Below are 144,179 nucleotides of genomic sequence, written 5' to 3' on the forward strand. Positions count from 1 at the left end.
ACTAGAGACTCCCAATTTCCCAGTTTTAGCAGCTTTCAGAATTACTTCCCTTCCTAGAGAAAGGACAAGAATCACAAGAGGTTTCATAGATCTCTGCTTATTTAGGATGGTTACAGGTAATAGGAAGTTATGCCAGTATCATAACAATATTTACAAGGATCACAGTGATTGAGGGATATGGTCAGTGAAGATACATTGTATGCCACTTCAATAGTCCCAGGCTGTGAAGCATTTTATACATTTGTGAAATTAATATGAAAATACTACCTTTCATCAGGACAAATCAATCTTCAAGATGCAGAATCAACCTTTTAAGTTCCACAGAACATTTCTGATTAAGAGGGAGAGACAGAGAGAGAGAGAGAGAGACAGACAGAATATGTATTAATGTTGATGGAACAAAATATTTCCTTTAAGGGAAGTGAGCTATGAAAGAAAAAGTCCAGAATATGGTAACATCTGTAGAAGTGTTTCTCCCTACTATTATAAACATATTTATTTATTAACAATATATGTCACCCCATAGACAGAGTTCTGTTATAATAAAAATGTTAAAATACAGTCCAGTATTTTAGTAGTAACGTACCCTTATTTGTATTTTATCATCATTGTGTATCTGGTCTTGCTGTATCACCCAACTCCTGACACAATATATCTCACCTTCAGCCCTCCCTTCCTCCCTCCCCATGACAGAATTAAAAGCCATCTATTAGTGCATGGAGTACAGCTACAAAGCAAAAGGAAGTTCCATGTACAGAATTATAAAGCAAATCAACAGGTGAATCCACCATATTTGAATAATGTTTAGCTGTACTTGGTTTGGGATAAGCAATAAGAAAATATAACAAGAGCAATGGAAATGTTAAAAGGAAAGTGTTAACTTGTAATCGAAATGGAAATGAAAGCTAGACATGTGTTGCTTGAAGACTGCTGTTGATGTACCAGGAAATGTGTTGTATGCACACAGCTGAGTAAGCTACCATACACTGTGACAGCATTGTATCACGTTATTCTTTGAAGAGGCAGAAGGGCCGTAACAATGGAATCCCCTAATTAATACTCAGCACACATTGCATAGGACTTTCTAGGGGAATCCCATGGAATCAATGAGACCCAAGAAAACAATGGTGGCCACCACCTGCAGCTTTCTCACTTTGGAATTATAGTGTCTGCTATCTATTGGGTGGAATTTGGATTATTTGTTTCCAGTGGTAAAGAAAGGTAATGAATTTAGTTTGACAGTTAAAAAAGTTAATATTTGGCATGATACATGCAATAGTATGCATGTGGACTCTAGTACATAAAGGTTTATGCCAAAATAAATGTGTTAGTCTTTAAGGTGCTTGGTTGTTTTTGCTGCAACTCACATGGCTACCCCTCTGGAAGTTATTGTCAGACTGATATCAGTAAGTGAGAATATCTGTAAGGGTGACATCTCTCAAGCCAAATACAGTGGAGAAAATAGTAAAATCTCTCAAGCTTTAAAAAAATTCCTGAGACATTACATTAAAAACAGTGTTTAACAAATGTCCTTGGGCTGAACAACTAACCTAATTTATGTGTCATTTATATTTTTACAGAATACTCTAATCCTATTAATTTTGAAACCAAAAATTAAAAGTTACCAAAAACATTATTAGATGTCAGGCATACCTGTAATACTATTTTTCGTATGTATCATAAATTCTTGCCTTAACAAAAGCTTTGATGACATTAGTTATATTGCCTATATCACTTCCTTGAATAAAATATAAAAATTAATGCTAATACTTCTCCGAGTTTTATGTTTCTGTATCTTGATTGATTATATTTTCCCTTCCTACTGTGTCTTTCTTATTATCTGCCTTTATCCATTAGATCATGAGCCTGTGGGCAAGCCTTAAATTTTATTTATAATACAGCACTTTTTAAAAAGCATTTGGAAATAATAACAATTTAATAATTTATTATTATTAATGACCATGTATTCCTCCTTATACAGGCAATATTATGAATTAATTTTGTCTTATATAAGAGAGAGGGACAGTGTAAACAGTAGCATTTTTCCACAGATTGTTGTTGATTTGTAAGCAATGGAACAGACTGGGTATGGATACACATCTGAATTCAAAGCATCTATCATGATATCTATTTCAGTTACAGAGTATTGATGGAGATGTATATTCCCTTCCATCTTACAATCGGGATGCAAATGCTGTCATTGGCTATGTGTCAAAAATAACAATTGTACTTGACTCTCAAGGGTTAGGGACTCTGTTATTGACCTCTGTGGCAAGGGGATATATGGCTTTTGGTCTGCTATCCTGAACTGAGGTCTGTGTACCAAGGACCCATACATATTATGGAACAAACAGCTGTCTTTATTAAGCACATGAGTTGTTTTAGAGCTACCATCTTAAAAACAGTAATGTTTACATGCTGCCACTATTAAAAGGGAACAATATGACACAGGGAAACTCAGCACTTATAGCAAGGTCTTGTCACATTCGGTGCGGTTAGATGATAACTGTTAAATGAGGCAGTGATGAGGATACTGACATTTACAGTTCTCATGGACAGCAGAAAATCGGTACTTGTACTTAACACTCCTAAACAATTACATACTTCTCAGTTCAAACCTTTTTTCGTTTACAGAAACAGAAATGTCTAATAAAATAGAAAGTGCAATACATGTCCGGGCTCCCTAGGTGCTGCTAAGGAGCCTCTCCTCTTCTCTTTGTTCGGAATGGGGCCATTCCCTCCCCCTCCTCCTCAAATGACAGAACCGAGACATGCGCAGGAGGGCTTATCGCCCTTCCTCCATTCCCAAGGCCGTAGCGGCGCTGCCGCCATGGTCCCCGGATGTACCAGCTTGAAGCGCCAGGTTCGCCCCTGCATTTGGAATCTGTAGGAAGCGGAGCGTCTATGTAGGGAGAGAGCATCGGGGAGCAAGGGGTACAGAGTCAGTCACTAAGTCGTAGACGCTGTGCTCCGCTGGCGGAGGCCGCGTCCGACCCCACCCCTCCAAATAAAAAGAGACCGGCTGTGGCTCGTCTCCTTTGTTGCCCCGGCGTTTAAGTGGGCATTTCCCTCCCGCCTCCCTTTTCCGTTATTGGCGTCAACCGCCCGCTCTAACCCGTGACGCCGTCGGTGGCCGAAGGAGCTGAGCCAGGATGAGCAACTCCAGAAATAACCGCGTGATGGTGGAGGGCGTCGGGGCTCGGGTCGTGAGGGGGCCTGATTGGAAATGGGGGAAGCAGGATGGCGGCGAGGGCCATGTGGGCACCGTGCGCAGCTTCGAGAGCCCGGAGGAGGTGGTCGTGGTGTGGGACAACGGCACGGCCGCCAACTACCGCTGCTCGGGAGCCTACGACCTGCGCATCCTCGACAGCGCGCCCACCGGTGAGAGGAAGGCAGGGGGCGCCTTTTGGGCTGAGCTGAGGGGAGTGGAATGGAGCCGCTTCCTGGGGAGACGGGAGAGGATTTTTCTTCTACTTGGAGGCACTTCAGGTCCTCCCTGTGGCTGGCGTGGCTTCCAGCGTCGTTGGACGCCTGCTTGGATAGCGCCTAGATATCCAGGCGGTCCGTGGTGTTTGCTAAGCGCTTGCCCGCCCTCGGGCTCCTGACTGCATGCAGTTAAGAGTTCACAAAGGCTGTGCCTCAGGGAAAACGAGAGGGGAATCCTGTGGCGGGGACAAAGAGAGGATGCCACACAGCCGGAGATGCCTCAAACTCAATCCTGGGCAGGGAATCCTGGGAAGTAAGTCCAATTTAGTTCAGTTGGACGTACTCCCAGGCAAGTGTTTGTAGAATTGTAGCCTTAGTGGAGCATACAGCTGGTAGGCCCTGAGTAGAAGTATCTATTTAATACAAAAATAATGTATATAAAATGTATATCCATGTACATATAAAATGTAATGCATATAAAAATCTATAATAACTAGAACGGAGAGGACTCTGGTGAAGAGGGGACCTACAAATCTAACCTTGCCATTTGAAGTACATTTTGTTGCAACTTTGCCCCAGTAGAATTAGGATGGGTTTTTTACAGTGCATCTTTACTCAAAAGAAATCCTCCTACTTTCAGGGGAGCTTACTCCCAGGTAAGTATGCATTGGAATGTAGCCTTAGACTGAATAACTTTGAAAGTGGAAGCAACTATGTTGAACATAGCAGTAGACTTGTAAGTAAATGTTAATGGCAAATAGCCCCACTTTAACAGAAACATAGCGTTTGTAATGTTTATAGAAAACTTTGTGCCTGTGGAATGATCAACATTTTAAAGTTGAACTAACAAACTAGATCCCTCTCAGTAATAGTAACAAGCAGAACTACATGGTTTACATGTGTACCCGCTCAAAATTATTATTAAAATACACACTGCCTTTTTAATTTTCTCAAATTATGCATGTTATTATGCCCAGTTCTCTGCATGTGTACTGTGAAGTCCCCAGTGAATGTAATGAGACTCTCAAGCAAGCATTATAGGATTGTAGTCTTTGTTCTGGTTGATGAATAGCCTGCTTAGGGCATTCCACACTTTATGCATCATCTATAAAGGATATGCACATTTGTATAAGCATTTGGGAACCCCGATTGCCCCTTGTACACAACACCTAACAGGTTACCAGTGCTGTCACTCTTACCTATTAAGCAAGAGATCAGGCAAAAAAGAAGTGTTGGAGCAGTGCTTAGAGACAGGGGATTTTCCCTGTCTATATATTTCTGCAGAAAACTTTCTTGAAATGAATTATTTCATTTAATTGGTAGCATAACAAATGGATACTAATAAAACAGTCAAACTGAGTAGTTTCAGAATTGTAAATATATATATGAGTTGTTTTTTTGGACATGCTAAAATGAGCATGTTAACCGTTAGTGCTTTCATTTGGTCTTAACTATGCAAGTCTATGCTGTTGAATTATATCTTTAAAATATGTTCAAGTATTTTAATAAAAATTCAAAATAGAGCTTTGAATAGTTTGATTACATTTACAGTGGAATCAAACATGTCTATTCAGAAGTAATTCATTAAGTTCAGTGGGACATACTCCTAGGTAAGTCTATATAGAATTGCAGCTGCAGTCCTATGTATAGGGTTCAGAAACCTCAGGCACAGGGGCTTCCCAGGCCACACATTTCTGGTGCATACCTGTCATCCCCTCTCTCTAGGCCACACCTCTTGCCAGTCCTGTTTTGCACCCTCAAGTGCTTTTGACTGGTTAGAATGTGTCTTCGGATTGTGATAATGCCTCTTGCTTGCCGCTTGCCTGGGGCAGAGATGTGTTGGGGGCATAGCTGGAATGTAGCTTACTGTATAAAGATAAGACATCTCTACCCACCTTTGGCTGCCTTGCCCACTATAGGTATATGGCTCTGGAAGATTGCCCATGAGGCAATGGGCTGAAGAAGTTTCCCCACCCTTGCTGTATATGGGGGATATCTATGCATACTTACCTGAACTCATTGGGCCTTACTTCTGAGTAGACATATCTAGGATTTCACTGTTAGCATGCTTTGTCTCCTTCCTCATGGTGTAGTCAGTGGCGTCACTAGGGTTGGTGTCACCCGGTGCGGCCCTCAGCGCCTTGTCTCCGGAGAGTGTGAGTGTAGCGAGCAGCCAAACAACAGGGCCCGGGAGCACGCCGCCGCCTCGCTGCTGCTGCCGCCACCGCTGCCACCTTCTAACAGCTGAGGAAGGCAGCCAGCGCGGCACACGAAGGCTCTCGTTGGAGCCTAGGCGGTGCGGGGGTGGTGGTGGCGGCTCTGGGTGTCAACCCCATCTGGAGGTGTCACCCAGTGCAGCCCGCACCTGCCGCACCGCCCCAGTGACGCCCCTGGGTGTAGTGGTTAGAGTGTTGGACTACAAACTGGGAGACCAGGGTTCGAATCCCCACACAGACATGAAGCTCACTGGGTGACCTTGGCCCACTGCCTCTCAGCCTCAGAGGAAGACAATGGCAAACCACCTCTAAATACTGCTTCCCAGGAAAACCCCATTCATAGGGTTGCCATAAGTCGAGATCGACTTCAGGGCAGTCCATTTCCATTTTCCCAAATAAAGTATTTCATTTCTGGTAATTGGAAAACTTGTTGAGATATTTATATAGAGCACAGTGAACTCCCTGGCCTCCATTTTGTTTACAGAATATAGGTCAAATGTGTTAATCAGAATTCAACTGATATAGGGGACTAGGAAACTTGAATATTTTTTTCCAATTCAAAACTCTCCAGAAAATTCACAATATTGTGTGAACTCTTAGATGCCCACTTTTCTCCCCGCAGCCGCTAATTATATGGGGCCCATGAGTGTTTCGTTGATGCACAACTGCCTTCAGTGCATGAGATTTCCTAAAGCAAAGCCTCTACATATCTTTTTGTGAAGAAAGGCCAAAGTCACACTAGTCAGCAATATTACTGCTTGTAGCTTGAATTACTGTTTTGAAATTAATTGAAACTGAATGTGAAAACAGTGTAGTACCAACTAGTAGACACCTGGTGGCTTTTTCCTTTGTATGCTATGTCTGGTTTTTCCTTGGTATGCTTTATTTCCTGTGGCTGTAACTTTTCATTGGTTTTCAGATGCAGCAAGTTTTACAGGGTAGTAATCTTGCTAAATGCAGGTATTTTGAAGACCATTTTTATTTTATTTTATTTTATTTATTTGATTTCTATCCTGCCCTTCCTCCCAGTAGGCGCCCAGGGTGGCACATTGTACTACTTGGGCAGTGAGTATTAGTCTGGGTACAAAATATTAATGATGTGAGAAACTGGTTCTGAAATAAATTGCCAATAGGCTATTGGGCACATTAGGTCTTTCAAACATAAAAAGAAAGTTTTCCACTTGAACCAAAACTAGCTCATTCCGTTCATTCTCTAAGGGCCTAAACTCAAAATAGAGAGGCTGTATATTTGTGGTAGATATCCTTTATATGCAGAAGGTCTCAGGTCCAGTCCCTTGCATTTCTGAATAGTAGGGCTGGGAAAAGCTGCTTGAGACTAAAGACTTTAAAGAATTGTTGGCAGTCGCAACAAAATGCAGGTGGTCATATTATAAAAAAATACTTATAACAGCGTTTCCATGTAAAGTTTACCTTCGATTGTGTCTTATAGTCACTTTGTCTATCATTTGTCATTATTTTATTTAAAAGATATATATGTAGTACTTTGGCAATAAATGCAATTTAAAAAAAATGCGCTCTAGGATTTGACCTAATATTTGAGTAACACAGACAGCTTTGGATAAAACCTTTACAGCTTAAAACACATCATTATTCAGTTGCTTGACTCTTTATTTGTTGATCCATTTGGGTTGTATCCAACTGACCTACTCAGAGTAGACCCATTCAAATTAATGGACTTAAGTTAGTGATGTCCATTAATTTCAAAGGGTCTCCTCTGAGTAGAACTTAGTTGGCTACAACCCTTTCTTGTAAAGTATTTGTAAAAGTTTGTCCACTATTACTAGGTTTATTCTATTAAAAGGAAAGGTTTTTTTCTGAATGCCATTCAAAATGTAAAAATGTCAACATTGTAATCCTATATCCAGTTACCTGGGAGTAAGCTATAATCCTATACTCACTTATCTGAGCATAAGACCTAGTTGAACTCATTGGATTGACTTCTGAGTAGGCACGTATAGGATTACTCTGTAAATAATTTTTCTGAAATGGCTACTTAATTGATAACTCACCACCGGAAACAGTGTTACTGTTGCCTTCAATATTTTCTCATTAGGATTGTAGGTGTGACTATAAGATATCCATTATAATGGTGATTGCCAGGTGAGGTCAGCATAGCATGACAGGGAGGATCATTGTCAGAGGGGGAAGGGGCCTAGGTGGCTACAGACTTGCTTTTTCCCTATACCTCACCCATTTGGCAGGTACCTGGTGGACTGACTTCTGTACCGTCCATGGTGGACTGACTATTGTACCATCCAGAAGTGGCTCACTGGGTTGGGCGGAGCTGCTACTCTAGCTTCATAGCAGGTCAGTCACACTGCATTGGCTCCACTGGTATCTCCCCACTGTCTTCCACTTCCTGGTAAGCACCAGGAACCCACCTGCCAGCGCGATAGTGGTTCTTCCCCACTTGACAAGGTGCTTCTGGTACCCTCTGACCTAAGTGATGCTGTTGGTGAATGCCTGGTTAATTCATAATATAATCTCACTCATCCATGCCACAGTCTTGGATGAGGGAGCCAACTTGACATGCATTACCAAGATCTGTGTCGGCATTTTGGACAGAGTGGATTTCATCCAGCTTTGCCTGCCTGGATACTTGGTACAGCACCAGGCCAGGTTGGAGAGAGGGAAATCACCATGATCCATAAAAGGTCCATGTTGCTCCCCAGGAAACCTCATTGGTGTGGGACAGGCTCTGAGGGTCTGTACTTATTGTTGGGCCAAAGAGACAGAATGGGGATACTATTGGTGTCCCATCGACCCTGCTGCTCAAAAGCTTTGCTGATCAACCTTGCTGAGATGGTCTCTAAAGTTGTTGGAAAACCCCAGGACTTTGGCCTGGGGAATTTCAATGTTCATGCCAATTCTGTTTTGACTAGACCAGCTAGGGACTTCATGGCCACCTTGAAAGCTGTGGGGTCATCTCTGTGTGTCATCAGCCCAACACACAAAGGAGGGTATATCCTGGATTTGGATTTCATATTGGTGAGTGAGGAGGGTGGTCTGGGTATTGCTAAGGTGGAAATCAGCCCGTCGTCATGGTTAGGTTACTACTAACTGGTGGAGTTTGGTCTCATGGTGCTACTCTCTCCCTGCAAGTGTGGGGAACCCATTAAAATGGTCTGCCCCTGTAGACATATGGAATCTGAGGGATTCTTGAATGTTCCAGCAGATTTTCCAGTGTCCAGAGCTGATAATTCTGTTGAGGCTCTAGACTCGCTGTAGAATGGTGAGGCTAAATGGGCTATTGATACAATAGCTACTGAGTGTCCTCTCCTGCTGGGAGGAAAGGTGGGATATAAATCAAATAATTAATAAATAAACATTGTGGAGACTACTGAGCTCCCTGGGTTACTGGTCAGGAAACAGGCCAGGAGGTGACTGGAGTGCAAGTGCCATAAGTCTCAATATGTGGATGATCAAATACAGGTAGGAGCACATAAATGGCAAAAAAGGCCTACTTTACTGTCTCCATTGCATCCTAGAGTAGCCATCCAGTAGACTTCTGTCAAGTGGTGAGGGGCTTATTGTCATCTACCCCTGTGAGCCCAGTATTGGCGCCTTCATAGACCAGCTGTGATGTTTTTGCAAGTCAGTTGGAGGACAAAATCACTCCATGCTGACTTGAACACTGCTATTGATACAGAATAGGTTGAGGTGTTAAATGCACTATTTTATGGGATCAGTTTCTGTTTCTGAGGATGTGGATAAAATACTTATGTCTATGTGATCCACCACATGCTCTCTCCACTCCCCTCGTGTCTTGTTAGAACTAGCCGAGGAGGTTTGACTGGGTGGATCTGAGAAGTGGTGAATGCATCAGTGTGTGATGGTGGTCTCCACTGCCTTGAAAGAGATGGCCATGCAGTTATTCTTGAAAAGACCTTCCCTAGATGTGGAGTTGAATGGTAACTACTGCCCTGTCACACTACCTTATGTTGGGGCAACATGCTTGAGAGAGTGGTAGCTGCAGGCAGTTTCGGATAACACTGATTATCTTGATCCATTTCAGTCTGGTTCAGACCCAGTTGCCTTGATAGATTTCCCTTTATGGGAGAGGAACAAAGAGTGTGATCCTGTTACTTCTGCTCAATTTCTCATCAGCTCTTAATGCTATTGATTGCAATATCTTTCTGGGTCACCTCTGAGAGTTGGGGGTACCATTTTATGGTGGTTGGTTCCAGGTAACAGCATTGGGTATCTCTGCCTTGGCCCTCTGGTAGTTGAACTATGGATGCTGCAAGGTACTTTTTTTTTTGTCCCAGTGCTGTTCATTCAACATCGGGGGGGGGGGCTTCCATCCTGTGGGTCAAACTTGGCCCAACACTGTTCCCAATTTCTCCAAACCTTGACATCAGGTGTGGGGTAGGTAGAGACATGGCTGGATTGGTTGCGCAACAGAGTTCGCTATGGGGAACTCAATTGTGTAGCTAATCACTGCAGAAAACAGTCTTGAAGTTATCACCCTTTTGGTTGTTTATCCATTCTGGATGTGTTTGCATTCCCTTTGAAGGAGCAGATATGTAATTTGGGGTGCTCCTGTAGTCATTTTTGTCACTGGTGGCCCAAGTGGTCTTGGTGGCTCAGAGTGCCGATCACCAACTTTGGTTGATGCAACAACTGTATCTGTTCCCAGATAGTGGTTTATGCATTGGTAACCTCACGGTTCCGACTCCTGTAACATATTGTATGTGGAGCTTCCCCTTTCCTTCATTTGGAACCTGCAGCTAATGCAGAATACAGCAGCTAGGGTTCTTAGTGGATAGGAACACACACTACACCTATGTTGAAAGGACTGCACTGATTGCCTATTAGCTGAGCCATATTCACGGTTTTGCTGTTGGTGTATTTTATTTTTTTAAAAGCATTTACGTACTGCTTAATATTTCAAGAGAGCCAATGTGGTGTAGTAGAGTGTTGGACTATGACCTGGGAGACCAGGGTTCTAATCCCCACACAGACATGAAGCTCACTGGGTGACCTTGGGCCAGTCACTGCCTCTCAGCCTCAGAGGAAGGCAATGGTAAACCACCTCTGAATACTGCTTACCATCAAAACCCTATTCATAGGGTCATCATAAGTTGGGATTGACTTGAAGGCAGTCCATTTCCATTTTTAATATTTCAAAAATCTCTAAGACATAAACAGCTTGGTACCAGGATATCTAGCAGACTGCCCCCCCTTATCCCAGGTCAGTTGCTAAGGTCTTCAAAGGAGGCCTTGCTGGCTATACCATGATCAGCAGAATGGCACTTTAGGACAACTACCATTTTAGTTATCCCTTTCTGTACCTGCTGCATCTGTATTGTAAGCATTTGTATCTTTTCCAAACATTAACTATACTTACCAAGAGTGGGCAGTGGCACCACTGCCCCCACATGCTGAAAGGCACATCTGCAACATATGCGCAAGAGTATGGATTGTGGAAATGCTCCACACGATCAGAATCCTGCTTTTGGGGGGGACTCATGGCCTGGGGGCAGCATGTTGCCTCAGCTTACTTTCATGCATTCCTCTGGATATTGTTGAGTACCTTTTGCTCTCTGGATTACCCTTCTGGGAATCACTTCCTCTTCCACACTGTGTGTATGGTGTAAAAGAAGGTGATGCAGCTGCTCCACAGTGAGCTTGGGGGAGGGGAAGGGAACCTTGCAGTGAACCTTGAGGTGAGCCTTGAGGGCAGGAAACCCCCAAATGGACAGAACTGAAATGCATGCAGCGGGGGGAGGGGAAGCAATCTTCAAATGAAAAGTTTCAACATGTGTTAATAGAGGAAGGGAAATGGTTGGAGAGGCTGAAATGGATGGAAGTAGGGAGAAGCAGAGAGAGAGATGGGGTAGCACTTGTTTTTGACTCTGGCTCTGCATACTTATGGCTTTGTTTCTATCATACAACTGGCATGTGGTCCCTGGCTGCATAGATGCACACTGTGTATCTCTTTACACATGGAGGGGGAGCCTACCACTGTCTGCATGTGCAATGAGTGTGCAGAGAAGAAACCTAGTGACTAAATGGCTATCGTCTTTTTCAGAGTGTTGCTAGAACTGTATACAGTAATCAACGTGTGCTCACGTTCAATTTTAAAATTTGTTTTCAGTTGCTTCTAATAACTCTTAAATGGTCTGCTTATGCTAGTTTAGACAATGTTTTTAGTGGGTAGTTGCAGCCCTATCAGCTCATATGGAAGAGTGGTTTGTGATACAAACACATTACATATGGTTCTTCTCAATACTTGTATTCTAGCTGTACATTAAAAAAATGATGTAACTAAGAACTAGTAATTGAACTTGTTTTCTTCTTCCTCCCAGCCTCTTTTTCCTTTGTGTTGTATCTTTTAGATTGTAAGTCTGAGAGTAGAAAGTGTCTTTTCATTGACATTTGTAAGCAGCTTTTCAGCTTAAGAATGTGATAAAAATGTTTTGAATTGTTAAACATGTGCCATAATTAGTATGTGATCAGATTGAATAATTAATGTTGGTATTATGGGAAGCGTTTTAAAATCTATTTAAATCATGTTACTGATATATATGTATGTATCTGCATATGCTTTTGATGCATGTACAGGAGTATGGTTGCATATATACAGTCCAAAATATTGTGCTAATTTTACTAATTTCCACAGGAATCAAACATGATGGAACAATGTGTGATACTTGTCGCCAGCAGCCAATAATTGGTATTCGATGGAAATGTGCTGAATGCACCAATTATGATTTATGCACGGTGTGTTATCATGGGGATAAACATCATCTTAGACATCGCTTTTACAGAATAACCACACCAGGAAGTGAAAGGTAAATTCTAAATTTTCATAGTTATGAGACAGTGTTGGATATAGAAAGGAATATTGTCACCACCTCAAATTTCAAATGTATTGAAATTTAAGGTATTTTAAAATATTTTTTAAGTATCTATCCCACCCTTTCTCCCAAAATTGCTCAGGGTGGTTTTAATCAAAACAATCCTTTTTAATTCTTGACAATGAACATTTTTGAACAACCTGTTTTTAATCTGACGTTTCTTTTAACCTATCATTTCATATTAAATTTTAGGGTATTACTGGAGTCTCGCCGTAAATCAAAGAAAATCACTGCAAGAGGAATCTTCACAGGTGCCAGGGTAGTACGAGGAGTTGATTGGCAATGGGAGGATCAGGATGGTGGCAATGGACGTCGAGGCAAAGTAAGAGTTTAGAGTATGACAACTCCTTTGTCATTTATAGATCTGGTTAGGATTTGACTCCAGGCCACTCAGGAATTCTCCAGGATTGGTAGACCAGTTAAGCTGGTCCACCTGTGGGCATTTATAGATTCAGATGTATTCCTAGCATTGGGGGGATTTCTCTGCTGATATGGTTAGCAATCCTGCTGAGGCCCTCAGTTGCTCAGACACTTGCACCAAACTCATAAACCTCATGTTACTACTTTGTGCCATTAGCTGACACTGTACAGATACAATGGTGGTGGAGCTTTCTTTGTCACCATTGTTGCCATAAAGTACATTGTAAGAAGACTCAAACTGATATTCAGTCATATTCATTACAAGTTTTCTGCTGCTTGCCTTCCAGCTGCTTCATAACTACTTCTCATGTTACTATTTGGTGTACTAAAGCTGATGGAGCAAGTAGCAGAAAACTTTTAATGAATATGACTGAATACAGGTTTGAGTCTTATGTTACTCAATGGAAGAAGAAAACTCCATCACCGTTGTGTCTGTGTAGTGTCAGCTAGAGGCCCTTTTCAGACTGCTAAAGAGTCTCGTACAATCTGACTTAAAGAAATTGGATGTCGAACTCTTGCTGATCTACTTGTAATACATATGACAGATTCACAATACGTGTTGCAGATAAAATTGCTTGTATCTGTAGAGGAAGGCCAAACAAGAGATGGATTGATTCCATAAAGGAAGCCGCAGACCTGAACTTACAAGATCTGAACAGGGTGGTTCATGACAGATGTTCTTGGAGGTCACTGATTCATAGGGTCGCCATAAGTCGTAATCGACTTGAAGGCACATAACAACAACCAAAGACAGATACAGCCAGTGTACTATACACTGTGGATACCTTTCAACTTGTTGCAGCCTGAGGACATGGATAGGTTACTTGGAGGTAGTGGCTAGCATGAGCCTAGCATGAGTATTCTTGATTATGGTCCCTCATAGTTAATTAGAGCTGCCCGAGGGGATTTGGCTGCCTGGGTTACAGAGGTGGCTTATGCTTCCCTTAGAGGAGATGTGGTCCCTGTTACACTACAAGAAGCATTACTGAGACTGTTTCTGTGAGGGGGAGAGACATGGAACCAGTGGACCTTAATTATAATCCAGTTTCTAATTTGCTTTTAAGCAAGGTATTGAAATGAATGGTGACCTCTTCAGATGGTACTTGATAATACCAATCACTTCAATCCATCTTAGTCTGGGATTTGGCCTAGTTTGAGGCCAATCTGCCTTCGCTGCATTTTGGGGGTTAGATGGGGGAATACGTCCCTATTGATTTTCCTGGCTCAGCCATAGTATCTGTGTGGCATGGTTTGCTGAATTAGAACTTGGGACACTGTGTTGCAGTGGCTCCAGTCCTTTCTGGTCTTTCTTGTGTTAAATAAGATTCCCAAAAGGTGCTGGGAGACAGCTGCTCTGCCCCATGGTACTTGGCTGGTGCAATACTGCAAAGTTCCATTTTGTCTCTTGTTCATTTTAACATCCATAGGAAGCTATTGATTGAGATCATCTAGGGTTTGGTCTGAAGTGTCATCAGTGCTCATAATACCTCTGCTTTCACATTTCCACCAAATAATCCTGGAGGGGGGGCACCCTGCACCAGTGTCTGGAGGCAGTGCTGGAATAGATTAGAGCAAACAAATTGAAGCATAATTCAGACAAGGTAGAATTACTGTTATGGTCCGTCTGACAAAGTTTACAGCTTATGGGTTCTGGAGCTGGTGCTAACCTTATATGCTGAAATCATGTTGGTAGCCGAGTGCTGTCTGCTGGTTTTGGATGCCTTGCCAGTTGCGATCCAAAATGGAGAAAGATGAGCTACATGTGCACTAGTGATATTCATCGTTGTTGTAAATTGCTTTGGGTCACTTTTATGAGGAAAGTGACCAACAAAAACCATCATTATCATACTGGATTAATGTAATACTCCTTAAGTCATCTGCCATTAAAGACAACTAGAGGGTTTTAATTAGGTCAGTTTGTTTCAAGGCCCAATTTAAGGTGCTGGCTTTGACGTTTTAAAGTCATAAATGGCCTGGGACCCAATTATCTAAAGGACCACCTCTGCCAATTTGAACCTATCTGGGTGGGTTGGGATCTTTATTCCAAATTCTGGCCTTTTCTAGCCTTTTCCTGAATCATACCCATTTGAGTACAGAAACAGGGCCTTTTGTTTGCAGTGGAATCCAGATACAGAATTCTCTCCTTGTGTGTTAAGAATACTTTTATGTAGGAGAACCTTTTATCTTTATATGCTGGTGTTTTAAAGAATACTTAAGCAGTGTTATGCTGTGTTATATAGTGATTTTATTGATTATTCAGTGTTTCTATATTTTTTGTAAGCTGTCTTCTTAGGCATTTATCCTAAAAGATTGTATATAAATATATATAATAATAAATAACATGAACAGAGTTCAGAGACATTAGAATTGAAGCATGTCACCTTAGTACCCAGTAGCTACCAGTCTGTCTACTGTTAATGTGGGTGTCAGAATTCTTGTTGAGTGCTTCTGAACATGAGGGTTATTTCACATTCATTTGACTTAAAAATATGCTCCCTTTTTGTGCCTAAAAATAGAAAATAAGGAGGATTTGTCTATTTGTGTCCAAGAACAGCATGGTGCTTTTAGCTGTTTGATTTTGAATAAAACAAGTTCCACTGGAATTGATTAATCGTCCAAATGAACGTATATTAAGACTAAGGCATAACTCAACTTGCTAGTAAAGGTGAATCTGATTAAGAAATTGCTTTCGATAATAAACAAGTATTCAGTCATAAATGGAGGTCCTCCTGTGTATTCCACAACATTTTCTAACTGAGACCAGAGAGGGCCTTTTTGGTGGCTGTGCCCAGGCTTTGGAGCTCCTTTCCCAGAGAGAGATCTACATTGTCCATTTCCAGATGGTGTTCTTCTACTACTGTGTCTTTGCTGAGTGCTTTGAACTTTTTCAACAGGTAGGATATAAATGTGTTAAATAAATGAATAATAAATGTAGGCATTATTATATATAGATTGTAGATAAAGATTGCCTACTTTTTGGCAGCAGACACCTATTTCTCTTCTTTACTTCACTAGGTAACTGAAATCCAAGACTGGAGTGCATCGAGTCCACACAGTGCAGCATATGTTTTATGGGACAATGGTGCTAAAAACCTTTACAGAGTTGGCTTTGAGGGCATGGTAAGGAGTAAAGTAATACAAATAATAAAATTGTTTCATGGGGGAATGGAGCTCGCTCTGCTATTACCTTCTTTTGTGATATCCTTCTGTCAGTTTGCATGCTATTCTCCACTTCATTGTTCCTATAGCTGTAGGGACAGCTCATGTATATGCATAAGTCTGGTGTCAGTTCATTAAACATGCAAACTACTTAAAACTTTTGAGCTGGCTTCTGTCTCAGAGGCATTTTGTTTTGTAAATAGGATATTTATTTAAACACAATAGATGAGAAAATAGCTGAAAGAATTTAATTCCCCAGAAAAAAATGTTAATTTATTTACATCCTATATTTTAGTCAAACATTTGTATATTTTCATAGTATTCTAGTGCTCTTTGAAGTTTTATCTAAGTTTCAGGCTTTAGCAGTGAACCTCTCATGTGGTTTCAGTAGCAATGTAGAATCTGTGGCAAAAATGCGGCAGACTTTTTTTCTTTTTCCCAGTTCAATACATAGCATTGTATAAGCAGAATAAAACATTCAGGCTGCAATCTGATACATGTCTGCTCAGATGTACGCTTCATTGGATTCTTTTAGGTTTACTCCTAGGTAAGTGTGTATTGGATTGTGGCCTTAATGTATTAAATGAGACTCATTAAACGTGAACATATCTGGTTACATGGCAAATGTACATTTTGACATTAGTGAAGTCATTATTCCTTTCGTGTGAAATTTAGTTTTAGTGCTATTTTATTGTCTAGTAGCTTGCACAATTGCACAAACCTCAAATTTTCCCCATTTTCTATCTGGAAATCATTCTCATTTGCAGTTTTCCCCTTACTTTATAAAACCTTTGCTCCTCTTTTTCACCTGAATTGAATGCTTTATGTCTTATGCTGGAAAAACTTCTATACTCCAGTGTCAAAATTCTGTGGCTTAAACATGCTTTGACTTCTTATGTTTCTCCAGTGGGCACAGGACACCCCCAAGTGGGTATTGTCCTCCTTTCCTGTTGCTTGAGGCAGGAAAGAGTTAACACTTTTGTCTTTCTCCTAAACTGAAGGAAGTAGTGATATTTTGAAAGAACTGTATCTGAATGGAAGGCATCTTCATTGACTCTTGAATACTTTTTTTTTAAAAAAATCTGCTAAATGTTCAGCCAAAGATGCATTTAGCTATTGGAAGAAGCTCAGTCAGTTGCCTTTCATGTGCCTGCTTTGATTCTTTTTGATCACATTGAATTGTAGAGGGGTGTGTGGATAAAGTAAACTGCTTTTTAGTTAATGTAATATAGGACCAGATTGTAGCAAACATATCTGTAGCATAGCAGTGTAATTTGTACATGAGTGCATATGTGCTCTATCTTGTAGTTGTGATATTTGTATAAGTGTTCTGGTTTTGAAGTAATCGGTTACTGCCCTTTAATTTTTGAGGATCGTTCTGGGGTATGTTCGTATAGCTCAGTATGACGTATTCTTTTCATGCTGCAATCTGCCAGTACCTCAAGTTTACTACTCTGGACTTTTTTTCTCAATAATAAAGAAACAAAGGTCTTTGCAGCAGCACATGGCTGGGCCTATACACCACCTGTTCCTTTGTTTGCTCCCTCAGTTCCAGATGATACAGATTAGAAGACTCTTCCTATTCGCTTCACACTTTAGTGTACATGTGTCGAATGAACTTTGTCTAATGGGAATTTCTTCAGATTTAACACCAGATGGCTGCTATTTGGGTTAGAAATAGTGAAAACAGTGGTTAGGGAAGGAGAAACATATTAGAATTTGTTGCTAGCTATGAACAGAGGTTTTTTTAAAAGATAAGTTGCTTGTATATTTTGTAAAGGATACACTTAAAATAGCATGCAGAATATTTTGATGTATTAGTGCAAAATACTACAAACAATATATTTTGGTAAAGCTATTTAACTACTGTGGATAGAAAATTTATTTTTACTTTAAAAAAAGGTTAGTTAAGCTTCAGTAAACTATTTTAGGAAGCAGTTTAATGCATATCATGCTATTTAAATTGTTTTTTTTAAATGTGTTTTTAAATTTGTATATTTGTTTTTAATGTTTTTAATTGCTGTAAACCACCCAGAGAGCTTCGGCTATGGGGCATTATATAAATGTAATAAATAAATAAATATTAGACTGGTGCAGCACAGGATGATAGTGTTGCGCAAAGCCTTCTATGAGTGTAATGTGAATGGAGAGGGAACATGATATGAACAGGAGGAGTGATGACAGTATTTACGATCATATCCATATCTGCAGGACTAGGATTTATCTTTGTAGTGATGCTGAGTTATTACCACAAAACTGTGTTTATTTGAAACCCATATCCCAGAACGGGGTAACAACACATAATCTGTGGCAAAGCAGAGTCATCTGTTTTTCAAATTTTCATGAACTGTAGAAGGAAGGGGACGAAGTACGGAGTCTTCTAGAAAGTATGTCAATAAAAGGGTCCACATATTAGGTTACCAAAGTACAAATTATGGCTCAGTAGCAGCCAAATTAATCTATTCATATGCTTAAAGCTAAAGTTTTGTCTCTGCATCTGTTTTCCAGTCAGATCTTAAATGTGTCCAGGATGCAAAAGGAGGATCCTTCTACAGAGACCACTGTCCTGTGCTTGGTGAGACGAATGTAACAAAATTTGAATTCTGGTATATGATTTACCCAAAGCTGCAACTCCACTGGCACAATGGAACTTCCTCTTCCTCTCTCGTCCCTTCCAGCTTCCCTCATGCCCTCAAAATCTGCTGTAGTGGCTTGGGGGCCCTCCAGAGCAGATTTGGGGGTGCAAGTCCTGTTGCATCAGTGGAACTCCAATTGGTGCAGCATTGGATACAGTCCTATAGATTTGTGTGTGCACAACTTAGTATGAGAGTGATACTGTTATTTTAGGTAACAAGATTTTTTTTGTCTAGTATTTACCATAGTTGACAGTTCCCAGCCCTGTGCTATTTTATGTTAGATCTAAGGGTGATACTGTTTATAATATTGATATTGTTTACTGACTTGCTCACTTGTTAGTTATACCGCTTCCATGTTCAAAGGCAATATATCTTTGTTGACCAGTGACAGATGACTCAATCAGTTCTGCTTGTTAACTTTTTAAGGGCTTTGGACTGGCCACTGGAAGAGGCAAAGTGCTAAATAACTAGATGAGGACTCTTTTTTGATCCAGCAATATAACCTTCTCAACTGTTGTATTCATGGAAACTCTGATTCAACTGATATTCCTCTTATTTATTATGGTTAAATGCTTGTTCACACTTTTTGTAAATTCTAGAATCGTGTGTATGGAGCTTTTAGAAAATTGTGGCAGAATACTTACATTGGGGGAAAATGATATACGATCTTGAATCTGATTATATCAAAGTAAATATGCATAGTATTTACTATCCTCACAGAGGTTTTTTGTCTCCCCATCCCTCCATGTAATGAGAGCCAGTGTGGCGTAGTGGTTAAGGTACTGGACTATGACCTGGGAGACCAGGGTTCGAATCCCACACAGCCATGAAGCTCACTGGGTGACCTTGGCCCAGTCACTGCCTCTCAGCCTCAGAGGAAGGCAATGGTAAACCCCCTCTGAATACCGCTTACCATGAAAACTCTATTCATAGGGTCACCATAAGTCGGAATCGACTTGAAGGCAGTCCATTTCCATTTCCCTCCATGTAATACTGTTTTATGTTGGCACATTATTTAACTGCTTGGAGACCAAACCCTCCATATTTTTTACTTACCTGGCTTACTCTTGCTGACTAAGGTTGCAGCCCTATGTGTACTTGAGGGTAAATATCATTAAACTCAAAACTAATAGGATTAGGCTGCCAGAACAGCAGTGTTCTTGTATTCTGTAACATTTATCTTATAACTGCTTTCATTATTATTTGTGAGAGTGAGTGAGGATCCCTGAAGTATTACCATGTCTCTTTCTCTTTCTAACTTTAGGTGAGCAAAATGGTAACCGGAATCCTGGTGGATTACAGATTGGTGATCTAGTAAACATTGATCTTGATTTAGAGATTGTTCAGTCTTTGCAGCATGGCCATGGAGGATGGACTGATGGAATGTTTGAAACTTTAACTACTACTGGAACAGTTTGTGGCATAGATGAAGATCATGACATTGTTGTTCAGTATCCAAGTGGCAATAGGTATATTTTTCAAGTGTTTATGCATACAGTAGCTTGCAGAAGTAATCAGACCCCTGACCAGTGCTCTCATATTACTGAATTACAAATGGTACATCATAAGTTCGTTCTGTATGATATTTTATTTTGAAACACTGAAACAAACTCAGTATCAATTATTGTTAGGTGACATTGGTTTTATGTTGGGAAATGTTTGTAAGAAACATAAAAAACTGAAACATGTTGCTTGCATAAGTATTCAACCCCTGTGCTGTGGAAGCTCCCAATTTACACAGCTGACAGAAATTGCCCTATCGAGAACACAATGACCTTACCATTGACCTCCATCTGTGAACCATTGCAGTTGCTGTCACATTGTCAGGATAAAAGCCCCACTGTTGAAGGATCATTAGTCAGGCTGTGGATCTGAAGGAAAATGAAGACCCAAGAGCATTCTACAGAAGTGGGAGATAATGTAATACAAATGCATAGATTAGGAAAAGGATACAAAATAATATCGAAGTGTTTGGATATCCCAGTGAGCACAGTTGGATCAATAATCAGGAAGTGAAAGCTGCATCACACCACCCAGGCACTGCCAAGAAAAGGCCGTCCCTCAAAACTCAGTGCTTGAACAAGGAGGAGACTTGTGAGAGAAACCAGAGAGAGGCCAACAATCACTTTGAAGGAGCTACAGAGTTCAGCAGCTGGGAGTGGAGTAATGGTGCACCAGTCAACCACATCAAGAGCTCTACATGACACTGGCCTGTTTGGGAGGGTGGCAAGAAAGAAGCCGTTACTCAAAAAGTACCATCTGAAGGCACTTCTAGAGTTTGCCAGAAAGCATGAGAGTTCCCTAGCTGCAGTGTGGGAAAAGGTTTTGTGGTCAGATGAGACCATAATAGAGCTTTTTTGCCAAAACTTAAAGCGCTATGTGTGGCACAAACCTAATACTGCCCATGCCTCAAGGCACACTATCTCTACAGTGAAGTATGGTGGTGGCAGCATCATGCTGAGGGGATTCTTCTCATCCGCAGAGACTGAGCATCTTGTTAAAATTGAAGGAAGAATGGGTGGAGCAAACTACAGGGAAATACTGCAAGAGAACCTGCTTCAGTCCACTAAAAAACAAGCTTGGGAGGAAATTCACTTTTCAGCAGGACAATAATCCCAGACACAAGGCCAAAGCAACCTTGGAGTGGCTCAAGAACAAAAAGGTGAATGTCCTATAGTGGCCCATTCAAAGTCCTGATCTCACTCCTATTGAGAATCTGTGGCACTCTTTGAAAATTACGGTCCACATGTGACGTCCAACCAACCTGAACGACCTAGAGCGCATCGGCCAAGAAGAACGGGCCAAAATCCCTCCGACACTATATGCAAAGCTGGTACATACGTAACCCAAAAGACTTAAATCTGTTATTGTAGCGAAAGGTGGCTGTACCAAATATTAATGTGTGTGGGGAGGGGGTTGAATAGTTACGCAAGCAACATGTTTCAGTTTTTTATGTTTCTTACAAACATTTCCCAACATAAAACCAATGTCACCTTACAATAATGATTTTGAGTTTCAGTGTTTCAAAATAAAATATCATACAGAACGAAATTACAGTGTACCATTTGTAATTCAGTAATATGAGAGCATTGGTCGGGTCTGATTACTTTTGCAAGATACTGTATGTCAGTTTTCCACATACTGCTCAAAGTGGCTTACATGAACAGTAAGCAAATCAATATATATGTATAACAAAAACATAGTACTATATCAAGCACATTGCGGAAATACAGTCTTATAGCCACATTAGCAAACTAACAAAAACACTTGTGGATTTAGGGAAACATAGAGCTATATAGGAAAACATATAGCTGTATTGGTGCAGTAAGAACAGAGTTTTGCTTTTGTGGAACCCCAATCAGACTTGGGGATGGGGTGTTCTTGACATTGTGCTTTGACTCAGGGCGGGGAGTAGTGAGAGGAGATGCCTGACTCACCCAGATCCTCCTTATTCTGCCAACACACAGAGCTGATGCATGTCCTAGGAAAAAAGTTTACATACCACATAGGCTTAACTAAGGGAAGAAAGGACAGTATGCCATCCCACATCTGAAAATTTCAGATAAATTTTCCCTGCCCATCTGCAGCCCTTGGGGACATTTTTTTGCACCCCACCCCATAAAATACTGAAAAGCTGGGCTGACAAATTCAGCCTAGTATGATACAGAAATGATTGCAAGCCCTATTTTTTAAATAAATATTTTATTATAAGCTCATCATTTTTTTTACAACAAAGTTAAACAGTCCCTTTCTCCCAAACTTAAGCAAAATATTGCTTTAGACACTTGTAAACACATTGTGCTGCCAGTATCAAAGTGCACAGAAAGAGCAAATATTTTTTGCCTGGAATACTTGATGCTTAGTTGCCTTGGGGAGTCAGAATGTGTTCTGAGAAGTTAGCATATGGGGCCAGTAACCTATTACAGAAATGAGGCCACTTGAATCACATCCATGTTACTTTTAAAACTTGAGGGACACTCTTAAGCTTTGTTGTTATGTGCCTTCAAGTCGATTACGACTTAAGGCGACTCTATGAATCTGTGACCTCCAGGAGCATCTGTCATGAACCACCCTGTTCAGATCTTGTAAGTTCAGGTCTGTGGCTTACTTTATGGAATCAATCCATCTCTTGTTTGGCCCTCTTTTTCTATTCCCTTCTGTTTTTCCCAGCATTATTGTCTTTTCTAGTGAATCGTGTCTACTTGACCCAAAATTAAAACCTATTGGACTCTTGCAAAATCAACCAGTTGCAGTCTGGCAGAGTGTGGGCTAAGACTTGTTAATAGTGCAGCGGTGCAGTTAATAAAACACTAAAATCTTCATCATAATGTTTCAAGCAATTGGTATTTTCTAGGTGGACCTTTAACCCTGCTGTTCTCACCAAAGCCAATGTTGTCCGAAGTGGAGACGCTGCTCAAGGTGCTGAAGGTGGTACCTCACAATTTCAAGTGGGTGATCTTGTCCAAGTTTGTTATGACCTAGAAAGAATTAAACTGCTTCAAAGAGGACATGGTGAATGGGCTGAAGCGATGCTCCCTGTAAGTTTATATAAATGCTTGTTTCAATATGACATTTCAAATTTCAGTGGGGGTTTGTTTACTTTGAAATTTTGTAAGCTAAGTCAGGTTTCTTCTGTCTGAGAAACTGTTCAGTGCAGACGGGAAATCCTGCATTTTCCCCAGGTAGAATGCCATCACTTGGGTTATAGCGCCATCTAGCATCCGAAGGCAAGAATGTACTGAAGTCAAGACCTGGGCCATCCGTGCCCCTCCCACCCCAGTTCATTCTTGCCTTCATCCGAGGCAGTGCTATCTACGTTTAGTGAGATTTTTTGTGGTGATACACGTGTGTGGAGAGAGAGTATTTTTTGTGGTTGGGGGACTGGGTGCACTTCAGTTTTTCCCTTTTCTACCTTGCTCTTCTCCCTCCCTCGATTCCCCTTCCCTCCTCTCCTCTCCTCACTAATCCTGTGCTAGGGGGGTTGGTTTTCTTTCCCCTCTTCAGTTAAGGGGCTGGCAGGGGGTTAGTATTTTCCCCCATTTTTTGGTTTCTTCCCCTTCCTTGATCTGCTTCCCCCCATACTTTTAGGGGGTAGGGTATTTTTCCTCCCTCTTCTTGATCATCAGGGCTTGCGGAGGCGGCTCCAGCGGTTGAGGGGGAGCTGCGCCTGATGTCAAAGGTAGCTCCTGCATTCTTTCCTCCTAGTGTTTCAGGCAGCTTGCTGCGACCAGGCTGGCCAAGACTTGCGACACTACTGGCAGCCGCCATTGTCGGCCATTTTGTTGGGGTTTTTCCCCACCTTTGGCACAATCGCCATTTTGCCTGCCTTACAGTTTTCCCGCCCTTTTTTGCTTGGGCTTTTAAAAACACTTATCCCCCCCCTCCACATATAGCAGTAGTTAGTTACCCCTTATTACAGGGGGATATATAGGGCTACAGAATACTAATGTTATTTTTGTTTAAAAAAAGAAATACCAGGAGGCAGAGAGGATACCAGACATACAAGTTCATAGGATCAGTACTGCACACACACCCTCTATGTGTGTGTGCCTGGATTTTGACTTCTAGAGGACAGAGAGCCTACCAGATATACAAGTGCACAGGAGCAGTACTGTGTACCTGGGCTTTGACTTCAATTTCCTAACTAATAGTGCACTTGGGGCTGTACCGCTCCCCTCGTCCGTGGGCATGTACCAGTGCCTTTATTGACACCACACCCCTCTTCTAGTGCATGTAGTGATGACAGATACCGCACCCCTCACTCTTGTGCATGTATAATATGGTGGATCAGCTGCCAGATGTAGCCCAAGGTCTAGGGACAGAACAGCATTGCAAGGCCCCATCACACCACAAGTCTACAAAGCACAAGCAACCCAGACTCCACTCCAAGGCTGTTGCTAAAACCAAACACTTGTCTAGCCACAGCGCTGCCAGGTGAGCACAATACGTGTCAATTCCAGCCTCAGAGGAAGCTGGCCAAGAGAGATTAACAGCCCTCTTTCATTCACCCAAGATCTTCTGTGGCTCAGAGTGGTAAGCGGCTGTAGTGCGGCCGAAGCTCTGCTCACGGCCGGAGTTCGATTCCAATGAAAGGAGGAAGTCAAATCTCTGGTAAAAGGGGTCGAGGTCCACTCAGCCTTCCATCCATCCGTGGTTGGTAAAATGAGTACCCGGCATATGCTGGGGGGTAAAGAAAGGCTGGGGACGGAACTGGTAATCCTACCCCATATATACGGTCTGCCTAGTAAACATCGCAAGACGACTCGCACTACAAGTGTGGGGACACCTTTACCTTTACCTTTTTTTTCATTCACCCACTGAGTCATCAGAGGATGAGTTTGAAGGGTTTCCTAGCCAACCAACTTTGGACTGCTCGTCTCAATCTATGTCAGCAGCTAAAGCCCACACATCTCACCAGTCTGATGAGACTCTTGCACCTCTCCCTCAACAAGTGCAGCCACCTCTGCCTCAACAAGTGCAGCCAGTGCCTCTGGACCCTCAGATGGCCACTCTTGCTCCTCTGCTGGGGTTGCAGTTGACTCTGGAATTTGTTTCCCAGCTGAAGGATGCCTTGTTGGGTTCCCTCTCTCAAGCACAGTCACTGCCACAGGTGAATCCACTGGCTCAGCCCATTTCAGGCTCTCAGGGATCGCACTGTGCGCATCTTCACACCAGCGCTATTGGGCAACACTGCTGTACCGATGAAGCTCCACCCGATGAAGCTCCACCCCCATCACCAAATCCCTGCGATATCACCAGAGGCAGAATTGGAGGTGAAGTGACGGGGCTAGAGGATCCCTCGTGCTCTCTTCAGGTCGAAGGAGATGAGTGGAGTGGTGATTCAGAATTGGAGGAGGACCCATCCTATCGGCTTCTTGACTCTGCCGACTACTTTCCACTCTTTTGTAGAGTCCTGGACACTTTAGGTCTCCAATCTTTGCAAACCAAACCTACCACCCCTCCTGTGAAGGAAGCCAGGATTCTGAGATCTCCCAGTTTGGCAGATCACTTCGTTCCCATGCCAGACCCCATTGACAAGCTGGCCAAGGAGGAATGGTCTCGCCCGCTGCATGCACACCGGTTTTCAGCATTGGCCAACGGACACTATGCCTTGGCTCCAGAGTTCATGAATTGCCTGAATGTTCCAGGGGTAGATGATCCGATTTCTAGTTTGATATCCAGGTCCCTCCTCCTGAAAGAGGGGAACTCCTAGCTCAAGGATCCTTCGGAATGATGGCTAGACTTTGCTCTACGCAAGAATCATGAAGCTACCGCCTCCATTTTCTCAAGAGCCTCTATGGTGTGGCTGGACGAACTCTTAGAAGAACCTAATCCTGATCCAGTCAAACTTAGAAGGGTCCTGGTGAAACTAAACAAGGCTGCAGCGTTTGTGGCCGACGCCACCTTGGATGCCACTCAGCTAGGAGCACGGGCACTAGCTGCTGAAGTAGTGGCTTGAATACTCTGGCTTCAGCACTGGGACGCCGATGCCATGGCCAGGGTCAATTTGTCCACGGCCCCATACTCGGACACATTGCTGTTCGGTGAAGAAGCCCTCAAAGCAGTTCTAGTAGACCCTAAAGATGAGCGAAAGCCAAAGAAGGATGGTTGGAGGCCGTTCAGAAGGTTATTATTATTATTATCATTATTTTTACCCTGCCCTTTTTCCAAAACTGGAACTCACGGCGGCTTCCAGATAAAAGCACACATATAATTAAAAACATACAAAAGACTAGATTAAAATCAAATTAAACAATTTACAGTATTAAAGCCATTCATACATACAGTTAAAATAATTCAAACTCAGTTTAAAATAATACAATTAGGCAACAGCAATGCAGCAGCCTTCACGACCTGTCCTTAACAGCTTTCAGTTCCAAAGGCTTGTTGAAATAAAAAATTCTTTGCTTGCCGACGGAAGGACTGCAAGGAGGGGGCCATTCTTGCTTCCCTAGGAAGGGAGTTCCAAAGCCTTGGGGCAGCCACCGAAAAGGCCCTATCTCGTGTCCCCACTAGTCGTGCTTGTGAGGACATAGGTATTGAGAGAAGGGCCTCTCCTGAGGATCTCAGGGCCCGGGCAGGCTCATATAGGGAGATACGGTCTGACAGATAGCCTGGACCTAAGCCATATAGGGCTTTATAGGTCATCACCAGCACTTTGAATTGTGTCCGGAAACAGAGTGGCAACCAGTGGAGCTTTTGTAACCGGGGAGTCGTATGGTCCCTGTAACCAGCCCCAGTTAAGATTCTGGCTGCAGCACGTTGCACCAACTGAAGTTTCCGAACAGTCTTCAGAGGCAGCCCCACATAGAGCGCGTTACAGTAATCTAAATGGGATGCAACTAAGGCATGTGTCACCGTGGCCAGATCAGACGGCTCAAGGAACGGGCGCAGTTGGCGCACTAATCTTAATTGTGCAAAAGCACTCCTGGCCACCGCAGAAACCTGGGCCTCCAAATTTAAAGCTGAGTCCAGGAGCACACCCAAACTGCGAACCTGCGTCTTCAGGGGGAGTGTAACCCCATCCAGCACAGGCTGAATCCCTATTCCCTGATTTGTTTTTCGACTGACCAGGAGCACCTCTGTCTTGTCTGGATTAAGCTTCGATTTGTTCGCCCTCATCCAGTCCACCACTGATGACAGACACCGGTTTAAAACCAAGACAGCTTCCTTGGAGTTAGGTGGAAAGGAGAAGTAGAGTTGGGTGTCATCAGCATACTGATGGCACCGAACCCCAAACCCCTGGACAACCTCTCCCAGTGGTTTCATGTAGATGTTAAATAGCATGGGGGACAAAACTGAGCCCTGAGGGACCCCACAGGCCAACGGCCAAGGAGTCGAACAGGAAACCCCCAGCACCACTTTCTGGGTTCGTCCCTCCAGGAAGGAACGGAGCCACTGTAAAACAGTGCCCCCAAGTCCCATCCCAGCAAGGCGGCCCAGAAGGATACCATGGTCGATGGTATCGAAAGCCGCTGAGAGGTCCAGCAGAACCAACAGGGACACACTGTGGTATGGAGGTTTGCTCCATACCGCTCATTCCAGCCCTTTTGAGGGGGCGGGGCCGCAATTCTCGATTTCCCAACTTCCGTTCCTCCAGGGGAACCTGGCACAAACAGCGATTCCAGGGCAGATTTCAGCAACAGGGACGACAGGGTCCTTCCTCTTCAGCATATGGAAGAGGAACTCATCAGTGCTGGCAATACTGACACCATCCCTGTCGGAGGCAGATTGCTCCATTATGCACAGCACTGGCTAAGTTTAACAGGGGCCTCTTGTGTCAGGGATCTTTTTTCTCATGGTTACGAGATAGAGTTTTGGTTAACACCCTCAGAAAGAATGCTTTCTTCTCCCATTCGCAAGAAAGGCAGAAGTTCATGCAGGAAGCCATAGGACATCTACTCGACATAGCTGCAGTAGAACCAGTTCCGCCAGCAGAGCGCTCGGGGGGGGTGCTACTTCGTTTTGTTTGCAGTTCCCAAGAGAGATCGGTCGTGGAGGGCGGTCTTAGACCTCACATTTGTCAACCGCTTTGTAAGTGTTGACGGTTCAAAATGGAGTCCCTCACATCGGTTACAGAGCCTCTGCAACGGGGAATTTTTGGCCTCCATCAACCTAAAGGAGGCATACCTCCACGTCCCAATCTGTCCCACCTGCAGACGGTTCCTGAGGTTCACGTTTGGCCAGCATCATTTTCAATACTGGGCCATGCCGTTCGGACTCTCATCGGCCCCAAAAGTATTCACCAAAGTGATGGTCACCCTTGTGGCTCATCTCCGCTTCCAGGGGGTCCATATTTATCCCTATCTAGACAATCTGATGCTTCGGGCGGCCTCCAAGGACCTTGCCTGCGCTTGGGTCATTGCACCCTCGAGGTCCTGAGAGCCCACGGTTGGTCGGTCAATATTGATAAGAGCCAACTAGATCCGACTCAACGGCTGCAGCATCTGGGAGCAATTTTGGACACGGTGCAAGCCATGGTCTTCCTCTCTCATTGCAACCAGAGCGCACTGCAACCATCAGAGATGTGGCTCAACTGATACGTTGCTCGAGGGCAGACGTGATGTTGCTAGCAAAGGCACTGGGGATGTATCCACCATTCACATTGTATCATGGGCTTGGCATCATACTCGTCCACTCCAGTGGGCCTTATTGCCGTTTCAGTTGGACATTGCCAACTCCAACCACGGGGAAATCTGCCTGGATCCCTCACTGTGTTCTTCCGATGGTGGGCTACAATTCGGAATCTCAGCAAGGAAACTCCATTCAGAGAACCGGATAGGACTGTAATAACCACAGATGCCAGCCTGAGTGGCCGGAGGGGCCACTGCAAGTCCCGCTTTGTCCAAGGTGTCTTGTGCAGGTCAGAGGAGAACCAGAGCATCAACTGGTTGGAACTAAGAGTGGTCCATCTGGCTGTTTGACATTTTCAACCCATGTTCCATCTGGAGCATGTCTTGATCCGGACAGACAACACGTGCGTAAAATCGCATTTGAACAGGCAAGGGAGAACCAGGTCAAAAATTCACCAGGCAGAAGTGACCTTGATTTTCGATTGGGCCAAAAGTCACCTGATGTCGTTGAGGGCAGAAAACCTCAGTGGGGTTTTGAATGTGGCAGCCAATTGGCTCAGCAGACAACAGGTGATCCCAGGAGAGTGGAAACTGCATCTAGCTGTGTTCACTCTCATTCAGTGTCGCTTTGGCAACCTATCAGTGGATCTGTTCACCTCGAGTCACAACTGCCAGCTGCCCTGGTACTTCTTGAGTATCTAGAGACAACAACAGAATCGGTAGATGCTCTCCTGACACCGTGGCTGGATGGACTTCTTAACGTCTTCCCTCCAATTCCTCTGCTGGGCAGAACGCTGAGAAAAACTTCGACTTGAAAGGGCTCAACTGGTTCTGCTAGCCCCTTATTGGCCTTGCCAGCCGTGGTTCTTTGACCTGCTATCACTATCAATAACAGATCCTTGGGGGCTGCCAACCAGGCCAGACCTGTCACAGGGACCAATCTGGCACCCGGATCCCGACTGGCTGAGTCTGACAGCTTGGTGTTTGAATGGATGTAGTTGATTCGCACAGGCCTATCACAGGAAGTCGCTGACAATTCTGGCGTCTAGAAGACCATTGATGAATCGCATCTACCAGAGTACATGGTCCACTTTTTCCACCTGGTGTGTATCACAAGCCTTTCAACCCTCTCAAGCCATGTCCAGCAGGTGTTGCAGTTTCTGCATAGAGGTCTGAAGATGGGTCTAAAAGCAAACACTTTGTGTCATCAGGCTTCCGCTATATTGTCAGTTCTATCCGTTAATGGTTCTGGTGTTTCCATGGGCTCACACCCGCTGATCAAACTTTTTTAAAGGGAGCTGCTTCCCTTTCTCCACCAGTGTGTCACCATTTCCCTTCCTGGAGTCTACCAAGGGCCCCGCAAGCCCTGCAAGCCCTGCAGCACCCTCCCTTTGAAACCCTTAGTTCAGTACCATTGCGCCTGTTGTCATTCAAGGTCCTGTTTCTGGTGGCGGTCACCTTGGCAAGAAGAGTTTCAGAGTTGGGAGCACTGTCATCTGCCCACCATCTCTGCATCTTCCATAAGAACTCTTGTGTTACGCCCAGATCCGTCCTTCCGTCTGAAGATCAATTCAGTGTTTCACTGCAGCCAGGACATTATTCTTCTTTCGTTCAGCCCTAAGCCTGTTCATCCACTAGAGAAGACCTGGCACTCAAGTGATGTTCGCAGGGCCCTCAAGACTTACCTATCTCGAACCCAGGATATAAGGTTAATGGATTCACTATTTGTATCCTTTCACCCACTTTCATTGGGGGGGAAAGTTTCTAAATCCACTTTGTCTTGTTGGTTACGCGCCTGCATTGCACTGGCTTATGAATCGTTTAAGCTAGGTCGGCAGCTACTACTATGGCTGTATTCGCAACCAACACACCTCTTGCAGATATTTGCAGAGCGGCTGTATGGGCTACTCCAGATTCCTTTATCAAGCATTACAAGATAGATTGCTACGCTTCTGCCGATGCCTCTTTTGGGAGGCGTGTTCTGCAACAGGTTATTTCTCATTCGTAAGCTGTGGGTGGTTCCTCCCTGTTGGGGCTGCTTTGGTATATCCCACGTGATGGGATGCTACCTGGGGAAAACGGACCATTGGTCTCACCTGAAGGTGGTCTTCCCAGGTATCATGCCATCATGGCCCTCCCTGTTGGAGGATGCCTGGGTATTTTGTACCACCTTTCAAATTATTACTGTTCAAAGTTGTGTTGCTCTACATTGTGTATCTGAGTCAAGATCTTTCTTGATCTATTAGGAATGAATGTGGTTCTGTATTATTTGGGGCAGTGTCCCTATTTTCCTTTCTGGTAGGCCTGTTGGTCCTTTTGTACCTTTTCAGATATCTCACTTCGGTCTTGTCGCGAATGAACTGGAGTGGGAGGGGCACGTATGGCCCAGGTCTTAACTTCAGTACATTTTTGCCTTCGGACACTAGATGGCGCTATAACCCATGTAATGGCATGAGACCTGGGAAAACCACCCTTCAGGTGAGACCAATGGTCCATTTTTGTTCTGTGGTGCCAGTTGAGTAGAAATCTGAGCACCAGTACAAATGTTGATTCATGTACTAAGATTGGTATCAAGTGTGACCTTGTATTGGTGTCAGGATACTTATGCCCACTCATGTCTTGTGCAAGCATAGGAATTCCTAGTATAATACTATAATGCTCTCTCCTAATGCTTGGAAATAGATTATTCTTTTTAAAATTCATCCAGAGAAACTTGATGTGGAAATATTAGTCTGGATACGTCATTAAATCAATGTGTGAGGAAAACTTGCCCTCTACCTCTTTCAGAACAGTTGTTCTAGTTCTTCTTTTAAAACCGCAGTTTGTGACCCAGAGAGAATTAATTTCTGTTAAAACACCTTCAAAGTGATTTAAATTTATTGGTGATCTCCCTTGAAATAGAGGTGTGGCATGTCCAAAGCACACATAACAAGGTTCTCTTCCCATGTAAATCCAGATAATCACCCCTGTATAATTAGCCCAGTGGGAGGAGAATATTTATCTTCTGTTGGATGTTGCCATTGGATGGTATTCAGTGGTAGTCCTACTCAGAGTAGACACATTGAAGTTATTAGACATGACTAATTTAGGTTCTTTAATTTCTGTGGGTCTATTCTGAGTAGGACTTAACTTCCATGACAGTGGGTTGTATTCAGCTCAGTAGTAGTGATAAATCTGGAATGAAAGTTGGTGGAAAATCATGTCTCTGTCTTTTTGGGGACACTGTCACTTGACATTTCTCACTTTCTGGCCTCTCACCCTTCTGTACTGTATATACTAAATCCATGCCTAGGATTAGATAATTATACAATGTTATTGCAGTTGATTTTCTTAGAAGTTATTAATTTTCTGGTCATCTCAAAAGTTCCAAGATATCTGGACCAAAGAAATCCCAACAGTAGGTGTTTGAATAGCCAAAATGATCTCACATTAGGGGCATGATAATTTAAGTAACAACTGAAATTATTGGAAAATATCCTGCCTTTCTGAACAAGTTCACAACAGAAGATAGCTGAATTTTAATCTAACAATTACCCATTCTTCACCTTTTTAGCATTCAGAATGCCTTATCTTGAGGTTTCAGGCAATAGTGCAGCATTCTCCAATGTGGTACCCACCAAATGTTTTGAACTACAACTCCCATCACTCCCAAACAGCATGGCCAATAGTCAGAGATAATGGGAATTGTATTCCAAAACATCTGGAGGGCAGTAGATTGGGAAAGGATGCAACAGTATAAATACAGGTTGAACTAGAAAATAACAGTATCCGTATGAGATATAAAAAACTGTAAGTATAAAGCTGTAACTATAAATGATATGTGTTGGGGTCTGTCTTGTCTTCTATTTAGACTTTAGGTAAAGTTGGAAGGGTCCAGCAGATCTATTCAGACAGTGACTTAAAAGTAGAGGTTTGTGGAACTTCTTGGACATACAATCCAGCTGCTGTGTCAAAGGTGGCATCAGCAGGCTCTGCTATAAGCAATGCATCTGGTGGTAAGTTAGAAACTTAGTGTCTGCATGGTTTGAAATTTTGAAATGTGTGTTAACTAAGAGAAATAACATGCAATGAAAGTACTTCATTAACTTACAGGGAAATTTCATTTTCTTAATGTGGAAGTGTTCTAAAATATTCTATTTCAAGGAAGAATAGTAGAAGGATAGTCGAGTACTTTTACCTTGTATATGAATTGAGTTTTAGAAGAAAGTGTTTATTGTGTGGTGTGGCAAGCTGCTTCAGATGAATAAAAATCAGGTTATAGAATAAATAACATGTCTTCTTGGAAGAAAGTCCTATTGAAGTCAGTGGGGATTACTTCCAGGTAAGTGTCTATAAGATTGGAAGATCGCATGTAGCCCGTGCAGTAAATTGTTCCAGCACTAGTAAGCACTAAATCAACCCCACATGATGGTGCAAGAAAGCTTCTAGGCAGTTACAAAGGAAGTAATTCCTTGCATGTTCTGAATTGGCTAGATGAGGACCTATAAACAAATTGAATCCTGTTACGACAAACTCTATGGGTGATCAGTCCTAAGGCCAGAATTTAGAACTGTTCCTTGTTCTGGATGGGGTCATGCTATTACCTAAAGGAACAGATACATAGTTTGGGGGTGCTCATTGAACCATATTTGTCATTAGGCATGGAGTGCCTATTACCAGCTTCGGATGGTGTACCAACTATGCCCTTGCCTGGACAGGGATAGTTTAGTCACTGTAGCTCATGCATTAGTAACCTCAATATTAGATTATTGTTGTGCATTCTATATGGTGCTTCTCTTGCATTCGGCTGAAAGTTTCAGCACTATGCGGACCAGCTAAGTGGAGCACGCAGCAGGGCTGTGGAGTCGGAGTCGGGAGCAATTTTGGGTGGAGTTGGAGTTGGTAGAAATGTTCCAACTCCGGCTTCAAAATAAATTTTGATAGACAAATTTTAAAAAATATAAATTCAAAATGTCAAAGAAGCTTCCCATGAAGTCAGCTGTAGTTGAGCATTTCACCATAACTCAAGATGGAAAACATTTTGTGTGTCAGTGTATGACACAGGACCCAGATGAAGACAAATGCTGTGATGCCAAGATCAGTGTATATTCAGGCAGCGATAAAAATGCTCCTACGAGAGCTTCCAATTTAAAAAGACATTTATAGCGCTTTCCAGGGCTGTGGAGTCGGAAGCAATTTTGGATGGAGTCGGAGTCGGACAGTAGAAAAATAGAGGAGTCGGAGTTGAAGGTTTGGCGTACCGACTCCACAGCCCTGGCACCCAGCTATGCACATACTTTACTAGTGCTGAAGGAACCACACTGGCTGCCAATTAGCTACTGGGCCATGTTCACTGTTTTATTGCTGAGATATAAGGCCCTAAGTAATTCAGGGTGTTTGCCTTTCCCATTATGCCCAGCCATACCTTAAGATGAGGCCCTGCTGATTATACCATCACTGGCACATTGTTGTAAAATGTTTTCTTGGAAGTGGTGTTTCTTTGTGGTAGGACCAGCCCTCTAGAATGCCTTCCCACTTGCAGTATGGAAGGTACCAAATGTGATGAGCTTCAAATCATAACTGAAGACTCATCTGTTTTAACAGGCTTTCCCTGACCTTGAAGATCTTTTTAAAGTGTGCTGCTATGTATTATATGGTATTGTTGTGTTTTAGTTCCTTTATTTGCTTTGTAAATGAGTTTTAGACTGTCCTGGTTTTGTGTGTGTGTGTGTTCGAGTTCGTGTTCAAGAAGGAGGGACCCACAACAAAACGTTTCAATGAATCCCCAGCCTCTTAATACAATTGTTCCTGCTGAGAACTTGAACCAGCCTGGAAGAGAATTGTTCTGGCAGGGTTTGGGACTCACATAGGATACCTTTTTTCTTTTCCACCCTCCTGAAATCATCTTTTCTGTACCTTATAGTGCCAAGAGACTCAGGATTGGGACTTGCTGCCAAACCTGAATCTGAGCACTTGATTGCTATATAGCCAATGGGAGGGGATGAGTATTTTAAATCCATGGCACCTTTCCTTGCTAATCCTGACATTCAGCCTCTAGGATACCATACAATGTTAGGAACTCAAACGGGCCAGATGCTGCTCTCTCCCACTCCATTTCCCTCTTTTAATAAACACCTTTGTCATGGTTCAGCTACCCTCAGCTATAAACTTAATTTCTAGACTCTCACTGTCTGCTCAACTTGTAGTTCTTCTAGATCAGCCTTTCCCATCCTTTGGGTCCTCAGATGTTGCTGGACTACAGTTCTCATAATCCCTGATCATTAACCATGCTGGCTGGGGCTGATGGGAGTTGTAGTCCGGCAGCATCTGGGGACGCAAAGGTTGGGAAAGGCTGCTCTTAGACTCTTTTATCTTTTTTCTCTTTGGGAGTGGAGCTCTAAGCAATGACATTAATTAAATATTGTCATCTCTATTCCCTTAATATTCTGTAAGTTGTGGAAGCTGAAAGAGCTATAACAATTTTTAAATTTACAAACCTACGCTGTATACCTTGGAAGGCCCCTGAATATGTAGAAACTTTTCTATATTTATTGGCCATGTATTACTTTCAAATGGATAAGTGCTTGACCAGCCAAGTTTGCTACTGGAGGCAATTATTCTTAATATTTAAGTTGTGTAATGGTGGTTCTATTATTTATTTATCAAAATATTTGTATACTACAATTTCATAACATATATCAAAGCAGTTTGCAACAATTTTAATATAATAAAAATTACACAAAAATTAAAACAAATCACCAGCTGACTATTATGAAATATAATGCCACCACATCCCTTGATGCCCACCACTTTATCCTAATCTGTGACATTAGTAATTTGTAATGATGAACTACAACTCTTATAATCCCTGACGGTTGGTCATGCTGGCTGTCACAGATGGAGCTGGAGACCCAACAGGAGCTGGACAGCCACGTATTAGCCACTTCACCTTTAAACTATGAATGGGGCTGGATGTTGGCTGAATAACTCTGTCAGAGAACATGTACAGAAAACTGGGATTTTATTAATCCTTGTTTGGTAGGTGGCTTCAAGAGGCTGAACGCAGAAGTTCCTAAATTGTTGCGGAGGCATGCCATTCCTCTAAACACTGATTCATGTTATATAAGCTACTAGAGAAAACACTATTTTAATTACCTTAAAGAATAGAGAAATACTGTTTTGAAATATGGAAATGAGTAAAATCACTTGGATATGAGCATAGAATAAGAATCGGAGCCAAATAAAAGCTTTCAAATAAATATGAAAAATTACTAGTTAGTAACTTGTGCTCCTTCATATGCCTAGGCAGTAAGGTGTATTTGTTATACCACTTCGGTATGCCTTTTTTCCTTGCACAAAACGGAAGGCTTTACGACTATTTAAGACTTGTATATATTTCCAGTTTTCAAAATAGGAACACCTTGTTTAAACACAAAATGATTTCCAAATCATGCTTGAAAAGATGTCTGTACGACTTTCTATTTTGGATGGTACATCTTTTTGCTGTTTTCCATCTTTAAATTACTGTGCCTCCAGTAATTATATAATAATCTCCATCTATCCACATTCTTCATCCTTCTATGTACTGAACTTGTGCTGTCTACATCTTTTCCCCAATCCTCTTTACACCACTATTCTGCTGTCTTCACTTTTATACCCCTTGTGCTCTTAGATTCCTCTTTTCCTGTTGCTAGGTTTCTTTTTATACAAAATATACACATAGTCAGATTACACCTTTGGCACATAGGTTGTTGTCTGTATTTTTTCCTACTCTCTTCCTCTTATCTTCAGCCTCTCTCCCTCTTCCCTCACCAGTTTCTTTCTCACCATTATTCTCACTGTAGTTGCTCCTTCCCAACACTGGAAGTGGATATGCTTCTCCCCCCCCCATCTCTCCCACCTTCTTTCCACCACTTTGTTCTTTTGTGTTTTCATGCTATCTCTCTTCCAAATCATTTGTGGTGTTTTCCCACACAACTCTTTATTGGCAGAAGTGACACCTCTCATTTCACAACTTGAAAGAAGACAAAATAGCACACACTCTTGTTCTCGTCTCTACCATGTCTTTCCCATTTCTTGAGCTTTGCAGAGCAGCAGCAGAATGGGCATACTGATTCCATTGTAAGGAATTGCTGGTGCTTTTCTGGAGGCAATTACTTAAAACAAATTGGAACAGAACTTTAAACAGATAATTGTTTTTGTCATGTTGATATAAGATAGTTCTTGATTAAGTTAGGAATATATTGAAATTCATTCTCGTGCAACATAACTTTCAGGTATTATGATTCTATTTATTTATTTATTATTTGATTTATATTTATTGATTTATCTATTAAAAGTAGTGGTTTTATTTAATATTCACAGAGAGATTGTCCCAGTTATTGAAGAAACTGTTTGAAACGCAAGAATCTGGTGATCTTAATGAAGAGCTGGTTAAAGCAGCAGCTAATGGAGATGTAGCCAAAGTAGAAGATTTGCTTAAGAGACCAGATGTTGATGTGAGTACCTTATTATCTAAATTCTAATACAAAAGGAAACTTTAAATTATTTACTAGTTTTTTTTAGAGGAGGCTACTTCCCAATGGTCAAAGCAAATATAGGCCTTCCTTTCACGATCTTAGTTAGAACTATGATAGGAGTGAGTGAAAAGGCGGAGTTTAATCATACAGCACTTAAGAAGGAGAATCTCCAACTTTTGTATATCACATTTTGTTGTTTTTGTCTGGTTCCTATACACTGTGTTCTCTTCAAAGGTTTTTGGGATATTATTGCAAGTTACCCAGAAGAGGAAGTTGTGCCATGAAATATTTGTTATAATTAACGCTGCAAGCAGCCATTTCATGAAGGGAGAAGAAATAATTGGGGAGCTGTGATCTCTTGGCCTTCACCTGATTTGTCTTGGTTTGGATTGCCTTAGGTTTTGAGTTCTGCAGATATGTTGATAAGCATTATAAATGTATTGAAAAAATAGTAGTAATGGTAAGGTTTTGGTAGATAAGCAACTTGTCAAAATTTCATCAAACTAGTCAAATTGCTTTATGTATGAATGTTGCCTCCCCCATATTGTAATCTTTTGAAAAGATTTTTTGAAAATGAAAAATGGAAATGGACTGCCTTCAAGTCGATTCCGACTTGGGTGACCCTATGAATAGGGTTTTCATGGTAAGCAGTATTCAGAGGTGGTTTACCATTGCCTTCCTCTGAGGCGGAGAGGCAGTGACTGGCCCAAGATCACCCAGTGAGCTTCAAGGCTATGTGGGGATTCAAACCCTGGCCTTCCAGGTTGTAGTCCAACACTCTGACCACTACACCACAGTGGCTCTCAATTTAATAGCATTGTAATATAAATCTGAAATTCTTTAGTAGATTAAAATGTCACAATAGTGCATTACTTTAGCCTAGCTAGTAAGTAAAAGATATTGCAATTTGAAGAGACAATTGATCTTACGTCTTTACAAAAAAATATATTAAAATGTATTAAAGTTACCTTTAGATATTTTGGTGCAATTTTTGAGCATGTGTGCATATAATGAATGTATATTTGTAAGCTGCCTTAACTTGATTAATCATATATTTCCAGGTAAATGGGCAGTGTGCGGGACACACAGCTATGCAAGCTGCTAGTCAGAATGGGCATGTTGACATTTTGAAGTTGCTTCTGAAACAGAATGTGGATGTAGAAGCTGAGGTATCAGTTAATTTATCAACATAATGGTACTGATAGAAGTCACCCTATTGTTACATAATGATTTTAATATTTCAAATCAGTCATTTATATATTTGATTATTGGTGCTTCTGACTAAGGATTCTCTTTAATTTTTTATGCTTTCTTCTTTTATTGTCATCTGTCCCATAACTTAAATATTTCCAGAAGGGTAGCTGTGTTAGTCTCTTTTAGCAAAAACAGCAAAGACTTTTGTGCTACCTTTAGGGCTAACAAATGTATAATGGCATAGGCTTTTGTAGTCTACTCTCCACTTGGATCATAAAATAGTACAGTTGGAAGGGGTCTATACAGCCATAGATTCCAGCCCCCTGCTAAATGCAGGAGTCCAGGTTAAAGTGTACCCGACAGGTGGCTGTCCAGCTGCCTCTTGAATGCCTCCAGTGTTGGAGAGCCCACCACCTCACTTCATCAGATGTATGCAGCATAATCCTGAGTTGCAGGTACATATATACCTGTATGTGAGGGAGAGAAGTGTAAACAGTGAAATCGGAAGGAAATAAGAACATAAGAACATAAGAAGAGCCTGCTGGATCAGGCCAGTGGCCCATCTAGTCCAGCATCCTGTTCTCACAGTGGCCAACCAGGTGCCTGGGGGAAGCCCGCAAGCAGGACCCGAGTGCAAGAACACTCTCCCCTCCTGAGGCTTCCGGCAACTGGTTTTCAGAAGCATGCTGCCTCTGACTAGGGTGGCACAGCACAGCCATCATGGCTAGTAGCCATTGATAACCCTGTCCTCCATGAATTTGTCTAATCTTCTTTTAAAGCCGTCCAAGCTGGTGGCCATTACTGCATCTTGTGGGAGCAAATTCCATAGTTTAACTATGCGCTGAGTAAAGAAGTACTTCCTTTTGTCTGTCCTGAATCTTCCAACATTCAGCTTCTTTGAATGTCCACGAGTTCTAGTATTATGAGAGAGGGAGAAGAACTTTTCTCTATCCACTTTCTCAATGCCATGCATAATTTTATACACTTTTATCATGTCTCCTCTGACCCGCCTTTTCTCTAAACTAAAAAGCCCCAAATGCTGCAACCTTTCCTTGTAAGGGAGTCGCTCCATCCCCTTGATCATTCTGGTTGCCCTCTTCTGAACCTTTTCCAACTCTATAATATCCTTTTTGAGATGAGGCGACCAGAACTGTACACAGTATTCCAAATGCGGCCGCACCATAGATTTATACAACGGCATGATGATATCGGCTGTTTTATTTTCAATACCTTTCCTAATTATTGCTAGCATGGAATTTGCCTTTTTCACAGCTGCCGCACACTGGGTCGACATTTTCATCGTGCTGTCCACTACAACCCCGAGGTCTCTCTCCTGGTCGGTCACCGCCAGTTCAGACCCCATGAGCGTATATGTGAAATTAAGATTTTTTGCTCCAATATGCATAATTTTACACTTGTTTATACTGAATTGCATTTGCCATTTTTCCACCCATTCACTCAGTTTGGAGAGATCTTTTTGGAGCTCTTCACAATCCCTTTTTGTTTTAACAACCCTGAACAATTTAGTGTCGTCAGCAAACTTGGCCACTTCACTGCTCACTCCTAATTCTAGGTCATTAATGAACAAGTTGAAAAGTACAGGTCCCAATACCGATCCTTGAGGGACTCCACTTTCTACAGCCCTCCATTGGGAGAACTGTCCGTTTATTCCTACTCTCTGCTTTCTGCTTCTTAACCAATTCCTTATCCACAAGAGGACCTCTCTTATTCCATGACTGCTAAGCTTCCTCAGAAGTCTTTGGTGAGGTACCTTGTCAAACGCTTTTTGAAAGTCTAAGTACACTATGTCCACTGGATCACCTCTATCTATATGCTTGTTGACACTCTCAAAGAATTCTAATAGGTTACTGAGACAGGACTTTCCCTTGCAGAAGCCATGCTGGCTCTGCTTCAGCAAGGCTTGTTCTTCTATGTGCTTAGTTAATCTAGCTTTAATCATACTTTCTACCAGTTTTCCAGGGACAGAAGTTAAGCTAACTGGCCTGTAATTTCCGGGATCCCCTCTGGATCCCTTTTTGAAGATTGGCATTACATTTGCCACTTTCCAGTCCTCAGGCACGGAGGAGGACCCGAGGGACAGGTTACATATTTTAGTTAGCAGATCAGCAATTTCACCTTTGAGTTCTTTGAGAACTCTCGGGTGGATGCCATCCAGGCCCGGTGATTTCTCAGTTTTTATATTGTCCATTAAGCCTAGAACTTCCTCTGTTGTTACCACTAATTGTCTCAGTTCCTCAGAATCCCTTCCTGCAAATGTTAGTTCAGGTTCAGGGATCTGCCCTATATCTTCCACTGTGAAGACAGATGCAAAGAATTCATTTAGCTTCTCGGCAATCTCCTTATCGTTCTTTAGTACACCTTTGACTCCCTTATCATCCAAGGGTCCAATCGCCTCCCTAGATGGTCTCCTGCTTTGAATGTATTTATAGAATTTTTTGTTGTTGGTTTTTATGTTCTTAGCAATGTGCTCCTCAAATTCTTTTTTAGCATCCCTTATTGTCTTCTTGCATTTCTTTTGCCAGAGTTTGTGTTCTTTTTTATTTTCTTCATTCGGACAAGACTTCCATTTTCTGAAGGAAGACTTTTTGCCTCTAAGAGCTTCCTTGACTTTGCTCGTTAACCATGCTGGCATCTTCTTGGCCCTGGCGGTACCTTTTCTGATCTGCGGTATGCACTCCAGTTGAGCTTCTAATATAGTGTTTTTAAACAACTTCCAAGCATTTTCGAGTGATGTGACCCTCTGGACTTTGTTTTTCAGCTTTCTTTTTACCAATCCCCTCATTTTTGTGAAGTTTCCTCTTTTGAAGTCAAATGTGACCGTGTTGGATTTTCTTGGCAATTGGCCATTTACATGTATGTTTAATTTAATAGCACTGTGGTCACTGCTCCCAATGCAGAAAAATACAAGTGGTGATAATTACATATTTTAACAGTAGCCCTTCACAAAAAAAGTTGGGTTGATAAGACATCCTGCCATTGGTAAGCCAATTAACATGTTTGTTTAATTAGAATGTTAAATAATTGTATTCATCTGGTCCGCAGTGGCCTTATTTTATATGTAAATGTCTCTTAATAATCCTCTCACTGGAGTTTGTTCTGTTGCTAGCCCTGGTTCATAAACTTGTCATGTGTAATGCCAGACTGTGATGGGGAAGGCACTTACAAGTTGAAGGAGCAGGAAGCTTGTGATCCTGCAGTGCTATGCCCTAATTCTTGGAACTCTGGACAGGTTGTAACTATTTAGCAACTATTACATGGAATAGTACATTTTAACAGTAAAATAATTGTTGCAATGTGTAAGTAGTGCATATAAATGTTGTTTGCATCTCAGCAAAATATCAAGCAGACTATTTTATATTCTCATTTAGTCTTTCTTTCACTGCTAAGGTAAACATGGTATTTGATGCCATTGTATTATTTTCCTTTGCCAATGTATGTGCTTAATTATGGGTCAGAAGTTAGAACTGTTGTCTAGTGCAAAAGTAATATGACTAATTCAATTGAATGTTGATCATTTAGGACAAAGATGGAGACAGGGCTGTTCACCATGCAGCTTTTGGTGATGAAGGAGCTGTGATAGAGGTTTTGCATAGAGGCAGTGCAGATCTTAATGCTCGCAACAAACGTAGACAGACGCCACTTCATATTGCTGTTAATAAAGGTCATCTCCAAGTAGTAAAGACATTACTGGACTTTGGTTGCCATCCCAGCCTCCAGGTAATTTAAGCTGCTGTTTATTATTATTTTGGTACAAAAATGTATGGAAACCTAGTGTTTTATGGATGTGCGTAAATAACATTAAAGCTGCAAAATAGGATCTGCCTCCAAATACTGTATAATTATTAGATTTGAGTAATTTATCTTGCTGTGTGCATTTATGTGAAAATGCAAGTATGTGTAATTGTAATGTTAAATACACGCAGTTATAACCTTGATCTGTTGCCATAATTTCTTGGTTTTGGCTTGATCTTGTTACTGTTGGTTCAGTTGTTGATCCTCTGTTGGTATTCTGTAGTTTTTAGATCATAGATAGACAAGTTCTGTAATCTCAGGGGGCTTTTTCTATTGATTGAAACAGATAGCCCTCTAATATAGTTTGCTTTATCTAGCAGTAAGGGCTTAATAGTTAATGGAGTGCATATTTTCAGGGATAGCATGACATATAAATATGTTAACATATTGCATTGCAAGAAGTTGTCCAGAGATTTGCAGTGCAATATTGTCAGTATGCTGATCGCACCCAATGCTGTCTTTCCCATCAGACTCCAGGGAGGCAGTGGAAACCCTTAGTCAGTGTTGGGAGGTTGTGATGAGTGAACAGGGTGAGATTTAATCCAGACAACACAGAAGTCCCTTTTGCAGTAGGACAGCTGATTTGGGAATGAGTATTCAACCTGTTCAGAATGGAGTAGCGCTGCCTTATCAGGTTTGCAGTCTGGGGACACTTCTGTAACCAGCTGTGTTCCTGCTGGCCAGGTTGTGGGTCTGGCCAGGAGTTCTATGGTAAAGTTTCAGCCACTGTGATATCCTTGTTCCTTTCATGGAGAAGGCAAATCTGACAACTGATACACATTTATTATTTATTTATTTGTATTTGTATGCCACTTTTCATCACCAGGTGACCTCAAAGTGACTTCCATAGCAGGATTTTAATAAAAAACAATTCAGAATAAAATAATAAAAAACTTCAACAGTATAAATAAATAAATAACAGCACAAAATATCACAAAACAGGCTCAAATCAATCTAGTCTGCAAAAGCTAGAGAAAACAAATATACAGTAGAGCCCCATCATTGTATGACCATCCATGTCTCAGAGAGGAGAAAGTTACACCATTAGGGCACCACTATAGAGAAGATCCTTCTCTGGGGAGAGTGATGTAGCCACCCATCTGGTGTTGGAGGAGTTCTTTCAGGCATTCTAATGAGCGCACAACAGCAACAGCAGCCATCTTGCTTCATAGTGGCTATCCCGAGAAACCTAGTTATAAACTTTAGTCCTTACTGACACCACATGAGTGTGCCCAAGGCCACTGCCTTGGACTTCTGCACTAAAGATCTTCCTGGGCTACACCTCTGAGAGTTGCAGGTGGAGACAATTCTGCTGGCAGGCAGGCAGGCAGGCAATGAGACAACAGGTAGATGCTCACAGGGTGCAGCGGATGGTTACCAGAGTCCCTCTCAGCACTGCTTGGACTTCTCCAGCTAAAGATCTTGCTGGCCATATGGTTTGGTTATATTGATATTGGATTATAGCAACATACTATGTAGAAGGGGCTTTCTTTGAAGTGTGTATGGAAACTGCAGCTGATACAGAATGCTGCTGTCAGGGGCTGTTGTGTAGACCACATTACTTTGGTGTATTGTTATCTGCATTGTTCCTGGTTTGTTTCTTTGCAGAATTGAAATTGCTGTTTGTTGCCTTTAAAGCCCCATATGGTTTGCATCCAGGGGTATCTAAAGGACAACTTCTGCATAATTCTACCTTTTGAGGCTGCTGGGGGAGGTCTGCATTTCACCACCATCTGGGGCCTGGTGGGATAGGGCCATTTTTCACAGCAGTTCATAGGCTCTGGAACACCCCCTTCCTGAAAGGCCTATATGATCCCTTTCCTTTTAACTTTCAGAAATATTATGAGGGTGTTTCTTTTTACATGTAGTTACATAATGACATAATGTTAGCTGTTAGGAAATTCTTGGGTATGTTGCTGTGTCTTGTTTTTATATTTTTGATTTATTATACTATGTTTTTATTTTTGTAAGCTGCTTTGGGGACTTCCTAGGTGGCAGACAAATGGCTTATAAATGCCATTATAAGTAAATAAATTATACAGTAAATTGACATGGAGGTTTCCAGAAATACCACTAACCATAGATTAGTCATAAAGCGCAGTCTTTTTCTCACTCTCAGCTTCCCTAGAACTCCATTGTTTCCTCCTTTAAATCACAGAATAGCATGTCTGGATTTGGTCTCTGCAATGGCATTAGTTCCGTCTGAAGTGCAGCATCAAATAGTTCCTCCACAATAGTCTCTTTCAAGGCCCTACCTACCTTTGTATTCCCTATTAGAACCCGTTTTAATGGCCTGAAATAATTCCTACAGTGCTAGGGCATAGTCCTGAATGCACCCTTTAGTTATTGTTAACGTGGCAATAAAACAAATAATCTGCCAGTCTAGTTAGATTTTGGGTTGCTGATTTTTTTTCTTCCTCCTCCTGTATTTTCACTTGGAAACTAAAAGGAATTTTTTACTTCGATTTCAGACAATTCATATAAGTGAGACAAAGCTCACAGCGTTACCTCAGAAGAGGGCATACCAATTTCTGGTGGACTGTCTGAAAAATTAAAAATCCAAGGAGAGCTCTATAATAATTTTTTATTGTATTTATAAATCCCCCTTCAACCTGAAGTTCAGCAAAATGACTGTGTCTGAAAAAGTTTGATTTCCTGATCCTTTTCATGACTGGATTCAAAGGTGGACAGGGTCACTCCCATTTCTTTCTCTCCCCTTTCTCCATTTTGGATTTGCCATCCACATGAAATTAGACAAGGTCATAAGTTATCCACCCCTGCCTAACTCATGTCCATCAAATGCAGTTCCTCACTGACATTCTGAAAGGACCTATGCAACATCATTCATGCTGTCTTAGCCTTGATACTTTCTATAATACTCTGTGAGGCTACTTCTAAAGCTTCCATTCTGAAGCAGCCTGCTCCCTGCTGATGGGGTTGTTTGCCAAAAGTATCTTCAGTCTACCTCTCTCCCTGCATCCACAGTGGAATCTCTTTGGTTTGAGATCAGCAGCATCATATTGATGCCCTCTGAGCTATAAGGCACTTGGTATAAATACTTGGTATTTACAAAGAAGTAGTGTAATTTTGCTCCCCTATATTGGAAGCAATGCAAGTTAGACATCCAAATAATCAAATTTTCAAAACAAATTGCAAAAAACCCTATTGAAATTCCTTAAACATGGATGAAAATATTTTGGGCATTTTATGCTACTTGGCGCATACAGTTGTTCACTACTTTTATTTTTGATTTTTGATATATATCTTCACGCACACACAAATTTCCAGGTGAACCTTACAAAGCGGTTTCATAGAAACATTAAAACAGTAAGCTTAAATTAAAATTATAGACTAAAGCTGCCAAGACAAGATATAAGTGGGGGAGACTTTTCGAAAACTAGATCTCTCCTCCCCTCAAGGCAAGATGCTTCTTGAGTAGTTTACTGGTGACTTGAAGGACAACAGAACGACTTCAGCTGAAATATGGGAAGCTAGATAGTGGGGAGCTCTCCAGACTTTTCTGTCTCCTTTCTCTCCTCCACTCAAGGCATGATTATCCTAAGGTAGCTCTATGGTAATAGTTGGAGAGGCAGAAGCCACCTCATCTGGAACACTGGTCAATGCAAAATGTGGCTTTTGATAAAATACAATGACCTGTCAACATTCATGGTTTTATATTCTATATACAGTAGGGCCCCGCTTACCGGTGTTCTGTTTTGCGGTGTTCCGCTCATGCGGCGGCTTTCAATTCAGGAAAATTCCCCGTTTTAAAGCTGATTTTGTGCTTTTATGGTGTTTTGTGACATTTTCGCATCATTTTCGCTTGACGCGGCCCATTATAGTCTATGGGTTCCGCTTTATGGTGATTTCCACTTTACGGCGGGGGCCTGATCCCTAACCTGTCGTATTAGCGGGGCCCTACTGTAGACATAGTAGTTATCTGTGTATTTTTATAACCTAAATTATTTAAATGTAACTTTTTCATGATCAAAAGTTTTCTCTGCAAATACCCAGTTTAAGTAGGTATTTATAGGAATTAACTAATGCCTATTTTTAGGATTCTGAGGGTGACACACCGCTTCATGATGCAATAAGTAAAAAGCGTGATGACATCTTGGCTGTACTTCTAGAAGCTGGAGCAGATGTTACTATTACAAATAACAATGGATTTAATGCGCTCCATCATGCCGCACTAAGAGGAAATCCAAGGTACAGTAAACATTGGTTGCTTCCTAGTGTTTGGTAAGTAAAATAATTATTAGAAAAATGATTTCATTGTAGGAAAAACTATACATTAGTTCAGATGAGAGTTTCATTTCCATGTTACGGTTTTTCTGTTGCTCAGAGGTTTAAGTGTTTATAATAGCACAAGTGAGCATTGCAGAACTGATCTAATATAAGGTCTATGTACATACGTGCAGGTCATCTTAAAATGCTCTGTACTGTGAGATGGTTCGTGTGTAATTGGGTTTGTATATCCATACCACAACAATATTTTATTTTTATACTGTGTTGTGAACTGCTGCACATGTTATTCTCATTGGCCCTGCAGTTCCTTCTCTTTGGACTGTGTGATAATACCCATCATGTGGGGCAATTTAGACTTTCTCTGTATGGCTGTATCATTTAAATTTTGTTGTGATGAGAGTGAAACTGCATTCTCATTTCTTTAAAATTCATGTAACTTGGTTGAGAAGTGGTTAATTTGGGATATGATAAATAGAAATTATGAAGAGGATTGAGATAAAAAATGAAAGAGCCTAAGGGTGAAATAGCTAGTAGTGTAATTGATGTATCAAAACCATAGGTAAAAGTCTCAGAGCTGGAAATAAAGCCACATTTCCAAGTACTGAATTAGAGCTGCATAAGAAAACGTTACTTGAGCATCAGTAAAAACAGCTGATGATATAAGCATCTTACTAGTGTAATTAGTTACACTATCTAACTAGTGTAGTAGTCAAATCTGGTAACCTCCAGATTGGACAGTTGTAATGCTCATGATTGCCTGAACATGATTGAAAAACTTCAGTTGGTCCAAAATACAGCAGCCAGGTTACTGCTGGAATTCCATATAGAGCTCTTACAACCCCTGTTTTAAAACAGTCACACTGGTTGCCAGTTCATTTCCCATGGCCAATTCGAGGTGTTCACATTAGTTTTTAAAGACCTAAATGACATATAGCATTGTACAGCTTTCGCTGTATACTAAAGACATACCTCTTTACCATGGACTTTGATAATTAAGGTATTTTGCTTTGCTGAAGGTATACTGTTCTGTTCCATCTGGAACTGTTTTATCTGTTTCTACAGTTATATTTTCTATGGGATCTATACCTGCACAAATCGGTATTTAGAAGCGTTGCAAAGCCTAATGCCCCTGCCCCTGAGCAGGAAGCCCCATGCCCCTATATGGCTCAGGGCTGGGGACCAAGATGCTTGTCAGGTCCTTTCCAGTCAGGATCCCACCTCAGGCGCCACCTGGTAGGAACCTGCCTGTGGTCACCGCCTTGTCATGGTCCCACCTCAGGGTCCTGGTCTTTAAATGGTTCTCTCACCGGCTCTAGCAAAGATCTCTCAAGATCCCACTGCTAGGCAGCACCACCAGTCACTCCCTGTAATTCAATATTGCCTTGAGACTGTGCCTTAGTCACCTCCTGGCCTATTGATACTTTGTGTCTGGGTGCACTTGCAGGGCACAACCCCCCTGTATCTTTGTGCCTATAAAGAATACAGCCCTGGGTTGCTCTGGATACTTGATGATGTTACACTATCTCTTCACCGCTGCCACCATTGATACTGTTTCCCCACCTAGGTATATGCCCTGCCCACCCTTCTGGTCTGTGTAAACCCAGCCAAGGATCAGGCATTAGGTAAACCAAAAAATATTTATTTATATACACAGGAATAACAAGATTACTTAAAGGTATAATTAAGAAGCGTATGGTTTCATCAGATGCGTTTCTCTTCGTTTCTAGCCGTCAATAACCTCCCTCACTACCAGCCTAATCTAATCCAACCCACAACCCACTAATCATCAACCAACCCTCTCAATCAACAGCTGTCCTCTCTCAACAGTCATCCTCTCATTTATACCTTCAGACACTCAAACGCTCAGCCAATCATAATACAGCATTCTCCAGTATTCCAGCCCATGTACTCCCCCCTCTCACTCAGTCTACTTACCATATATACTCTAATAAACCCGCACTTACCATATTTACAGCATTATAAATACAGGGGCATCACAGTGCTCTCCCTCAGTTTCTTTTTGATCACCATGCGTCAACAATAAGGAAATTTTCTATAGAGCTTCAGATTTTTCTCCTCAAATATACTTTGCCTCAGATTTTTATCTGATTTATCCATCAGATTTTTCTTCTGAGAGAGAAAGGTAAAAAAAGGGGTCTGCTGGTGATCTGAATCTGATATTGCTACTCATGAGTATTCCTCACAAGAAATGTTTTCCTTGTGTGTGCTGCTTGCTTCTTTCCCTCTGGTCATTATTTCCACTATCATAAGATTGATCCCTGCCTGAGCTGCTAGCAAATTCTCAGCCAATTATGTTAAGACAGACCTGGGCTAAATGTATCTCTGAGTATGAACATTATTGTCTCTGAGCGTAAGCCTCCACTGAACCAGTGCCTCCATATGCTGAATCTGATTCCAGTGTTGGTGGTACAGCCTTCATGGGTGCCCTATTTCTGACATAGGTGCAAGTATAGCTTGGTTGGTAATGGTTCTGGACCATCAGATGTGTCTTGTGACATCTGACTTGGTTATCGATCTTGACCATAGTTCATTGAGTAGCTCACCCAAAGGACTCGGTCTTGGCTTTAGCTTATAGACCATTCAGCTCTCATGATATAAATATTGGGTTCACAAGTGGATCTATTCCTGAAACACCAACTGAGGCCAGCCCTGTGGGACTTCAGGGGATGAGGTGAATACTGACACTTCATATATCTGGAGCTGCAGGATTTCATTACATATTTGCTGTGGTAGTCTCAGGATGCTCCAGTCTCTTGGTACCTTGAGAACTTCTCAGTACAGACAGTCCTGCTACCAAACTTCAACTTTGTACTTGGGATGCCTCTTGGTACCAAAACCCCACTTATGTATCCAGACATAAGGGTGCTTCTCAGTACAAACAGCCTTGGTGCCAAGCTACAGCATTGGTATCTAGGAAAATTTCTAGTGGAGAGATCTCTAATATCAACTTTCATTTTTGGCATCAAGCTCCAGTGTTGATACATAGAGCAATACAGAGCTGAGAAATTAGGTTAGTATCTCATAGTATTTACCAGTATCCATGCACCAAACCTCTCCTGCAAAAACAGTCTGCAAGCAGTTTCCCGTACAATGACTTGGGTTAGAGAAGGAAAGAAATGAGCATGCTTAACCAACAAGATGTGTTACAGCTCCACCAGCTGTAAGGACAGTAATTCTCACTAAGTACATATTGCTGCTTCTCTATAGGTCCATTTACAGTTAGAGCTGAGCAGTTGCACCTTAAACAGTATGTCAAAACTTCTCAAAAAATACTGGAGAGTTTTGGTACAGTTAGCTTTTGCAAGTACCCAGGCTGGTACAATTTTTCTCAGCACAAAGTCTCTGTACCAAGATTGTACCTTAGCTACTCTCACAGTTTCAGTACCAAGCTCCAGCCTTTGTACCCAGCATGCTCTATAGTTGACAGATTCCATACCTAGGATTGCTTCTTTGCATTGTTAACCGTGGTAACTAGCCTGCACTTTAGTACTTGGTGTTCCATGATGTGGGGGCCTTGGCACTTAGTCCATGCCTCAGTGCCTGGTGCTGTTTTTCCAGCAATCTTGGTTTTCTGCTTAAGTTTCAGCACATAGTTTTTTTGCACAAGGTTTATCCTTTGTACCTGGCATTCTTTTATTTTATGGACTAAGTACCTAACATATATCTTTGGTACTGACAGCATTGACTCGCAGCCTTTCTTTGGTGCCCACTATTTCTTGAGACATTTGAGGCCTAGAGTAAATGTAATTAGCCCAGTCCTTGTTGCATGGTGCGTAGGACTTATATATAGTCTCAAATCACAGTCTTGGAATACAGTTTCAAATCAGATACTTAAGTCTTGGTATGTATTTTTTCTCTGTGTGGCAGGACATCACCAAAACCATGCTGATTCTACCTCAGCAAGGCTTGTTCTTCTATATATGGTATAATTCTAGTTTTAATAATGGTTTCCATCAATTTACCTGGAGCAGATGTTTGGAATCTTTGACCCAGAATTTTCTGGATCCTCCCAGGTCCCTTTAAAATCCTCCTCTAAGAAGGTTGGTTTTAATTAAATATATATATATAAAAATCTCCAACATCACCTTGAGGTCTTTACTCTGATATATGCCATCTTGTTCCTTGGACATTATTCAACATCTTCCCCAGTGAAAGACCATCACAAAGAATTAAATCCGCTTCCGCAAAAACCCAGTTAGAATGGGATGAAGTAATTCCTCCCATATTTCACATTTCTGTTGTGTGTGTGTAGGCTCTCCCATTTTGCAGCTCTTTTTCAAAAGGGTTCTTGCTGCTGCCACATCCTGTGCAGCAGACCAGCTGAAAGGGCAGAAAACCACCCTTCCTTTTCTTCATGAAAACGGGGGATGAAAGGGAGGGGTGGTTTCTCTCCTTTCCTGCAAAAGTCTAGTGCATGGAGAGAACATCTTTCCTTCACCAGGTTTTCTAGGAAAGCAGGGGTGGTTTCTTTTCTGTGAACTTGACTTGTGCACTTAGATGGGGGAGGCTTGCTGATAGAAAGCAGGCAAGTGAATTTTAGGGCAAGGTTCAATAACTGGTTTGTCTCTACATTTTGAAATTTATGTCACAGTTTAGGTTCTAAACTTGAGGTTACTAAAACCCTTGATTTGGTGCATTGTCTGAATTGAGCCATTGGCCACATTTGTAGATTATGCGAAATAGTTCAGTGCTATGTGCATGAGCTAAAACTAGTATGAGCAAAGACTTAAACTTGCATAATCTCCCTTCTTCTCTGGCATGAATGGGGAAAGCACCTTTGCAGCATTTACATTTCACTTTCAGAGAATCCTGATTTAATCTTAAATTTGTGAGTTAAAAGAAATTCTTGTCAATTTCGAAACCAACTTCAAACAGTGGGTTCGGCAGCTGGCTTGTTTAACCAGAATGGAAGAGGGAAATTGGTTTCCAACTTGAATGTCATGGTTTTGTAAGATAGGGTCATATCTGCACCAGACTTGTCTGTGCCACATTACATGATGCTTGGTTGCTTGGCCAGTTGTTACAAACTTCATTTCAAACATCTGGAGCTGCAGAATGATAGCACACCCTGGCTTCTGCCATTGGTTACGGGACCAAGGGCTGCTGGGAGGCTACCTTCTCTGCCTCCCAGGAAGAACATCATTCCAAGGAGGAGACCAACCTGGCTTTATCCATCGACTACAGAAGTGGATTGTAGGGAACTTGCTTCTTCCCTCCCTGCTGGAAAGAAAACTCTGCCCTGACCACTATCAGAGTCAAGGGGAAAGGATACATCCATGAGCCAAAAGAACAAGAGACTCCAACTGCTGTTCATGCAAGAATTTACAACAAAGGAAGATTAGCCTGACTGAAATTGAACATAAATGTGTGCAGCTCACCACTTAGTTCTGGCCTTGATCTGATCTCCCTTCTCTACCTTTTCCCTTTGTTCTTTCCTGTAAGTGTCTTGTCTTTTCTTAGTTGGTAAGCCCAATGGCAGGGCCTGTCTCTTCCCCCTTTTTAATTAATATGAGCTGCCTTGTAAGGACAATTGTCATAAAAGCAGGGTAAAAATATAGTGATTAAATATATAAATAGAAGTTAGATGTGTTGGAGGACAGTGCCTCTTTCTGTCCCACCTACTGGGCATGCCCGTCCTACCTCCAGGTTGTTGGATATCCATATGTGGACCTAGTATTTGCATAGAGCCTAGAGAAACATAAATCACCCAACATAGTAGATATGATCGGGCAGTTGATTTCTGGATTGTAATTGAGATATTGATTGCATGATCAGGTCTGTGTGCATTGGATTTTATGCACGTAGGCTCCATAAAAGTGTTACACTTAACTGTGGACATAATGGGCCCAGAGCTGGGATAGTTGTTTCCAGTGAGCAGGAAGGTAAAATCACAGCTCCTTACTTCCTGTAGCTTCTAGCAGCCATGATATACATTTGAACCAGCTCTTGGTTTTGGTGATATAAAGTGCTAAAATTAGATGTCCAAGCTGGATTTAGAAATGGAAGAGGAACCAGAGATCATATTGCAAAGCAAACTATAAAAGTAGACTGATTATAATACTTTTTCCTATTCTTTCGAATTCATTAACAAATTCATCAATTCTGTCATTGATTCTACTGCTTCAGCCCTGGAATCATTCCATTTGTTACTATCTCCAAACCATGACTTTGTTCCATAATAGTTTATTCACTTTGTAGTAATTTTTTAAAAAATGCCTATATTGGTTTTCTTAGAGGTGTAAAGTTGTTTTCCTCAAGTGGACACTAGGACACCTCCAAATGGTTGTCTTCCTTCAACTGCTCAACGCGCTTCCTAAATGACACAAGGATAGCAAATTTATAGTTGTAGTAGTTATGTTAAGACGCATTTTGAAAGCATAAATTGACATTAACATTTATGTTAAAGACTTGATAGAAAAGGATACTGTTTGATCCCATAAAGCCTTTGTGAAAAACGACTACAATCATGGGTTCATCTCATCTTAAACATTTATTTATTGGCAGTAGATATCTTAGTATTGGACCTTCAGTGATGTCGGGGGGAAAACACTCTAGTTTTGCTTCCTTCTCTAATTTTTGTAGAAGATCATATAAAAGAGGTTTTAGCGAGTAGTTGCTTGTGGCTTTTGTTGTTATGTGCCTTTGAGTTGATTTCAACTTATGGCGACCCTATGAATCAGTGACCTCCAATAGCATCTGTTATAAATCACCCTGTTCAGATCTTCTAAGTTCAGGTCTGTGTCTTCCTTCCCCAGTAGCTTGTGGAGTGCCATCTGACCTGAGGGTCTCATCTTCCAACACTATGAGTACTTGCTGCTTCAATCTTAATTTTGAGTTGTACAAAAAATACTATTAAAATAGAGGAATCGTAGAACTAATATGTTTGAACACTTTTAGAGTTTATTTTATAGGAACTGCCATACAATTTACTCTTCCAAATTAAAAAAAAAACCAAATGACAGAAAACAAATGGACCATTAGTCTCAAGTAAATATTGATGTACAATGAGAGTGTGGGGGTGAGACACAATTTCTAATATTGTAGCTTTTGGTTTGGAAACAAGAGTTCCTACTCTTAATTTGCCTAGAATAGGTGCGGATGGTCAGTTTTGCTTGCATTCATGTACTTGATTATTTTTAAGGAGCCAATTTTTCTTGCATATTTTCATATCCCCATTATTAAAATATCTTGCTGATGAAAGCATTTGTCTGTAGTAATCTGATGAAAAACAGTCTGACTGTAGTGACCAATACGTAGCTACAGCTGGTTGAAGGGGACCAAATCCATTAAACAGGTGATTTGCTTCCATTTTACCAGCTTTAGCAAAGCATTAAAGAGGCATACAACTGTTTTCATGTTGTGTTTAAGAAAAAGTTTTATCTTGTGAATACATCTGTATGAGGTATATGGTTTTTTAATTGAAATTTTCCAGAGTTTCCCTTAATGACTCATCTGTACATTTAAAAAAGTTAGAAAAAGTAAAACTCCAAATATTAAGTCACCAAAAAAAACCACTTTTATGGCATGCAATAATTGGGTTTGTCCTTTATATATTTTTGATCATAACTTGTAATTGTGTTAGTAAATTCAGTTAGTAAGTTCAAGACATAGCCTTAAAATTGAGGCTTCTTCCTTGTGAATGCTGAGCTGCTACAATACTAATAATGTGTTTTTCTTGGCTGTTGGGTAGCATATTTATCCCCCAAAGAGAACATTTCAGTGAAAGAGAATACTATTTTTATACAGGTTTACTACTGCCACTTTTAATTACCGCAGCTGTTGACAGAGAGCTGATTTGGGGAAGCTGAAGAAGCAGTGTATTAGCTTGCTAGTTATACTAGAGAAGTGCTTCTACAGTTGTTCTTTGGTACAATCTTGGTTCATATTTCCTTGTTCTACAAGGCCTTTTCTATAGTAATGTTTCTTTCTGTATCTTTCTGCATCTTCTTCTTCTTCTTCTGAATCTTTCTGCATCTAGTTTTGTGATGTGTGTTCATAAAAACAGTTCTTTTACCTCTCTTTGGTGTTACAATTCTCATTCAGCTATGGGGCGGTATATAAATGTAATAAATAAATAAATAATGTACTACATAACCTTTGAAATTAGAGTTAAAAGCGTAGACACTTTTGATTTTGTAGAAATGGCAGTACATGCAGTAAACATTGAAGGCCTACATACATTGAGCCAAGCTAAAGTAGGGGCAATATTCATCCCATATGTAAATAATGCATACATTAAATATACCCTGCCTGTGTTGTTGCAAAGTGTGCTGGTAGTGATGAGATTTCTGTAAATATGCACTTTTATGCCTTTTTTTTTAATAGAAACACAACATGTGTTTGGCTTGAACCTTGAGTTTTTAAAGCAGTTATAAAACTGGCATCTATTTTTATTAGTTGTACGGAAACTGTTGTACCGGTCCAGCTGCTCAAGTGTTGTTTTGGATGGCAATAGTTTCATGTTCTGGCCATATCAGGTTAAAACGTGGCCATGGAAAGAAGCATGGTAGCATTTGATAATGTCAACATCTGTTAACCTTGTCAGTCAAATGGCTGAGATGTTTGAGTTACAACTGTGTCAGCAGATGTCCAGAGTTCAACTTGTGCTTAGCTAGAATTCAACAGCTGACCTGAGTGATGGAGATGACATTTTAGTGTGACTATGTTCTAAGAGTAATACTAACATGAGCCTTTACAAAGCTCTGGGTGTAAGTTTATCTAAGGTTTGTGTTGCTGCTTGTTTATAATAGTGCTCTAAGCAAAGGTGCAAAGTCTGAGTTGCATCAATGCTCAATTTTAAAAATGTGAGCCTTCAAAAATTAATCTTTAATTTGTTGCTCGGATGCACTATTACTCGGATGCAGTGCTTCATAGAAATATACAAGGTTTGCAAACTTTGTTACTAGTAAATTCTACTCCTTGATATCATAAATCTGTTGACTGTAGAAAAAATTAGTGTTAGTTGCTATACCAGTGTTGCTTTACGAACCATCTTTGAATATTCATTGTTGGCTGAACACAGTGTGAAAGATACAATACAATTTTGTGTCTTATGAGAAATATTCAAGTCTTTAATTTCATGTGAAGCTGAAAATATTTAATGTAGTTCCATTAAATAACAGCCAGTTCTCAGTTCAGAGAATTTGTAATATTTATGAATGGTTGGGTTTGTGAAATATTAATATGAGCTGAAATATGTATTATAAAGGTTTTAGCTCTGTTTTGTCAATTTTCACATGGTTTTTGCAAGCAATAGTTTATGAATATAGCAGACATTTCATTTCTTAACTCTTCATCAAAGCCTATTTAATAAATAACATTTTGTGGTTCAAAAAGGATATTGCCCCTTATCATAAGAATGGTATTTTGGGTGTCTGCCAGGATATTCAGATTTTACCTACCATCATTAAATTTTTCAAGACCTTAATTGACATTCTTCACATTTTAAAAAACAATAGGCTTTCCTCTTTTTAAGACCGTGTGAACTAATGGCATCTGGCTGCTGTCAGAAGAGTGAACTAAATGAGAATGTAAAGGGTGGTTACTTGCAGCATAAGCTCACATATGGTGCCATATGGCCTAGACGCCATTGTGCTATAAAATCTAATCTACTTACCTACCTTAAATTTTTAGTTAGAGACCTCTCATATCCTTACTGACCATACTGGCACCCTTGGTGTGGTTAGCAGCTATTTCATACAGAAAACACCAACTGCTTATTTCATCTTTCAGTGGAGCTGGTTAAATGCTATCTTGGGTCTTCTCCGAGACGAAGCCAGTTAAGTCCTATTGAGACACTTGCCTAACTGGGTAAATTAAAGGCACATTGTGGCTGCAGAATCGTATCCTGCCTGCACTGCTTCAACACACAACACATTTGTTAATTCATGCTGCAAGGACACCCAGTGGCACCCAATGGCATTTAATCCTTATGCTTAAAAATTACTGTAGGTGGGCAGAGGTAAAGACTAGATTGTGTCATCAGTGGGAGCAAGACAGGTGCAGGGCAAGCAAAATTGGAAAAATTGCTAACCACAGGAGGGGTGCAAGTAAGCATATATAAATGCTTGACAGATTTCTAATTGAAAACTCAAGGCAGATAGGGAGAAGGGAAAGGGAAATCCTTTGCTAGCATGTTGAATTTTACCCATTTTGATGAACATGTGACTTGGTCTTGTTAATATCCACTTCAAATAATCTTTTACATACACAATTTTAGCTGCCAAGAAACTCCTTCCTTATTTAGTGGTTGGTGTATATGTATAATTTGTTTTTGTCTTTTTAAATATCCATCTAGAGATTTTTTTAAAAGCTACAGTGAAGAGAGATCTAGCTAGAATATATTTTTTAAAGAAACTTATTGGCAAAGTTTTTATGATCCTGAAATTGTTTGGTAGTAGTCTTCTCATGCCTGCCCACTCATGTGTCAATTTTTTATTGCCTATTCTAGTGTTTTTATTTTCTTAGATTTAGGGTAGAAAATAAAATGTATGCTTCTACAACCAATATTGTACTGTCAGTGAAAACCATGTACTCTCAATGAAAAGCACACTCAACACTTTTCTCACATTCAGTAAATGTTAATGGTTCATAAGTTGTACTATTACTCATCTGATCCTTTTCACATGTTAACGTCACTTAAAGAAGACTAAAGAGAATTCCTTTTTCTTTCATCAGCTTAGTCCAGTTTTCTTTTACTGGTAGTTCATACCTGCCAAAAATACATACTTCTTTACATTCCATAATATTTTATCTTCATATGGGTACATAAAGAAGTATGTGCTCTGGACAGGTTTCAGTAGCTGCTAATTGCTGGATGAAGCTGAAAAGCATTTTTCTCTTTATCCTAAGGTTCAAACTAATTGTTCCCAATTAATTTCAGCAACAGGTTTTTCTTTCTAATCTGGTGTTATTGTGGAAGCTAAAATCCACAGCGTAGTTTTACCTGCACAGCAGTTTAAAGCACATTAAAAGTCATTGTTCTACCATGAAGATTTCAAGTAGTTGTTCAGACTTACATTGCTTCTTACTGTCGATTAAGCTTGCATATGAAGAATAATATGACTTCATCAAAAGTTGGCTGTTCAAAGTATATCCATAAAATGGGAAGTTGTACTCCATTTTGAGCTAGATTTGCTGTTGGTCTTTATATTTCATTCTGTTCATTCTATTGAAGGCACTTACCCATATGAAATTGAAATAATTCTATTTGTAAAAATCCCAGGGCTAGTATTGTGCTGTAATTCCCAGTATTTTTTATCTAGTTATTGAAGATGTTGCCGAGTATAAAAATTCAAAGGGGTGGTGGTAGAAAATCCACTAAATGTGAGGATTTGGTCTTCAGCTGGTTCTTTTTCACACACTGTAAGTTGGTTCTTAATGAACATTTCTGGAATCGTTAAGTTCATGCAGTAGTTCCTAAATTTGCAATACATTTGCAGGCTTGCCCCACTTACTAGTTCAGATATATTGCAATATTTAGTAATCTAATACCATTTTTTTCTGTTGAATCTGTCGTGTGGCATAGAAATTACAAGGTCAGGTTGCAAGAACCAATAAACTTTGAAGTCAGTCTTTTTAAGATTTGAAATATGTAGATCATAGTTTTAAAATGCTTAAGTGCATTTTTGAAGTTGATGTGTGATCTGAACAAAGAAATAGGTTCTCATGGATATTAATTTGGAAAAAAGCTTAAGTGGAACATCCAAATGATACTGAGATGAGAGAAAAACTATTCAGTTTCTGCAGCCCATGACAAAAAGCAAGTGTAGCTGATAGAGCAAATCAGAGCCTACCAGTAGCACAGTGCTACAAGGAGAAATAGCAATGCAGCATAAGAATTACAATTTGCTAATTTTCAGATTTAAATTGGATTGTAATCATGCTCCAGATTAAAATATTTATAATGTTCTCTTGAAGTAAAAGTGCCTTGGAGTTAAACAATGCATTGCCATCCTATTTCCTTGCTATAATGAAATGGTCACAAAATGCTAGGTAGATATAGTTTGAGAGAATGAAGTGGTGCATTTCTCTAAAATTAATACTTTTAGAAATTGTTTAGAAATCAGTGAATGCAACACTTTAAAATACAGCTAGACAAGTAACTGGTTATGGCACTTAGATTAAAGATGATTTTTCCAAATCTGCTCTTTATATTATAAATGCTTGATACTTAAACACCCTGGCAGTGTGTGTTATCTTCAATAGAGATTAATGTAGTAAAAACATATTATTTATTTATTTTGTTGCATTTATATACCGCCCATAGCAAGCAGCTCTCAGGGCGGTAAACATAATAGGATAAAATACATACATCATAATAATAAAATCACAAAACATATAAGACACAATGAAAACAAAATACAATTAAACAAAATATAAGATGATAAAAGGATTAGTATTACAGGATTAAAAATATAAAAAGATTAAAATGATTAAAATGCCTGGGAGCATAAGAAGGTCTTTACCTGGCGCCGGAAAGATAATAATGTAGGCGCCAGGCGTACCTCTATTGAAGGTAACACACACTGCCAGGGTGTTTAAGTATCAAGCATTTATAATATAAAGAGCAGATTTGGAAAAATCATCTTTAATCTAAGTGCCATAACCAGTTACTTGTCTAGCTGTATTTTAAAGTGTTGCATTCACTGATGTCTAAACAATTTCTAAAAGTATTAATTTTAGAGAAATGCACCACTTCATTCTCTCAAACTATATCTACCTAGCATTTTGTGACCATTTCATTATAGCAAGGATATAGGATGGCAATGCATTGTTTAACTCCAAGGCACTTTTACTTCAAGAGAACATTATAAATATTTTAATCTGAAGCATGATTACAATCCAATTTAAATCTGAAAATTAAATTGATACATGCAGACAGGAATCCTTTAAACATGTGGAATAATTTAGGACTTCTAATGCTCTGTTACCTGTAAGCTTATCATGCAGCATTTGCAGTTGGAAGAGAGGTAATGACCTAGAGAGACATGAGCAGAAGCCATCTTATCTCAAGTGTTCACTCTATTCGCTGATTCAGCTCTTCATTATGTGGGAGGGGGGAGTAGTGAGGTGAAAATGAATACATATTTCATTTTCTAAAATAGTTATAACTAAAACGTAAACAAGAATGTTAACAGGTATCTGTTGCTCTTTTCTTAAATCCTAAAGTGTGGGTTGGGTGGGAAAGTTCCTTGTGCCTGCAAGACTGAAAGTAAAATATCCAGGATAAGGCTGCTAGGAAATCCAAAACAGGATAAATGCCTCTTGTTTGTCAGTTTAAAACAACTAAAAGAAAATCTTCACGAGATCTTAAAAATTCAGCATGCACCTTTATCACCACCACCCCTTCCCAAGCAAATATTTCCCCTTTCCTTCACTTTAGGTGTTGTGTTTCGTCTGCCTTCTTTCTTGGGTTTTGGTTTCCAGTCAAATCTGTTGTAGCTATTTTCTGTCTTCAGAGCTCATATGCTGCTGTTAAGGTCAGGGCTCCAACATACATGGCATTTAGGCTGGTTCTATTTGCCACTCAGAGGAAGAGAGCAAAACTCTTTCAGCTTTATAGGCAGCTAAGCATTCAAAACATCCACTCCCAGGCCAACAGGCTGTCTTTGCCTCTCTCTTCCCTGACCATATTTAGTCAACCATTGCAAAAAATAGTATCTTGGCTGTTGGTTGCTGTTCCAGGAACAGAGGGGTGGCTCTATCTTTTCTCCCCCATCTGCCTGTTGATTGTTCATCCTGCAGTCCCAACAGTGCTCAGTCATTTGTACTGATACGTTTTTAGCAATGTCAAATAAAGTGAGTTCTTCTCTTTCTACTTACATTTTTCTAGATTTTTTAAAACTTAGATTCATAAGCCTGGAGCATCTGTCCCTGTGTTTAAAGGCCCTAGAGATCAAAATTAGGGGAAAGATGCTTGGGGGGGGGGAAACTAGGGATAAGTAGCAATTAAAATTACTTTTCTGTAAGGCACCTTAGTTTTAGAAATACTTGTTTTGTGTGAAAATAGTCAAATGAAAATAGAAGGTATTGGGCTTAAATTTATTGAATAAACAGCATGGAAAAACCTATGCTTAGTTTTATTTTAAAATCTTCCATAACTGGAGTGCAGTTGACCTTAGGAAATACTGCAGTGTATCTTATGAATATCATTATGTATGTTAAGGGTATGGTGCGGTGGTTAAGGTGTTGGACTATGACCTGGGAGACCAGAGTTCAAATCCCCACATAGCCATGAAGCTCACTGGGTGACCTTGGGCCAGTCACTGCCTCTCAGCCTCATGAAAACCCTATTCATAGGGACGCCATAAGTCGCAATCGACTTGAAGGCAGAACATTTGCATTTTTAAGGGTAGTATACTTGTTTTTCAAGCAGTGGTTAAAACAATATGTTAAACATGGATAAAATAAACTACATTCCCTATTCGTATCTAGATAAAATGCCTTACTGCAAGCAGTTGGGGTAGACCCCAATCAGATGGACTTAAGTGTGTAATTGGTTTGCTCCTTTCCTGTAATCAGTGCTCTTCCTGTATGGGAGGGCTTCTGATGGGTAGAATGGTGGTTGTTACAGAAAACTCCCACATACAGCATTCATGAAATAGGGTAGAGATGATGTGGTGGGTGATAGGATCTCTTATTCAGTATTTTAAAATATTTGGAAGGAGTATTCTGTTGGAAATATAACTTTAATATAAAATAATCAAATCAGAATTATTTAGCCAAAGCTATATCACACCTTGAGGTTTCTGCACAGGCCCTTCTCTATGTTGCCACCAACAAAGGTTAGATGTATAGTTAACTAGATAGAGAATGGATTTTTTTAGTGGTGGCACCCCATGTTTGGAATGTCCTGCCTAGCTAGGTCCCTCCACTGTTGGAGTTTAAGTGTCAGGTAAAAGTGATTTTTAAGTCCAGCTATTTTAACTCAGTGTATTATTTTATTGGGGGCTATTTTTAGAGATTTTTAGCAGACTGTTTGATTTGTTCCTGAGCTTTTTTGTTTTTATTTGCAGATATATATTTATATTTGTTTTGATTATCTATAAACAACCATAAAGTGTTTTATATGTGTTTAAATATTTTAATTAAATATATTTAATTGTGTAACATACACACATTTCCTTTATGGACTTCCAACTCTAGCAATGCCTTCTGTATTAGGGTCCGTGCAGGTAATAGGGAAATTAGGAAGGGTTGGAGGGCTGCAGAAATTTTCTACTAAAAAAGACAAAGCAGCAGAACAGTGTTGCTGCCATGGAATCCTCTATTTGAATTCCATTCATATACGTTAGAGGAGAAAGATACATAGTGTCTGTCTGGCAGATTGAAACACACCAGGTGGTACATTAGCTGCATGAACATCATTCCTGAACATGAAGTAATTTTATTGGAGAGAAGTTGAGATTGATGGCAGTACTGGAAGTAGAGACTCTAGTTATGTATTTTTATATATTTTATTAACATCTTATATTCTATATGATGCTATGAATGGGATACCTCAAAAATGCACTTTAGAATTTAAGCTTCTTGATGGTTGCTAAAATTGCCATTGCATACCACTGAAGACATATGAAAGAGACATTGCATCAGTGTTCTAATTAACTAACTATATAGGGTTGCATGAAAGAAGATTGATAAACTTTGGAAAACTGGTCATAGTTTACTAACTTTTGGAGTAACTAATGTAATTTTCCATTTACATTGCTCTCATAGTTTGAAAGTTATGATGAAAATTTAGTAAAATTCAAAGCATACCAATTAAAGTGATTTTTAAAAAATCTTAACTAGAAAATAAAAATTTCCATTGAATGAGATCCAACAGATTTTGGAAGTGTGCAGGGACTAGTCCGGGGAGAAGTGAAACCAGGTTTCTCAGTCAGTGAAGGAGTGGAGCATACAAGAACGGGTTAACTCCTCTTTGAGGCAGAGTCAAAACACTTTTGAAAAAAGTTTGTTAGCGGCCAGCAGAAGGGGAGGTGACATACTTTCAGTTTGTGACTCTACTTCCAGTGAATAACATAGCTCATTCCTCCTGTGCTCCTCTAAGGGACACAGGAAAAGCTGGTTCCCTCTTAGACATCTTTTTTCTTATTATGTCTGTACTTCCGTCCATCATTGATTAGGCAAACGGGGGGGAAGGAAGAGGGAGAGTTTTTTTTCTTCTTTGGTGCTGACATGCACGTGGAACACAGAGGTAGCCAGGATCTGTCCCAGACCCTCCTGCAATCTTCTTCTACTGTGTCTTGCTTCCAGATGAGGTCCTGGAGGAATGTGAACCAACAGAAAGGCCTCCAGAGTAGCAGAGATTGGTCCCTTTCTCTCCAGGCCTTGTTCCACCAGCCACCTGTGCTCTGAGCAGCAGCTGCCTTGCTGCACAGATACCAGATTGCTTTGTTTAAAAGGGGGGTGCATACCTAACCTGACCCTCTCACAGTACTGGAGGGACTCTTAATGGCCTGTGAGAGAGGCCCCTCACCCCACTCCTTGGCTGAAGAGAAAAGCAGGTCTCTGAGCAGGGAGGAAGCTACCTCCCAAGCGTTTCTTACTCTGGTGTCCATCTTGGATTTCTTGCCTTAAGTAGTTTCAGTTTCCCACCTCCCCTCCACATAGCCAGTGAGGGAGAAGGCCCACACACCATCAGTGTGGGAAAGTGCATCCAAACCCGCCATTTTGAGAGTCCCTCTTCTGCAGCCATGCTGGCCCAGCTTAATAAAACTATGATGTGTGTTGTGAGGGCTTCCTTAGCCAATTCACACATAAGAAGAATATTTTCAACTCCAGGGCCTGTTTTTCTTGTAATTAGTCCTCCACATCCTCCTCCTCTTCTTCCTCAGACTCCAATCTGGACAGGGGAGAGGGGAAGACCAAATGCAAGGACTGTGCTCCTCAAAAATTAAAGGCCTCACAAGAACAAATGCAAGAGGCATTCCACTAGTTCTAAGGCCCTACCTAGGATTTTTTCCTCAGACCAGTTGGGGAGGTTGCCCCACTATTATCCAGTTCCTCAGGCTTGGTGAGGGAGGAGGGGGAACTCTTGGGGGAGGACTCCCCGTTGCCCCCTCATGCACAAAAGGCTGTATGCTTTGGATTCATACCCTATTTTGGACTCCAAGGCTATAAAGTAAAGGTGTTCCCGCACTTATAGTGTGAGTCGTTTCCGACTCTTAGAGTGATGTCTTGCGACGTTTACTAGGCAGACCGTATATATGGGGTGGGATTGCCAGTTCCTTCCCTGGCCTTTCTTTACCCCCCAGCATAGGCCGGGTACTCATTTTACTGACCACGGATGGATGGAAGGCTGAATGGACCTCAACCCCTTTTACCGGAGATTGGACTTCCTCCTTCCGTTGGAATGAACACAAGCAGAGGGAACTGAGGAAGGGGAGAAAGGATCCTCAGATTTTTTTCCAGATCTGGGGATCAGCACATAGTAATTATGTTCCCTAAATTTTTTAAATATATTGTTGAGGAGTGGGAACAACTAGCCAAGCCAGATCGCTTCACTCACTCTCCAAAAAGCTCTATGCTTTGCCTGCCACAGTGATGCACAGTTTCAAGATCCTAGCCATTGATGAGCCTGTGTCTGCCCTCAGGGCCAAAATGGTCATTCCCAAGGATTGGAGGGCACCCTTTTTTACTAAAGTGACCGATGCAGTAAGGCTGTTTTAAAGCATCCTCATGATGCCTTAGCTCTGGTTATCAGACCCTCCACAGCCGATTCCTTCCTGACACAATCCGCAATCAAATGGGCCAGGGCCCTTATAGCTGAAGCCATAGAATCATAGAATAGTAGAGTTGGAAGGGGCCTACAAGGCCATCAAGTCCAACCCCCTGCTCAATGCAGGAATCCAAATCAAAGCATCCCTGAAAGATGGCTGTCAAGCTGCCTCTTGAATGTCTCCAGTGTCGGAGAGCCCATTACCTCTCTAGGTAATTGGCTTCATTGTCATATGGCTCTAACAGTTAGGAAGTTTTTCCTGACGTACAGTCGAAATCTGGCTTCCTGCAACTTGAACCCATTATTCTGTGTCCTGCACTCTGGGACGATCGAGAAGAGATCCCGGCCCTCCTCTATGTGACAACCTTTCATGTACTTGAAGAGTGCTATCATATCTCCCCTCAGTCTTCTCTTCTCCAGGCTAAACATGCCCAGTTCTTTCAGTCTCTCCTCATAGGGCTTTGTTTCCAGTCCCCTGATCATCTTTGTTGCCCTCCTCTGAACCCGTTCCAGTTTGTCTGCATCCTTGAAGTGCGGACACCAGAACTGGACGCAGTATTCAAGATGAGGCCTAACCAGTGCTGAATAGAGGGGAACGAGTACTTCACACGATTTGGAACCTATACTTCTGTTAATGCAGTCTAATATAGCATTTGCCTTTTTTGCAGCCACATCACACTGTTGGCTCATATTCAGCTTGTGATCAACGACAATTCCAAGATCCTTCTCACATGTCGTACTGCTGAGCCAAGTATCCCCCATCTTATAACTGTGCATTTGGTTTCTTTTTCCTAAGTGTAGAACTTTGCATTTATCCCTGTTGAATTTCATTTGCTTGTTTTCAGCCCAATGCTCCAGCCTATCAAGGTCCCTTTGAGTTTTGTTTCTGTCTTCCATGGTATTAGCTATGCCCCCCAATTTTGTATCATCTGCAAATTTGATAAGCATGCTTTGTACCTCCTCATCGAAGTTGTTAATAAAAATGTTAAAGAGCACTGGGCCCAGGACCGAGCCCTGTGGTACCCTGTGATGCGTCCTTCCCTGGCTCTCCCTGTCAGGTTCCTACCTGCTCGTGGTTACTGCCTGTCTCTAGGCACAGATCTCAACAGATCCCCCTGCTAGGCAACCACCAGTAACGTCCCAATACTAGTATTCCCAGAGACTCTGAATACTGGTATTGTTATTCTCTTCACCGCTGCCACCATTTGTTACAGTTCCCCTTCAGCCTTGGTCATTACCTTACCCTCCCTTCTGGTCTGTGAAACCCCAGCCAAGGATCAGGCCTTTGGTAAACCAAATTAAGTATTTATTACAGATAACAAAGCTAACAAGATTAACAAGATTTCTTCTTAAGGCACATAAGCATATGGTTTTACTCAATACTAATCCGAACTCCACCTCCCTCCTGGCAAACAACTCTCTAAACCCCACCAACCAACCCACTCAGTTCTCTTCTCCCCCTGATTCCACTCTCACTCTTCCTTTTATACATTCAGCCATTTTAAACACTCAGCCAATCATCTCGCATTCTACTGCCCATTCACTCCCCCTCCTCTTTCACTCCACTTACCATGTATCTTCTAAAACAACAACACTTACCATATATACATTAATATAGGAACATCACATACCCCACTCGTTACTTCTGCCCAGTTTGAGAAGGAACCATTGATAAGCACTCCTTGAGTACGATTCTGGAGCTAACTGTGGATCCATCTAATAGTTGTTCCATCAAGCCCACATTTAGCTAGCTTGCTAATTAGAATATCATGTGGCACTTTGTCAAAAGCTTTGCTAAAGTTGAGATATATTATGTCCACAGCATTCCCACAGTCTACAAGTGAGGTTATCCAATCAAAAAATGAGATGAGATTACTTTGGCAGGATTTGTTCTTCATAAATCTATGTTGGCTCCTAGTAATCATTGCATTGCTTTCAAGGTGCTTACAGATTGACTGCTTTATAATCTGCTCCAGAGTTTTTCCAGGGATTGATGTTAGGCTGACTGGTCTGTAGTTCCCGGTTCCTCCTTCTTGCCCTTTTTGAAGATAGGGACAACATTAGCTTTCCTCCAGTCATCCGGCACTTCACCGGTCCTCCATGATTTCGCAAAGATAATAGAGAGCGGTTCTGAGAGTTCTTCAGCCAGTTCCTTCAATACTCTGGGATGCAGTTTATTGGGCCCTGCCGATTTGAACTCATTCAAAGTTATTAGGTATTCCTTGACCATTTGTCTATCAATCTCAAGGTCCAATCCTGCCCCTTCTACTTCATGTTTCCTGGGAGGGTCATAGGCCCTTTTTTGGGAGAAGACTGAGCCAAAGTAGGAATTGAGCACTTCTGCCTTTTCTTTGTCATTTGTTATCAAGTCACCCCTGGCCCATCAGTCAGGGGCTGAACAAACAGCTAAGTTCCTGGCAGACTCATAGAAAAGAGCCTACAATGTTCATCATCCATATTGTGCTACTTGGTTGTAGTCAGGCACAACTTCTGGCTGAAACAATGGGAAGTGGACCATTCCAAGGCCAGCCTTTCAATCCTACCATACATTGGCAGTCAGATTTTCTGCAAGTGTCTAGATTGGCATCTGATGGGAACCAAAGATAAAAAGAAGGCTCTTCCTTCTGCCCCCAAGAAGGATGACATCAAATGTTGCAAGAAGTCTTCTCGCTACCAGAGCATCTGTAGTCCTCTTGGGTTTTCTCCATTTTTGTCATGGTGTCCAAACAGCTCTGCTTTCTGTGCCATCTTGGACCTAAAGTTCCTGAATCAATTCATCCTGACTTAGAAGTTCAAAATCGAAATTCTCAAGTCCATTGCAAAGCCATCCATCCAGATGACTTTCTGGGATCCATAGGAGGCATACTTGCATGTCCCAATACTATCGCAGCACAAGCATTTTCTCCACTTTGGGACAATAAGGAGCAATACCACTACAGTGCCATTCCCTTTGGCCTGTCATCTCTTTCCCCCCCCCCCAGGAGTTCACCAAGCTCATGGTGGTGATAGTAACTCATTTCCACACCCAGGGAGGGTGCATATTTACCCCTACCTGGATAACCTATTGGTACACGCCTCCTCAGCCACGGGACCCTAGTGGAACCTGGAGACCACCATCCATTACCTAGAGCGTCACAGCTTCATCATCAACAGGGCCAAGAGCCAGTTGACCCCCAGTCAATATCTCCCAACACTTGGGATTGATAATGGACATGACCTCTCCTTCCTCTCCTCACAGTGAGTCACCAAACTCCAGTCTTGGCTGCAGGCATGCTTGTCTGTTGCCCAGGTTCCCCTGATGGAGCTGGCTCAACTGCAGGGAGCAATGATAGTGGCCATTGACTTGGTGCCATGGTGCAGTTTCACTCCTGGGTGTTCTATTGGCTCCTGCTCCTGTATTGGTATCAGATTGTGCAGTGCCTGAAGTCACTAATGACCATTCCCAGGAATGTAGCAGAATCTCTAGTGGTAGAGACAGAAGCCTAACCTAGTGAGATGACTTTCCCTCAGAACCCCAGCAGTCATGGTGGTCACCACAGATGCTGGCCTGTTCGGCTGGGGGGCAACCTATCTTACCAACTGCACCCAGTGGAAGTGGGGGGAACAGGAGGGGTGCCAATCCATCAGTTGACTGGAACTCAGAACAATTTGGCTGGCACTCAAAAGAGTTTCTCTCCCTCCTTCCACAGGCAATCTCATGGCCAAAGCCCATAGGAATCACCAGGGGGAATGAAATTGGGGGCCCTGCTCAGGACAAGACCAGCCTACTATTCAAGTGGGCAGAGTAACACCAGGCATCCATCTCAGCTATACATGTGCAGGGAGCCCTGAACACCCAGACGAGCTGGCTAAGCAGATAACAAGTACACCAGGGGGAATGGGCACTAAACTGAAGTGTTCCTCTTGATTTCCTAGAGATAGGGTCCTTGCATGGACCTGTTTGTCTTGTCAGCAAATGCAGAGCTGGATAAGTTAATGTCCCAATGCTGGGACCCCCAAGCTCAGGAGGTAGATGCACTCTCAGCCCCCTGACCACGGGGCCTTCTTTATACCTTTCCTCCCATGCCCCTCCTACCCAGACAGTTTTGCAAGATCCAGGCCCACCAGGCACAGGTGGTGGTGGCCTCTCACTGGTCCCAGCGGCTGTCATTTTCCAACCTGGTGGACCTCAGTTCCGACATTCCATTCCGGATCTCATCTCTCAGGGCCCCATTCTTTGCTCGGATTGGCTCTAACTCAATGCCTGAAGGTTGAGCATCAGTCACTGAGGGAGGAGGGCCTGTCTGAGGAAGTCATCAGCACCATCCTGGCTTTGCACAAGACCTCTATGCAGAGGATCTATGGCCTCGCTTCAAAGGCCTTCAAGAGATGGCGCAGATGCAACTGTTAGATGGGGAGTGTCAAATAAAGCACCATTTTCCTACAGGACTAACTTGACTAGGGCTTAAAACCTAATATGCTCAAGAGGTAAGCGGTGTCCCTGGGTAGTGTGCTCCCACCAGTGGGGGAATGCTCTATAGCAGGACATCCCTGGGTCAAATGTTTCCTCAGGGGGGTGGCCCCTGTCCAGTGCAGCACAGGTTCCCCTCCACTAGAAGAAATCTGCAAGTCTGCCACCTGGGCTCATCCATCTTTATCTGACACTACAAGGTAGATAAGTTTGCTCATGCCACCTTCAGCTGGAAGGTTCTCCAGAGCGTAGTAGCCTAGATGTGCATCCCTCCCAAGGATGTTTAGGGTCACTGCTTCAGTACATCCCATTCCTATATGCTGTATTCCTTCACTGACTGGGAACGGAAAGTTGGCCTTACCATGAAGTGTTCTTCTGGTCAGTGGAAAGAGAAGCATACAGCCCCACCCTGCAAAGGGTCCTAGGCGGGGGCTGGAGGGGGTCCCCTCTCCAGGACTCCTTTGTGGTTCACGTTCATGCAGTAACCTGGAGAGTGTAGAGAGGGCTTCCCATGACAACTTTCTTACCTATCCTCTAATGTTCCATTGGTTTCTTCTATCCAATGTTCAAGTTACGTGTTTAGGTTTAGGGACCGGACACTTGATGCCTCAGCTTTGTCATGAACTGAAAGCAGGGAGAAGGTCACCTCCCCTTCCAGCTGGCTACTAACAAACTTTTTTCAAAAGTGTTTTGACTCTGCCTCCAGGAGGAGTTAACCCATTCCTGTATGCTCCACTTTTCCACTGACCAGAAGGACACTTCATGGTATGGCCAATGTTCTGCTCCATTGCACAAGTGGATTTCCATTCTGCAAGCAGGTGGACATCATTCAGTGTCACCCAGTAGCCACAACTTAGCCATAGAATGTTGAGACTTTGTACTTGGTCAAATGGCTTGGACCATCGCTATAGAATATTAATATGTTATGTTTTATTTCAGTGCAATGAGAGTGTTACTCTCTAAGCTCCCAAGACCATGGATTGTGGATGAGAAAAAAGATGATGGCTATACTGCCTTGCATTTGGCAGCACTTAATAATCATGTGGAAGTGGCAGAACTCTTGGTGCATCAGGTAAACATTCTGTTTTATATTACAGTGAAAAAATATTTAAAGAGATGTCTACATAGGCTGTCAAACACTTTCTGTACTAGTGTGAACATATAAAGCTGCCTTTTGTTGAATCAGATCATTGGTACATCTTTCCTATTATTATCTACTCTGGCAGTGGCTCTTCAGGGTGTCTGAGTTTTCTCGCTGCATACTGTGTTAGCCAACTGTGAAGATGCCACAGGTTGAATCTGGGTCCTTCTGCATGCAAAGCTGTGGCCCCTTCCCCAACCCACATGGCACTGGTTTGCTTGTAAAGGTAGATCAGTGGGAAAAGCACATATTCTGGAGATCTCTCTATTTTGTATAACCACCAATTCTGATATGACGAAAGTTACATTTTGTGTATTGTATTAATGTAATAAACAATGACCCTGATTTTTAGTGATAAACACTTCTATAGATTGTATTGAAGCTGTTTACATTCTAATTTCACTTGAATTAAATACAATTAGGATTGTAAAACAAATAAAGCAGCTTTATGCTGAATGCAAACAAGTTCATGGAATTCCCAGGAGCTTTGGTGATTGGCCTTCTTGTGAATCCCTCTCTTCGATGGCTTTAAAAGACAATTAGCTTTGTCCTCCATCAATTTGTCTATGTACTGCCTCCTAGTATCAAGGGCAGTATGCCTCTGAATACTAGTTGCTGGGAATCGCAAATTGGGAGAGTGGTGGTGTGCTCAGGCCCTGCTTGCGGGCTTCTTATAGGTATCTGGTTGGTCACTGTGAAAACAGGGTGCTGGAGTAGGTCTGATCCAGCCAGGCTTTTCTTTTACAGTAGGGCTCTGCTTTTCAGCGTTTCGCTAATACGGTGGTTTTCAATTAGAGAAAGGCCCTATTCATATGGCGCTTGTTCCGCTTTTACAGTGTTTTTTGGCATGATGTGCTCAGCAGCTGAGCGTTGGGCACTATTTTATTGACGGAGTTCCGCTTTTTGGCAATTTTCACTTTTTGGTGATGGTCCAGAACGTAACTCACCGTATGAGTGGGGCCCTACTGTATTCTTTGCTGTTTCTGGAGAATGGGAAGCCTCAGTAGGTTTGTTGAGTAGAACTGTTAACTATAAAGAGTTTTGTATGAAACTCCTGTGAATAAGGTTAGCTAGTTGGTTAGTCTTGCATACGCTAGTTAACCTTGCAGGGAGAAAGATTTCCCTCTCAATTTTTCCCGGTCTAGTGGTGGTGGTTGTTTATTAACCAGCCAGTCCCATGTAGTTCAAATTGTGCATTTTGGTAAAGTGATCATCCAGAAGCAGTTGTCCTTTCTGTAAATGTGTGGGCAAGTTACTAACTCATTGTCTAATCCAGTAAGTCTTGGGAGCTGGTTCAGCTGGACACGTGACATTTTTAGGCCTGTTGGATACATTCATTCAGTTTGCAAGAATTATTATGCTTCTTTGTATAAATAAAGTTTTTGAAAGAGCTAATGGAAAGATCTAATGCTATTGTCCTGTCAAATGATGTGTATCTAATAAATGCAGTTATAAATAATTTGAAAATTGTTTTAACTTAGCCGCATAAACTAAGATGTAGATGTAAAAGTTTAGCTTTTGAGTACATGGCAAGGTGCCCTCTTCTCTCCACCTCACTACACCACTTTTGCCCATGAGCATCCCAAACTGAGGTCCAGCTCAGGATTATATTGTTTGTTTTATTATGAATAAATAACAATTGAAACATCTCTTTCAGGGCAGTGCTAACCTGGATATCCAGAATGTAAACCAACAAACTGCACTTCACCTTGCTGTAGAACGGCAGCACACCCAAATAGTGCGGGTAAGGTACCTATAATATACCATAAGGCACTGCTTCTCAGACTGTGGGCTGCAAAGTGTTCCTGAATGAGTTGGAAAGTGAGGTGCTTTTTTCTTTTACCAGACCAAGAACACAGCATTCCTGTTGTGCAGACCATTTATGAGATAGGTTCACTGCTTCTCTTTTTCCCTATAGTATATGTCATCCTTAAATTTTGTTCAAATACATACTGTCTATTGCTGTCTTAACTTTAAAAATGAAATATACACTTGCTACTGATATTCTTGCTTATTCTGTTGTAGAGTGGGAAAGTGGGGCTTGAAAAGTGCGGTTGTTTTTGAAACAGGACCCATTTGTAAAATTTTGAGAACCGTCATGAGGGTTAGCTAATTTGCAGTGCATGATACCTTCCATAGCTACCACTTTTGACATTGTCCTTCTCAGCGTTTCCTTTGACATGTGAACTGTTCACTTCATTCCATTTAAAATCTGGCTGCTTCTGCAAAGAGCTTGTTTTCCTTGCCTGATATTATCAACTCTCAAGCCGTCATTGATTCTGACTTATTTTGTATATATTGCATTCTGCATCTGCTTTTTGTTAATTATATTTGCATTGCTGTTTTTCTGATAAATGTGCCCATGCTTGTAGTTTGAAGTTAGCTTTTCTCAAACAAGCCATAGTTAATTTTACGTAATTTGTTGGTCTGGACAACAACACAAGCTGTGGTTAAGCAAAATGGAAGAGAACAGCTTCTTGTTGTAGCTTGTTCCTATCATACTAAGCTATGGTGAAGACCGATATCTGAACTGGGCTTGTGTCTCATGCTTTTTCACTGATGGCAGACTCACCTGTTGCCTTCTTTGCATCCAAGTATCTTTATATTCCTGAATTTGGGTCTTTATAATATTTAAAACATAACTGAATTGATAGACCATTCTTTCAATTGTGTCCAGTGGCTGCACAAATGAAAGACAGTATGTGCAATCTCTTCACCACCTCCTCTATACAGCCCTTGCATTTCCTGAAAAGCCTCTCTAGAGATGTAGGGGGCCTCCTGAACAGTGGGAGTGGGGGATAATCTAAAATCATGTAGAAGAACCTTGTATGGAGCAGAGCAGGGTCCAGTCCTGTACAACACAGCCCACATTGTCCTGAAGGGCCCCAAGCTTCTGGTTAGGCTTTTGTGAGGGGTTTTGGGGCTGCAGAGGAGGATGGGAAAAGATTGGTTATGTGAGCTGCCTTCTACTTGTACAACCATTGGATGCAGCCCATTGTTATCAGCTTGCTACTTTACTCTGATGTATTAAATTGTGTTCAGAGAGCATGCTACTTAAATTTCCTGAGATTAAAATTAGATTTGGTGAAAACAAAGTTTAATTAAAGTATGTAGCTGAAAAGATGCAAATAAGTGTGAGCACAAATATAATCAGGTTATATGGAAAAATTATGTAGTGTTGTGCACTTTAAAGTTTGTAATTGGCCTATGCTTCCTTAAATTCAAATTTCTTTTTTTCATATTTCTCCTCAGCTCCTAGTTCGTGCAGGTGCTAAACTGGATATTCAGGATAAAGATGGGGATACTCCCCTACATGAAGCCCTGAGGCATCATACTTTGTCACAACTTCGCCAGCTCCAAGACATGCAAGATGTGGGCAAGGTAGATACGGCTTGGGAACCATCGAAGAACACAGTAAATAAACTGAATTTATTTCTTACTTCTCTACTATACTTTCTCTTTGCAGAGTGTTGCAAGATCCTGTTTTGTTTTGGTCTGTTTCCTATTTTCTCAAAAGCAATTATTTATATCCATCAAATATAAATGCCCCTTGAAAATTAGATTGACGTATTCCTGTAGACACCTTCATAGAAAAATTATTTTTAAAAAAACCAAAAAATATTTCAATTTAATTGAGCCTATTTTTCTTTTAAAAGTTCATAAAATGTCATTTAACAAGCATTACTACAGAACAAAACTGGGCTAAACATTTCTAATATGCATGGATTCTAGTTTTTCAATTGTACGCTTTGTGCTAAAACTATGGAAACTGATACAGAATGTATACCGTTTTGTTAGTATTTCAGACATATTTGTATGTGTGGTTGTATATATTAGGAATGTGACTATTAGTAGTTTGGTTGAGGCACAAGATGTGGGGAAAATAACTGCAGAGAAATGTATGTGATTTTATTGTAATAGTATTAATAGATGAGGGTTAGATTTGGAATGCCACTAAATTTACAAATACAAACAATGTCAGAATTGTGGTGAGCTGTACATGAAGGATTGGTATGTGTGGTGAAGGTCTTGGGACAAAAGAACTTCCAGCATGATGGGTTGTATCCAACAGTGCTGTTCTGCTGATGCAGCAAACTTCCACTTGCACAACAGACTTTTCCCCTCCCACATCTCCCGTGCAGCTACCTGTGTACCCTGAAATGTGCTCCAGAGGGTTGAGGGACTCTCTGGAGCAGATTTTGAGGGTGCACAGAGAGAGGAAGTCACATTACTCAAGTGGATACAACCCAATCAGAAGTAATTTGCTCCAAAGACACTTAATGATTTGTTCTATTCAAGGAATTTTGGAATGAACTAACTGCTCAAAGTTACAGTTTAGGGCTAGTCTTGGCTGAGATCTGTTAAAATAGCTTTGTCTGGTCAGTTTTGTTTTCTCTTAAGATATTGTTTTACAGGTACATCAAGAGAAACTCAAGTTAGTTGTGAATTTGCTTTCTTTCAGTTGATAATGGGACTGGGTACTCAGGGAGCAGAAAAGAAGAGTGCAGCATCTATTGCCTGCTTCCTGGCAGCCAACGGAGCTGACCTTGGTATTCGTAATAAGAAGGGTCAGTCACCCCTTGACTTGTGTCCTGATCCTAGCCTCTGTAAAGCATTGGCTAAATGTCACAAAGAAAAAGTCAGGTTTGTATTGTAACAAAGCAATGGGATTTACCCACACTTACTTTCCAATCTTCTGTTTTCCATAGATTAGACAGCTGATAAAATACACAAACACACATTTGTTGTAACCTCCCTGGGACCTTATGGTGAAGGGTGGGTAAGAAATTTTGTAAGTACATTTTTATTGTGGTTCTAAGAGAATCAAAGTAAGGCAGAATTGCATTTTCTCCAGTGAGCACTAGGACACCCCAAGTTGGATATTGTCTCCCTCTCCTGTTGCTTGAGGAGACCTGCCTTTCATCCCTGCCCACAGAGTGTTTGGTTAGTTGTCCTGCCTCTTGAGCATGAACTGAAATGAATAGTGATGTTCTCATTTACGTTTCTTGATGTTTTAATGCATGAAATCTTTGTTGGTTCTTGACACTTGGGTCACCAAAGCGAACACTGTTTCCTTTGCCATTCAGAGTGCATTAAAGTGTGAGGTTCATGAAGCTTTTTCTCTAATCATTCTGCCATTTCAATTTATTTTACTTTATCATAGGCTTTTAATTAACATTCATATAATATTTTCTCCAGTGGTCTTACTTTAGAAGTCCCTGTCCACTGTGGCTATTTTGTGCATACCGTTCTCAACAATGTTTCAAAATTGGTCAACATTTTGACACATAAACTTATTTAATGCATACCTCCTGTTCCAGATCCTGTTCCAGAAATTAAAATTTTATTAAATTGACCCATGATGAAAACCAGCTCCTGTCACATGCATGCTGCTGCATATATGCTGCCAGCAGCCTCCCCTTGTATGTCATGGGATATTGTTGTAGAGAGCCACTAACCGTGCAGAGGGGCTTTTTGGCTATCTAGGAAGCTGCCAGTTGAAAGGCTGAGATGAAAGTTCCTGTGTCTGGTCTGAACACTTTTGATCCCAGCTGTTTATTCTTCAGTTGGCATTATAGGCTTTTAAAATATTTTAATAATAATCCAAAGTTAACTAAATGTCAGTCAAATTTGCATACATGCTTGCCTGTTAGGAGGAAAAAAACAGTATTGTTCAGTAATGTCTTGATTAGAACCATTTGAAAAACCATAAAGAAAAACTTTTAAGTCTCTTGGAACTCTTTGCTGGACATTAGGCAAAAGCTAGATGTTGAGTAATCTGCTATTCTTGGTTTGTTTGTTTTTGGTTTTTGCTTTGCTTAACATCTAGCCTGATTGAGTTTTGATAAATTCAGAAGCTTTGCATACTGTGATCTTTTAAGTAGTCTTAATGAGGATATTGTCCTGCCATTACTTTTGCATTTTTACTAAAAGTCAATAGTTCTGTAATCCTGAAGTGTTAGTTTTAATTTTTTTTAAAATTCCCCATCTGATTCAATATACTTATCCAACATAAGTGTTTTTCCATTGGTACAATTTTAAGCTATGCAGAATAGCCACCTTCTACCATAATGCTTTTTGTATGTTAGACAGGAAGGGTTATGTTATTCCCTTGAATTTATAAGGCACATGAGTAAATATTAATTTTTGAGAAACAAAATAGAATTTGACATAATGCAGTATATAATGTTGAATGCTTATATAATGTCTCAATGAAAGTTTGTGTTTAGTGGTCAGGTTGGTTCCCGGAGTCCTTCTATGATCAACAATGATTCAGAAACCTTAGAAGAATGTATGGTATGTTCTGATATGAAGAGAGATACTTTATTTGGCCCATGTGGGCATATTGCCACCTGTTCCCTCTGTTCACCAAGAGTGAAGAAATGCCTCATCTGCAAAGAGCAAGTTCAATCGAGGACAAAGGTGTGTTTTACTGCTCATTTTAGTATGGCATATCTTAAAATGTAAGTTTTTGTGCTCCATTTAAACTTACGGCATCATTTTAAGACTCAAATGGTATTCTAAGTTTAAAATTGAGCAGGAGCACTTAAGCATATGAGAATTTGAGGCTACAGTGGTTCCAAACTTTCTAATTTAGCTATTTTTTCTCAGACGAAATTAGACATTTTTGCAATAATGTCTTTCTCCACAGTTTGATCTTATAACTTACTCTATTTAAAGAATTTACTCTAGCATGTACAGGCTTGACCTAGTGACACCCTGTGTCAGACATTTCTTGATTTCACCTACTAAACCATAAAAACATCTGCTCTAAGCATTCATGTGGTATTTCAGTCAACATGAACTTGTGTTTAGGGCAGATGTACATAGCCATTTTTGGCCAACATGTCTTAACATAAGAAGAGCTCTACTGAATCAGACCAATTATAGTCTGCCAACCTATTTCCTAAAGATGCCTCTGGGAAGCCAACCAAAATGTTTAAAGTAGGGGCCATGTAGTGTCTACTTAGCTAGATAAGTTCTTCTATATGCATCATTTTTTATATTTAATAATGTTGTCAACCAATTTACCCAGAACAGAGGTTAAGGTAATTGGCCTGTAACTGAGAAACTAAATACTACTTCATGAAAAGTTGAAGAGCTATGTAATTCGTTCTTTGCAGATTGAAGAATGTGTAGTATGCTCAGACAAAAAAGCAGCAGTACTCTTTCAGCCTTGTGGACACATGTGTGCTTGTGAAAGTAAGTGCTTTTGGTGGGTAAAAATGGTTCTGTAGAGTAATGTGATTAAATTCACATTTAAATGGACAGAATTCATTAGATGATGGGTGTGGTGATGTTTAAAATATAAATGTCAATGTCTGAGTTTGTCTCACACAAGTGTATTTGGCAGACGGGTCAATGATTGTAGCTGTGCCTATAATTGAAGATGTTTAGTTTCTCCTATATAAATTAAAGGATCTGCACTGTATATTGGAAAAACCCAATGGTATACAGACTCCAGTGGGCAGGGCTGGGAATGGGAATTGTATGTGTTTTCTCCATGATTTAAATCACCAAGAGAAACCCTTGATTTAAATCAAATTTGTCACATATAGTTCTTCACATAGTTCTTGAACAATTGTGCAAATCTGATTACTAAAATATGTTAATTTACAATTCAATATAGCATTTTACAAGAAGGGTACACTTTATGTAATTGTTTAGATAACTTGGTTTTTATTAATTTAGGAAATAGTATATAAATTGCCTGTGTCAAGCTGCAGAAGCAGCTGGTGTACATTAGCAATGGGTAAGAACTTAATCACAAACACAATAACACACATTTTATTAAACTAAATCTTAAATGATACATAAATGTTTCAACATTGCAGTTGCAGTAATCTTCTGGGTTGCTGGCTAATAACTGTCCTTACACTCTTGTTTTTACTTCCAAATTTTATTAACAAGTAATCACAACACTGAACATACAATATCCTTAAAATGTCTACAACCAGATTTTCCTTAGGTAGTCCGACATCACGTGGGATATAGCGCCATCTAGCGTCCGAAGGCAAGAATGGATCGAAGTCAAGACCTGGGGCATCGAGCCCCTCCCACTCCAGTTCATTCTTGCCTTCCTTCGTTCAAGGCGTTTGGATCTTCTACTGTAGCTAAGTTTGAGCGTGTGGGACTGTCAAAATTCTTCTTGTTTCTTCTCTCCCTCACCCTCTTTTTATATTGTCTGGGACCTTATTTTTGGGGGGGGATTTTTATTTTTACCTCACTTTGTTTTCCCCTTTTGGTCCTTTTGCTGAGGAATCCGGCGGCTGCCATTTTCCCTTTTGGCTCCCGTCTCCCAGAGACGAACCTTCCTTGAGAGCCACGGCTGCGGCTCTCTTTTCAGCCAGTGTTTTAGTATTTTTTCCTCTTTGACGGAATCCGGCAGCTGCTGTTTTCCCTTTTGGCTCCCGTCTCCAAGAGACGAGCCTTCCCTGAGAGCCGCGGCTGCGGCTCTCTTTTCGGCCAGTGTTTTAGTATTTTTTTCCTTTTCAACGTCTCCCCACCGTAGGTGACGTCTGATTTTATTGGGCTCCCCTCTCTTTTGGGACGAGCCCTGAGAGCTGCGGCTGCGGCTCTCTCGTCAGCCCTTGCCCTGCCTTGCCGCCGCCTCCTCCAGGCGGCAGCCGTTTTTTCTCGCTTTTTACCTCGCTGGGAGCCGCGGCTGCGGCTCCTTTCATAACTGCTTTTTCGGCGGCGGCTGCTTGGGGCTGCAGCGAAAGGCTGCTGCCTTTTTTGCCTGATTTTTGCCTAGAGCTTTCACTCGTTTCGTTGGGAGCTGCGGCTCCTTTAACTTCTGCTTTTTTGGCGGGGGCTGCTATTGGACTGAAGTGATAGGCGGCGGCCTCCCTCAGCAAGGGGCGGTTGGAGCTCGCCTTTGCGGCTCCTCTGCTAGCCTCTTTCTGCCTTGAGGCTCTTCAGGTGGCCGTGGGAGGTATCCCTCCCAGCTTTTTTCACATTTAAAGAGTGTCATTGTTTATACGCTGCGCTTGGAGCTCACCCTTACTCCTCCTCCCCTATCTGTCTGCCTGACTACTGCCGCAGCCGTTACAGGCCTTCTAAAGCACCAGGAACCCTTGCCTGCCCGCCATTGTGCCATCTTCCCGGCCGCCATTTTGATTGAGATTCCCGCCCTTTTTCGCGGGCGCCATTTTGATCTGCCCATTTTCCCCACCCTTTCTGTTCTCCTTCACTTGTTTGTACAGTTATTTAGTCAGGCTATCCAAGTGCCTGTAGGACTTACTTTTACAACAAGTGCCTCTGCACAGCAACTGCATATTCGGACTGCACCTTGAAATTATCTGCACCGCAGCTGCATATTGGAACTCTACGCCACATCGCACCCACCACCTCTGTGCGTGTGTTGGTGTTATATATACCGTGTGTTGGTGAAAGTCCCTTGCCACACCGCACCCCCCACCACTGTGCGTGTGTTGGTATAACATTGCTGGGCGCTCAGAATGGCGGATCAACACTTAGATGCACATTCAGCAGCGGCTAAGAGACCCTGCAAGTCCTCACATCATAAGTCTGCAAATCAAAAACTGCCCAGGCTGCACTCCAAGGCCGTGGCTAAAACTAAACACCTGTCTCACCACAGTGCCACCAAAAACACACGTTACATTTCTGTGCCACATTCTCAAGCTGCTAACCAAGAGCACTTGACAGCACTCTTTCACTCTCCAGCTGGGTCATCTGAGGATGACTTCGAGGGTTTTCCTGACCAGCCTGGGGTCTGCCACTCACAATCTAGCCTGCCGCTCCAGCCCAGTGAGCCCACTGTTGCTGTTCCTCCACAAGCACAACCGCCTGCTGGTCCACTATCAGGGCAACTACCTGCCTCTGTACCAGGACTGCAGTTGTCTCCTGAATTCCTGATGCAGTTGAAAGATATACTAAGCCTCTTCTCAGATCAGTCGAGAGTCCAGACAGCTCCATTGACTCAGCACAGTGAACAGAACCCTTCCTGTGCCCCAGCCCCATGTGGCTGTTCTGATGTGGTACCGCTCCCCTCGCCCAACCCATTTGACGTTGCTAGAGGCAGGATTGGAGATGACATCCCTGGGTTGGAGGACCCAGATTATTCTCTTCAAGCCGAAGGGGATGAGTGGAGTGACGAGGCAGACTTCGAGGAGGACACCTCATATCGCCTATTTGATGCGGCCGACTTTCTTCCGCTATCGGGCCTTCAAACTACACAGCCCAAATCTACCACTCTCCCCATGAAAGGGGCTAAAGTCCTTAAGTCTCCAAAATCTTTGGATCATTACCTTCCTGTGCCGGACCCCATTGGCAAGCTGGCCAAGGAAGAGCTGGATCATCCTCTGCAGGCACGCCGCTTTTCCATTATGGCCAAAAGGCTCTATGCACTGGACCCGGACTTTATGAATCGCTTGCTTGTTCCAGGCATCGACGAGCCAGTCTCCAGTTTAGTTTCGCGCTCGCTCCTTCCAAAGCAAGGGGAATCACAACTAAAGGACCCCTTTGAACGCCGCATGGACTACGCCTTGCGTAAAAACCACGAGGCTACTGCCTTTACTATTCAGGCGTCTGCTTCAGCTTCTATATTTTCAAGAGCGGCTATGATGTGGCTAGACGAACTCTTGGATGATCCCAAACCAGACCCTGTCAAGCTCCGCAAGGGCCTGGTAAAATTACACAAGACAGCAGCCTTCGTAGCCGATGCCACACTGGATGCCACCCAGCTGGGCGCGCGAGCTCTAGCCTCACAGGTGGTAGCTCGGTGTACCCTTTGGCTCAGGCACTGGGACGCTGATTCTACGGCCAAGGGCAACTTGTCTAGAGCACCCTTTTCTGGGTCTTTACTCTTCGGAGATGAAGCCCTCAAGGCGGTCTTGGTAGACCCTAACAACAGCCGAAGGCCAGTATTGGCCACTTCTAAGAGAGAGGATCATAGGGCTTTCAGACGTTTCACCCCATATCGCTCCTTTCAGCCCTTTCGAGGAGCGCGGCCTGCAGGGCGAGGCCGCGACTTTCAATCTTCTGGTTTCTGCTCCTCCAGGGGATCCTGGAACAGGCAACGTTTCCAAGCCAGAGCACAGAACAGGGGAAGTCAAGGGGCCTCAACTTCAACTTATGGCAGGGGAGCTCGTCAGCGAAGACAATACTGACGCTTTCCCTGTGGGGGGCAGATTGCTAATGTTTGCAAGTCACTGGTTATGTCTGACACGGGTCGCTTGGGTCAGAGATCTATTCCTCCATGGTTACGAACTGGAATTTTGGCTGACCCCTCCAGAAAGGTTTATTCCACCCACTCTACCCAGAGTTCGAGACAGGTGCCGAATCATGCGGGAAGCCATAACCCATCTTCTCGACATAGCTGCAATAGAACCTGTACCACCGGAGGAGAGAGCACAAGGGGTTTACTCCCTCCTATTTGCAGTTCCCAAGCGAGATCAGTCATGGAGAGCGGTACTAGATCTCAAATTTGTCAACCGTTTCGTGAAATACCGACGGTTCAAGATGGAGTCCCTGGCGTCAATTGTAGAGGCGCTACACGAAGGGGATTTTCTGACTTCCATAGATCTCAAAGAAGCTTACCTTCATGTGCCTATCTGTCCAACCCACAGACGTTTCCTGCGATTTGCCTTTGGCCCCCATCACTTCCAATATCGAGCAATGCCTTTCGGTCTCTTGTCGGCCCCGTGAGTATTCACCAAAGTGCTGCTAACCCTGGTGGCTTATCTCCGCCTCCAGGGAATCCACATTTATCCTTACTTGGACAATCTGTTAATTCGAGCAAGTTCCAGAGATTTGGCCCGCTTTCATGTCCACTCTGCTCTTACGGCTGTACGCACCCATGGTTGGCTGGTCAACTACGACAAAAGTCAACTACTACCAACTCAGAGATTACAACATTTGGATGCAATTCTAGACACCACGCAGGCCATGGTCTTTTTGTCACCAGATCGAATTACGGCCATCACACAGATGGCTCTACACCTCGCATGTCATTCGAGGGTGGACTTAATGCTTCTGGCAAGGGCTCTGGGAATGTTTGTCTCGACCATTCACATCGTGCCATGGGCTCGGCACCACACTTGACCCTTACAGTGGGCCTTACTCCCTTTCCAACAGGACATTGCCACGTCCAACCACCGTACGGTACACCTGCACCCATCTCTGCGGACCTCTTTCCATTGGTGGGCTATGGCCAAAAATCTCAGACTGGGAACCCCGTTCCGAGAACCAGACAGGACCATACTCACCACAGATGCCAGTCTGTCCGGATGGGGGGCCCATTGCAATTCCCAGTATGTTCAGGGAGTGTGGTCCAACACGGAAGCAAGTCACAATATCAACTGGCTGGAACTAAGAGCGGTCCATCTGGCTCTTCGGCATTTTCAACCCTTGTTCCTTCTGGACCACGTATTGATTCACACGGACAATACTTGTGTGAAATCACATCTGAACAGACAAGGGGGCACCAGGTCACGGTGCCTCCAGGCGGAAGCGTCTCAACTCTTCCAATGGGCCGAAATACATCTACTTTCACTGAGAACATCTCCGAGGTGTTTTAAACGTTGCGGCCGACTGGCTCAGCAGACAACAAGTGATCCCGGGAGAATGGAAGCTACACCCCATGGTGTTCAGCCTTCTCCAACGACGGTTCGGCATCCTCTCGGTGGATCTGTTTGCATCCAGTCACAATTACCAGCTACCTCGCTACTTCTCCAGGTATCTGGACAACGACGCGGAATCGACGGATGCACTGTTGACTCAGTGGCCAGCAGGTCTCCTATATGCTTTTCCCTCGATACCGTTATTGGGCAGGACCATCAGGAAGCTGCGACGCAAAAGGGCCCATTTGATCCTGATAGCACCGTACTGGCCTCGTCGGCTGTGGTTCTCCGACCTGCTCTCCCTTTCAGTGACGGAGTCTTGGAGGTTGCCACTCAGACCAGATCTTCTATCTCAGGGCCCGATTTGGCATCCAGATCCCGAATGGCTCAATCTGACAGCGTGGCATTTGAACGCGGACATTTGATTCATTCAGGACTGTCTAAGGAAGATGTGGACACAATTCTCGTGTCTCAAAAGCAGTCGACCTCTTGGGTCTACCAGAGCACCTGGTCTACCTTCGCTAGTTGGTGTGACTCTCAAAATGTTCTACCATCTCAGGCCAAGGTTCAACATCTACTGCAATTTTTACATAGAGGCCTGAAGATGGGACTGAAACCTAACACCTTACGCTGCCACCATTTCATCTATTCTGTCCGTCACATCTCCTACTATTCCTATGGGTTCACACCCACTGGTCAAACGTTTTTTGAAGGGGGCCGTCCTACTGTCGCCAGCAGTTTGTCATCGCTTTCCTTCGTGGAGTTTATCGAAGGTCCTGCAAGCCCTGCAGCGTCCTCCTTTTGAGCCCCTTCAATCTGTGCCTTTATGTCTTTTGGCCTTCAAAGTCCTGTTCCTCGTGGCAATCACCTCGGCGAGAAGAATCTCAGAGTTGGGGGCACTGTCCTCGGCCCGCCATCTCTGTATTTTCCATAAGGGCTCCGTGGTACTACGTCTAGATCCTTCCTTCCGTCCCAAGGTCATTTCGGCGTTCCACTGTAACCAAGACATTGTTTTGCCTTCGTTCTGTCCGGATCCTGTTCATCCGCTCGAGAAGGCCTGGCACTCGCTAGATGTCCGGAGGGCCCTCAAGACATACCTGTCTCGCACCCAGGACATATGGTCAACGGATTCCTTATTTGTATCCTTTCACCCGCGTACTCTGGGGCAAAAGGTGTCTAGCTCTATGTTATCTTGTTGATTGCGTGCCTGTATTGCATTGGCCTATGAGTCCCTTCAGCTGCCAGTGCCTCGTAACATAACGGCACATTCCACTAGGTCAGCTGCCACTACGGCTGCCTTTGCAACCAATGCTCCTCTAGCATAGATTTGTAGAGCGGCTGTATGGTCTACCCCAAATTCTTTCATAAGACATTATAAGATAGACCGTTATGCTTCTGCTGATGCCTCATTCAGGAGGCGTGTTTTACAACAGGTTATTTCTGCTAAGTAGCCAAGAGGCGGTCCCTCCCTATTAGGGGCTGCTTTGGTACATCCCACGTGATGTCGAACTACCTAAGGAAAATGTACCATTGGTATCACCTGAAGGGTGATTTTCTTAGGTAGTCCGACATCACGGCCCTCCCTTTTTGGAGGATTTGGGGTTTTTTGCTACCTTACCACTTATTACTCTTCAGTGTTATAATATTTAAACTTTTTTACCAAGTCAAGACCAATTTGGACCTGTTTAATATGCTTGTGATCTTTGGGTCATGTTTTGGGACACTGTTTCCTTGCTGTTAGGCCCGTTGGCGTTTTATGTCTTTTCAGATATGTCTCTCACTTCGGTCTCGTCACGAATGAAATGGAGTGGGAGGGGCTCGATACCCCAGGTATTGACTTCGATCCATTCTTGCCTTCGGATGCTAGATGGCGCTATATCCCACGTGATGTCGGACTACCTAAGAAAATCACCCTTCAGGTGATACCAATGGTACATTTCATCTTCCCCACTTCCACTGTCATTTTTATTCATAGACTAAAACAGAAATACAAGTGTTCCTTCTTTTTCAACTCTTGCTTTTTTGTCCAAGGACATTTTCCTGTATTTTTGTCCAGGGAAGGAATTCCTTCAAAATATTCCCAGATAGGGTCTCTGTTACACGCAGAAGCCATGACAGTTCTGGGGCAAAAGTATGGGGGAACATAGGAACTGGAAGCTATAGTGTCTTTTTCTTTCCAGTCCTCTCCACTGTTTGTTTCTACTCTGTCTCCAGCTGTCCTTTTCTATATTGTCTCTCTCTTAATTCCTTTGTTTTGTGTGGCCTAGCTGCACCACCACATAAACGCAGAACAAGTATAATCCCATTCCCATCCAGCCTGTGTCTGTGCACATGTAACTTTAATCAAAGAAGGTAGGTAACTCAATGTGTGTTGAGTGTGATAGAGGCATTAATTTATTTTTATGAAACAGTAAGTGTAGGATTAGCATATTTGTGATAAAATTGAATTGAATTATAGAAATTTAGTATTTAGTAATTCTTTTTTTAAAAAAATAAAAAATCTGATTTAAATTTTAAAAAATCAGATGGATTTTTTTTAAAGCACTGATTTTTATCCACTCTGGTTTTCTCTGCTCCCCGCAAGCAGAAGAAACGCTTCTTTCCAGGTGTGTGTGAGGATGCATTTTTGCTTATAAAGGTGAATGGTTGCGAATAAGTGCTATTGGGGGGGGGGAATAAAGCACAGCTTTTTGAAACAATATTGTGATGGATTATAAACACTCTCCTGTCTCTGACAGTGATGAGGACCATGTGAAAAGGGTATGATGTATGTTTGAGGCTCCCTGCAGTCTTTTCTTGTAAAAAGAAAACATGTGACACATGATTTGGTTAAATGTTAATTGGTCTTTAAATGTTTTTAACAGCTTTTAGATGTTTTAAATCTGTTTTATTTTAATTGTATTTTTATTACAAATGTGACTGCTGCCCTGTGCTGCCATGGTAGGAAGAAAGGGATGTAAATTTAATTAAATAAATAAATAAAAAGTGGAAGGTAACGAACAGATTAACAAGTTTGTTTAAAACACTGCATCAGTCTCAATAATATTTTTTTTCTCCAGATTGTGCCAGCCTGATGAAAAAATGTGTGCAGTGTCGGGCAGTTGTGGAGCGAAGAGTGCCTTTCATTATGTGTTGTGGTGGGAAAGGTACAGAAGATTCCACAGATGATATTAGTGAGTTGCTTATTTCTCTCAGTGTTTATTTAGATATCTCTTGGTAAACTTATGTCTTGTCATTTACGACATTAAATCTCCCTTTCATCTATCCACTGGAGGCACACCACTTTCTCTTATGAAAAATACCCTTTTATTTATTATTTCCAGTGTTATGATATCCTGTTTATAGTGGGAAGAAAAGAACTATGTACAGTCTTCCAGTTGTGACTGTACCACAGAGTACCGAAAGGTATTTCTTAATAATTCCCACTGATGCTATACACTGTGATTCTGAGATCTCTTTCCAATGAGTGCAGACACTCATGCTTTTGTTCCCATGTGAACTACTTGTACTTACTTACATTGAATTTTCTTACATTTGGACAGAGCTTTTTATAGCTCTTCCAATTTATTTCACCATCTTGAGTGTGGTTGCCAGAGTTGTATGTGGAGCCTATTTTGCAGAGCATTTAACTCTGGTTTTCTTATTCATTACCATTACATTTTCAAGTACAATTTAAGGTAGTGGTCATTCCTTGAAGAACTGCCTTTGCCTACGTGAACCAGCCCTCCCACTACATTTGTCAAAAGAGGCCTTACTCTGCATTCTGTTGGCATCAAATATTGGCTGGGATATAGGATAGGGCCTTCTCCATAATTGTGTCCAGATTACAGAAGTACCTCCTCTGGGAGGCTTAATTCTCCCTGACATTATTGGTGTTTATGTGGTCTAAATCCCTTTTGTTCCATTTAAGCAATCATTCCTGTTTTTCTCCTCCATTATTTTGTTTCTGTTCTGTTTTATGAAGAATAGTTTCTGTTCTCATTTTCTTCTGACTATTATTATTAGTTTAGTTTTATATTCTGCCCTTCTTCCTGAAGAAAAGCAATATATTCAGAATATATTGCAGATTGTTTTTAGTTTATGTTGTGAGCCACCTTCAGCATAGATAGCATAGAATTTTTAAATAAATTGGTGTTTACAAACCTGGGAATTCACTGCTCACGGATAAGCCAAATAGCATTATTGTCAGTACAGATCCTCAGTATAGACACATCTGACTGGCCACTGTGGGAATTATGATGCTGGGTTACGATCCTTGATTGGTCTGTAGGTCCATGGCCTATCTAATCTTGGCCTGTGAAGCCATTTTCCCCAAACCACACCCACTTTTCCATCAGCTGATAGGCAGGGATGTAGGGTTCAATTCTGCATTGGCTGTGTGGGCCACTTCCCCACACAGAATTGGCACCGGCAAACCAATGCAGCAGGATTTAATCCCCGCTCATTAGCAAAGGCCAGTCTTGATAAGGTTCCCCACCCCTGAGATAGGCCTTTGATCCAATCCAGCGGAGCTGCTCCTGGTTAAATATTTGTATTGCAGAGTTCCCAAGCAGTCTATCCAGTGAAGGTCCTATATAGAGAAACAGTTGAAAATGTTTGTTCATTACTGTTCCTTAAAGTGTATTTACAAAGGAAATATTTTAAAACAAATCTTATAAAGCAATAGGTTTTTGGGCTTTAAAAACAAAATCATTTCTGTAACTTAAGAGATGGGAATGCAATTAACAGGCTAAAAGTTTTTTAATTTGTTTGGCTGTTTTGTATGTGCTGTATATAACCATTTTCGTTTCTCTACATTGTGTAGCAAGTGGAAACATTCCTGTTCTGCAGAAAGACAAGGACAATACTAATGTCAATGCTGATGTACAGAAATTGCAGCAGCAATTGCAGGACATAAAAGAACAGGTAAAACAAATAGGTATTCCTTTATGATAAATATCAAACAAAAACTTAACATTTTATTGTTTTAAGCCATTAATGAAGGTTTTCAGAATAAGGGTTTAGGTGTTGAATAGTATAGATAGCAGTCATATGATGCACTGAAATTATAGGGTAGTATTCAACTAACTCATCCCATCAGCGCAAGGATTACTGCTAGTGCAACAGAAATCCCCCCCCCCGGTACATGTCCCACATCCTCCTCAAATCTTCTCCAGAGGATTGGTGGAACCTTGGTGGAACCCCTAGAACAGTGATTCCCAACCTGGGGGCCACGAAGTAATCCAGAGGGGGGCGTGAACAGTAAAGAAATGAATTATTTATTTATTTTTTAAAAGTCTGCACTCCCTGGATGTTGTCTGCTCCCCATTGCCACTGCAGATGACACCTCCCCCTTGCTCCAAATAAGAGGGGAGGACTTTGCTGAAGCGCCAGAGCGTCTTTCAGGCACACTGAGGGCAGGCATCTGCCTATACCACATACGGCAGATCGCAAAGGAGGTTGAGGGTGGAGCTACCAGGAAGAAGAGGGGATTACTATCCTGACTCGCATCTCCTCTGCCGCTGCCCTTACTCAGAATGAGAGGCGAGGGCTTTTCATGAAGCAAAAAGAAGTAAGGCTTCAAGGAAAGGCTGCTTTCCCCCTTCCTTCCTGGCAGCAAGCCTGCCTGCCTTTCTTGACTGCCACCTACTTTAAAAAATTATTCTTATTTGCAACGCCACCCAGATCTCTTCTTCGGAGATGGAGCCAAGGAGCAGTGAGGAAACTCAAGACTTGCTCGCCCCCCCATCACTGAGGCTGTGTGTGTATCAGTGTCCCCCCTTTCTTCCACCTACATTCCGCCCCCAACTTCTCTCTCCCAGGATGCTGCAGCAGTTGAGGGTTCCCCCCCTCCCACGTGCCCAAATGCATGGACGCCTGCAGATTCTTGCAGGAGGGGCAGGTGTTTTTGTGTGTGTGCATGCGCTGATCTGTCTTCGGCTCCACTCTCATTCTCCAATTGCACACTAACCAAGTCATCTCTTCTGATGATCATCCCAATGCCTAAAAGCACTAACCCTCCTCTTTAATCTGTCCACCATTCTGTCTTCATCACTACCACATTGCTTCTTCTTGATGATGATTCTTTTTAAAAAGCTCAGCAGGTTGGCTGAGGCTGGGGTCCACACACTGCAGCTGAAATCTATTTAATTAATTAATTATTACTGCATTTATATCCCACCTTGCCTCCAAGTTGCTCAAGGTGGTGCACATGTTCCCCCCCCATTCCATTTTATCCTTACACCAACCATGTGAGATAGGTCAGGCTGAGAGACTGTGTCTGGCCCAAGGTCACCCAGTGGGCTTCATGGCTGGGTGGGGATTTGAACCTGGATCTTAGTCCAACACTGTAACCTGCTGGTATTGGGAGACAGGACTGTACATCTTCAGACTGTAGGGGGGGTGGGATACCAATTTGATTGGACCTTTGCATTAAGAAAGCAACACCTCCCTGTCTGCAGGGAGTGTTTTATGGAAAGGAATATTTGGAGATGTGATTTTGCCATGCACAATATATTCAATTAACAGAGACTAAAATTACAGTTAGTGGTGGGGGTGTCACAAAAAATTTTGAGCTTACAAAGGAGGTCCCATAAACTCAAAAGTTGGGAACCGCTGTCCTAGAATAATTTAATGGGCTCACGGGCAAAGGAGGGGTAAATCCTGTTGAGTTGGCAGTAATCCTTCATCTGACAGGATCTTGACTTAGCACTATGTTGGATACAACCCATAGTCATCAGCTGTAGAATATCTTTCTAAACATCTGTTTAGGTTCAGTAATAAATTAATTCAAAAAAATTGAGTGAAGAATGGAGAAAGTTTCCTTCTATTAGCACATAAAACGTCCATGGACACAAACTGAATGTCAAAAGAATGGTGTATGGATGTGCGTTTTGTAAAAGTAAGTCACTGCATACATAAGTAACAGTTGGAAAGGAGAACAAAAGCCAAGTGATTCTGAAGAATTACATTTTTTTATTTATTACATTTGTATCCCACCTATTCTCCGAGGAGCTCAAGGTGGCATACATGCAGGGCCGGCCCCAGACATGCCGGGGCCCTTGGGCACCAGCTTGCCCTGGGCCCTGGCACATGTGCGCATGCACACATACACACATGTGCGCACCCAGGGCCAGCCCCAGACACGCTGGAGCCCTTGGGCAAAAGCCTGCCCCAGCACTCCCTTTCCACAACTCGCGCATGGCGAGAGCTTTGGGGCTCCACCATTCCCTTCCTTAACTTACCTTGTTCTGCGGTTGCGCACGCAGCGGTGCCCTTAAGAAAGATGGCAGCTGAGGTTTCCCTAAGGAGCTGAAGCCTCTGCCGCCATCTTGGTTCATGGCAGGGATGCGAGTGCACAGCACACATGCGTGCCATCAGCCAAGATGGCGGCAGAGGCTTCAGCCCCTTAGGAAAACCTCAACCGCCATCTTTCTTAAGGGCACCACTGCGTGCGCAACCACACGGCAGGGTAAGTTAAGGAAGGGAAAGGCGGAGCCCCAAAGCTCTCACCCTGCAATCCGCAGCAGCTATCCTGCCACGAATCACGGAAGGGGAGCAGAGCCCCCCCCCCGGGGCTCCTGTAGCCTCAGGGGCCCTTGGGCCAGTGCCCCACCTGGCCGCCCCTTGGAACCGGCCCTGCATACATGGTTCTTCCCCTCCCCTCCCCATTGTATCCTTGCAACAACCCTGTGACATAGGATAGGCTGAAAGACAGTGACTGGTCCAAGGTCACACAGAGAGCTTCCTGACTGAGTGGGGATTTGAACCCAGGTCTTCTAGGCCCTAGTCCAACACTCTAACTGCCACATTTCTTTATTTCAAACTTTCTAGTAATCCCAAGATACAAATCAATAACTAAAAGGAAGACAGCAGTAACAGACAGTAGTGTTGAGTTCAACTCCACTCCTTCTGAATCAGGGCAGCAAAGAAGTGCTGGGAGGGTGCTGGTGCTACTGCTACAGCAATCACTGGAAGGGCACTCCCTCATCGCACAGCCATATCTATTCATGCCTCATTTCTTTCTCTTCTCCCCCTCTCCCTTTATGACGTAAACCCTGCAGCAGATACAAGGTACATGAGGTAGCTTGGCTCTTAAGTAAAGTGTTTAGTTTTAGTTTAGAGAAAAGGCGGGTCAGAGGAGACATGATAGAAGTGTATAAAATTATGCATGGCATTGAGAAAGTGGATAGAGAAAAGTTTTATCATAATACTAGAACTCGTGGACATTCAAAGAAGTTGAATGTTGAAAGATTCAGGACAGACAAAAGGAAGTACTTCTTTACTCAGCGCATAGTTAAACTATGGAATTTGCTCCCACAAGACGCAGTAATGGCTACCAGCTTGGATGGCTTTAAAAGAAGATTAGACAAATCCATGGAGGACAAGAGCTATAAGTGGCTACTAGCCATGATGGCTGTGCTCTGCCACCCTAGTCAGAGGCAGCATGCTTCTGAAAACCAGTTGCCGGAAGCCTCAGGAGGGAAGAGTGTTCTTGCACTCGGGTCCTGCTTGTGGGCTTCCCCCAGGCACCTGGTTGGCCACTGTGAGAACAGGATGCTGGACTAGATGGGCCGCTGGACTAGATGGGCCGCTGGCCTGATCCAGCAGGCTCTTCTTATGTTCTTATGTAGCTTCAGCTCTGCAGTACTCTAAGCCCAGCTTGTGTACAAAAGGTAGCAACTGGCACTTACTATGGAGAAACAGCAGAGACTACAAAGTCTAGAGGTGATGAATGAATTTGGAAAAAATTGATACAAATAGTCATGGACAAACTACTAGTTGCTTAATTAGTATATTGCTTTTCCGTATACGTTACACTCAAAGCAATTCACAAGGAAGCATGAAAAAATTAATTACTATCCATATAAAAAGACAATCCAAAAGAGTTTCATAGTAACAAAATATAGAACGAAAGAACATCAGTATTAAAATATTGATACATTAAGTCATTTTTGTCTGCACCTGGTAATAGTCTTAAGATGCAGCATGGGAGGAAGCAACAGATGTACATATAAAGCCTAGCGCTGTGGTCATGATCCAAGTTGTCTCTGTGCCTCCCCATCAGCTGCTATTAGCGTTTTGAGAAAATCTTGGGAGATTTTGTGTGTTTGTTGTTATGTGTCTTCAAGTCGATTACGACTTATGGCGACCCTATGAATCAGTGACCTCCAAGAGCATCTGTCATGAACCACCCTGTTCAGATCTTGTAAGTTCAGGTCTGATTTTGTGTGTGTGTGTGTGTGTGTAGATTTTCCATTTTACACTGAGTTTAGCTCTAAGTCCTATACCAGCACTAATCCTCCTGACTTTGAGGAATGCCCCATGGACAACCTTGAAAGGAAGGGAAGGTGACTAACCACTAGCTGTTTTCAGCAAAAAGGATGTCACATTTACTTCCAAACTAAGTGAGCAGTAACATAGCAATAGGGTAGTATCCAGTGCTGCCATTCTGCTTGTGCAACATACTTCCACTTACATGATGTAACTTCCCTCACAACTCCTCTCCCTTGAAGCCCCCCTGTGCACCCTCAAAATCTGCTCCAGAAAGTTGGGGGACCCTCGAGCAGATTATGGGGGCATGAGGAAAGAGGAGAGGAAGCGGAAGTCCTGTTGTGTGAGTGGAACTCTGCTTGTGTAGCACTGGATGCAATCCATAGTCTCTTCCTTTCTCCTTGCCCCCAGAGGACAGGAACCAAAGAGAACAAACACACAAGAATCTACTACCAGTTCTGCCTTCAAAAGGATCACTAATTGCCAAGGCCCTATTAAAAAGGAAGAGAGAAACATGAATGCACAGAGGAAAAAACTAAATGCTGTCTCGGCAGGTTGTTTCCTCTTCCCCCCCCCCCAAAAAAACCTCCCACCTTAATATCTAAATTTATTTTAGGACAGCAGTAAATCCTTCATCTGAGCAGTGAGTTTCCTGAACTGGTCTGTCCTTCCAAGGACAAATCGGCTAAGGCATCCAAACTAGACTCTGCCTTCCTTTCTGTCCTGTGGGTGGACCCAACAGTCTTTTTTCTTGCCTCTTTTGATGCAGATAACACATGGGTATTATAATAAAGTCATGGTCTCCTTTTTTCAATTCATACCCCTGCAGATAACATTCTACAGACTCAGTAAGGATCATAATACCTAGAAATATATGGAGATTTGATTTTAATAGTATTACTGCTAAACTACTTGTTTTTAGTTGCCACTAGACATACCAGAAGAGTTTCTGTGTATCCAGAATTTCAGAAGTGTTTAACTGAACTTCACAGCAGCAGTCTGTTTCTACATGACAGATTTATTTCATGCCTTACTATATCTTTTAATTGTACAAAATAACTAGCTTCATAAATGGCATCTTGCAGCGATGTCTTTAGCTGTCATATAATAATGAAATATCTTTCAGAGACAGCCTTAAGCCCATCTGCATGATACTAGCCTACCTCTCTATAAGAAATACTAAAAATGTACATTAAGTGCTCATGAACATTCTTAAGTGCTATACTAAATCTAAGCAACACTACTTTGAGACAGATAGTTGTTGAGTATCCTTCAGATTTTTTTGCCATTTGTTTCTCCAGTCTGACTTAGTGTGATATTTATATCAGGAGTAATATGCTAATGTATTATGCTTGGTTATTGTTTGTCTCTAGACATTTCTTTACTTTCATTTTTGTCTCTTACAGACCATGTGTCCTGTGTGTTTGGACCGTCTGAAGAATATGATATTTCTCTGTGGTCACGGAACATGTCAGCTTTGTGGTGATCGAATGAGTGAATGTCCTATTTGCCGAAAGGCTATTGAACGAAGAATCCTTTTGTATTAAAATGTAAAGCATCTTATGGTAGCCTGTCACATTATTACTACATTTGGCTCATTGAACCTTCATAAGCTTTAGTGGCAGCTAAAGTTTATCATGAAACATTTCTAATGATACGGAGTGTGTTGCATTGTAAGTGGGTAGACTGACAATACAAATCAGTATTTGAATAGTAAACCTCTCCTATCAAGAAAGCTAAACCAAGGTTAGGTTAATTAAAAATGCAAATTTTTTTATATCTTTTGCCTTTCTCTTTCTTCCCAACCCCTTTATGTTAAAGGGACAATTTCTTATTGGTATTTTTATTTTATATGTATAAACTCTAATTTCAGCAATGTTAATTTTTACCGTCAGCTGCTTTCATGTATAAATATTTTTAATTCTCTAAATTGTATTTGTTTTAAGACTTTCTCATAGTAGTGTCAGTAACTGCAATGTAAGCCTTATAGCTAGGTACAGGAATTTTTAAAAATCAGCACAATAAATGATGTTTCAGTATTTCACATTGCCTCTATAATCTGTTTTTTCTCCATGTCAGTTTGAAGGAGAATAAGGGTTATTACAAAACAAATCCCTGATTAAAAGGGCTGTTTGTGGACTCCACACACATTGTAGGAATACCTTCTAGAATTGGCCATCTGAAAAGTCTCCTCCAAAAATTGGAGAAACTCTACATGTGATGCTGAACGTAGTACAAGCCTCTGCTAGTAATAAAAAGAAAACCCAGTGCATACTAGCAAACCCTTCTGCCTGGGGGGCTTTTTTGATCTCAGCCATAACCCCTTCAACTAAGAGAGCTGCTTTTGGAATGGTGACAGATATTTTCATTAATTTTTGGATACTTATAAGAGAAAGCCATTCTATCTATTGGCTAGAATTTAACATTTTAAGTCCAGTAACTAGACTTAAATACCACCTTGCAAAAAGGGAATATACAGCAAGAGTTTTAAAATATGCAGGAACGCTAACCTCTGTAATAATATTATTGCAGACTTCACATTATGCTTGAACTGGCTTTTCTGGAACTTCATTGGGACCATTTAGTTAATAAGCAAGACACTGCTGATGTGTCTTGAGAGCTTTCTATAAACTGAGAGGCTGTGGGGAAGATAGGGCAAAGTTCTGTGTGATTATTCATTGCTTAATATAAATGCTATCCAAAGACATGGGAAAACATCTTGCTCTGGATGTTCTGCAGTAGGGTGTAAATAGATTCCCAGAAGTTAAATCACATACTCAACATGGGGCATAATTTGATAAAATAAGCTGAATTTTTAATTAACAGATGTGCTATTGTACTTAACTCTGAGTCTGACAAATTCTTAAAAGCAGGTGAAGAAACACATTTGATTAGGGGAAAAAATGCCTTTCCCCATTTATTCCTGCACAATTTACCTAAAGAAGGGAATTACTTTCAGGAATACTCTATATTTGGTGGATGTAATTGTGTCATATAAATTAGGATTGAGATTATTTTATTTTATGCAGATATTTGCAGATTGCCTGGAACAGAGTTGATCATGTATTAGGAACATCATATAGGGATAGAAGAAGGTACAAAAACATTATATACATAAAGTACCACCTGTAATTCCATTAAAATTAATGGGTCTTGGAGCTAAGTCTTATGTTCTTCCCCCCCCCCCCCCAAAAAAAAGATACACATAAGCGTGTGCTGGAATGAAGTATAAATTGGTTACATTAGTGTAAGCTTCATGCTTAAATTTATAAAATGAACTGTTTAGAAAACATTCGTTTCTGTTCTTATTTAGAAATTGCTGGCTACTTAATTGTATAGTTATTTCAAAAGTGAATAGCTAGTTTCAACCGCAATTTGGGTAGCTATTTTCTACACTCTTCTGAAACTGTGCATGCATATGCACAAAAATATTTTCTTAGAATGTTTATTAATAATAATTACAATAATAAAACAATATGACACATGAGCTAGATTTATTCAGGAGTTTGCTATCAAATAACTCAACTTTCTATTGATTTTGAGCACTAAAGTTGTAGAAGAAACTAAACAAAATGAGACCTCATATGCCAGAAAGTAAAGGAAGTACTGAATATTGTATGTGATAGGTAGGGTAAATGTCAATGCTTTGGTGACAAAGAAAATTATGGTATACAATTATGTAACTGTGTTCTGTTATTTTTGCACAGCTGGAAAAACTGAATTCTAAAGTTACTAAAACATTTTGTACCCTCTCTTTCTGTTCTGCAAAACACGTATAGCATGACTAGTCTTGTAAGCAGGTAACTAAGTTATTCATTGTTTGAAAGAATGGACATGAGGTGCTGTATTGACCTCAAATCTTGTAAAAGAAAGTAGAGCGCTTGGATTTGCAAATCTGTTTTTGTTACTTAGATGCTATTTTATTCTGTTCTGTTCACCATGTAGAGAACAAGTTATAGAGACATCCCTTAGCCAACAGAGAACAGTACATTTGTTTAAAGCTTTCTTAATTTATTTAATAAGTAGTTTGCTAAATCTTTATAGTATAGGAGACAGATCTTGAGACTTGAATTTATACTTCTATTAAACTGTAAATATAAACTTGAAGTGGATGACTGTGTCAAATTATTTTATATGTACTATATTAAAAACTAGTTGCCATCCTGCTCAGAAAACTACACACAGGGCCACCATCTATGATGACAGGGCACCCAAGGGAAGTGTTCCAGGTAATGCAGTGGTTAGCTGCGTAATCTAGCAGTTGTCCAAGCATCAGCCCAGCCCCAGTGTTTTGCACTACCTCTGTATAGCAGCTGTATGATTAAGAACTAAAAAGGGGGAAGCAATTGCAAAAGGTCACAGGAAATGGGGCAGAGAAGCTGGAATTACTTCATTAGAAAAGGTGTGACCTGTTGAATTTCTGCCTGCCACACAGCTGTTAAAGGCACAAGAACCCTGTTTTTCCCCAATGCCAACCCTTAACCAAAGCCTAGGCTGCCATTTTGTACCCACTTACCTGGAAGTAAGCCCCATTAAACACAGACTTACTTCTGAGTAGACATGTATACCATGCATTAACTATACAGTGATTTTTTTAATTTGTGTGGTCTTTAGCTCCTGCAAAGCAAGAGACATGCCTAAGCCTCTCTGTAAAGTTTTCACATTTGCCTTTTTTGGGGGGTGGGGATTCTTGAACATTCACCCACAATTATTGTATAGTAGTATTTGCAGAAAATAACTTGCAGTGAGTATCTGATTTCAGATACACCCAGCGCAGGAAAGATGTGTTCTGGTTGCTAAGTAAAAAAGAAGGGCAAATTACAGAGCTTCAAAGGATGAGAAAATAAGACAGAAGCAAGAAAATGTACAGCAGCACTTAAGACCTCCAAGATTCCTATTGCTTGGTGTCCATACAGCTCACTTACCAATCTGACTTCACTTATTGACTAATAACACTGACAGACAGAAGCAGACAGGCCCGCTCATTTCACATAAATCACTTAGAAAGTTACCTGCACATTTTGCTCCATAACTTTATGGGAGGAGGTACAGACTTTTTAAAATGAAAGGTCAGCTTCTGGGCTACCTGCTGGGAGCATCAATGAAAGCCTTCATGGGCACCATGATGGCAACCACTGCCATAGGTGCTGGTTGCCCTTGGAATGAATACATACATGGCTGCTGTGTATGTGCTTCCTCTTAGACCTAATATAAGCTTAAAGATTTTCATTAGAACGTGGTGGGGGGAGGAAGGATTAAATCTCTTGACCTGTGCCATAGCCCTGATCTAAACCCCTATCTCTCCTACTGCTGCATTAAAAACAATATAAAGGTTTAAAAATGTAGTGGGTTTCTTGTCACGTAGTTTGACCCTAAGAGGGTAAATATAGTTTGTGTGTGGACAAAAGAATATCGGCAAGTAGAATCATAGAACAGTAGAGTTGGAAGGGGCCTTTAATGCCATTGAGTCCAACCCCTTACTCAATGCAGAATTCCAGGTTAAAGCATACCTGACAAGTGCCTGTCCAGTTGCCTTTTGAATGCCTCCAGTGGGAGAGCCCACCATCTCCCTAGATAACTGGTTCCATTGTTGAACTGCTCTAAAAGTTAATGTGGTGTCCAGAACTGGGTGCAGTACTCAAGATGAGGCCTAAGCGGTGCTGAATAGAAGGGAACTAATACTTCATGTGATTTGGAAACTTCTCCTGTTAATGCAGCCTTAAATAGCATTTGCCTTTTTTGCAGCCACATTGCACTGTTGGCTCATATTCAGCTTGTGATCCACAACAATTCCAAGATCCTTCTAGCATGTAGTATTGCTGAGCCAAGTATCCCCCATCTTACTACCATGCATTTGGTTTCTTTTTCCTAGGTGTAGAACTTTGCACTTATCCCTGTTAACTTCCTTGTGATGGCCCACCTTCAAGGCACCAAATCATCTGACTGTGATGTCAGATCACAGATGGAGCCAGATCCTTATCACTAGATCAAAGTGCCTTCTGTCAATGAAGGGATACTTTTTGATACAAAGTTGCATCTGCAACATTAGCAAAATGTTTTCCTCAGTATGAAAGGTGGCAGGCACCTTTCTGCTACTTTCCAATACCTAAATTTGGTAAATGATTGCTTAAACCTTTTTAATCTAAGCCAGGCATAGCCAAAATATCTGCTCTCCAGATCTTTGTTGGACTCCAGCTCCCATCAGCCCCAACCAGCATGGCCAATGCTCAGGGATTAGGGGGATTGTGGTTAATAATTTGGGGTGAGGTGTCAGCAATATACTGATGATACCCAGCTCTATTTCTCTGTAACATCTGAATTGGGAGAGGCCATGCACTGGACTCAGTGGTGGGCTGGACGACGGCCAATAAACTGAGTCTGAATTCTAGCAGGACAGAGGTGCTGTGGGTTAGTGGTTCCCAAATTCAGATAATTGGTCAATGGCCTGCTGTGGATGGGGTTATACTCCCCCTGAAAGAGCAGGTTCATAGTCTGGAGTGCTCCTGGATCCATCTTTGTTGCTAGGGGCCCCAGTGGTTAGGTGTGCCTTTTACAAGCTTCAGTTGGTAAGACAGCAGCTGCTGTTTCTGGACTGGGATAACTTGACCACTGTTGTCCATGCACTGGTAATCTCCAGGCTATAATGCACTTTATATGGGGCTCCCCTTGAGGTTGGTCTAGAAGCTGCAGCTGATGCAAAATGCGATGATGTGACTGCTTACTGGGACAGGGTATCGCCAACATGTTACCCCACTGCTGAAAGAATTGCACTGCCTGCCTATTAGCTACTGGACCAAGTTCAAGGTTCTAGTTTTGGTGTACAAAGGCCTGCGCAGCTTGGGACCAGGATATCTGAAATATCATATTACCCCTTTATATACCCAATTGATCACTGCACTCTGTAGGTGAGGGCCTCCTGCAGATACCATGTTATCAGGAGGTCCATTCCACACAACATAGGAAGTGGACCTTTAGTGTTGTGGAACCAACATATTACACGGGCATCATCTCTGTTATCCTTTCGGAGCCAATGGAAGACCTTCCTCTTTCAATAAGCCTTTTAAGTAGAGACCTTATCCCAGTCTGCTTCTGTGCTGCAATTTTTTTTAAGATGTTTTTAAAGTTGTTTTATAACGATTTGTTTTAATATGCTTTTAAAAGTTTTTTGTTTCAATATGCTTCTAAAGATATTTTGTTTTAATATGTTTTAAAGTCTTTTGTTTTTAAGATGTTTTAAAGTGCTTTTAATGTCTCCCTACCCTCTTCCTCCACACCAGACATAATTTTATACATCATGTTCCCTCCTTGCTTTTTTGTAAACTAAAAAGTCCCAAATGTTGTAACCTTTCATCCATCCCTTTGATCATCCTGGTTGCCTTTTCTGAAACTTTTCCACCTCTACAATGTCTTTTTTGAGGTGAGGTAACCAGAACTGTGCACAGTATTCCATGTGCAGTTGCACAGCAGAATTGTATAATGGCATTATATGAGCAGTTGTATTTTCAGTCACTGTCCTAATTAACCCTAGCATGGAATTCACCTTTTTCACAACTGCTGCTCACTGGGTTAACATTTTCATCTGTCTATCCAGTATGACCCCAAGGCCTCATTCCTTATTAGTCCCTGCCTGTTTAAACTCGATTAGGATTTTTTTGCCCCATGTCCATCACTTTGTACTTGTTTACATTGGGATGTAGTCAGCTAATTTCTGCTCACAGTAGACCCATTGAAATTAATGAACCTACATTACTCATGTCTGTTAACTTCATTGGGTCTCCTCTGAGCAAGATTAGTATTGAATACAGTAGGGCCACACTCATACGGCGGGTTGTATTCTGGACCCCCGCCATAAAGCAAAAACCGCTGAAAAGCAAAACTCATTAAATAGAATGGTGCTCGACGCCCAAAAACCGCCGTAAAAGCGGAACAAGCGCCGTATGAGTGGGACTTTAGTCTAATTGCATCTAATTGAGACCGCCACATTAGCAAAGCACTGTAAAGTGAAGCGCCGTAAAGTGGGGCCCTACTGTACTAATTTTTATTGTATTTGATATGGTCTGAAGACTTACTCAATAAATTTGATTGATTGATTGATTGAACACCACCCATTGAGTTACATTTGTCATTTTACTACCCATTCACCCATTTTGGAACTCCTCTCAATCTCTCTTTGTTTTCTGGAGAGTAGTGTGTTGCAAGGTATGGTAATGTTTATTTAAAGCGACTTGAATATAATTTAAGCACTCCACACCAGAGGGCCATAACGTCAGCATCTTTCCCCCAGAAGGGCATTCTATTACTGTGTTTTCTTCTAGCCTCACAAATATTTCTGTCTCCCTTTGCCCTTCTAGTCTGTTCTCTCACTCACTCTCTCTCTCTCTCTCTCTCTCTCTGTGCACTGGCCTGTGATTTCAGAGATCTGACTATAACTGCTATCACCACATCCAAGCTTCACCCTTACATAGTGGTAGGAATTGAGAACAGAAAACAATCTTGTGAACACTACTGTACCATTTCCTGTAAACAAAGCTATTTTAATACATGTTGTCTTACATCTAGAGTTTGCCAGTCATGTTTCTTACCAACTTTGTAACCGTAAAAGCTATATGAAACTTAGGGTGCTGAAACATCTTTGCATTACGAGGAGACTTGTAGCGCAATCTTACACATATTTATTTTGTAAGCAAGTTCTAGGGTTGTACTCCTAATGCCTTATTGCTTTGGCAAAATGACTGAACTCGCAGCAGCTCTAAAGTTTTTTGAACAGTCAAAGAAATAATATGTTTCTACACACATTTAGGACAGAACCACCCATTAACTTCAGCACAATCCATTTCCATGCCTGCTTGATAACACAAATGAGAGGATGTAGCATGGGCATTTTCAGGGTAGCAGCAAGGAGGAAATCTTGCCTGTCAGTCTCTCTAACCACTCCTCCAGGCCATTAATAAACCCAGCTGGTTTATTTCTTGTCTTGAAGCGTGGCTAGTAGGAGGGATGCTGAGGGGTCAAAGCACTAAGTGAGGTAGGATTAAGCAACCCTCATCTTTCACCTAAAAATTCTCTACCTACCCAACATTCGCATGATTTATCAAACATGGGGCTGGGAACTGAGGTAATTTTATTACTAAAATTCATATACCACCTTTCATCCTAAGGTTAGAAGCTTATAACTTCAAATAGCACAAACAAGAAGTACATTAGCCACAAACTAAATGACCACAATCTTGAAAACCAGTAAATTCAAGAGTCTTGCTCACAGTATTTCTCACATCTGACAAACAGTTAACAGCTATAACTACTCAAAGGCCTGGTGGAATAATAATGCTTTCAGCAGTTGCTGGAACTCGCTCATTGCGCTAGCCTGCCTGATCTCCAGGGGGAGTTCATTCCAGAGCTGGAGTGCCACTCTGCATCCTTTACAACTGGGTTTACACAGCACAAGCTGCTTACAGCCTAAGTTAGATATTTGTGTTTCTGGGTACAATTACTGGTTTTAGCTTTTGTTTCACTTTGTAAGATTGCTGTTAGGCCATATTCATATTATGTAGAGCTGTATTCAAAAACACACTTGTGTAAATGCCCAGTTGAAAGATCATATTAACATGCAGTCCTATAAATGTCCATAGCTGCAGTGGTGTAGTGTGGAGCTTCACTTGTGGAACTCTAGCAGCATTTTGTGTGAGGCAAGCTATTGTGTGTCAGACAAAAAATGCAAAGTATCAAGATAACAGCTTACAACAATATATCAGGGAAGTAGAGTTGCACTGGTACAGGTGACTGGTGACCGCCAAGCAAAGGCAATGGAGGGAACCTCTCTTATACTCTGCAGATGCTTGCAAAAGGCATCTTTCCTTATTCCCTCCCTGCCAAGTGAAGTGGAGGGGAGAAAGAAGAGGGTGTTTTGCAAGCAAAGGCAACAGGCACGACTTCTCCCTCACTCTGCAGATGCTCACAAAAGGCACCTTTCTTTCTGCTTGCCTTGGCTGCCTGTTCCCAGTAGGAGCAGGACTGAGTGGGATTTAGCCCCTGCTGTCATCTGACAATCAGAGAAGTCTAAATCCTGTTTTGGCTCCAAGTGCCTGTTTGCACAGTCAAGGCACCATTGAACCCCACCTTCTTACCTATCAGCTGATTGACAGTTAGGTGTGGTTTGTGCAAATAGCCTTGCGGGCCAAGACTGGTCCACAGGCTGGAGGTTCACCTCTCTTGCTTTAGGGGCAATATATTGTTATCTGTTCTGTACCTCAGTGCACAATACCTTGCCCCCTTTCATCCAGCTGTGGTGAGATGTGCAAAGTAACTTTGACTTCTAGTGCTGTGTTAGTGGAATGATCTGGACTGATTTGCACCTGTTATGATACTGTAACTTGTGATGTTAAATCAGTGCAGTAATCCTTGCATCTGTTCCTAAGTACTTTTTTGTGTATCTCACTGTATTTTTAAAATACATATATAGCAGCACTAATTGACATTTCCTAGATGTGAAAATGTAAGTCACTAGGATTTCTAAAATGTGTCCAGCATTTCGTTAATGCAAAATATTTCATTGCACAACATGACATTGTGTGGTTTTGCTTTCCTTAAAAATAAAATTCCAGTGCACATTACTGTGTTGGATTCAAATTGGTTATGGATGTCATTAATTTTAAATGGCAGATAGCTTATTGCATGATTAGATTGGCTTTGTTATAAAGCTTTCAAAAGCAAGCTAATGTACTGCATTAATAAAATGTGTGTATATTGGTGTGATTTTTCTCAAATTATAGCATGAATGAGCTATAGTAATAGCTACTTGAATATGGCTATTATTAAATATCTATGTTAGTAACTTTGTTAATGTGTTTTAAATCAACCAGTGATACCCTTCTAAAATATTAAGCAAGGTACATAATGTTTTGCATGCAGAAGGTTGCAGGTTCAGTCCTCAGCATCTCCAGGTTGGGCTGGCAATATCTAAAATTCTGGAGAGCTGCTGCCAGTCAGTGTAGGCAATACTGAGCTAGACAGACCAACAGTCATAGAATCATAGCATAGTAGAGTTGCAAGGCACATAAAACATATTAGGCAGCTTCGTATGTTCCTAAATGACAAAACCAAAATAATGCTTCTTCTGAATGTATGCAGCCACATTTATATTGTTTATGCAGCAGTATGTTTCATTCTTCTTTACTACATGTCTTGAAGGAGTTTCAAAACTGTCTTCTGAGAGTTCATATAGCAACATTCATATTGTTCTGCTATTAGAGACCTTTAGTTTTTTGTCTACTGCTCTGAATATTTTTATATATAATATAAACCTCTTCCACACCTCACTTGGGCAGAAATTCTGTACTTCTACCCAGGTTCGTTGTATGTATGACTGACAATGAGCATTCTTGAGTCTGTTTTAAACATCCTTTCAGAGCCTTATAATTCAGATTCTGGAAGGAAATTTAGGTGCATTCCCAGATTAATTTTAACCAGAGTTCTCACACACAACAATCACAGGGGAGGATGGAGGGAGTATACAGTCTTCCAGCCTCAGACACCCTGGGTAATGTTACATTTTCACCAAGCCTTAAGCACTATGCACACAATCTTACATGTTTTGTGTGTGCATTGGCAGCGAGCCCCATCCTCTGCCATACATGCATATGTTTGCACATAAACAGTCCTACATGTGATCAGGGACCTTTCAGTCGCCGACATCCTGCTCCCCAATATGCACATAGGATTGTGTGTAAGTGCTAGTCATGGGTATCTATGACAAACTGTTACTTGTTCTATTCTGATTCAAGAAGGCTAACAGCATTAGTCTGCTGTATTGGAAACAACAGTTCTGGGGCATCTTAAAGGCTTACATTTATTGTAGCAAGACCCTTTTTTGCCAAATGCAGCCTTAGGGCTAAACTATAGGCTGCATTAATCATACAGTGAACCCTTGAGTACAAGATTTTTTATTTCACAGATAGCCAGCGTGGGTTGACTAATATGGGAGCTTCCCCACTACCAATGCAAATAGCAGGTACAGAGGACCTAATCCCAATCCAGCCCCCCCCTTTGTAGGCTATTTGTGGAAGAAAAATCATGTGCTCTAGCAAACTATATGAATATCATGCATAGCTCAGCCGTTAACCTTATAAAATGGCTGACCAAATGTTGTATGTATTGAGACAGCTTTGCAATGCTGCTCATTACATTTTGTAAAGGCTGTAGTAAATTGATGGATGCAATCCACACTCCACTGAACTTCACGATACTAAATTTAATGGTGTTTTATTGCTTCTTGGCACCTTTTTACATTCTTTTAAGAAGGTTTATATCAGGAGCAGGGAACTTTTGATCCACCAGATGTTGCTGAACTACAATTCCCATCAGCCTAGCAAACATAGCCAATGGACAGGGGTGATGGGAGTTGTAGTTCAGCAACATCTGGAGGGCTTCACATCTGGTTTACATGGATAGGTTTGAAATAATGTTTCCTAAGGTATGGCATTCTGAAAGTAATTAGAATGTGGTATGTACCACATATGATTTTACTTTAAAATGTATCAGTTGAGGTGGTGGGAGGGCATTTATTGCTTCCTAACTTTTGTCTGTAGAGGGATCGAACCTTTTCAGACAGAACAGATTTATATCAGGGTTGGAGAACTTGTGCTTCCACCTCCCTCAGATGTTGTTGGTTTCCATCTCCTATTAGCCTCAGCCAGCATGGCCAATGGTCAGGGATGATGGGAGTCATAGCCCAACAACATCTGGAGAGCCACAGGGTGTCCATATTACTGTATAATCTGCAGTGTAATAGCTTTGTGTCCTCATTATTTCACCGTCATCCATATGACATTGAAAGCTAGTACAGATTTTCGTGTTCACAAATCCTCATTAGAAATACCACCGAAAAACCAATATGTTTTCCTAAACCGATAATCAATCGCATTAATGTCAGTGCGCTTGGACACAATGCTGCGGACTTTCCTACAATAGGCGGCCCATGGGCATTCCTCCATTATATGCTAAGCCCCTTGTCTCCTTCCCACCCTATAGCACACCCACAAACCTGTACATGTGTGGGAATAAAAAAAAAAAGATATACGCTTCTGTGCTCTTCCAAAAAAGCATGCGAAAAGCAAACAACCATTATGAACCAAGAGGTAGGCTTCGGGGAGTGGCCAGTGCTAAAGCAATTTAGACCAAAAAGAAAAAGCCCACACATATGGGTGCTTGATAATCAGGTTTTCACAATAATCCGACCACAAACAGGACATGTATGCAAATTAGGTTCAACCAACAACTTTGCTTTGTGATATGATCTTCTTACCAGTGGAGTGCCCCCTAGTGGATGATACAAATAAATATGGGCTCCTACTGGGATAAAGGGTGGGATATAAATCAAATAAATAAATGGGTCTTGAGGCCACAAAGCGAATATAGAAAACATGGATTTTGCAGTCAGGTATGGATGGACTTACATTTTACCCATCTCTGATTTAGAAACATAGGAAACTACCTTGTACTGAATCAGACCAGTGGCCTATCTAGCTCAGTATTGTCTCCAATGACTGGAAGCAGCTCCCCAGGGTCTCAGGCAGGAGATTCTTTCAGCTCCACCCAAAGATGCTGGGGATTGAACCTGGCACCTTCTGTATGCAAGGCTGATGCTCTAGCAGCTATGGCCCTTCTGTATATATAATATGTTATCCTCCACCCTATCCTTCTTCTAAGCAACTCAGGGAGATTCTATCCCCCATGCTTTATCCTCAGATGTAGGTTAGGGAGAAAGATAGTGACTGGCCCAAGATCATACAGTGAACTCCATGAGTGAGTGGGCATTCAGCCATATTCCTCTAATTTTTGTTCAATCATGACTACACCATGTTGACCTCCTTTAATTGCTTTGGGAAACTTTGGACTTTTTCCCACTTAAAAATCTGTTGTGCCCATGAATGACAACTTTGGTGTAATCTTCATAGAAGATGTGTGTGTGATGCTTTGATAAGATAAATAATTTTCTTTCTCCAGTCATGATTATTAGATCATATATGTGTGTTAAAAAGACAGTGCAAGAAAATTATGTTAAAAAAATGTAAACTGTATGGGAGTTTCTCTTGAAAATGTATTTACAACTGCTGTCTCTATTGTGTTGCTGACAAGCTTTTGTCTGTTTTTGTTGTTTTGCTTTTTCTAAGGCATGTCACAATTGCAACATTTGTTGACCAGTTTTTTGAGTCAATACATTTCCTCTTTCAAATATCAAAGAATGGATTGAAGGTTGGAAAGTGAAAGCAGAACCAAGTGCTCTGTCTTAGCAATAAAGCATTTTTAATATAAATTTTCAGAGCATTTCAAAGAGAGGTGTGCATTTGTTAAAAAGCCATAATAAAATCTGAGTAAAAATGAATCTCTAACACAGATATGGATTTTTTTGTAAAAGTGATGTAATACACCCCATCTCTGAAATCCAAAAGCAATTGACGATATTATAGTGGATTTTTTAAAAAAGCAGTTGAAATGAAACCTGGATTTGTCTAGTCAATAGGCAGTTTGTTTGTATGTATTTATTTGTATTATCCACTAGGGGGCAGTAATGCACTCCACTGGTAAGAAGATCATATCACAAAGCAAAGTTGTTGGTTGAATCTAATTTGCATAAATAAGTGTGAATTAGAGACCTTCCTGTCTCCCTCTCCAAGGCTGCTTCCAGATGAGTGGCTCCTAGGACCTACAAGTAGAATTACAGTTGACTTTCCACATGATTGGGGATACTGCACTTTTTCTGTATGTTCATTCTTATTTTGTCTTGCTAGTGGTTGTGACATAGCTGCTGTGGCTGAAGAAGGTCCACTTCTCTAAGCAGCTATGAGGGACGGGGGGGGGAGGATACTTAAAAATTTTAATTTAGCAGTAAGCATTTATTCATTTAAGCATGGTTGCCCATTTCTAACCATGAAATGTAAAAAACTATCCAAAGTGTTTTGGATCGAAAGCACAGACTGAAAGTGTTTAATGAAGAGGGGAAAAACAAGTTTCTAAAATGGTGGTGACAAATTTTTATTGTTTTAATTGATCTTATAGCATCATAGCACTATAACACATTTTCATTTAAGTAGGATTTCACTAGTATTTTTTAAAGTGGGGGGGGGCCCTGCAAAGCTTATATAGTGAATGTGTGCTGCTGAGTTACAATATCTTCACTTGCCCAGTGCATTACTACCCACATCAAAACCAGACCTCCAAAGCAAAAGAGTAGCACTAAGGGCATCTCCAGGTTGTGCTACTTTTAAATCCTTTTAAAAGTCAGATTTTCTGCAGTGAGAAAAAAGATGTCAGAAGCCCTGTGAAAACACAGGATTACAAATGGATGTCAATATTATGTGGACTCTTCCCATAAAATGTGAGTTGAACAAGGCATGGGTTCCACATTAAATACCTGGAGTTGTGTCCAATGTTAATCCTGCACAAAGTAGAAAATAAATGGACATGACTCACTAGGGTCCTTTAATTTCAATGGGACTACTAACTTAGTTGGGTTCACTCCTTTGTGAAAACTTTCCCAACTTTAGGATCCCTAGAAGTTGCTGGACTACAACTCCCATCAGCCCCAGCCAGCATGGCCAATGGTCAGGAGTTATGGGAACTGTAGTCCAGCAACATCTGGGGATCCAAAGGTTGGGAAAGGCTGCAGTGTAGAAGCAGCCCAAGGTTATATCAGGACAAAGTGCCATATGACTGTGTCCTCCTAAAATAATCTCAAGAACAGCATGACTAGCTTCATGTGTCTCGCAAGACTTTGGGTTTCCCAAAATCAGCTCTCCTGTGCCATTGCTGAGTTTCCAAAACAGTTTGAGAGATGGGATGGGGGCTTCTGGGACGTGTGTGTATGCGTGTAGGGGGGGAAATTGTTGTGACTTGCCTCAGCGAACTCCCTATTTTTTTTGGCCATATTACACATTTTTACAAGCCTTAAAAATGGAGGAAGCTTGCTACTGCCCTAATAGTAACAAAAAGCTGCCAAAAATGTTCCATGTCCAGGTCTTCAGTGCTCTTGAATATATTCTGAACATTATTAGCCAGTTATGCATATCGCATATGCCTTTCCTGAAGAAAGAGTGATCTATGCTGAGTAGCTGAACTTCTTGGCAATGTTGGGGTTGGAGCTGAGATATTATGGTGAAAAGAAATGTTGGCAATAATCGTCCATTTCTCAGAGGTCACGAGCTTCATCCCAAAGGACTGGTTAGGTCACCACACGTTTCTTACATGAGATTCTTGCTTTCACTAGAGTTGAGGACTTTTCAGCATTTCAAAACATGTGCAGTAGCACACTTAACTAATTCAATTTCTTTGGTTCAGATGTTCTGGACTGGGTCCAACTAAATGCAATTCAGGATAAACCCATTGAAATTAGTAGACTGACATTAGCCATGTCCTTAATATCAATAGGTCTATTCTCAGCAGAATTAATGTCACATACAACTCTGTCCTTTCAATAGCTTCCTCTAGAATCCTCACTTTACATCTTTTCCTGTTTTAACTGTTGTAGTATTTACAGCGGTGTTCTGGTAATTCCATTATATCACTTTTGTATTAATACTATTTTTTCAAAAACATAGTTTTGATGAAGATATTAGCAGTTTGTAATAGGGAATTTCCTTTAGATCATTCTGATGCTCTGTAGTTAAGCAAATATTAAACTTTTGCTAAAGTATTGGATTCAATGGCAGGAAAGTGCTTCCATCAGAAGCTGTGAATGATTCATTGTATCTGCAGATTGCAATGTTCTCCATTTGAAAAAGGTTTGGAATCATGGCATCTGTTGACTGTGACTTTGAGTTTCAGTACCATTGGGTGTCACTGTGGTCACTAGCTTAGGAAAACATGAACATTTAAATATCACCGTACCACAGATGATAAGAGTGAGAATGTAAAAACAAAACAAAAAAATGCCACACTTACTAGCTTTGGATTTAGGAGGAGGAGTGGTCACATTTTAAAAAGAAAATTAAGTTTTGAAACTTTTCATTCCACAAAATTCTTCTGTCACTTCATTACAAATGTGAACTGAAATATTCTGCCACACAGATGCAGTTATTCTCATGTGCTGGGTGTTACGACTGACGATGATGAAAACGAGAGGCCTTTCTCCTTCAAAAAGCCCTGTGAAATTGTCTCTATTTGCAGACCTAAGTGCTGAAGGTCATTCTGGCTCAAAGCACCCAGCCCTCTCAGGCTATTCACCTTTTACCAAAGCCAGGCTTGTTCTGAAGAAAATAGCCTTTAAAGCTGGTGCAACAAAAATGTATATACACACTTGACAACCCCCACCTTTTAGCCACCCATAATTTTGCACACTAACAGCCACAGAAACTTTGAACTGTTTATATGATATACATTACACAACGAGGCCTGCACTTTTCAGAGAGGCCTCTTCTCCACAGGTCTTTGCTAAGGCCCAAGTTGGCTGTGTGTGTGTTATCATGAAGATGACAGCTTAAACAGACTTTATCACTGTGTGTTCAGTCAAGGTTTATGAGGACTGATAGTTTCCTACTATTCCATAACAGGAAAATAGCAATATTAATACTTACTTCTTTCTGCCTATCTCTTGTTGGTCATGAGGAAATGTATCTGTGGAATAAAAATGAGATGTTGTGTTTGCCTAATTAACTGCTTTTGCTCAATTGACAAGCATATTTATCTTTAATATCACAGCATATCACTGCTTATTCAATGATTCAGTGACAACTTTCATGCAGCAGTAAAATTATATTTGCTTTCCCAAAATGAAGTAGTGTAATAATGCTAATATTAGTTGGAAGGGTTTCACAAACCTCTCTGTTTGCTTGTTCTATGTGCGGTAATCCACATAGTTCCCACATTAAAAAAAAATCTAGCAGCTGGGTATCTTTTTAATCAATTATTTTAATAGTTTACTTATGCAGAATCAGACCTTTGGTCTTTCAGATTCTATCTGAAATCATTTTCTGCAGTGTCTCTTTGAGGGCTTCAGACAGCCTAATTTGGAGATGCCAGAGCTATTGCTTCAATGGGGGGGGTTTCCCTGGCAGAGCACATGCTTTATATGCAAAAGAACTAGGGTTGACAGATCTCCGGTTTTCACCCGGAGACTGCAGTTTTTTTGGGTCCTCTCTGGGTCTGTCACCTTAATCTCCGGACTCTTAGCTTTCATTTAACAAAAAATCAAGTTTCTAGGTGGTTTGATTCGAAAGATATAAACCAAAATGCCAGCTGCCCCTCCCCGCAACTTCTGTTACTACCGTCTGCTCTAATCCCTGCCCTTTCAGGTTTTTAGCCAATAAGTGAAGACAGGATTATGATTGACAAGATTTGTTGACCCCAGGCAATAGCTAAACCCACAGTGTCCTTTTCCTGCTTGTCTCATATCAGGAATTCAGTAAATCTGTAGCTTTCAGCAGCTACAGGATTGGGACTCACATGCATAGGATTGCACTACAACAGAAGATCACAGCAGGATCTTGGTAGGCATAAAAGTGTACATGCAGGGTTTTTTAATTACTTGCAAAAATGGCATATTATACATTTTATCTTTCAAATAATTTTTGAACAGAAGTTTTAAAAAGTGTACATGTTGCAGTGTTATACTTTTCTAATTAAGGAGTCAAACAAGTTTAAATTTTACTGGACTGTTGAAGAGGGCAGTTTATTTGTGTTATTCATAACCTGTTTTGAAAACCTTCCCAATATGAAGCTTTTTTGGGAGTAAAGCTGCAATGCTAATTCCACATACCTGGGAGCTTAACCCCACTGAATTCAGTAGGACCTACTTTTGAGTAGACATGGTTAGGATAGTGCTGAAAATCAGTGAGACTTTTGAGTGAACATAGAAAAGGATTGTTGCAAATCTTTCTCTCCCCTTCCAATCCTTTTTTTTTAAGCAGTAAGGCAGGGCTTACTTAGGTGTCACTGCTTTTATTTGGCAGGAAACTAATACTTAAAAAAAAAAAAGTTCTGCAGTGGCCAACTGGTGTTGACAATAAATTATTATATGGGTTGTATGTATTTTTACATCTCCAGTGTGTGTATGTGTGGAGTCTTTCACTGAATTGCAGTCCGGTGCATGCTTCCTTGTCTGAGTAAGTCCCATTGAATACAGTGGGACTTGCTTCTGAGTAAACATGCATAGGATTGCACTATAAATATCTTTACAGGTTGTATAAATAATAAACATCTTTGACATTCATACTTATATAAATATTTCTTCATACTATGTCTAAATATGTATCTGATTTCACAATATGGTTGTAAATTATTATTTACAAATTATTATTTCCTTTACATTTTAAGTGTGCCCTTCTTCCTTGCAGTGGTCATGGTCCCCCTCTGTTGTTTTCACCCTCAGGGGCAGATTAGGCTGAGAGAGGGTGCATAGCCTATGGGTACCTAGTAAACTTTGTAGCTTATTTCCATTTTAAAATTTAATTAAAATGATTTATATGCAGGCAAGGTTTATGAAGTAATGCAGATCCGCTTAATACATTTAAAGTACATCCAACTCACATTTAAAGTGCATGACTTCCCCCAAAGAATCCTGGGAAGTGTAGTTTCCCCCTCACAATTATAGTCCCCACCACCCTTAACAAACTACAGTTTCCAGGATTCTGTGGTGGGATTCAATTCATGTGCTTCAAATGTATGTTGAATGTGCTTTACATATATTATGTGGATCTGCCCTAGTATGCTGTGCATTCATTAGTGAATTTAAAAGAACAATTTTAAAATATACTTTTTTAAACAGGGCTGTAGCTTAGTTGCTGGGCACATGCTTTGCATGCAAAGGTCCAAAATTCAATCTCTGGAAGAGACTACTGCTTGGAATCCTGGAGAGCCAATGCTAGTTCATGTCATGAGTACTGAGCTAGATGGTACCAAACAGCCTGACTCAGTATAAACGATGAAAGAGATCCAAGGGCCACAGTGACTCAGAAATTTATTTATGTATTTTATTTACAACATTTATATACTGGTTTATTATATAAAAAAAACCCTCAAAGTTTATAGGAGAAATTAAAACAATAACATTATTGGCAAAAACAGTTAAAAACAGATATTTAGAAACATTCCAAATAATAAAACCAACCATGAGTTAAAAACAGATAAAAAGCATAACAGCTTCTACATGCCTGGGTAGGCTTGCCTAAACAAAAATGTTTTTAGCAGGTGCCAAAATGAGTACAATGAAGGTGCCTGCCTAATGTCAATAGGCAGGGAGTTCCAAAGCATAGGCACTGCCACACTAAAGGATCAATTTCTTACTAGAGCAGAACAAGTACTATGTGGAACCCGTAACATGGAAATCACACCTTGAACTTGGCCTGGTAGCCAACTAGCAACCAGTGCAGATTTCAGAGCAGAGGTATTATGTGCTGATAGGGTCTCACTCATGTCAGCAACTGTGCCGCAGCATTCTGAATTAACTGTAGCCCTGGGGTCAGGTTGTCCTGCATGGGGATTTCTGTGACCTTGGCTGACTGGCTGACAGGATTTTTTTTTACAACTGACTGATTGTGGGATGGTGAGTTTTCTGTCTTACTCATAGTAATCTTATTGTGGTTGGTATGGTATTACATTTAGGAAATCATCACTGTCTTTTGTTTTTCTTCTTCTTCTGTATTTCATTTACCTCTGACCTTACTCCCTTCCATCCATAGAAGCAACAACATTGGTTCCATGTGGTCAGCTCAACCCCCTTAAACCCACTGATTATGCACCCTGTTATTTGCATGGTGTTTTGTTTCTTGCCCAATAGTGGTAAAAGAGAATTCACATACTAGGAAGTGTGGCTTCAATTGTTGTTGTTCCCAATCTACTCCCTGTGAAGGTAGACTAAACCATGTGTGTTTCCTCTCTGTCAGATATTACTCACTGGAATTGGGTTGGCTGTCAAAGTAAATTTATAGCAGCCCACAGAGTAGACAGAAAAGAGTAGAGAATCTTCTTAACTCTTATTCATTTCTCAAACTTGTCTCTGCAGTGAAGGGTCAAATCTGTAAAGAAGTTTGGAGCAGCCACATTAAAAGGCAGGCAAGGCATTCCAAGCAGGGGGTTGCCAACCCTACTCTGATATGGATATTGTTTCAGAGAATCCCTAGTCAAGCCTTACCAACAGCACAATCCTAACAATATCTACTCCAAAGTAAGTCCTGTTGGGTTCTATGAGGCTTAGTCCCTGAGTAAGTGTGTTTACAGTAGGGCCCCGCTTTTTAGTGCCCCGCTTTTCAGCATTCCACTAATACGGCGCCAGCAGGGCAATCAGCTGTAGCGGGGGGAGCTTCAGGGGCCAAGTGCTGTCAGCTAGAGCCTGGCGGCTGGCGCTCCCTGCGCTCCAGCTGATTGCACGCAATCAGCTGTAGTGCGCGATCAGATGGAGCACGGGGAGCTACAGCCGCCGCGCTCCAGCTGACAGCGATCAGCTGTAGCACACGATCAACTGTACTATACAGCTGATCGCGCCGGAGAAGCAGCAGGCTTCAGGCTATGTCCCACTTTCTGGTGATTTTTGCTTTTTGGCAGGGGTCTGGAACGTAACCTGCCATATGAGTGGGGCCCTATGTGACGATCCCACCTTTGGCTCCACCTGTCAGATTCCCACCTGCTTGTGGCTACCGCCTTTCACTAGGCACCACCTCAGGACACCACCCGTCAGGATCATCGTGTTTTTTTTCCTCTCACTCCGCTGTAGCACAGATCTCTCAAGGTCCCACTGCTAGGCAGCACCACCAGCCACTCCCTGTAAACAATACTGCTAGAGACTTCGCCTTAGTCTCCCTACGATTAGATACAGTTTCCCTTCAACCTTGGTAATTACCCTGCTCTCTCTTCTGGTCTGTATATCCCCAGCCAAGGATCAGGCTTTTGGTAAACCAATAAAAGTATTTATTTGATAACACTAGGAATTAATAAGATTACTTTAGTAATGTTTAACAAGCATATGGTTTCATATAGTGTCACTCTTATGTTTCCAGTTATATATATTCTGTCCAAATATCAGCCTAATAGAATCCAAATCTCCCTCAGAACTCTGTCAACTCAATCCCAACTGCCTCCTACTTCAACTCCTTTCCAATCACTCTCCTTTCAACTCCCCCCAGCAACCTCCCCAACTCAACTGTCATCCTCTCATTTATACCTTCAGCCATTCAAACACTCAGCCAATCATCATCCAACATTCTCCAGCGTTCTAGTCCATGTACTCCCCCCTCTTACTCAATTCACTTACCATATATCCCTATATAAACCTGCACTTACCATATTTACAGTTTTTAACATATAAGGACCACACCCTGCTGTACTTACTAATTGCAGCCTTCAAGGGCATCCATCTTTACTCCTGAGTGCTCCCATCTAACGTCTCCACAAAAGTAGGCTCCCTTCATCCTACAATGGTCTTCTGATGACTGGCCTGGCCTGAGGGCACTTAAACCCTTCTTGCCAGAAGCAAGTAGGCTAGATTAAATGTTCCTTACCCATAGTCTCTAAGCAGGTGAGAGGGAATGATCCTGTCACTTCAGCTGGACCTGGAAACACCCTCATATCTTAATTTCTAATCAGATTTTTTGTTTGTTTGAGTGGTATGCTCCAAGCAACTGTGGTTGATGCTTAATGACCTCACTAGGACCCACCCTCTATGAGATCACTAGGGCCCACCCCCATGACACCACTAGGGCTGCCCCTGAAATCTCAGGATTTGGGATACTTCTGACCAGGCAACCCTAAAAAGAACCCAGATTCAATCCTTGGCTCCTTCAGGTAGGACTGGGAAAAACAGCTGTATGAAACCCTCAAGAGTTACTGCCAGATGATGACCAATGGTCTGATTTTTGTCTAAGACAGCTTCTTTGTGTTCCATATTACTCTGGGCTTGCATTGCATTGTTCCAGGGATCAATTTAAAATCCTGATCTTAACTTTTAGAGTTCCAATCAGCTTAGGGACAGGTTACTTCAAGGACCATCTGAGCCTGCCCTGCCCACTCTGAGGTTCAGATCGTTGTCCTGTCCTTACATGAAATCAGATGGGCAGGTGCCCTTGACAGAGCCTTTTTAGTGGTAGATCTAAGATTGTGAAATTCCTTTCCCTTAGTGGTACATCAAACCCCTTCTCTTTTAACATCTGTTCTAGACATCTTTGGTTCTTGAGTTTTTACCATTTGCTATGCCTAACATTTTAATCTGATGTTTCTTATTTGGTTTTGTTTGCTGCAGTTTGTAGCTGTTTACGTTTAATGTCCTGTTATTCTTTGTAGCTATGAATAAACAGGCTAAAAACAATAAATGAAATCTATACCTGTGTGTGTGTTTGTTTTGTCAGTACTATTCTTTTTTAATATACAGAATCATGCCAATGCAAATTTGAATATGCTCTAAAATGGATGGATATATGATCTGTTATCTTTTAAACATGTTTTTATATCACTTTTCATTTAAAAAATCACAAAGCAGTATGCAGCACAATGTAAAATTACAATAAAAGATATAACTCTTGCCATCTATGGAAAATAGTTTCCGATGCCCTCTGTAAGGGTACATACATATTATCTAAACATAAGCGCACTGTTGGTATAATTATCTTACAGATAATTGACATATTGTGTAACTCAATGTTAATAAAAGAGAGGTTAAAAGCAGTGTGATGAAGTAGATGGTTGGTGTGTAGGATTTAGGCTGCAATCTTATGCACATTTACCAGGGAGCAAGTTTCATGGAACTTAGTGAGACTTACTTCTGAGTAAAAATGAATAGGACTGTACTGTTAGACCTTGAAAAGCTTGATGCAAGTTCTAGTGCATGTAAAATTAGAAACATCCCTCAGCCTCTGACTGGAATAAGCCTACTTCCCAAACTGTGAAATTAAGAGTAGAATTCTAAAATGTAATGTTTATTTATCAGATATAAGCAACAATTGAAGATTAGATTTCACAGTGTATTCAAGCGTGTTGTGGAATGGCCTATTTGGAGAGATCCATATGGCTTACTCCTTGACAGCCTTTAGACACCTGCTGAAAACTTTTTTTCCCTAACAGACATATGGCCTAGCTGATATACAATCTATTAGCCCCTTGGCTTTTAAAGTGTTTATGACTGACTTGTGTATAATGTAAGCTACCTTGGCCATTTTGGATATGAAATTGAAAGGTGGAACAGAAATACATACAATGTCACCATAAGCGAAGTACATTGAGAGAATCTAACTCCTTCCTTGCACAGAATTAAAGTGCTCCATCAGGAAAAAACTGAAATTAAATAGAATTGGTGCCAGTTTAAATATAATGCTGCTACTGCCTTACCCTGTGTGGCATGTAGGGTAGTTTTGCTCAAGCAAACATAAACAGCTGTTCCTTGACAAATGGCTAAATGGCTCCTCAGGAGAGGGTAGCCATATCTGAATATAGTTTGTATGATGCCCAACACTGAATCACATCATTAAGTAAGGGTTTCTGCAGCGTTGCAAGTTTAGAAAATAGATCTGTACTATATGTAAAAGGCCTCTCAATATTATGTGGATGAGGTTTTAGCATATGGTATGATATTCCACGGCTTCACATTTGAATTCAGAAGCCCAAGTTCAGAATTACAAATAGGGCCAATATATTATTCCTCCTTCTGAAATCATTCCTGGGGTCAAGCCAATTACTGTCTGTATGTTTTGCACACATTTGGAGAACTGTTTTGACTAAGGGTGTAAATTGTGGATTAATCTATGGGAAATAGTTTTCAATATTTCTCCTGCATAAGACTATATGGTTTGAGGAAAACATACGTTATCAGTGCATATTATCTTATATTCACTAATAGGCAAAAAAACTTGCAATTTAAGAATGTACCTATAGCCAACAGAGATTTCTATCAAATTTTAAAAAGCAGGGAAATTGGGCAGCTATAGTGAATGCACATGGGGAGCAGGAAACCTGACCTCCTCTCTGAGATATTGGACTGCCCTACAAATTTGTCAAAATGCAAGCACAATTTGGGTTGGTCTTTCACAGTTCAATCCACTTCCTGTGTAGCTTGGAAGAATTTGGTAACTTGTGCCTCTGAGCATATAGTGAGTGGTGGCAAAACCTGCCATCTCCAAAGACAGAGAATTACATTTTTGTATGTTTGTTGGTGTTCTTCTTACTTTGCTTCTTTCCTGTGTTACTAATGTTTCTACAGAGAATCTAATCCAGAAAATTTTAATTCATTATTCATCCTAGAAATCTGTGTCAAATTTATTTTTATTAATTTGAAAGCCTTTTTATTGGTCAATGTCATATGATGGTGAAGACAGCCTTGTGTGTTTCAAATTGGAGGTTATGTTCTATTTTGGGTGCACTAATAGTTGAATCTGAAACTGCAATTTGATGTAAAATCAGAGTGATTACAATATGTTGCTACTTCAGCAATGACTCTAGCTGTTGGAAAAAAGAGGATGCATGTTTTCAGCCTGCTATGTTTAAACCACTTCATTTAAGGCAAGGTGGGCATAGCCAATTAAAAACATAGAGCACACCTAGCATTTTGCTAGAATATATGTCACTTCCCGCTGTTTTATCTTGTGCAAACTGAGACACCCCTGATGTCCACTGGAGACTATTCTGCAGAATAGTCAATGCCATTATTCCACAATTATTTTTGGAGTTTTTTTAGTGTAAATATTGCAAAGTGTTGCTATATTTCACATATTCACAGAAATAGAAACAAAAGAAAATGATTTCCTATAGGAAATGTCACTAAAATTGCACAGTAAATCAGACATATTTAAAGTGACCATCCGAACTATATCAACTGTCTTGCTTCCTCCCTGCTAAAACAAGATAGCACAGTACATGCCTTCTTTCTATTATTTGGGCTGATTGCAGGTGTTGCCACCACTCACCACATGCTCAGAGGCACGTTACCAAATTTTTCCAAGCTACACAGGAAGTGGATTGGACTATGAAAGACCAACCCAAATTGTGTTTGCATTTTGACAAATGTGTAGGGCAGTACAATATCTCAGAGAAGAGGTGAGGTCTCCTGCTCCCCTGGTGCAGTCACTATAGCTGCCCAATTTCCCTGCTTTTTAAAGTTTGATAGAAATAGCTGTGGGCTATAGGTACAGTCTTAAACCACAAGGGTTTTTTTGCTTATTAGTGAATTTCTCTGCTTTTTAATTTGGGAGGTAAGAAATTGGATCCTGTGCAAGTTTGCTGTGAATGGATTGATCATTTGCATGCTTATTGAGTTCAGTGGGATTTACTCCCCTGCAATCATGCTTAGGATAGGTGAAACTGACCACAGGGGATGGGCAGGGAAGAGGAGGAGGAGGAGCAGGGAGGGGAGGAAGGGCAGAGGGGAGGAGGGGGATGGCAGCAGGCAGGAGGAGGAGGGGAGGAGGACAGGTTTGATCATTTGCATGTATATTGAGTTCAGTGTGGTTTACTCCCATGCAATCATGCTTAGGATAGGTAAAAATGACCAGGGGGGAGGGAGGGAGGGCTGGAGTGGGCAGGGGAGGAGAAAGAAAGAAGAGGGGAGGGGAGGGGAGGAGGAAGTGAAAGGAGAGGGGAAGGAGGGAAAAGGCAGGTCTGATCATTTGCATGCTTATTGAGTTCAATGGGATTTACTCGTGAGAGGCAGTGACTGGCCCAAGGTCACATAGTGAGCTTCATGGCTGTGTGGGGAGCTGAACCCTGGTCTCCCAGGTCCTAGTCCAACACTGACCCAGGGGAGGGGCAGGGAGGGTAGGAGGAGATTGGTTGGGGAGGAGATTGGGTGGGTGGGCATTGGGTACAGGGGAAGCCCCTTTCCTTTCCAAAAGGAAAACATTGTGAACAGTATCATTGCTTTTCAGCGTTTCCCCCAACTTTTTATTCTACAGCAGGCACATGTAGCCTCCCACACAAACTTAAACCAAAGCTGTCCCTGGCCACATCGATACCAGGCCTTTATTTCACTTTGGACAGTCATAGCTTCTCTCAAAGAAGCCTGGGACGTGTAGTTTGTGAAGGGTGCTGAGAATTGCTAGGAGAGGCCCTGTTCCCCTCACAGTCTGGCCACTGGAGCTCTGTCAGTGGAATAGGAGTCTCCTCTCAGCACCCTTCACAAACTATATTTCCCAGGATTCTTTGGGGGAAGCCATGACTGTCTCAGTGAAATCAAGGTCTGGTGTGGGTGTGGCTCCCTGATTAGGCAAGCCCAGCAACTGTGAGTCTGGCTTTTAGAACACTGGCAGTTGGTTCTTACTGAGCATGCCTGACACTGTCATTCAGTTCAATGAAAAATTTCTTAAATTAAATATCAATCAGGCATTTTTTTTAACGTTTAAACTGCAGAAGATGAAGGTTAGAGTATGGGGCAAGGTCAGTATTAGGATTACAGTTACTCTGTGAATATGGCTGATTTTTAATTAATTTCAACAGATTATGAGAACTCTGACAGAAAAAAGTCCAAATGGGATCTGGGTTTTTTCTCTCTCTTTTTAGACTTTGAATTCTTTATTCTCTCTGACTGTTTTGTGTATCGCCATGAAAATTTAGAGGGTTATTAAACAAGCGTTTCTGAGTTCAGGACTATATGTTTTGTAAGGTTTTGTTTTGAAATGAGTTTATGGGAAGCATCAGAATGGCATGGGGGTATTTTCAATTTAACATTGCGGAATGTGAAAAATCCACGCTGGCTGTAGTATACAGCCACTCTTGTGGCTGCATAATCACATTATGTTTACATCACGGAAAGTAGTACATTACTTCCACAGCTTCTCTCTCTCACTCTCTCTTATATGTAGCATACGTGAAGACTATACTGTGGTCAAGGGAACAGAACAAAGACCAAACACATGTAGAAGCGGGGAACACTTTATTGATTACAGTGGGTAAGCGGGTTAGCATGGCAGTAGGGCAAGGATCTGTTCTTGATTCAAACAGCCTTCCTGTGAGTGGCTAACCCAGCCTTTCCCAACCAGTGTGCCTCCAGATGTTGTTGGACCACAACTCCCATCAGCCTCAGCCAGCATTGCCAATGGTCAGGAAAGATGGGAATTGTGGCCCAACAACATCTAGAGGCACACTGGTTGGGAAAGGCTGGGCTAACCCATCCCAGCATGACTGCTGGGGTATGTCCTTGGGAGTTAACCAGCACAAGGGACCCATTGTGGCACAGGCTGTGCATCTGGGATTTTGCTGGCAACCTGAGGTGAGTGATGTCAGCTTCCCCCACCCCCAGCTAGGGCTGAGAGCTGGGATGCTGCCCCCAAGACCCTATATGAGGCTCTCTCTCTGCTTATAAAAGTAAATGCCCATTTAAATAAATATACTTTATTATTTATTCTGCTATTATCTATGCAGGGAAGTTACTGTCTGATTGTACAGAGATTCAGGAAAAATGGTTTTATTAACATTTTTTAGCAGCAACCAGTATATGGCCTACCAAAATCATTCACACACAGCAAGTCTAGCTTGTAGAGGGAATCTGGGAATAGAAAAACACTCCCTGTTCTGCTGGTTGCAGAGTCTCCACCTCTCTCTCCTGCCCCTTTTTACCGTAAAACCTTGTGGGAGCAGCTCGATTGCATTTTCTTTTTTTAAATTCACCTTCAAAAAGATTTTGCAACTGATAGCCAGGTGTGGCTAATAGAAACGCTTTGCTCTGGCAACTAGTGCGTTCACAGGCTGAGTCTGGAACTGTTCCAGATTCTGCTATGCTAGAACTACTAGAAAAACATGGAGTGGAGTTCCAGACATTACAGCTGCCAGATTCAAAACTGGAGAACATTAAATATCCCAATGCAGCAGGAGGTAAGACAGCAATGGCTTTTGCTTGCCTGTTCCTTCCTCTGCTTTCCATGTGGCATACCTAGAGCCCTGATCAATCCCAGCAGGCTGGAGAGCAAGACATTTTCAGGGAGACACAGCCAAGGAGGGAATGCGCAGGAGAAGCCACAACTGCCTTATTTCTGGTCACTGCAGGAGATTTAAAGATATATGAATATCCTCCAATTTTGAACCTGCCAGTCCTAATCTAGGGTCCAAATGTCATGCCCCTGCTTCGATACACTAGTGTATTACTTGGGATCACAGCAAATGTCCTTCAGTAGAGAGGACTGAGATCTGTGATAGAATGCAAGAGCATATGCTTTATATCCATGGCTTCGATATAAATGAAAAACAGAATAAAATAATAAATATTAATCAGTAGTCCTGCTCTTGTACTCAACAAGAAGAAATAAAAGGGTAGTGTCATAAACTGCTGCCACCAGTTCACTCCCAGGACTCAGTTCCCAAACCCAGGGCAATTGATCCTAGCAAGGCAGAATCCGGGCCTCCTTTACCAGGCCTGGTAAACCAACAACAACTCTGCAACATTGGTAGACTACCACCACAAGGGTTGCCAGGCTCAGGGCCTGAGAATGATTCTGTATCTTTAAGAGAAGAAAATTCAGCCAAGTGCACGTTTTCTGTAATGGGAAAAACCACAAGGTGAAATTCTTCCTTCCCCCTGCACAACTTTTAAAGATACAGAAAACCTCTTGGTTGCCAGGCCCAGCCTCCAAGGGATCTTCTGTATCTTTAAAAGTTGTGCAGGGGAAAAGGAGAATTTCATCTTGTGGTTTTTCCTATTACACTGTTGCAAGAAAACCTGCACTTGGCTGAATTTTCTCCTCTCTTAAAGATACAGACTCATTCTCAGGCCCTGAGCCTAGCAACCCTACCCCCCCCTTAATCCTGGTCACCCACTCTGGGCCAAGGGGAAACCTAAAGTGCCAGAAAAAGACCTACCAAGAATTCCAAAAGACAAGAGCCAAAGAACACTTCACGTCCTGGAGCCTTTTGGCAAAATATCCAGATATAGGGTAGCCCATGGCTAATTGGCCAAGGTATTGGATTCAGAACCAAATCTCTCCTACAGTGAACACACACTGGTAAATAAGAAGTAGCTTTATTAAATAAAATATAAGTGCAAATGTATAGCAACAGAATAATTCTTTAAAAACACCACCCCTGAGGGCCAAGTAAAATACAGAGAGTTACAGTCACAGACAAAAATAACAGAACTGTCTAACCTACTCTATACTTACAATAAAGATAAACAGCAAACTACCTCATGGTTCCAGATCTCCCCAGAGATGTATAGCCTAGAGAGAAGATGGAACCCCACATAGCATCAGCAACCATTAAAAAAAACATTAGGGAACAAAGGCTAGGACCTAGATTCTGTTCTTATGGGAAAATGTCCAGCAACAGCCAGGAATTAATTAGCCAATCAGGGGGCTTTCTAATGATGAAACCTTCTGGAGCTTTGGTGCCTAACCGTCACACACTCACAAAACTTCTCAGGCTGATTGGCCTTGAAGTACCAGTCTCAACTGATAAGCAGGTGTACTTGTTTGTAGCTTAATTAACTAGCTTCAGCTGTGAGAACTGCAATCTCATGGCCTTCTCAGAGGCCCCATTTCAGGCAAGATGTTTCCACCCACAATTCATTGTCTCAGAATCATTTTAGAGCCAGGTGTTCTTGACAAGTAGGACCTGCAAACAAGAAGTTTTTAATTACAGGCACAGGAGCCCTGAAAACACTTAATAGAGCTCTGCCTAGAGGTAAACTTTCAGTTTAATTTTAAAAAATTGCCAGGTCTATTGTGAAAAAAAGAAAGGACAACACAAAACACTGAAATGCAACAATTTGTTAGTGTCTGGATTCTCTGTAAAATGTGAATTAACAAAGGATGGCAATTCCAGTCAAAACTGAAAGTATGGAAATAAGATAAATCACTTGGGTAAGCCATTTGTTACAGTGAATTTATCTCAGATAAAAGCCTCTCTCACACACAGTATTGCAGCAACAGACTAGTATATTTATGAATTATGAAGTAGTGGATAAGTACAAGCTATTAAGGAAGACTTTAGTTAGTCTTCAGTAGCATTATAGCCAACCTAGCAATCTCTGGCAACTATGAATTCTTAATAACTGAGCAGCCTCAATTACATGAGCTATGCTCATCCAGGCCACAGTGGGGTTTTTTTTTTAAATCAAATTGATGAGTAAACATCAAGACAATGGAGCTTAACTAATCTGTTGTGCAATTTCCCTCCTTTTTTATAACCTGCAAAGGCAGCCACGATGACTGCTTTGGGTTAACAATCGCTGCATTATACATTATGTTTTGCTTGTAAACTGACATATAAAGGAGTGCAGTGGGCTTAGGTCACCTGCCTCTACAGGGGAGTTTCTTTCTTCTTCCTTTAATCCTTTCATACTCCTGGGTGCTCACTCAGCAATGGATGCATTTGATCAGATGTGGAATGTTGTTCCATGGTGTCCTGCCAAATAATGGCCATGGTAGAGTTACTAAAAGTGGTGCAGTAACAATGAAGCCAGTGTGTCTTCAGTTAGACGTGTGTGTGTGTGAGTGAGTGAGAGAGAGAGAGAGAGAGATTCACTCTCAGGGCTGAGTTCACATTAGTATTTTAATCTGATTATCTGCTGGAAATACTACTAAGAGCAGTGGTTGAGGAGGCTCTATATCACTTTGGGATGGGGTTTGCTCTTTGCCTATAATCAATTCATTGTTAAATATTTTTTGGTGGAAGCCCATTAACAGTCTTGTGCTGGAGAAAGGAAATGTCACCAGCAAGTGGATTACCATTAACATTAGTTACCTGTCTGTCTGGTAAATTTGGAGGTGGACTCCCCTAGAAATCTATAAAGCTCTTCTGCAAAGATAGTAGCTCTATTGTGTCTCTGGGTTTAAAGGGTCCATATGGTCCTAATTAATTGCTGCTCAGGTAGCAGTTTCATTGTTAAGGTTTAGAAGGCCTGTTAAGAGGTCTGGAAGTCAGTGCTCATGTATAATTACCCTAGGCCTTATGCTCAACAGTCCCCATACAGGTAAATGACTGGTGGCGGCTAATTAATTGATCTGTCTGTCACTGCTGCAGACTTTGTTAGTTCAGCAGCCAAATCATTCTGTGTGGAATAGCTGTTAGAGATCTGTGGCTGCAACATCTCTCCCCATTTAATGGCCTTCAATTTGCTTGCAAATTACTCATTAGGACTCAGCATAATAAAATAATACAGTTGGAAGGGGCCTATAAAGCCATCGAGTCTAACCCCTTGCTCAATTCAGGAATCCAAGTTAAACTTTAGTAAGAGATGTACAGTAGCTCCTGGAATTTCCATTTCCCCCCTGAAAGCAGTAAGTTAATTACATTTTTGCTAAGTACAGAGTGGAAATTTCAGCCTAAATTTTCCCAACAGTTGAAAGACTTCAGAGGAAAAAAACTGATGGGGGGGAGGAAAGAATGTGTAGGCAGCCATAAGAAAAAAAAATAGCCTGTTTTAAGCAGTTGCAGACCTGCAACTTTACACTATATACATGCTTTATTTCAGGGATGGAGAACTAGTGGTCCTCCAGATATTGTTGGACTGCAACTCCTATAATACCTACCCATTACCCATGCTGGCTAGGACTGAAGTCCGACAGTATCTAGAGAGGCAGGTGTTCATCACCCCTGCTTTACATCTTGCCCTGTTAGTTCTGATCTATGACTTCCATCAACCATGTTAGACCCATTTAATAATGTTCACTGCCAAATTGTATCCATGACATAACCATTGTGGAGAGTGGGACTGTTCCCTCTGCAATTTACTGTGCTGGTAGGAATATATATCCTTCAATATGAGTAAGGTGCCTTTTCTGTGAGCAGCAGACCCTGCCTATTCTAGTTCAAAATATGAACTAGTAACACATCATTGGCTGGCAGCAGTAGCTGGGAGGAACCAGCCACACATATAAAGTCAGAGCACCCTAGCGAGGGAGCCTGCTCCAAGAGCTAGAGGGAGCCCCAGCTGACGAAGTGTCAAGGCCCCAGCTGACAAAGCATAAAGGCAAGTTAAGCAGCAGAGCGAAAAGAGGGTAAGTAGCTCCCATTTATTCCATTATTTAATTGAAGTAAAACAGCTCAGAGCAATAAGTAATAAGGGCAGCCCAAGGTCACCCTGAGCTAGGAGCCAAATCCTGAAAGAACCTATATCTTAGGAGACAGATCCTAGGAGAAGGAAGCCCATAGAAAGCTAGTTTTCAACACCACCCTAGCAGGAAAGCTTCAGGGGACACTGTAAACAAGGCTAAATTCCAGTCGGAGAGAAGGGGGAAAAGGAAATTCCATCGACACATACAGGGAGAGAGTCAGCTCAGTCCTTGCTAAAAAGGGCAGCTTCAGCCTTCCTGAAACACAACCACAAGCTCTGTTTCCCTAGGTTAAAGAAAGGTCAGGCTGTTCTAGGTGGGAAAACAACAAACACAAAAGACTTGCCTGGAAGGCGCAGCCCCTTGATTAGATTAAAAGCAGCCAAAAGCTTAAACAGCCCCGCCCCTCGCTCAGGAAGGAAGGAAGCCTGAGAGAATACTAAAGTGTTAAGCCCCAGCTGATAGCCATCAGCCTCAAGTAACACATCATTGGCTGGCAGCAGTAGCTGGGAGGAACCAGCCACACATATAAAGTCAGAGCACCCTAGCGAGGGAGCCTGCTCCACGAGCTAGAGAGAGCCCCAGCTGACAAAGCGTCAAGGCCCCAGCTGACAAAGCGTCAAGGCCCCAGCTGACAAAGCGTCAAGGCGAGTTAAGCAGCAGAGCAAGTTCGGCAGCAGGGCGAGGAGGCCAGGGCCCCCCACTCTGCCCGTCTGTTCCCTGACCTCAACTAAACCGCAGTCTCCAACCCATTGACGTAATAAACCTTAAACAAAACTATGCAGGTAAGAAGCCAGCAGGGGTGTGGGGGCTTTCCAGTGTTTTGCACTGCCTGCAGCATGTACGACTATCTGCCTGTTGGACAGAAGTCGTGGGTGTGCTCTCAGTGCAATGAGCTCCTGGCTCTCCGGGAACGACTTCATTTCCTTGAGGCCAAGGTGGCGGACCTGGAAAAGCTGAGAGAGGCAGAGAGGTGTGTGGAGGAGGCCTTCAGGGACGTTATAGCTGTGTCCCACTCCAACGATGATAGCTCTCCTGCTATCATGGAGAACGATGGTCTCGGGGAAGGAGAGCATCCAGCTGAGGAAGAGGGAAACGATCCCTTAGAAGGGACCCATTCCTTGGGGGATGAGCAGCTATCCTCTTGTGCCGAGGATATATCTCCAGGGGGTGGAGGGATCCTTGTAGTGGGTGATTCGATCATTAGGTACATAGACAGTGGGGTGTGTGATGGGCGTGTAGACCGCAAGGTGTTTTGCCTGCCTGGTGCGAAGGTTGCGGATATTGCCCGTCGTTTAGATAGTTTGGTAGACAGTGCTGGGAAGGAGTCAGTGGTCGTGGTGCACGTTGGCACCAACGACATGGGGAAATGCAGCCATGAGGTCCTGGAAGCAAAATTTAGGTTGCTAGGTAGGATGCTGAAAGCCAGGACCTCCAAGGTGGCTTTCTCTGAAATGCTACCGGTTCCACGTGCAGGACCAGCCAGACAGGCCCAGCTTCGCAGTCTCAATGCGTGGATGAGACGATGGTGTCGGGTGGAAGGGTTCGGATTTGTTAGGCACTGGGGAACATTTTGGGACAAGCCGGGCCTGTACAAAAGGGACGGGCTCCACTTGAACCAGAATGGAACCAGACTGCTGGCACTTAAAATTAAAAAGGTAGCAGAGCAGCTTTTAAACTGACTGAGGGGGGAAACCCGACAGGAGCTGAGAAAGGTCCGGTTCGGAATAAACCTCCCCCCTGGGATAAAAACCAAAGAAATGATGAAATTTTAAAAGGGGTAGGCCTAGAAGTAGGCATTGTGAGAGCAGGGGCACAGGATATAAATTCAGAAGAGCAAAATTACCACAGGCCTAACCACAAGTGCCAAAGACACTTGAAGAGAGACACTGCTTACAAGTGCCTGTACGCTAATGCTAGGAGCCTCCGAACCAAGATGGGAGAACTGGAGTGCTTGGTCTTAGAGAAGAGCATTGATATAGTGAGCATAACCGAGACCTGGTGGAATGGAGAAAACCAGTGGGATACGGTTATCCCTGGATATAAACTATATCGGAAGGACAGGGAAGGACGTATTGGTGGCGGAGTCGCTCTATACGTGAAAGAAGGCATTGAATCCAGCAAGCTCGAAACCCCAAAAGAGGCAGACTCCTCCACAGAGTCGTTGTGGGTGGTGATACCGTGCCCCAGGAGGGACTTAATACTGGGAACGATCTATCGTCCCCCTGATCAAAATGCTCAGGGAGACCTTGAGATGAGATATGAAATTGAGGAAGCATCCAAACTAGGAAATGTGGTAGTAATGGGTGACTTCAACTACCCGGACATAGACTGGCTGCATATGTGTTCCAGTCATGACAAAGAAGCAAAGTTTCTAGATATTCTAAATGACTATTCCCTAGATCAGTTGGTCATGGAACCGACCAGAGGGACGGCAACCCTGGACTTAATCCTCAGTGGGGACCGGGACCTGGTGCGAGATGTAAGTGTTGTTGAACCGATTGGGAGCAGTGACCACAGTGCTATTAAATTAAACATACATGTAAATGGCCAATTGCCAAGAAAATCCAACACGGTCACATTTGACTTCAAAAGAGGAAACTTCACAAAAATGAGGGGATTGGTAAAAAGAAAGCTGAAAAACAAAGTCCAGAGGGTCACATCACTCGAAAATGCTTGGAAGTTGTTTAAAAACACTATATTAGAAGCTCAACTGGAGTGCATACCGCAGATCAGAAAAGGTACCGCCAGGGCCAAGAAGATGCCAGCATGGTTAACAAGCAAAGTCAAGGAAGCTCTTAGAGGCAAAAAGTCTTTCTTCAGAAAATGGAAGTCTTGTCCGAATGAAGAAAATAAAAAAGAACACAAACTCTGGCAAAAGAAATGCAAGAAGACAATAAGGGATGCTAAAAAAGAATTTGAGGAGCACATTGCTAAGAACATAAAAACCAACAACAAAAAATTCTATAAATACATTCAAAGCAGGAGACCATCTAGGGAGACAATTGGACCCTTGGATGATAAGGGAGTCAAAGGTGTACTAAAGAACGATAAGGAGATTGCAGAGAAGCTAAATGAATTCTTTGCATCTGTCTTCACAGTGGAAGATATAGGACAGATCCCTGAACCTGAACTAACATTTGCAGGAAGGGATTCTGAGGAACTTAGACAAATAGTGGTAACGAGAGAGGAAGTTCTAAGCTTAATGGACAATATAAACACTGACAAATCACCGGGCCCGGATGGCATCCACCCGAGAGTTCTCAAAGAACTCAAAGGTGAAATTGCTGATCTGCTAACTAAAATATGTAACTTGTCCCTCGGGTCCTCCTCCGTGCCTGAGGACTGGAAAGTGGCAAATGTAACGCCAATCTTCAAAAAGGGATCCAGAGGGGATCCCGGAAATTACAGGCCAGTTAGCTTAACTTCTGTCCCTGGAAAACTGGTAGAAAGTATTATTAAAGCTAGATTAACCAAGCACATAGAAGAAGAACAAGCCTTGCTGAAGCAGAGCCAGCATGGCTTCTGCAAGGGAAAGTCCTGTCTCAGTAACCTATTAGAATTCTTTGAGAGTGTCAACAAGCATATAGATAGAGGCGATCCAGTGGACATAGTGTACTTAGACTTTCAAAAAGCGTTTGACAAGGTACCTCACCAAAGGCTTCTGAGGAAGCTTAGCAGTCATGGAATAAGAGGAGAGGTCCTCTTGTGGATAAGGAATTGGTTAAGAAGCAGAAAGCAGAGAGTAGGAATAAACGGACAGTTCTCCCAATGGAGGGCTGTAGAAAGTGGAGTCCCTCAAGGATCGGTATTGGGACCTGTACTTTTCAACTTGTTCATTAATGACCTAGAATTAGGAGTGAGCAGTGAAGTGGCCAAGTTTGCTGACGACACTAAATTGTTCAGGGTTGTTAAAACAAAAAGGGATTGCGAAGAGCTCCAAAAAGACCTCTCCAAACTGAGTGAATGGGCGGAAAAATGGCAAATGCAATTCAATAAAAACAAGTGTAAAATTATGCATATTGGAGCAAAAAATCTTAATTTCACATATACGCTCATGGGGTCTGAACTGGCGGTGACCGACCAGGAGAGAGACCTCGGGGTTGTAGTGGACAGCACGATGAAAATGTCGACCCAGTGTGCGGCAGCTGTGAAAAAGGCAAATTCCATGCTAGCGATAATTAGGAAAGGTATTGAAAATAAAACAGCCGATATCATAATGCCGTTGTATAAATCTATGGTGCGGCCGCATTTGGAATACAGTGTACAGTTCTGGTCGCCTCATCTCAAAAAGGATATTATAGAGTTGGAAAAGGTTCAGAAGAGGGCAACCAGAATGATCAAGGGGATGGAGCGACTCCCTTACGAGGAAAGGTTGCAGCATTTGGGGCTTTTTAGTTTAGAGAAAAGGCGGGTCAGAGGAGACATGATAGAAGTGTATAAAATTATGCATGGCATTGAGAAAGTGGATAGAGAAAAGTTCTTCTCCCTCTCTCATAATACTAGAACTCGTGGACATTCAAAGAAGCTGAATGTTGGAAGATTCAGGACAGACAAAAGGAAGTACTTCTTTACTCAGCGCATAGTTAAACTATGGAATTTGCTCCCACAAGATGCAGTAATGGCCACCAGCTTGGATGGCTTTAAAAGAAGATTAGACAAATTCATGGAGGACAGGGCTATCAATGGCTACTAGCCATGATGGCTGTGCTGTGCCACCCTAGTCAGAGGCAGCATGCTTCTGAAAACCAGTTGCCGGAAGCCTCAGGAGGGGAGAGTGTTCTTGCACTCGGGTCCTGCTTGCGGGCTTCCCCCAGGCACCTGGTTGGCCACTGTGAGAACAGGATGCTGGACTAGATGGGCCACTGGCCTGATCCAGCAGGCTCTTCTTATGTTCTTATGTTCTTATGAAACTTTCTCCTCCACCTCCCTTTGGAGTAGGGCTGTAGTGCAGTGGTAGAGCAACTGCTTCACATTCAGGAGGTCCCTGATTCACTTCCCAGCATCTACAGGTAAGGCGGGGAGAGACCTTTGTCTAATACTCTGGAAAGCCACCGCCTGTCAGTGTAGACTAGACCGATCAATGGTCTGACTTAATATAAGGCAGCTTCCTACATTTCTGTCACACTACGTGTAATGCACAAATTCACTTGATGAGCTAGAAAGATACAGAAAGGTATAGAAAAGACACTTAGATCTAAGCATGTGTAATTGCTAGCAAAGGGGTATAGAAACAAATGAATATTTAAAGCTGTTTGGAAGGGTATAGTCTTTCTACAGGAGCATGCAAAGCAACAAACCACCAGATATAAATGCAACATAAGCAATGCTAAGCAACCCTCATTCAGAGACAAGCAAGTCTGCCACAGAGCTATGGCCTTAGTCATTTTTCCAGTAAGCCCAGTGACAGAAAAGGCTGCAGCCCTGGAAGCTCATGGCAGTATGTTTGGGACTTTTATTCCTTTTCCACTGGTGTAGGAAACAAATACTCTACATGGGATAAGAATAGACATTTATATTCTATTTCAAAACATGGCTAGGCACTCTGGCTTCTTTCTAAGTAGCTGATTGGTATGGTTTCCCATCTGTCTATTATTTATGAAATCTAAGTATCCCCCATGCTTGAAAAAAGTAAAATTTGGAGGAAGCAGGGGTAATAGCCATACCCAGTAAAGCTGAAACAAGCCATGAAGTTCTAACCCTGGGAACGCCCAGAACTGGAGAGGAAGGAAGAGGGTTTCCTGGGAAAGAAAGAACTTTATTGACCTTTAAAAACTAACCTAAACAGCCAGAGTTGGCTCTATTGTCCGAGGAAGGCTTAATCTAATGGAAGCTGAGAGGGGGAAATGAAATAAATATCAGAGAACTATAATACAAACAACAAACACCAAGCATCACTACCCCCACCCAGTGTTGTAGTTTGTCTCCTGCTGAGAACAGACCCCACATTGTGGAAGGTACATAGCTTGTACCTAAAGGCTTAAATTAATACAATTAATCCCAATAGGGTCACATTCTACCTGCAGCAATGCATACTAGCATCTTGGCTCACAGATCATTACTAATAACTTCTTTAAATTATTCTGTCCATTTTGCTTTTTTTTTTAATAAACAGTCATGATGCTCATTAGAGGGTTTTCAAAAAGTAACCTCTTTTTCTTTTTCTTTTAAAGAGCACTTTGGTATAGGAAAAAGGGAATAATTTGCAACAGTGAGAGAGATCTAAAAGGAACAAACAAAGGTAGTTAGCTACCTCTTTTCCCAAATCCAGGCAGCACAAATGGGAATGAAGAATTATGCATGCATGCAAATAACATATAATCTATGGTTATCAGTAATTTCTGTAAATGATAAATACCTAAACAACATTTCTTAATAAGTTGCTATCTTAATTATTCAGATTTGTAGCCATGAGCATTACCCTCTTCTCTCCCTTCCTTCAACAGAAAATCTTCCTATATGTAACTAATATTTTTGGTATCTGATTCAATATAACTGACGCAATATAGAACTGGAACAGTTCGTCAGTCTGAGCAGTTTATTATTCAAGTAGCCATAACGTATCCTGGTCTGCTTCAGACTTAGACCACGCTTCTGTCTTAGACCTTATTGCCACAGCCCTTTTAGTTCTTGTCTGCTGGTCCTCACTCCTGGACAATGTTGCTTGCCTCTGGCCCTTCAGGTTCTCAGTTGCTTTTGGGTTACCTGTGCCAACCTTGGACTATGGCATTTGCTTTTGATCCTGCTGGACCCAGACACCGACCACTGTCAAATGTGCATTGCACATCTGCACCTGTATATGTACATACATAGACTCTTACAGAGAGACTGTGGTTTTACAGGATCTCTGACCATGCCTTGAGCCCAAATTCATACCGTTTGTACACATATAGGCAAGATGCAGTTGTGCAAATATTCATACCTATGGGAGGTGGGGCTTGCCGCTGTGATCCTGCGCCCCATCCTCTGTGCATACATGAACAACCAGGCTTACATATGACTCTAACATTTCTAATCATTTGGTTAAGAAATCTGCGCTATGTCATTCTGAGAACTCCTGCCCAGACTGAATAAGACTAAGGAGAGGGCCTCTTTGGTGGTGGTGCCCTGGCTGTAGAATGGTCTCCCTGGTTCACACGAGCACTACAATCATTTGGCCAACAGGTCAAGTCTTTGATTCTGCAAGGATTTGAATGAGTGATTGGTGGCTGCTGTTTTTTATTAGTCTGTTTTCCCTGATTGTAGACTGCTTCTTGTTTATTGCTGCTGTTGAAACTGTTTTATTCTACTTTTTAAAAATTGTTTTATAAGGAATGTTTCTTGTAAATTACTATTTTTTAAATAAAAGTGGCATATACATATTTCAAATAAATGCTCCATAGCTCTGCTGTGCTGAAAACAAAAGACCAATGACTTAAATGGGATTATGGCTTTCCTTAGTCACTATGTGCCTGGGGCTCCTGCTCTTTAATACTCTATTGTTCAACAACAGATTGTGCTAAGAACAATATTTACTTGCACTGAGTTAAGTGTTCGCATTGCTCACTAACCTCACTTGTTTTTCTATGCAAACTCATTGATTCACATGACCCTCTTTAGTATAGCAAGCTTTGAATCTACTGAAAATCAGACTTCTGATATTTACATTACTCTTGGTCTTACAATTATACCATACCATATCTCTCAATTTATTATCAGAAGCATAAAATATTTTATTAACACCAACAGAAAAGTCACAGAGTAATGAGAAAACTTTCAAGTTCAGCAGAACTCCTCTTTAGAATTCTGGTGAACTTGAAAGCTTGCTCACTCCTTCTTTTAAAAAAAGTTTGTCCTAATATAAAGGTATTATGCAGTTTGGGGTTTTTTGTTCCCTAATGGACCAATTTTGCTGCATTTTCCTGATTATTTTTCAGAGGATTGGCTTGGTGATCCACAAACTGGACTTGCTGTGAAATTATTATGCGAGCACCGTGCAACAGATTCAACTGAAATAGGGCTGCCAGTCCTCAAACAGAAGTCTGGATGTGTCAAAACTTATTTCAGTTAACTACCCAATTTTAATGTGTACATTCGGGGTGCTGACGAATACAAGACAAGGGAATGGAACAGAATGCTGCATCTCTCTGATTAGGATAGTTTAAAGGTATTTCATCCCCACCAAGATAACCTTCATTGTTGGGAAGCACCATCTCTTATATGTGAAACACCGAAAATAGTGCTTAATTTTAACTAGAAGATTCCTGATTTATGTGTTACTCCTCCTCCTCATTTATATAGCACAGATAGGATGCACTATATGCACATCCTACATGCCATGGTCATCGAAGGTCCATTGAACTGGCTGGATGTCAGCGCAAATGGGACTGCACATATTGATTGGTTGTTATGTGCAACTGCTAGACTATGACTAGAGCTGGATCAGGGCCCGTGTAAGAATCTCAAAAGCTGGACTGCTGATGGTAGAGTGTTTCTGACTCTCCCATGTTCATCTCGAAGAACAATCATTATTATATTCTTTAAGATGGTAATGAAAACATTTTGTTTATTATTTATTACATATTTTCCCTTCCTTTTATCTAAGGAACTGAGGGCTGTGTACAGGTTTGCCCATTTTTGTGCTCACAACAACACTGTAAGTTTGGCTGACAGATGTTGAGCTTCTTTATCTATCTAACACAGTATCCAAAGGGGTAGGCAGACTTGAGATTTACTTTTTTTTCTAGAACTCCAAGATCCATTAACTAGACCCATGTGCCAAATAGTTTCGGTGGGGGGGAGGGCATAGAATCAGGGCCAGCCCTAGGATAAATAGCACCGTGGGCAAGAAGTGCCTCCCTCCCCCCCCGGTCAGGTTACCAGGGCTAATCAGAGCCTATATGGGACCCAGTGTAGGTGTGATGTTGCGTGCCCTGCTGTTTCCTCCTACAAGGGCCCATGCATGTGTGTACAAAGCTGGAGGCTGTGTGTGAGAATTCTTGCCTGCAGCTCCTCCTTGCCCTGTGATCAAGCAGAATGACAGATGTGCTCCAGTTTTTACATGGAGCTAAGGGAACAGGGATTGGGTTGTGCTTCTCCTGTGTACCTCCTCCAAATTCCTAACTTCTTCTAGCAAAGCTTCCCTCTGCTTCCGGGGGCCCAGTCTCACAGGTCTTCTGGTTGTGGTCTGCTGCTGGCCTTCACTACTCACTCAGGAGGAATTCATCCCTTAAGGCCTGGCCTTGCACCACTCCTATGCCTTTCCCTATAGTAACTGCTACAGAAAATTAATTTTCAGTGGCACCTTGCCTGGAAATCTTAGGTGGCCTTCACTCATTCACTCACGGCTTGAACTCTTTCCCCAGCAGGCCTCAACTTCTTTCTGTGGCAAGAACAGACTGCCCACACTGCCACAGAATCCTTCCTTAAAGCCTTCCCTGTTAACTTCTCTCCTTACAACAAACACTACAACCCGGGTTATTTGGCCTGGGCCAGCCCTAAGACAGCCTGACCAATCTTGTCTCTAAGCTGCCTAGACATAAAGAAATACATTTTAACTTACCATGATTGGTTTAGACTCTCTTACCTTTGGGCTGCAGCCTAGCTAATAAGCATACCCCTCCCTTCCAGCTAGGGTTGCCAGGTCAGAAGCGTCCCAAAACCTGAGATTTTAGCAGAGCTTGGAAATAACTAGTTACAAGTAACAAATTACTTGTAATTCATTACTTTTTTGACTAACAAGTGGGTAATTCCTTTACGTTTTGATTGTAATAGAACTAGGAGTAATTTTACTACTTTTGTGGAGTAATTGTAACATTTCCAGAATTACTTTTGGGCATTACTTTGGCGGGGGGAGCAGCGGAAGTCTTCTGCTCCTCTGATCTGTGGATGAAAATCATGTGCCTCAAACTGGGCTTCTGTGCAGTGTTGCTCTTTCCTCATGCTCTGTGGATGGGCAGGAGGTGACGAGGGAGGAGGCGGATAGTGAGATGGGGTGGAGTGGGGAAAACAATTATTTAAAAAAACGGATAGTGGAGGTGAAGAATGGAGTGGAGGGAAAAAGGATCCAGAGGTCAAGAACATGGATAAAGGAGGAGAAGGAGGCAGCAGCAGAATGGAGATAAAGAACTGTGGAGGTGAAAGATGACAATGTGTGTGTGTGTGTGTGTGTGTGAGAGAGAGAGAGAGAGAGAGTGAGAGTGAGTGAGTGAATACTGTGTTTGCACTTGGCACACAAAGTGGCCTCCACCACTCTCTCTGGCTACTGTGCTGCATTTGCAGTATTTTAACTTTTTTGCATCTCGGGAAAATGTTTGCTTGGGTGAGTGTCCCTTAGTTGGTGGCAGGGCAGGGTCTGGGAGGTGGTTAAGTGAGAATTGCATTTGCCATTTTTCTGCCCATTCACTCAGTTTGGAGAGGTCTTTTTGGAGCTCTTCGCAATCCCTTTTTGTTTTAACAACCCTGAACAATTTAGTGTCGTCAGCAAACTTGGCCACTTCACTGCTCACTCCTAATTCTAGGTCATTAATGAACAAGTTGAAAAGTACAGGTCCCAATACCGATCCCTGAGGGACTCCACTTTCTACAGCCCTCCATTGGGAGAACTGTCCGTTTATTCCTACTCTCTGCTTTCTGCTTCTTAACCAATTCCTTATCCACAAGAGGACCTCTCCTCTTATTCCATGACTGCTAAGCTTCCTCAGAAGCCTTTGGTGAAGTACCTTGTCAAACGCTTTTTGAAAGTCTAAGTACACTATGTCCACTGGATCACCTCTATCTATATTCTTGTTGACACTCTCAAAGAATTCTAATAGGTTACTGAGACAGGACTTTCCCTTGCAGAAGCCATGCTGGCTCTGCTTCAGCAAGGCTTGTTCTTCTATGTGCTTAGTTAATCTAGCTTTAATAATACTTTCTACCAATTTTCCAGAGACAGAAGTTAAGCTAACTGGCCTGTAATTTCCGGGATCCCCTCTGGATCCCTTTTTGAAGATTGGCATTACATTTGCCACTTTCCAGTCCTCAGGCACGGAGGAGGACCCGAGGGACAAGTTACATATTTTAGTTAGCAGATCAGCAATTTCACCTTTGAGTTCTTTGAGAACTCTCGGGTGGATGCCATCCGGGCCCGGTGATTTGTCAGTTTTTATATTGTCCATTAAGCTTAGAACTTCCTCTCACGTTACCACTATTTGTCTTAGTTCCTCAGAATCCCTTCCTGCAAATGTTAGTTCAGGTTCAGGGATCTGCCCTATATCTTCCACTGTGAAGACAGATGCAAAGAATTCATTTAGCTTCTCTGCAATCTCCTTATCGTTCTTTAGTACACCTTTAGTACACCTTTAGTACAACTGTCATTCTTCCATTTATACTCCCAGCCATTTAAACACTCACCCAATCATCCAGCATTCTACTGCTCATTTACTCCCCTCTCCTCTTTCATTCCACTTACCATGTATCTTCTATACAAACAGCACTTACCATATATACATTAATACAGGAACATCACAGTGGCCACTGGTGTTGCTGCTGCTGCTCCTCGGCGCTGGGCTTGCCCGAGGCGGCGGCGGGGTCGCGGTGGGCTAGGTTGGTGCCACTGCCACCCATCAGGGGCAGGACATTGTGCGCGAAGGAGCTGAGCACCCTCTGGTCGCCATTGGCACCCCAAGGCTTGCAGGCCAGCAGCACCACCTGTGTGTGCTGCACCACCGACCCAAGCTTGCCCATGAACGCCTCTTCATGGGCCTTGGACTGCCACCCCATACCCTCCGGACTCCCGCCCCGATGCTGCTCTTTGTGCTGTATCCTACCCAACTCCAGCGACTGGCGGCCCTCCCTATGGGGCTGCCCCCTCCCGTGCCACCCTGTCACAATCCCTCCCCTCCCCATGTAAGGGGCTGCATGCCCAGGAAGGGCCATGCGCTTGACCAGCTGCCCTGTGCACCTAGGGGGCACTGCGCTCACTTCCCGGACATCTTTAGCGAGGAGGAACCGTCCAATATGTGCCCCTTCTGCATGGCCCCCTCCCCTTAGGAGCAAGGAAGCCAGCCAGTCTGCCTTTTGGCCAAGATCCTTCTGCCTGCTGCGCTTCACCAAAAGCATTGAGCTTTGGGGAGAGAGAAAACTCCTTGACTAAAGTTTGTGTCAGGTGGTGCTGAGCAGGGGGCAGGGCAAGGTGGTACCAGGGAGGGAGGGAGGGATGCAACGGTGGCAGCTGGTTGCTGAGTGAGTGAGTGAGTGACTGAGAGTGCATACACGCATGAACAAACAGGAGGGCAGGAAGGAGGGAGGGGTGGCAGCGGCCTGCCTAGACCCCTTCCCAGCAAGCAGAGAGCAAGGATGGCTCATCTGGGAAAGGGCGGCCAGAGCCTTCAGCGTATGCGTGAATCACGTATGCATGGCTGGGCGGGAGCCTGGAAAGCCAGAGATCCAGGTATTTGGGGTTGATTTGACAGAGACCAGAGAGGGCCCCCAGATACCGGAGGGAGATCTGGAACCCTAGTATATGTATATATATCATTGTTGTAAGTTGCTTTGGGAATAAGCAACTAACTAATAATAAATAAATAGATAAATTATCCAGCTGACCTAGGGTTGCTAGGGCTCTGGTATTCACCCAGAGACTCCGGATTTTTGGGGTCCTCTCCAGATCTCTGGATCAGTCACCTTAACCTCCAGACTCTCAGCTTTCATTTTAAAAAAATTAAGCTTCTAGGTGGGCTGGTTCACGAAATATACTGTACACCAAAACATCAGCCACTACCACCACCCACAACTTCTGTGAAATGATCTCTTAGCTGGCTGCTCTAACCCCACCCTTTCAGGTTTGCAGCCAATAAATAAAGTCAGGGTTGTGATTGACAAGGGATTTCTTGGCATCCAGGCTGTACCAGACCCTATTGCAAAGGTACAAACTATTGTTTTTTCCCCTGTTTATCTGAAAATCTCATAAATTGAGTAAGTATATAGCTTTCAGCAGTACCAAAAGTAGTTTTTTCTCTTGTGTGAAGGAGTCAAACAAGTTTACATTTTCCTGGGTTGTTGAAGAGGGCAGTGTTTTGAAAACCTTCCCAATATGAAGCTTTAATCCAACACTTTCTTTTCTGGGAGTAGAACTGAAAAGACAATCCCACATACCCAGAGTAAACCCCATTGAACTCAATAGGAGTTACTTTTGAGTAGACATGGTTAGGATTGTGCTGTATATTAATGGGACTTTTGAGTGAACATAGCAAAGGATTGTGTTTGTGTCAGAGCTTGGAAAAGTTACTTTTTTGAACTACAACTCCCATCAGCCCCAGCCAGCATGGCTACTAGATTGGGATATGGGAGTTGTAGTTCAAAAAAGTAACTTTTCCAAGCTCTGGTTTGTGTTGTAAATCTTTCTGTCTTCCTCCAATCCTATTTTTAAAGCAATTAGGCGGGACTTATATAGGTATCACTGCTTTTATTATGTAGGAAACTTATACTGGTTTTTTTTAATGTTCTGCAATGACCAGCTGGTTTTGACAATAAACTATTATATGGGGTCTATGCATTTTTACATCTCCAGTGTATGTGTGTATATAGAGTCTTCCCAACAACCTTGTGAGGTAGGGTTGGTGATTGGAAACCAAGGCAACTTACAACAAGAAATAAATCCCTTTAAAATCCAATAACCATAAAAACAAGTATAAACAGTTGCAAAACAGCTTAAAGTGGCATGATTCTGAATTTTGGGTTGGGTGAGTAAAGTTCTTTATCACCTGAAGCTGCACTTCTGTGCACGCTTCCCTGTTTGAATAAATCCCATTGAATACATTGGGACTTGCTTCTGAGTAAACAATCATAGAATTATACTACAAATATCTTTACAGGTTGTGTAAATAATAAACATATTTGACAGTTATGCTTATATAAATACTTCTTCATACTATGTCATGATAAGTATCTGATTTCACACTATGGTCGTACAGTATTACTTCCTCTACATTTTAAGTATGCCCTTCTTCCTGGTTCATGGTTCCCCTATGTTGTTTTCATCCTGAGGGGCAGATTAGGTTGAAAGATGGTGAGTAGCCATTTCTGTTTTTTAACATTTTAAAAATTAATTTAATTAATTAAAATTATTAACATGCAGGCAAAGTTTATTAAGTAGATCTACACAATACATTTAAAGCACATCCATCTTGCATTTAAAGTGCATGACTTCCTCTAAAGAATCCAGGGAAGTGTAATTTCCCCTTCACAATTATTGTTCTCACCATCCTTAACAAACTACAGTTCCCATGACTCTGTAGTGGGATAAATGTGCTTCAAATGTGTGTTTAATGTGCTTTAAATGAATGGTGTGGATCTGCCCCAGGTATGCTGTGCATTCATTAGTGAATTGAAAAGAACAATTTTAAAAGATACTTTTAAAAACAGGACTGTAGCTCAGTGGTAGGGTACATGCTTTGCATGCAAAGGTCCAAAATTCAATCTCTGGAAGAGACAATTGCCTGGAATCCTGGAGAGCAATGCTAGTCCATGTGATCAGTACTGAGCTAGATAGTAACAAATGGCCTGAGTTGGTATAAGATAGATTCCTTTGTTCCTAAAAGTGGAGAGAGACCCAAGGGCAACAGTGACTCCAAAATGTAGTTATGTATTCTATTTACAACATTTATATACTGCTTTATTGTGAAAAAAATTCAGAGTGGTTTCCAGAAAGAATTAAAACAATAAAAGTATTGGTAAAAACAGTTAGACAGGTATTTAAAAACATTCAAAATAATAAAACCAACAATGAGTTAAAAACAGATAAAAAACACAACAGCTTCTACCTGCCTGGATACCCTTGCCTAAACAAAAATGTTTTTATCTGGTGCTGAAAAGAGTACAATGAAGGCGTCTGCCTAATGTCAATATGCAAGGAGTTCCAAAGCATAGGTGCTGCCACACTGAAGGACTGATTTCTTACAAGAGCAGAACAAGTTCTATGTGGCACCTGTAACATGGAAAGCATACCTTGAACTTGTCCTGGTAGCAAGTCGGTAAGCAGTGCAGATTTCAGAGCAGAGATATTATGTGCTGATAGGGTCTAATTCATGTTAGCAATTGTGCCACAGCATTCTGCACTAACTGCAGCCCCCAGGTCAGGTTGCGCTGCATGGGGATTTCTGTGACCTTGGCTGACAGGATTTTTTTAGTTTTGGTTTTTGGTAAGGAATCCTGTGGGTTGTGGGATGCTGAGTTTTTTGTTTTACTCATAACAATTTTGTTGTTGTTGGTATGGTATTGCATTTAGGAAATCATCACCATTGTTTGTTTTTCTTTTTCTGTTTGCATTTCATTTACCTTTAACCTCACTCCCTTACATCTATAGAAGCAACAGCAATGGTTCCATTCGCTCAACTCAACCCCCTTAAACCCACTGATCATGCTCCTTGTTGGTTGCATGATGGTTTGTTTCTTGCCCAAGAGTGGTAAAAGAGAATTCACATACTGGGAAGTGGAGCTGCAATTGTTGTTGTTCCCAAGCTACTGTCTATGAAGGTAGATCAAACCATGTGTGTTTTCTGTCTGTCAATTATTACTCACTGGAATTGGGTTGGCTGTCAAAGTAAGTTTATAGCAGCCCACAGGGTGAACAGAAAAGAGCAGAGAATCTTCTTACTCTTACTCATTTCTCAAACCTCTTTCTGAAGTGAAGGGTCAAATCTATGTAGAGGTTTGGAGCAGCTATGCTAGAATGCACACCTTAACATGGTGAGGGGGTTTGAGAGTGTTGAAGAAGCTGAGAGCAATGCTGTCAGGAGTCCAGACTGAGAGGGTAGACTCCTAGGAGGGGCACCCAAGGCGGAATGGTCAAAGCTGAGACATCAGACTAAGATGAATCCAAACTCAGAGGAAGGCAATGGTAAACCACCTCTGAATATCTCTTACCACGAAAACCCTATAAACAGAGTATCCAAAATGCAACACTAGATAGTGCTGGAAGATGAGACCCCCAGGTCAGAAGGCACTCACCAAGCTACTGGGGAAGAACAACGGACAAGTACGAGTAGCACTGTGACTAATGACGCAGCTGGGTCAAAGCTGAAAGGAAGCCCATAGGCTGATGTGCACAGATGCGAAAGGAGAGTCCGGAGTTGTACGACGCACACAATAGGAACATGGAATGTGAGAAGTATGAACCAGGGAAAGTTAGAAATTGTCAAGCAAGAAATGGACAGTATCAATATTACAATACTTGGCATGAGTGAATTAAATGGACAGGAATTAGACATTTTCAATCAGGCAACTACAAAATATTTTTTGCAGGAAATGAGAAATTAAGAAGAAATGGGGTTGCTTTAATAGTGAGAAGTGATGTAGCAAAAGCAATTGGGAGCTACAACGCAAGGTCTGAGCGAGTGATATCAATTAGTTTAAACAGGAAACCTATTAACATAACCATCATCCAAATCTATGCTCCAACAGCAAATGCAGAAGAAGAGGAATTGGAGAGATTTTACACAGAAGTACAGGAAGAAATTGATCACACCCCAAAACAAGACATGCTGATGGGGGACTGCAAAAGTAAGGAACAGAGAAGAACTAGGAATTGTGGATAAATGGAGCTTAGGAGACAGAAATGAAGCAGGAGAAAGACATTGAATTCTGTGAAGCCAATAATTTGTTTCTTGCGAACACATTTTTTGAGCAACCAAAGAGATGACTGTACATGTGGACATCACCAAATGGTCAATATAGGAATCAAATTGATTATATAATTGGTAGCAGAAGATGGAGAAGTTCCATACTTTCTGTGAAAACAAGACCAGGAGCAGACTGCAGTACAGATCATGAACTGGTCGCATCGAAAATCAGAGTAAAGCTAAAGAAGAAGAACAAAACAATCCTAATGCCAAAATACAATTTAAATAACATCCCAGAAGAATATAAAGATCAAATAAAGAACAGATTTCACGCTTTAAACTTAGTTGACAGAGAACCAGAAGAACTATGGAGTGAAGCCAGAGACATTACCAGGGAAGAATGCAAAAAGAAAATACCTCTCGTTAAAAAGAGAGAAAGACCTCAATGGGTGACTGAAGAAACTCTTAAAATGGTTAAAGAGAGAAGGAAAGCAAAAGCAAAAGGAGATAGAAACACGGTCAGAACCCTAAATGCAACAATACAGCAACTAATATGTAGGGACAAAGAGAACTATTACAATAGTTATTGTATAGAAATAGAAGAGGACAATAAAAAGGGAAGAACAAGAGCCCTATTCCAAAAGATTAGAGAAATGAAAGGGAAATTTAAACCAAGAGTAGGGATGTTAAATAATCAACAGGGGAACACACTGACCGACCGAGATGAAATAAAAGGAAGATGGAAGCAATGCACTGAAGAACTCTATAAAAGAGATGCCAGGATGACAGATTCATTCATGGAGGAACCGTATGATGAAGAACCAGAAATTTTAGAATGTGAGGTGAAAGCTGCTCTTAAAATACTTGGAAGAAACAAATCACCAGGAACAGATGGCATACCAATAGAATTACTACAAGCTACTGAGACTGAATCTGTCAAAATTTTGACAAAAAATTGTCAATAAATTAGGACCACAATAGCTGATGGCAGAGCTTGGAAGTAACTCGTTATTTTTAACGAGTTACTTGTAATTCGTTACGATTTTAAATAACGAGTGGGTAATTCCATTACATTTGGCAAGTAAGGAACGACTAGTAATTTCCCTACTTTTCAGCTGCAACTTTAACGTTTCCACGTTAGGTTGCACGTTACTTGGGGGCGGGAACAAGGGGAAGACAGCTCCTGGCTCTGATTGGTTAACACAAGACATGTGCCTCACACTGATTGGACCTCTGCGCAGACTCTCTCTTCCCTCCTGATCTGTGTTAGGATGCACGAGGGAAGAGGTGAATAGGCAGGGCCTGCTAGCGTCTGAGAGGACAAAATGGACGCCGGAGGAAAAAGCCAGGGCAAGGACAACGGAGGAGAAGGCAGCAGCAGAATGGCGAAGAGCTGTGGAGGTGAGTGACAATGATTTGTGTGTGTGTGTGTGTGTGTCCCCCCGTGGCACCGTTCTGCCCCCCTGCCCCCCCGTGGCACCGTTCTGCCCCCCCCACTGCCTCTCCTTGCCTCTGCCGCCCCCTCCATCAATCACAAGGCACTTCCGAAACTTCGGCCTATCAGAGCTTGGAAAAGTTACTTTTTTGAACTACAACTCCCATCAGCCCTAGGCAACATGGCCACTGGATTAGGCTGATGGGAGCTGTAGTTCAAAAAAGTAACTTTTCCAAGCTCTGGCCTACTTCTCTTCCTTCCCCCCCTTTTTGAACTCTCCCCCTTGTTCCCATGCATACTTGTGTGCTGTATTTATCCAGACAGAGCACTCCTGCCTTTTAAAATGCCGGCTAGCTTTTTATTGTATATTTATTTGAACTCCATCTTTCTTTTTATTTGTATTTTTGTCCTGTTTAATCACAAGACTGAATTGTATGTGGGACAAAAACTGTCTCAGTAATAATAATAATAATAATAATAATAATAATAATAATAATAATAATAATAATAATAAATCATTCGGCGTATAATAAATGGCTTAAGGCTGATTTTTTTGTTCTTGGCAGAGATGAGGTGAGAAGTAGGGTCCTTGCTCCTCCTCTCAGTCCCCCAGCTCTCAAACTCATGTTCTGTGAGAGAGAGATCCCGAGTCCCAGAGAGAGATAGACTGTTGACAATCTCTGCTAATATCTATACAAATGTACATAACATGCATCACCTGAACTCACATGATCTAGAGTTACCTTAGATCTTGCAAGAGTTGCAAATGAGAAGCAATAGGGTTTTATATTAGTTCTGATTGTCTATTGGGCTATCATAGGTTATATGTTTTTTTCATTTTCTATGGCAAAAACTCCAACTTCAGTGGAATTTATGTGATGTGTTCTAATCATTTGAATTTGGCTAATGAATGCTTTATTCTTTCATCAGAACTTTAGCAGTAGTACTAAAATATTAATAAAAAAGAAAAGGGAAAGAAAAAATACTTTACATACATCATTCAGCTGTATTGCTAATTATAGATATAGATATAAAAGATAAACGGCATTTTGTCAAAAGTATTTTTGTCTACATTTTATACCTCATCCTTGGTTTTCCAAGCTTGGCATGGAATGCTTCTCATACAGAATTAATTTGAAATGCTGCATATTTATTATCATAATCATCATATTCAAAATAAAAAATATATGTACCGCCTTCAAGTTGATTCCAACTTATGGTGACCCTATGGATAGGGTTTTCATGAGGCTGAGAGGCAGTGACTGGCCCAAGGTCACCCAGTGAGCTTCATGGCTATGTGGGGATTTGAACCCTAGTCTCATTTTGTTCTCACAACAACCCTGTGAGATAGTAGGTTAGACTGGCCCAGGCAGGGTTATTCAGTGAGCAAAAATGATGCAAATAGGATCTCTTTTAATTGTGCTATCGACCTGCTTACTTCCACTCTGACTGGGGGATCTTGCAGCATGGGGAAGAGATGGG

General features: G+C 41.8%; 1 protein-coding gene and 1 long non-coding RNA gene across 6 annotated transcripts; one reads left to right on the plus strand and one right to left on the minus strand.

Moving 5' to 3' along the window:
* Positions 1–2,753: 2,753 nt before the first annotated feature.
* MIB1 (MIB E3 ubiquitin protein ligase 1) lies at positions 2,754–93,781 on the plus strand. 5 transcript variants are annotated; one of them, XM_061596789.1, is made up of 21 exons: positions 2,754–3,381; positions 12,289–12,460; positions 12,719–12,848; positions 15,962–16,066; positions 18,614–18,680; positions 20,006–20,210; positions 23,096–23,279; positions 32,665–32,809; positions 37,158–37,291; positions 38,374–38,481; positions 42,047–42,244; positions 46,377–46,528; positions 69,700–69,832; positions 71,559–71,645; positions 73,154–73,282; positions 74,364–74,545; positions 76,132–76,324; positions 77,026–77,104; positions 85,545–85,658; positions 87,290–87,390; positions 93,144–93,781. In XM_061596789.1, the coding sequence occupies exons 1-21, from the start codon at positions 3,153–3,155 to the stop codon at positions 93,282–93,284; spliced, it is 2,988 nt and encodes a 995-aa protein (XP_061452773.1). In that variant the 5' UTR covers positions 2,754–3,152; the 3' UTR covers positions 93,285–93,781. The 5 variants fall into 5 exon arrangements, with proteins under 5 accessions (XP_061452773.1, XP_061452763.1, XP_061452782.1 ...); XM_061596779.1 differs by having other exon boundaries at positions 2,755–3,381; positions 73,154–73,315; XM_061596798.1 differs by lacking the exon at positions 2,754–3,381 and adding an exon at positions 3,461–3,775 and having other exon boundaries at positions 73,154–73,315.
* On the minus strand, positions 52,757–60,105 carry LOC133370463 (uncharacterized). The gene is made up of 3 exons (XR_009759135.1): positions 59,968–60,105; positions 59,521–59,567; positions 52,757–52,901 (listed from the first exon to the last, which is right to left on the minus strand). It is a non-coding gene; the product is annotated as an uncharacterized LOC133370463 (long non-coding RNA).
* Positions 93,782–144,179: the final 50,398 nt, after the last annotated feature.

The sequence above is a fragment of the Rhineura floridana genome, chromosome 1, assembly GCF_030035675.1.
Source record: "Rhineura floridana isolate rRhiFlo1 chromosome 1, rRhiFlo1.hap2, whole genome shotgun sequence".
In the NCBI taxonomy this organism is placed as follows: Eukaryota; Metazoa; Chordata; class Lepidosauria; order Squamata; family Rhineuridae; genus Rhineura; species Rhineura floridana.

Bases quoted from the DNA above. Each gene is read 5' to 3' on its own strand.
- MIB1 (XM_061596779.1), top strand. From the start codon at position 3,153: ATGAGCAACTCCAGAAATAACCGCGTGATGGTGGAGGGCGTCGGGGCT. The intron at 12,461-12,718 runs GTAAATTCTAAA...ATTAAATTTTAG, and splicing joins ACCACACCAGGAAGTGAAAG to GGTATTACTGGAGTCTCGCC. The intron at 76,325-77,025 runs GTGTGTTTTACT...CGTTCTTTGCAG, and splicing joins AAGTTCAATCGAGGACAAAG to ATTGAAGAATGTGTAGTATG.